Source organism: Parasteatoda tepidariorum, chromosome 6 (assembly GCF_043381705.1).
Source record: "Parasteatoda tepidariorum isolate YZ-2023 chromosome 6, CAS_Ptep_4.0, whole genome shotgun sequence".
NCBI classification, from domain to species: domain Eukaryota; kingdom Metazoa; phylum Arthropoda; class Arachnida; order Araneae; family Theridiidae; genus Parasteatoda; species Parasteatoda tepidariorum.
Genome location: NC_092209.1, coordinates 78,784,907 through 78,929,085, shown reverse-complemented (window position 1 = coordinate 78,929,085; position 144,179 = coordinate 78,784,907). Strand labels below are relative to the sequence as shown.

At 29.1% G+C, this 144,179-nt stretch overlaps 3 protein-coding genes across 6 annotated transcripts; all 3 read left to right on the top strand.

The window, feature by feature from the left end:
• Window positions 1–36,070: 36,070 nt before the first annotated feature.
• LOC107456864 (exonuclease GOR) lies at window positions 36,071–121,687 on the top strand. Of its 4 annotated transcripts, XM_043044240.2 has the most exons (4): window positions 36,071–36,531; window positions 100,494–100,703; window positions 117,485–117,568; window positions 119,802–121,687. In XM_043044240.2, exons 1-4 carry the CDS (start codon window positions 36,246–36,248, stop codon window positions 120,986–120,988), a joined length of 1,767 nt encoding a protein of 588 aa, XP_042900174.1. In that variant the 5' UTR covers window positions 36,071–36,245; the 3' UTR covers window positions 120,989–121,687. The 4 variants fall into 4 exon arrangements, with proteins under 4 accessions (XP_042900174.1, XP_042900175.1, XP_042900176.1 ...); XM_043044241.2 differs by lacking the exon at window positions 100,494–100,703 and having other exon boundaries at window positions 36,073–36,531; XM_043044242.1 differs by lacking the exons at window positions 36,071–36,531; window positions 100,494–100,703 and adding an exon at window positions 103,325–103,370.
• Window positions 76,943–96,558, top strand: LOC139424779 (uncharacterized). Its single transcript, XM_016074829.3, has 2 exons — window positions 76,943–79,637; window positions 81,631–96,558. The coding sequence occupies exons 1-2, from the start codon at window positions 79,625–79,627 to the stop codon at window positions 83,742–83,744; spliced, it is 2,127 nt and encodes a 708-aa protein (XP_015930315.2). The 5' UTR covers window positions 76,943–79,624; the 3' UTR covers window positions 83,745–96,558.
• Window positions 121,688–131,218: 9,531 nt separating the features above from the next.
• LOC107452698 (RNA exonuclease 1 homolog) lies at window positions 131,219–132,449 on the top strand. The gene has a single exon (XM_043044238.2). It carries the CDS (start codon window positions 131,380–131,382, stop codon window positions 132,436–132,438), a length of 1,059 nt encoding a protein of 352 aa, XP_042900172.1. The 5' UTR covers window positions 131,219–131,379; the 3' UTR covers window positions 132,439–132,449.
• The last annotated feature ends 11,730 nt before the right edge of the window (window positions 132,450–144,179 follow it).

The window sequence follows — 144,179 nt, the reverse complement described above, 5'->3', positions numbered from 1 at the left end:
TTAATTATTTATTCATTATCATTTGCTACCCTTTCCGATGACTTTACGTTATTAAATTAAGCGTGACATATTTTTTTAAAAAGTTCACTTAAACAAAATAAAGATTAATAATACATAGCTACTGGCATGCTTCTATAACTCAAAAAATTGGATTGGCTGTTCAATGATGGTTATAAAATCAAACTGGTTTTCAAGTTTTCAATTCCGCTTATCTTAATAGTGATTCTTAAAATTTCATTAGTTTTTTCCCGCTCTTAAATAGTAGTTTGCAACCCCTAATTTGTATATTTTTTTCAAATTAACTTTTAAAGAAAAAGATGATTCTAAAATTATACATGGGGACGTAGAAAACGAAACACTCTGTATTGTATCAAAACGTTTCCGTTTTCACAATTATGCATTGTATGTTAGTGAAGGATATTAACTTGATTGTTAAATATAATTATTTTATGTTTGATGTCATGTTTTGGTTATATTTAAGAAAAAGTAACTTTTATTACTCTCTCTGTATATATATGTATAAGTTTTTTTACAGTAACAATGTTAACAAGGGCAAGGTTGTTTTTATTTCTTTAGTAACAGGCCAAGTAACCCCCCCCCCCACAATAAATTTTATCTAACGACGCCGATGAGTAAACTATAGGAAATTTAGAAATACTATAATTTCAGTGAAAAAATAGTTATATTTCATACGACAATTTAAGAATATTATGCATGAAATTTCCGCGTGATGCAATCATAGCCTGAAGGCCGTTTTCAAGGGGGGTAGAGGGAGCCCCCTTTTTATTCTTTATTTGATATCTCTAAGTTCTAAGTTCGAAAGATACTGCCTAGTCGAGTTCCGAACTATCTTACTAAAATTTTAGTGTCGCCATCTATAAATGCTATTTAGAAATAAAAATACCCTGCTTTACAGATTTTTCTTTCTGTTGTTAGGCGTTGTTGTTCTGATGTAAAGCAGCTGTATATCTCTCTGAAAATTAAAACAACTTAAATGCTAGATAAATTTGTTAAAATGAATTAAGTATTTTTGTCATTTTTTTTAAATCTAAAACTGCTATTATTGCACACGAGAATTAAGTGTCTACCCTCTTTGTTGTCTACAGACGTTAGAGATATAATAAATTTATCATTATGTAATGTTTATTTGAGATACTAGATGGCAGCACTTCGTAATCAATGTGGTTGTAAATGATGAATTAACAGTTCTAAAAGGAATGCTTTAGTAATAAACTGATAGTTTTTTTTTTTTTTTTTTTTTTTTTTTTTTTTTTTTTTTTTTTTTTTTTTAAGTCGCTATTTTGTTGTTCTGATGTGTGATATTTATCACCATAGTCAGAACATTTATTATCTAAAATTACAATTAAAAAAGGGGGAAATTTTCGTTGAAATAGAATCTTAAAAAAAATCCCATAGTACATCGGGAATTTCAATTTTTAAAAAAAATTCTTTGTAGAATTAACGGTTTGAGATGCAATAGACTTCCATTAAAGTTTCAATGCATTGAAAGTAGCTTAAAAACCTGTAAAACGTAGGTATTACGTTTTTCGTTTTTCAAATTTTTGTTTTTTAATTATTATTCTCTACTACAAAAACGTGGTTTTTAAAAATTTTATTTTGATTTTTTTTTTCTATGCTGAAAGCATGAGTTATTAGCTAATAGTTATGAAGTTGCAAGGGTATTTATGAATGAAAAATTCTTTTTCATGCTAAGAAACTTTTTGCATTTTTTTAAACAGTAGTCCTATTGACTCTTTTTAAATCTCACACAGCATGAAAAAAAATACGCAAACAATACTTTGCTTTTATTGATAGAAATGTTAGACGTGTAAGTGGGCATCAAGACGAAACATACTTTTTGTACTTAAAACCATCATAACCCACAACCCCTCTAAACTGCGTTGCCGCACACAAGCTTTTAGAAAGTTTCTCACTAACTTTTACAATCCACGCACAGATTTTTTTTAACCATGCTATGAAAAGTGCGATATCATTTAATTGTTTAGCCACTCAAAAATATTTCCTTATAATATAGTGTATTTCAAGTCTGATGTCCAGTAAAAATTCTCCCCGTTTTTAAAGTGCAAAATTTATTCTTTTAATAGCTCAACTCAAAAATGTAATCAAACTTTGAGTGTGTCAATTTAATCTAAACTTTAATAATTAATTGATGTTGTAGTAGTTCATTTACGTCGCACCAGAGCTGCACAATGGGCTATTGGCGACGGTCTGGGATACATCCCTGAGGATGATCCGAAGACATGCCATCACAATTTTGATCCTCTGCAGAGGGGATGGCAACCCCGCTTCGGTAGCCCGACGACCTGCAAGCGAAGTCGAGCACTTTACTGTAGGACAGTTTAACGAGGACCAATCCCTCGGTTCCTACTCAGACTGATCCAAGTGGTCACCCACCCGCACACTGACCGCAGCCAGTGATGCTTAACTTCGGTGATCTGCTAGGAACTGTGTTTTAACGATCAGTCCACCGCGGGACCAATAATTAATTGAGTGAAACTAAACATGAATGAAATATTTTATTTTTGTCTAATCATGATTTTAGTTAGATGACCAAAATTGTAAGTTATAGACGGATCTAAGTCATTCTATTAATAATAAAAAAATATTACTACGAAATAAATTTTTTTTTAATGCTAATTTCTGTAAAATGTGTAGTAAGAATTTCTCATACTTTTTTTTAAAAAAATGTGAGAATTATTTTAATTTTTATTTTATTATTTTTTTTAAAAAAACAGCAAATAAAAATTAGGTGGTTTGTTTAATGATATTATTGTTATTCAAAAACCACCGATTTTTCATCTGCTTTTTCTAAAAAATGTATAAAAAAGCTTTGCAACACTTTTTCTTGAGATAAACTTTAAATCAAGTAAACATATTACCTGGAAAAATAACTGACACTCAATCAACTCGATTCCATTAAATTCGACACAATATTTGATTTCGTAATTTTTCATGCAGAACCATAGAAGAGTTGTCGTATAAAGTTCTTTAAATTATTTTATTGCATACTTTTCTGTCTTAGAATCTTTAAAAAAAATGGGCTTTATTTTTTAACATAATATTTTCTCATTTTTATTCTTAAATTTGGTACAGGTAGTGAATCTCCATTCAAGGTCAGATATATTTGCATTGCATACAATTGGAGATTTAATTATCAACTCTGTTGTTAGTAGAATGAATAGAGCAACTTAGGATAGAGATTTTTAAGTATTAAATTATATTGTCAATTGAAATAAAATTTTAATTAATGAACGTTGCAACAAAGTTAATAACAGATGGTGCAGCAATTAATATTTTCGTGGAATTCGATAGAAGCTTTAATTGAGTATAAGTTGGATTCGAGATCTCAAGAAAGCTAGATTCGAAAATTTCAACTACAAACTGCCTCTCCATTGCTCCCCTAGGTGGCTTTACATTATTAGATTTAACAAAACACTCTTTTAGAAGATCGTTCCATCAAAATAAAGTTTAAGTTAAGTCAAAAACATTTTATTTTTAAATTTTATTTTATAACCGTCGTTCAACAGCTGACTCAATTTCGGGTTTACGACTACTAATGCTCAACTCCGTAGGCTTGTAATTTTGAATCCAATCCAGAAGACAAGGGAACTCATCGATCAAGTGTTGGGGAAAATTTGTCTTCTTTTTGAAGGAACTAACCCGCATTTGCTTTACACAGAGAAGTAAACTCCCACGGTTAGCCTGGCGACAAGGGGACTCTAGCCCATGATCCGTCTATTACTGAGGACATTTTACGTCAGCGCTGTCATTGGTGCGAACCGGGTATGGAATTCTTATCGATCTGCCATAGCTGGGATTTGAACCCAGTTCGTGGAAGGGAAACGCTCTATTCTCTGAGCCAACAAGGCTTAGTCAAAGCTTTTGGCAAGGCCAACATATAGTAATCACAATTTTCCATAATCAAAAATTTTTCTTCTGTACTTATCCCTTCAGGCACACAGAAAAAAAAACTATTACCACAGTGTCAACAATAATACCTACATAAGTATTTTTGGCAGCTTTTATAAACAGCACCAATTACCGTAATAGCAGCAGTAATTACCAAAATAATTAAGCATCATTAGCGTCAATAATAGTATGACACATTTATTTTTTTAATTTTCCTCTAAGTGAATCACTACCTTTTATTACTAACTTTGCTTTTTAGTGCATAATGTTTTCCTTATTTCATTTACCGTTGATTTTAAATTACTTGAATACTTAAAAACGCTTTTAAAAATCAACAATAAAATAAAGAAACACGGGGTTTAGATTATTTTAGAAACACCAATTAATTGAGCTCGAAAAAATACTTAAATATTCTTCTTCTTCTCATTGGCCCGACAGCCCAGGATGGGCCTTGGCCTTCTCAACAAGCCTATGCCAAGACATTCTTCCCTTAGCCAAGGTTCTCCAAATTAAAATTAATCCAAATTAAAAAATTACCTTTAAAATTTGTAGGTCCTTTTCAAGGCAGTCTAAAAATCTTAGGCTTGGTCGTCCTCTTTTTCTTGTACCTGTTGGCCTGGCACAGAAAACTTTTTTGGTTGTCCTGCTATCCTCCATTCTTATAATGTGGCCTGCCCATTTAATCCTTTGAATTTTGATAAATTTAATGACATCAGGTTCTTTATATGCTTTGTAGAGTTCCGTATTTGATCTTCAATATTAGAGAAGATTAATTAATTCAATATTAGAAATATTAGAGAAGGTTAAAATAACTCTTAAACAGAATCATCTACAGTTTAATTCATTACAATGGCTGATGTTAAACCAGTACGAAAACTTCATTTTAAAAACATCTCTCCTTAACTGACTAATTGAAATTTTTAAACGATTTTTTCAAATCTGCGGCAACACTCGTACGCTGTATTCAATGTCCAAATTTCAGAACTGTAACGCAAATAGTTCTGAAGTTATAAAAAATACAAGACAGTGTTGCGACTCAAGGACAAACAAAAATACTGAATAAACACAAAAGAAACGTTGGAAAATATAGATTTAGAGCTGTCTTTACCGAACACCCAATATAAACTTCAAAGAATTTGAAATCAGTGTATTTTAAAAAAGGTTTATTCATTGCTCCTCAATGAATAAATTCTAAAATTTCACTCATTAATAAATAAATAAATAACAAACGTTAAAGGTCTTTGAGAATATTTCAATTTTCACAAATTCCCGAACGATAATTATAGTAACTAAATTATAGTAACTAAACGTTATTATAATGGACGTTAATTATAGTAACTAAAAAAAAATCGCACCCCATCGATTCATGGAATTCTTTTTTTTTTTTTTAAGTATAGATAAAGAAGCAAACGATTGATAGTAGCGTATCGTAGAATATGCTTAAGCTATTAATCAAAATTTTTTTTTAATAATAGTTAACAGTTAATCATGCTAAAAACAACCAAACGAGTATTGAACTCGATGCGGAAACAATTTTTTTTCAGGTTAGTGACCTACGGTGCATTTTTTACTGTCCATAGCGAATTTGCATAAAAACAAATTCTAGAACTTCAGCTACTGTTTTAACCAAGCATAAATCTGCTGCGTTACAGTGCTATTGTTACAGTTTCGTTTATTCTGAGAATGGCGTCTCATACCAAAAATATATCAATAAAGAATAGACGGAAAGAAAAGTTCGTTCCTTTTTTCTGTTTGTTATTGTTGGGTTTGTTCCACGACTCGGAGTTTTTGGAGCCATCTCCAAAATTCTTTAACTTTTGAGAAATTTATCGTTTGACGGTTAATGGTTGTTGATCTTAACCGAATGATTTTCTAATTGATACAATTCAGAATTTTCACGTGAATCAAGATTTTAAATATTTCCATCAGAAAATTAAACTGCAATGAAAAGTTAAAACCTTAAAGACAAATAAAATACTAACGATTATTACAAACTTTAGGGAACATTTCTACTGAATGTGGTTCGATTGTTCTACTTTAATTGCACTAATCAATTTCTTAATTTCTAAATGTATATTTTATACAGATTTTTATTTTTGTGAAAAAGTGACAAAAAATGCTGTCGGTGCAGCTCTGTAAATATTTCATATTAAAGTGAAAAGCTTGCTTTCAAAACATTCCACAAGAATTCCACACTAAATCATTTATTTATTACAAAGAGAGAAGGAAAGAACAACTCCACTCTTCTCCATTTATGCTGAAAACCGATTAAACTTTTCTGTTTGTTTTCGAACAGTATCGTCAGAACAGTTTAAAGCGGACTCCAAAAGTTCCATATCGGGGAACTGGCCCATCCCCATTCTTTTGGAGAGAGAAAAAAAAAATTTTTTTTCATATTAAACTTAAAAACGATTTAATTGGAAAAATTAGAATTTGGAATTTCAAAAAGTGATCAAAATTAATGTTTATTTTAATACGTAAAAATTTCTTTATAAGAGCAATAAATAAAGTTTATGTTCTTATGTCTGTAAGTCTCCTATATTATATTGTTACTGAAACCTTTGTTGTGAAATAAATTATTTCAATAGGGTGACAACCCGAGGAGGGCCAAGGCCTGCGGTGTCCTTCCCAGTTTCCTTCTCCTTGGACTATGCGGTACTGGAGCAGATGTTAAAAGGCTGAGTCAGCCTTGTCCAGTCTTCCGAGGATAGAACCCCAGACCTGTGACATAGAAACGTTACCACTCTGCCACGTGTCGTCCACCATTGTTAGAGTATTTTCAATTTTTTAAAAAAAATAATATTCTTAAAATGTATTTAATTTACAATTTCTTTCCCTGAACTTTCAGATGCAGCAAGAATTTTAAAGGATTTATTATCTTTGATATTAGAAAAAAGTATGAAAAAATATGCACAATCCAGTCATATTAATGCGACCACCACCTACTTTCGACATTAATGTGAAAGAAGAACCATTCACAGAAGTCAGGCTGTAGTGAAACGTATAAAGGAGATTCGAGGAGATCAAAAAGCATTACAATCGCTAGCGTAATGCAAGAATTTAGCTACTTATCCGACGTCCGAAAAAGCACGATTATCAATTGTTGGGCCAAGGATGAGAGTATGTTCAATACAGCTAATTTTGTAAACTGTTCGCTTGCTGTAGTGGTACCGCGCATGGCACTAGGTCAACTATTCAAAATCAGCTACGTAGCAAAAGTGATACACCACGACCCATCGGTGGCAGATGTAAAAAATGGGCCTGGGAGATGTGTTCGGGACTTAGGCATCGAAAGATTAGACTCTGGTGGCCAATGTTCAGGAGGACAGACGTGTGACCGTTGAACAATTAATTGACCACCAAGATGAACCGTGGCTAGAAACAATGTCTCCTCAACGACGGTTCAGAAAACTTTTCTGCGTATGAACTTCCAAAGCAGACGACTGGTAACTGCAACTATTCTGATTGCTGTACATTGGTAAAAAAAGTTTGCCGCCAGTACTGCAACTGGACATCCACTGAGTGGCGATATGTGACTTTTTCCACAGAATCACATTTTAGGCTCGATTGGACTGATAGACGTTGGCGTGAAACGTCTGATAGCGAGCACCCTTCCACTATTGCCGGGAGAGACTAAGCTAGCGGAGGAAGCATTATGGTCCTCGTGGCATTCTCTAGGTGCACTGATCGTTATGGAAGACAGAAGACATGATGAATCAGCACAAATACGCATCTATTCCTGTGGATCATATCTACCCCAGCATGCGAATTGTCTTATCTTCAGGATGATAGCATCTACCAACAGGACTATGAGATGTGTCACACAGCTCGTTGTTGTTGTAGCTAATTTACGTCGCACTAGAGCTGCACAATGGGCTATTGGCAACGATCTGTGAAATATCCCTGAGGATGATCCGAAGACAAACCATCACAATTTTGATCCTCTGCAGAGGGGATGGCACCCCTGCTTCGGTAGCTCAACGACCTGCTCGCGAAGTTGAGCACTTTACGGTAGAAGAGTTTAACGAGGCCCAATACCGCACACCCTCGGTCCCTACGCAGACTGATCCAAGTGGGTCACCCACCCAGGGCCCGATTAACCTCTGAAAATAGGGGAAGCATAATAGAATTTTGGGCCCCCCCTAACTTGAGCAAAAGAAATTTTTGATATTTTTCGCCCATAAACAATACATTTTAAAGAGACAAGAACCATGTGAAAACTATTAGAACCTTAGAAAGGAATACAGAGATCTTATGCAATCATGTTGGACCCTTCTTTACGTGCTTTATAGTAACAAAAACATGTTAACAAAATTTAAATATTTCAATAAATTAAATTATAAAATTACTTGTTGTTATACGAAAGGTTCTTTGCAAGATTAGTCTCTTATTTTACGCCAATTCGTTTACTAGCGGCAGAACAACACAAAATTCTAATTCAGCATAAATTATTGTTACTGCACCAGAAAAATCATACCAAATAATTTTCAAACATGAAACAAAAATATTTTTCGTACTGATAGATATTTAAAAGTCTTGTGTGTTTAGTTCAACAATAAAAAGCAGAGTAAAATTAATTTGAGCACACATGATAGAGAAAAAAGATTTTAAAAAGAAATAAGAAAATTCATAGGTTTATTACCATTACATGTGTTTTTTTCTCGCTGTTAAATTCGCAAAATCTTCAATAATATCTGCAAATTGTAACCTATTTGTAATATCGCTCTCTTTTGCCCAAAAGGGCTAAACTACTTAATTTATTATTTGAAAGAGTTGATCTGCACCGATTTTTTATTCTTTTCAATACAGAAAATGAACGTTCACTAGTGCAGTTATAAGTCACTAGTGCATTTTCAAAAATAAGAAATTGGGCCCTTAATTTCAGTCGTTTGGGGGCCTCCCCCTAGAATTTTACAGGGGAAGCACTTGCTTCCTATGCCTTCTCGGTAATCAGGCCCTGCACCCACCCGCACACTGACCGCAGCCAGTGATGCTTGACTTCGGTGATCTGCTGGGAGCCGTGTCTTAATGATCAGTCCACTGTGGGACTTTTTTTTTATGATTAAATATGGTTTCTTTAATTAATGCACCCATTCACCACTGAATCATTCTGCAACAGGATCTTCAAAAATCTAATTAACTCTCGTCCTGCACCTCTCGCAGCTGTCAGCTCTGCGAAAGGTAGTTATTCTGGCTTTTGACAGGTAATAACATTAATGTGACAGGGTATCTTACAGAACAGGGATGGTGAACCAGTGGCACGTGTGCCCTTTATGGCACGAGACACAATATTTTGGGCACGCCACCGATCACAATTGTTATTACTATAAGAACAATAGATAAATAGCAAAAAAAAATTAGCAGTCCTGCTTAAACTAACGTCTTACAACCTGATATAAGTTATTTGTCATCTGATCTATCTAAACAGAAGTCACACTGTGATGTTACTTTAAGTTGTTTTAAGACATGGCAGAATGTTTTTTTTTTCATTGTAAATAAAGAGTTTTGAGCTGATAGTATTTAGTATTATTATTTCCCCAATAATCATGAAGTCAAAATTATTTGACGGCAAGTCCGTGACGTCATTAAACAATTTTTTAGAAAAAATGGCACGTTGGTGAATAAAGGTTCGCCATCCCTGTTATAAAATAACAAATATAGACTTTAGCAATTTTAAAACATGCGTTTAGGATTTAATATGTATTGTATAGCAAATTGTTTGAGGGTTTAAAGACCCTGTACTGAGGTAAGCTTTGTAACCCTGTAAAAAGGTAAGCTTTCAGAGACGATTGTCTCATGAATATCTAAAAGCTTTCAGGTTCTGTTTTCTAAGAAGTGTTCGTAATTTTCACACAGATTGGCGAAAAAGGAAGAAAAAAATCATTCTAACAATAGGGAAAAGGTCATTAGTCCTAAAACACAACATATTAGAACCTGTGCCCTTGTGAATTCGGATGACTAATAATTTTCACTTACACACAAAAGAAAAAGTGCCTTGTGATGCATCGTCATTTGTATCTTTCACACGCCGATTAACAATACAAAATAATGACATTTGTCTATCATTAAGAGATGGTATGCAATAAGCGATACTGAAAATATTAGTCTACGCAACCGAAAATGCATGGAATGCCTTAATAACAATAAAATAAGTGTTGAGAAACACGTGGTTACGAAAAATAAATTATCTAGTAAGGAACAAAATTCACATTACGTTAGAAAAAAAATTTCTAATTTTTTTCTAAAGTAAAGAAGAAGAAAAATAGAACAAAAGCATAGGGCTGAAGAGCGTACATTTGTAATAATATTATTCATCTTTATTTAATTTTTATAACAAAAAAATATAGCAATTACTTTACTTGACACAATAAAACAGGTATAAATTTAAGGTTGCACATAAAATCTAAATTAATGAATTTGCTTGTAATATTTTAGATTTTATTTAAAATAATTTCTCTTTTAAGAAAAATATTAACTAGACTACATTAATGCAATTATGATTTTCAATTTGAGTAAGCTCTATAATCAATATTTTAACTCATTTCCGTTTAATTTATTTAATTCACTAAACCAATAACGAAATAATGGATGACAAAATACTTAGTAACGTTTACGGAGCAAAAATTTAAGCGGAAATTTTAGTCAAAAGCTAAAAGAATTTTGGCCATTGTATGCACTTACTAAATGAAGCTATCTGTTTGTAAAGATTTTGATTGAAACACTCAAAAGTGTAAGACTTAAAAACAATTATAATTTAATTGATTTGAATTAAAATCAAAAATTTGTGGGACAATTTATATTTCACAGCCCCTAAAACAGTTAAATTATAGTCTAAGATGAGACGGGTTGACTTTTTTGAATAAAAAAGCAATACCTTTAAGTTGAACAACTTTCTACACAATAATTTTAATTTAATGTTATGATATACGGTGAAATCCCCGGGAAAGACCACTTCTATGTAGTGACCACCTCTATGTAGCGACCACCTCTATGTAGCAACCACCTCTATGTAGCGACCTCCTCTATTTAAGACTACTTTTGGGAGGTACGGAATTTTTTTCCGTAGACTTTGTGCTGAAAGACATCTTTAAATGAGACCCTCCCAGCAACCGGGCAAACCTCTGCACCAAATTCAGGAAAATTCAAATAAGGAAACATGAAAAATAAATCAAAACAAAAAATATTAACAATGCATATGCGTAGAATAAAACCTATTCAAAATATTTTTGTGAGGCTTTAATTTAGAGACCTCTTATTTACGATTTCTGAAAGAGACCTACAATCTGATGTTGCCGGCGGAGGGCACTAAAGACGAAGCTTTCAATGATTTATTTTTAGAGTTGAAAGTTAAATTAGAAGGGAAAAAAAGTTAATTCAGAAAAAATTAAGCAACTCAAACAAACAAACAAACCTCTTCTTGTTTTTTTTTTAAGGTAACTAATTTTTACAATATAATTAAATGAAAATAAAACATAATTGTTTATTTATTAAAAATAATTCTAATATTCATAATAATTTCATTTTATAAACGTCGTTAAACAAGCAACCCAATTTTTTATTTTTTTTTTTATTTTTATTTTATAGTTTACGACTACTAGTATTCAACTCCGTAACCTTGTAATTTTGAACCCAATCTAGAAGACAAGGGAACTTCTGGTTCAAGTATAGGGAGAAATTTCCCTTGGTTGAGGAGTTTTTGATGGAACTAACTAGCATTTGCGTTACATGGAGAGGAAGACCACGAGAGCCTCTTACCGTTAGCCTGACGGCAAGGGGACTCTAAGCCATGATCCGTCTACCACTGAGGATAGTTCACGTCAGCACTGTGATGGGTGCAAGCCGAATGCGGAATTCGTATCGACTCAGCTATCGTCGGAATTCGAACCCGGCTCACCTCATTGGAAGGCGACTGCTCTATCCCCAGAGCCATCGCGGCTGATTACTCATAATTATTATGATCATTTGTTTTGTGCTCATAATTAGTAGGCATCGTTTTTATTGACGCTAAATTTTATTTATGGATCCTGTTTGCATGACACCAACTCAAGTGGCATTTTCCGTGGCAAGAAAATGACACTGACTAAACTTAAAATCGTTTGCGATAACATTTAGAAGTCAGTGAAGTTAACCCCTAAGAACGACCAACCTCCATTACAATCATTTTACTGTGGAACTGAGAATGGTCACTCCCAAGAGGTTTAACAACATAACTTTGATATCAAGCACCAAGATTCAAATATATGTTATTGTTTGCGAAATTAATTAATATCTCGATTAAATTTCATCCTCCTTGCTTCCTTTTTGTTGTTAATTAACAGAAAGGCATTTATTATTGCTTTATTAGTCGACGCATTGCTTTATTAGTCGACGCAGAGAACATTTCTTTCACCGTCTAGCATACGACATTTGTCGAGAAGTCAGTTAGATTGTCAATCATCATCAACACCGATGGTCTTTCAAGAACAGGAATCTAGATTATTTATTTGACTGACAGCAATTTATCACACTTACAAGAAGTATTGATTAATCTTTCGTAAATTTACTTCATTAATCACAATGTTGCAAGCAGGCTGGAAAATTATATTCATGGACTTAATAATATAAACATGAACTTTAGTGAAAAATACACATAATTATTATATACATAGGAGTAATTTTTACATAAATATATTATAAATAGAAGTAAAATACGCATATATACGTCATATATGGGAGTAAAATGTGCATAAATATAAAATACATAGGAGTAAATACACATAAATATATTAGATATCGAAGTAAAATATCCACGCATATATTATACATGGGAGTAAAATACATATACAATATATAGGATCAAAATGCACATAAATTTGTTATAAAAGAGAATAAAATGTAAAGAAAATAATTTTTTCGTAAAATGTAGACATAGAGAAAATTGAATTCTGCCTATCACATTGATTAACATAGAAATGAAAAGAAAAATTATGAATACAATACATAAAATCCATAAAACAAACGATTTTATGAAACCCAATGGACGATTTCTGTAACATCAAGCATGTAGCTTTCATCTTATAAAATGGTAAATAATCGTTTAACTTCCGACTTAGAGTACAATCCATTTTTAGTTTTCTAAATGATATCATATATTTTCATTTAATCGTAAACTTATTTTTATCAGTGTTTTAAAATTTCCCGTCATAAAAATAAACTATAACACAAAACAGATTATAATTTTAACTAATAAAAATATCTGTATCATCATTTTTAGGAAGTATGGAATCTAACTTGACTGGTCTGTCGAAATTGCATTTATCAAATAATTTTACTTTCTAATTCCTAAAGCATACTTTAAGCAAATTTGTATTTCTGTAAAGCTACAGTAAAAAACTTTACCAGAACAGCGGTAGTAAATGTTTTTTTTAATAACAAATAGAAGTTTGTCAGTAAAACATTTAGTTCGACATTAAATCGTTTGCTAGAAAACGAGAGAGAGAAGAAAATTAACTCCTCTCAAGATAATAACTGATGATAGGACTTAAATGACTCTTAGAGTACGACAACGGTTTAAACCGATTGAACTATTCAGAGTGTAAATTCGTGTAGTAAGTAGTAAGTATGGATCAGAAGGTGAATTAACTTATCAATAAACACGAATTCACATAATAAACAAACTTAACAAATTTTATTATTAAATATAACAGATGTGTAAAAATATGGCAAGAAAAAGAACGATAATGTTTTTTTTTATAAAAAGCAAGCGCGTGGCTAGATAATGATTGCACGCGACAACTGATAGACGGTTTCAGCGCAGTGAAAGTATTTAACGATAGGTGGCGGTCGCCACACCAAGAGCACATTCCACTGTTCTCGAGTAGCAAAATTAGCCCGGATTTTGATTTTTTTTAATAATAATTTTATAACTGGTCCTTTTTAAAAGAAATTTTTCAAATGGCAATTACAATAATTTGGTCAAGTAAAAAGCAAAAACTATAAATCCCGAATTAGGAAGAGATAATACTAAAATATTAAAACCAAAAAGCTTTGTGTTTAACTGATTTTGCAAACAAAAGATGTACACGTAATATTTTTTAATACGTAAGAAATAAACTTTACCTAAAAAACTTCCTGCGCTTTTTTTATTTCATTTATTTATTTATTTATTTTTGCAAATTATGTTTTATTTATAGGGTCAATAGAAAACTTCTGAATAACGTTTTATATGCAAAAGTACAAAACAAAAACTGTAAATAACTTTAGATTTGTAGAAATCTAAGAGACAGAACAATAATATACATAGCTGAAACACCACGTGTGCAGTGTGTAACAAAATTATGACAACACTATGGTTTTTTTTTTTTTATTGTAAGTAATATTAATTTTCCAAAATTAAATTAAGCTAAAGAAAATGAATGAAAAACTAAATGTATGCATGGAATTTTTAAGAGATATGGATTTTGTCTAAAGTATTAAAAATTTCCCTCTTAAATATCTGCTAAAAAATTATAAGACCACCAGTTAAAATTCACTTTCTTACAAAACTAAAAAGAAGTTGATCCAACATTTTTCTGAATAACTTCAAAAACTAAATTTTTCATCGACTCAATCAAGTTTTCAAGCAAAATTTTAGGAATTTTGTCCCATTCATCCATTTACAGAATCTAATTGGCGGCTATTTGCTCTCACTTTTTTACAGGATCTTTTACATTTTCTATAAGAATCTCTTTTGTTTAAAGTATTATGAGCAGCTGTTTTCGAATGCTAAATTAACATATATTATTTCACTTTCGGACTTTAAAGAGCCTTTAAAAAAATTAATTTTTCAAACTTCTAGTGAAGATAATTTTTTTCCCACATGGCACAGTGAATTTTCTTACGAAAACAAATAAATTCAATTCTCATTTTCTTAGTAATATTATCGTTTACGTTTTATGCGATGCAATGTTAAAGCTCACATACGATTTTCAAAGAAAACATAAAAATATTTTAAGAACTCAAACGATTTTTTTATTAAAAAAAAATAGAACATCCAGATTTAAAAAAATCGTTTGCTCTGTTAAGTAAATTCAATTTTTTTTCTCACTTTTTGATTTATTTGAAAAAATATGACTTACTTCAGCTACTCCACTATTTTAAATTACTCATTTAATTCAGCGTACTATGAAAAGGAGTGATGTTTGGGGTGGTCTGGTAATTTAATAATTCTAATGATAAATTCTAATAATTCCATACTTTAATAATTCTGTACTTTAATAATTCTGCACTTTAGTTACAGAAATGATACACTACCTGCGATAAATATTTTATTTGCAAAAATAATGTAACATTAAAAAAAAATATTAAGGAAATAATGTACTGCTTTGTTATAGATTAGATTAAATGCTGATTTCTATGACAAAAGAATTGAATGCGTCATAGCAAAAACCAAATTCCAGGCAATGCGAAAAAAACGATGTTATGTATTTTCTCAATGAAACAAAATCAAATAAACTAGGTTTGACACAAGAACAAAAAGAAAGCTCAGGGTCGTGGTACCCGTATTAAAAATTAAAATATAAAATACTTGAAATAACAATACATACTAATTTTTTTTTGTTCACATCGCATTTTTTTTAAACATAGATTACTCATTGTACAATTTTTGTAAAACTGTCGGTATTATTTATTTATTTACTTTTCGCTTCTTTGACCTTTTAATGTTAGAATTCTTCATTTACTGTTTTCTTCCTAGTAACTTTTCCCTGTGTCTAGCCATAAATAAGTAAAGCTGTTGCAATCCAAGAAAGAAATTTATAAATACCAGTTCAAATCGGTACAAGAATAAATTGGAGTGACGATGGCGAAGTCATCATCAGTCAATTGACTGATAAATTTATGATGCGAATAAAGTTTTTCACGGAGTTAAAAATATTTTGTCTTTCCTGTCTTTAAAAGGAAAGCTTGTATGATTGGTTACTATTTTTTCTTCCGTAGCGTCGAATAATATCGACATTTTATTCGATAGTATCGAGTAATATCAAGATTTTGTTTCAATAGTTTCCATGGCATCTGTATTTCCTTCAGATAGAAAGAAAAAGTATCGATAATTTGTTTCGATGGTACAGAATTACACAGGTACTTTGTGTTGATAGCAATGAACTGTATCAATAAGTTGTTTCAATAATATTGAGAAGTATCGGTATTTTGTTTCGATAGAATATAGGGGTGGGGTGTATCATGCGCACAATTTAGGTAAAATTACCATACTGTAAGGTAATAACAATTCTGATAATAAAAAATAAAAAAAAAGAATAAAAAAAATTTAAAAAAACATAATTCTCTTTAATTAAATCAAAATATATGGTATTTAATTCATTTATTTGGTAACGTTCATATGGTAATGGTTTACTATAAATTCTGATTTTCAAAATTATAGTTCTTATTACCACATTCATTGTAAAAAATACAAAACTGAATAGTCATGCAATTTGGGTAAAATTACCATAGTGTAAGGCAGAGGTCGCCAAAGTGGTCTATATAGACCCCCAGGGGTCTATTTAACATAAGCGGGGGTCGATTTGAGCCAGGGGGTCGAATGGGGGTCGATCCGAACCGGAAGGGTCGATTGGTCGAAGGATTATCAGTATTTTTCAGATATGTGACAATTAGAAATAAAAGAAGAAGACTTGGAAATATATACAGGTAATCTTCAAAAATTGAGCGACGATTTTAAACTGCGTTTTGTTGATTTGGAAAACATTGACATCCCTGATTGGATTATTGTGCCCTTTTCTGCTCAAATTGAAAACGTGGACATCAACCTGCAAGATGAGCTAGCTGAATTATTATGGGAATTTGAAGCAAAGATGCTTTTTAAAAATTTAACAATAAGCAAATTTTGGACAAATACAAATATAATGCAAAAATATGTAGGACTTTATGAAATAGCTCAGCCATTTATGATAGCATTTCCAAGTTCCTATATGGTTGAAGCTGGTTTCAGTCACGTAAATTCAATCTTAACTAAGAACAGAAATAGATTAAATGTGGAGTTTCCAGGGGATATAAGATTAAAATTGACCAATTTTAAACCCAATATAAAGAACCTTGTTTAAAAAAAAAAAAAATAAATAAAAAGACACCAGGCACACCCATGTTATTGATTAAGAAGCAATAAATCCATAGTTACTTTACTTATTATTTCTTAAATATTAAGGTATTTATATTTCAACATTGATATATTTTTCATAAAACTATTGTTACACTATGTACTATTACTTTAATAAATGTTCAAAATCATAAAATAAATGTACAAACACAGTATCTAATAGAGTTTTATTTTAATTAACAGAAAATTACTTTTATGGGGGTCGATGGAGATTTTGAGAAATTATGTAGGGGTCGATGATCAAAAAAGTTTGGCAACCCCTGGTGTAAGGTAATGACAATTCTGATAATAAAAAATAAAAAAAAGAATTAAAAAAAATTAAAAAAAAAACATAATTCTCTTTAATTAAATCAAAATATATGGTATTTAATTCATTCATTTGGTAACGTTCATATGGTAATAGTTTACTGGAAATTCTGATTTTCAAAATTATAGTTTTTATTACCACATTCCTAGTAAAAAATACAAAACTGAAAAGTCAATTTTACTGAATAAATGGTTTTTCTGAAATGGTCTTAGGTATTATGATAAAATTACAAATTTTACCTCATTTACCAAATTTTATCACACATTATAAAACGATATTTTATTGTTAATTTTACGAAACTCATTAACAAAGAGCTTCGGTAAACATTTACCAGGTTTTTGGTGTTTCCATTGAGGTAGAAACACGGTAAATTTTGCTATATTCTGGTAATTTTGAGCATACTTTTTTCTCGGTGTGGCATCTATGTTTTGTTTCAACAGTATCGATACTTAAATACATTTGTATCATTTCGATATTTTGTTTCGATAGCATTAAATAGCAACGATACTTTAATGTCAAAGCATCTAGTAGTATTGATACTTTGTTTACATAACAGCAAATATTTTTCTTTTCTGATACTTTTCCGATTATATCACTGAACAATACAATAACTACTACGTCACTGAACTATATCACTAGAGAAATAAATAAATAAGAGTGACTCAATTGATTGATTGAATGTTTGATTGATTGACTGTTTGAATGTTTGTTTAGTGATGAGAATCAAGAATTTCCAGAGGTCAAAATAATTTGCCTTCCCCTTCCTTGAAAAGAACGCTTAGATGATCATTTCACAGTTCAGTAAAATTCCAATTTTTTTTTTCTCCCTCCCTTAATGAAAAACTGGTTGCGTCAACGATCTGGTTAGAATCGAATAACAAATAAGAAACTAGAAAAAAAAAGATATATATTTTTAATTATCTTTGGTTCTAGTTGTAATTTTCTTTTTGATGAACAACACTATTAAAACGATAATATCGATTTTATCATGTACTATTAATGATTATTTTTATATTTAAATTAGGTTCTTTTTTCACAATTTCAACCTCTTAATATGCTCTTAAAATTTTCTTGTAAGTACTTCTTTGAACGCATCTAAAAGATTTATATGAAATTATGTCAGTATTAGCATTTGTTAAATTGTCCATCATAATAAATTAATTACTTAAAAACTAGTTTTCGAAATTAAACTCTGCAATAATCAATGTGTGTTGCTCGCACTTTATCTATGAAGCAGACTTCTCACTATCAGATTCACTCGAAGAAATAGGAAATATACGTATATATACTGTATATACTTTGTATAGCAATAAAGGTTCGAAATCGAGTAACATCAATAATTGAACAAGAGGAAGTTATTTCGAAGTTTTTCTCCCTTATTTGTACACGTTTTCCAAAAGTCTTCTAAAATTAGAAGACTTTTGGAAAACAAAAGCAACAATCTAAAAAGTGAACTGAATTATTAATTTGAGGCACAGAGGGCTAAAAAAATAAATAATCAAAAGCAACTCTTCGAAATCAAAAGCAGCATCTAAAAAGTGTACTGAATTATTAATTTGAGGTACAGTGGGCTAAGAAAATAAATTATATCACTCTAAATTATTAATTTTCTAATTTTAGAGATTTCACTAACAAAGTGCCCTTTTTTACGGTTCAACTGAGTGACATCAAATATTCTAATTAACTAGTGCTAATTATCAAATAATTAACAGAATCAATACCAAAATCCGCCTTTTTGCGACGGATAAGGATTTTTAACTAACAAAATATGAATCGTAAGATGATACTAATAGTTTAGTCAGGAGAGTTTTTTTGCACACAATACTAAAATTGCACAAAATTGTAAATTTAAATAAAGAACTAAAATCAATATTCCAAGTAAAAAAAAATTTATTTATTTATTTCATTTAGTAATAGTGTAGCTAGATCATCTCAAAGAACGTGTTTTTTTTCTTTTTTAGTTTTTTTTTATGACAAAGTACAAAATTTGTGCTAAATCAGTCTAATAGTTTACGAAAAATCAAATTTTAAAAATGGAATTTTCTTAAAACTTGGTGACTCACAACCTATTCAACCGATTTAGTCTATGGTGGCAGGGTATATTCAGAAGATTTAATTTTACCTTCTCAATGGATCAAATTTCAGCAGCGTCATTAAGGCGGCAGAAGGTATTAAGTTATGATAATGATTAAAAAAAAACACAAAAAAGCGTACTTCTAAAATTTAGCAACAGTGATTCTAATATTTTGTACAGATAACTGTTGTTGAATCGTAATCTTTAAACAGTACTGCATACCGACTATCTGTGACTGTTTTTTGCTGTTATAATTTTTAGCATTTTATGACAAATTTAGATAGTGCAACAGATTGAAGTACATCATGAAGATAGTGCAACAGACTGACTTCGTAAATTTTGCTGCTAGGAATACATTGTAATTTTTCCGCTTTATTCCGCAAAAAGGCTGAAGATTTCATTTCGACTTTTCCGGCATACAATAAAAAATTTCGGATCAAATTAAGGTAAAAATTTCGGTACTAAGGATACCGGTACGTTTTATTGTTAAATTCACTTTCAGCGTTAAATTTTACGGAATTAAAAACCCGGTGCATCGTAATTTTAACAGTAATATTAACTGTAAAACCACTGAACTGTAATTAAATAAATATTACTGTAAAACATACGCTATAAAAATTTACTGAAGAAATGGATTTTACGGATGCTGCACTCAGAGTGCCAGTACTTTTTATCGTAATTTTATACGGACTTTCTTACGGTGTATCACATTTGCGTATTTTTAACTTTCCCTAAAATTAATGAAAAATTTTAATAATTTTAAAATTAAAACCATTTTTATTTGCTGAATGTCTTACGGTACATTAATTTTGCGCAATTTTTTATTGCTATTTACTATTAATTACTATTATTAATGTATATAATTAATATTATAATAATTACTATTTTTAATAATATTTATTATTGATTAGTATTTAAAAATATTCATTAATTTTCTTTCAATGCGGTGCTTTAGAAAAAATCATCTTCTAGTATTTTTTTAATTTATGATACATTTCTTACGATCTCTAGTTTGTGTGACAAATCATGACAAGATATTTCCATATTTTTCGGAATACTATTCAATACAATATTTTAATAACTTTTCAAATAGATAATTATTGTTTTATTCTAAAAAGAATTGAGCTCATTGGCATAACTCTTCGAACCATTCCTTTATTAAGCTTTTTACATTGTAATTGGTTCCTAAAATTTTACCCTCTAAATTGCCGATTAGGGTACCTAACTTTGTAGTCAATGTTCGCAGGTTCGAGTCCCGCTTGCGTCTTTCTAAAACAGACATCCTTTTGAGCTCCAAACCATCACGAAATTTCGCCAATCAGCAAAACAGTTGCGCCAATCCTTCATTCCTTTTTCGGGAATCGAATTTTCACTCAATGTGACTCGTCACTTAATCTTGATAGTCTTAATTTTAGCAGATACAAGAAGAAGAAAAAGCTCAAAATGGGGGGGGGAGGGAGGGGGTCAGATCCGATCGAATCTACATCTTAATAATATAACACGAGGGAGGGGGATATTTTTTATTGGAAATTATGTAGCCACAGTCTTAAAGACATCGTAGCGTTTTCAAGGGACTTATTCTATGTAGAAATTAACAGAATGGATTTACTTAGTATTTTTAAATTAGCTTTGAACTAGATATTAATTAAAGTGCTCAAACTCATCAAAGGTTGGGAAAACGGACATTTGCAGGGCACTGCCTTCCTAAGAATTTGTTGGCTATAACATTTTTTAATAATAATAATGCCTTCGAAAATCTTTTTTTCTTCTTCTATATTGACTACTTGAGCTGTGATGGCTCTGGGGATAGAGATTTCTCTTTCCGATGAGGCGGATAGATAAAAATTCCGCATTCGGCTTACGCCGACCACAGTGCTGACTTAAAATATCTTCAGTGATAGCCGGATTACGGGTTAGAGTACCCTTGCCATCGGGCTAAACCATGGGAGGTTTTCTTGGTTTTCCTCTCCATGTAACGCAAATGCTGGTTAGTTTCAAAAAGTCCTTCACGAATGTAAGGAGTTCATTTGTTTCCTGACCAGAAGTTCCATTGTCTTCTGGATTGGGTTCTAAACAACAAGGCTACGGAGTTGAACATTAGTAGTCATAAACCCCAAAAAATTGGTCAGCTGTTCAACGACGGTTATGAAATAAAAAATAAGTATATATTGACTGCTCGGTGATACCTGATTGCGCTAATGGTTTTCTGAAATATGGTGGACTGCGCTGCTAACATCTTATCCCCCTTTAATAAACTGATAAAAGTATCGTCTCGCCAATATTGTTCGCCAGAAGCTAGTGTGTTGAGGGTGGAGGGGGATTTGTCAATAAGTTTTCCTCCATCCTTTTATAATTTTTATTTAAAAGGAATTTTTTTACACGTTTGTAAATTTTAATACTTCTGTAATTTTAAAATACAAACTGTATTTAAGCTATGAAAAAAAAAATTTCTAGTTCATTTTAAGGTGCCATATGGCTATCAAAGTTTCGAAAATCGGTCAAAATTTTAATTAGACCAGCAATTGTTTCAAGAATATTGGTTAAAAAATTAAAAAATATATAAATTTTACTTGCTCACTTGTCGTCTTAAGTTCAGGGTGTAGTATCAAGTTTTAATTAAGTTTTAAAAACCTTACTTTAATATTTAAAAATTTGAATTTATTTAATATATTTAATAATTTAAAAAATTTTTTCCACATGCAATTTTTGAATATATTTGATAATTTGAATTTTAAACCAGTTTTAACCAATCTATCTTAACCAAACTTCCGCATATTATTTTTAAAAAAATATTTGAACATAAAATGACTCTGACCAGAAGCCATGGTTGGCAATCATTATTTTTTTTACTCCAAAATCGCACGTATTTGATTTAAAATGGATTTTTTTAATTCGAATAAAATTAATTGGATTTTTTAAAATTTAGCATCCAAAGCATCTGATACAATATTTTAATAATATTGTTTAAAAATAGAAGTAAAATAGTTAATATTTCTTACTAAAAATGGATAAAATTATTATTATATTATTACATACTAATCACTGCGTTAAGAAAAAAAAAAAAATAGTTATATTTCTCAGATTCAACTTGGTGATAATTGCTAAAATTGTCAACTAGACATGATGACAATTTGTCAACTAGACGTCAAATGAAAAGTAAATTAGTTTAGATAAGAAAACATTACTGAAAAAAAAAATTATGTCATTCTGGTTTGAGGAAGTCTTGATACACTCTAACTCTATATTCAATAAGATATAAAAGCTTTGCATTTTAATTAGCAAAAAACTAAATGGATATAATTGAAATATGTTTTTTGAAAATTATTTTAAACATATTAAAAGGAAAATTACTATTTAAAGGTTTCATATCACTCTTATTTAAGTGTAGTCTATTTTGAAACATAATAATTACATGAATATCCCTTTTGATATTTCTTAGTAAAAAAATCTTTCAATTCAAATCAAATTTCTTAGTAAAAAAATATTTTAAAATATATATTTTTTCAATTAATATTTTTTAATAATTTTGTTGAAATTACTGATTTATTTTTTAAAAAAAAAATCACTATTTTCATCAATGCATTTTATAATGAAAGGGATAACATAGTGATTTCAATGCATATGCATTTTATTATTCCGTAGTAAAAAAAATAGCTTCCTTAATAAACATACATTATCAATTAAATCAGACTTTTTAAAAATTCACACATTTAAGAATGTATTTATTAATTATACTGTATGAAAATATGTAAAACTTAAATTAATAATTTTTTAAAAAATTAATTCATAATTAATGTTATAAAAATTATGTTTAAGTTAAATTAAACTGATTTAAATTAGTGATTTATTTTTAAAAAATTGAAAAAATTTAATCCGGATTTAATTTATGACTAAAATGAAGTGATTTATGCCAACCCTGACAGAAGCAATCAGAAACTTAAAAATCTAGTATATTTTTTTAAAATTTAATTTATGTGTTTTTAAAGAAAAACCTTAAAATAAAGTTGAATTATTTCGTACATTTTTTCTCATTCGAAATGATTTTTAACAAATTCTTCTGTTTTGCTTACAGTAACATCGTAGTAAGAATTTGATTTTCTATATATATATTGAAAATCATATTCTTTCTATCTACTAAGTTGATAAATGAGTCAATCAGCAGATTAATATAAGCTTTACTCTATAGTTATATGCAATACAAATATGATCTTATATCGAGTTTTGCTGTCAATTCAAAATTTAAAAAAAGAAGAAAATATTGGAAACAATTTTTTTAACACAATTCAATTATTTTTCTTTAATCACTTAATAAAAATCCTAATATGTCTTATAAAATAAAATAGTTTCGAAAAACAACAACTTTTCTAAAGTTTTGTTAGGAAAAGCAAAACTTAAAATACTGAGTGTAACTTTTTAATTTATGAGTGTCGAGTCGACATAGTCTCAGTTAATTTTCCAAGTGCATGTTTTTTTTTTTATTTTAAATTTTATCATAAAAGGCGTTGCAAGAATTTCTCATAAATTATTTTTTAAAAAAGTAAAAGTATAAAAGTTGGTAACTTATTTGATATTTTTATATTATTCGACTTTTTATCTTCATTTTTAGAGTTAATAAGAAAATCTTGCAACAAATTATAAGATAAAATTTAATAAAATGGCATAATATCAGAAAAATTAACTGAAAATATATTAACTCGATTTTCCCAAGTTACCCTCAATATTTTAATTTTTACTTTATCGAATAAAACTATAAACGAGCTGTTTTGTAAAATTTTTAAAAATTATTTCATTCTTACTCTGAAGATATCTCGTGATTGTTAAACTGTTTCTTAATTTTAACTACAAAACACTGAGTACTATATTTAAACAAAATAATGTGCTTAAATGTGTCCTAATCAAATTTTTTATTCACAATAAATCAAAAGTTGAAAAGGAAATAACACAATGTTCTCAAATGCATAAGTTCACCCGTTCTATAATTACATTTGTAAATTAACTTACCCATAAAGATAATAAAATTGTAATGATAAATGCAATACTATCAGTAAATGTATTATATTCTAATTGTAAATCTAATCCTGTTTGAAATAACTCGAATTTAATAAATTGGACTAATATATTTTGACATATTTCTTGGCCAAGTAGAAGCTTATCGCCAAGTTAGTGCTTGATTTTTATAAATTGCACCCCTCACATGTCAATGAGGAGAGAGATCTACCTACAAACGTTATCAACTAGCAGCGCAATCAGCATACTGCTAGGGGTGGTCCACCATTGCCCTTGACTGCTTATAGACCAGTTAGAGTGTTTACATATTAATTGGAATTCTTTGTTGGATGACATAGTGAAGATACAAATATCAACCATTTACTGAACAGCTCTAAGCAGAATTTTTCTAGGTATTTCAACGCTTAAGCGAACTTGGTATCTGTCGAAATTTCGATCACTTTCCGATAAGTTATAGAGCTCAAATTTTAACCTGTGCGTGATGTTAATCAAAGTGAATGTTGTGTTTTAAGTGGTACCATTGATCATGGTTCTATCACTCGAAATTACTACCGATTTTATAGAAAAACTTTCAAAAATTGACAGACATAAAATTAAAATAATAATTTTAGAAACAACTTTTTTAAAAATGTTTCATATTGTAAAAAAAATATTTTTTTTTTTGTATTTTAGCCCATCCTCCTTAAGAAAATCGAAGAAAGGAGAACGTTCGACCAGCGAATACCTCTCCCTTCCCCACGATGTCTTAAAATAGAGATGTGCTCTACGTTTTTAGATTTAAACCCCACAAAATTAAAATTGTTTATTCTTACCTCTACAAAAAATGTAGTTTTAAAAAGTGTATGAAACGTTTATAATACCACTATTACTCTTAATGCAAATCATTCATTTAAAGTAGTTTTAAAAATAATAATTATCATTCTTAATTATTTTACAAAAATTATTTACTATGTACCATTCATTTATTGTAATTTTAAAAATATTATTTATTGTTCTTAATTATTTTACATAAATTATTTACTATGTACCATTCATTTATAGTAATTTAAAAAATATTAATTATTATTTTTAATTATTTTACATACATTATTTACTATGTACTATTCATTTAAAGTAATTTTAAAAATATTAATTATTGTTCTTAATTATTTTACATGCATTATTTACTATGTACCATTCATTTATAGTAATTTTAAAAATATTAAATATTATTTCTAATTATTTTACATAAATTATTTACTATGTACCATTCATTTATAGTAATTTTAAAAATATTAAATATTATTCTTAATTATTTTACATAAATTATTTACTATGTACTATTCATTTAATGTAATTTTAAAAATATTAATTATTGTTCTTAATTATTTTACATACATTATTTGCTATGTACCATTCATTTATTGTAATTTTAAAAATATTAATTATCATTCTTAATTATTTTACAAAATTTTTTACTATGTACCATTCATTTATTGTAATTTTAAAAATATTAATTATCATTCTTAATTATTTTACATAAATTATTTACTATGTACCATTCATTTATAGTAATTTTAAAAATATTAAATATTGTTCTTAATTATTTTACATACATTATTTACTATGTACTATTCATTTAAAGTAATTTTAAAAATATTAATTATTGTTCTTAATTATTTTACATACATTATTTACTATGCACCATTCATTTATAGTAATTTTAAAAATATTAAATATTATTTTTAATTATTTTACATAAATTATTTGCTATGTAAGTGTTTTTTATTTTCAATTTACGATTCTTTGTTTGGGATATCTTCCTCTTTTAAAAAAGGAAGATAAAACTAATTTTGTGTGTACTAACCTTCAGCAGATATTACTATATTTTATCTGAAAGGGGATAAAATTTATTTAAGGTCACGCATTTGCAGAAAACAAGGTACAAGTTTATCAACCTTTCTCATTTTTTTTACTGCCATCGTAAATTTTATTTCTAAATTTTTTTCTCCTTTCAACTAATTCGAGATTTTTTAGCTATTTTAATTGTATTTTCCTTTTCTGGTCTTTGACATTAATCATTTTTCAATGACAGATTCCGAAAAAGAACTTGAACTGGAAATTCTAGGCGTGAAAATAAATCAATTGGAAATAATTCTAACTTCCAAATGGCAACAGAAAAGTTCTAAAAATAAAATGAAAAATGTTAGTGACGATATTTGCACATCCTTCAAACAAAAGTAACCGATAATCAATAATTCAACTCGATGTCAATAATTCAACTATGAAATAATATTTCACAAACTGGGTAAGTGCTCCGAAAAAAAAAATTAAAAAAAAAAAGAAAACTTGAATAACTTTTGATCTAATGATCGGATTTTCACGTTCTAGGACTCAAACTTAATGGTTCTAGGATGTGACCACAAATTTGCTAATTTATTAGAGAAGACGGTATTTTAAGTTACGAAATCAGGGACAAAAACGTACTCTCTCTGAATAAGCATACCTTTTTTTTTAACTGATTCGGATTTCAAACCTCCGAATATATAGGGGGTAGCCGCAATCCTGGACGTATGGTTGCCATAGTTTGGTCAGAAGAACAATCCTAAGTTTGTACTCCACAATGTTAATATAACTTTTTGCGTAGTTCACCATACCTCAGGAACCTTTTAAACGAATTGAAAAAATTTACGCATAATTATAAAATTCGTTTACCCACAATAATAATTTCATGCCAAACATAAATTTTAGTAAATATTTGTAAATTTTGATTAATCTATTTAATATAACTTGAAAAAATTTGAATTGTAAGGTATATAATTTTTTACATCATTTTTGAAGTATACAATTTTACATGGAAAAATTCAAAATTTAAGTTAAGTTGGTTGAATAGTTCCGGTGAAACCAAATGTAAAAAAAAAATCGTATTTTTAAGTCATACAGCGTCCGTGCAGCCCGCACCGTTCATTCCAATACAGCGAACGAATTTATTGTGATTCAGCAAAAATTTCAAATAAATTATTTGAAACTGGAACCATTATTTTATATCAGTGGTTACCAACTGGAAGGCACGCGAGCCGCATCCGCCTGCCAAGCCTTTTTTGTACCCCGCGAACTAAAATATATTAGTTGTCATGTTTTTAGCACAATTTTCGTGAAAAATCTATATGGGTTTAAAATACTTTTCTTTCGGTTTAAAAAACCTAATTTCTTCGTTTCTGTGAGATTTTATATACCAACGGGGCAAAAAGTTTTATTTCTCAGGTTTTGCATCCAAGAAAATATTTATTCAAATACGAAAATAATCGTGTATGCTGCTCTTTTTTATTTCGTTTTATTTATAAATTTTTTTTCGTATTATGTGAATATAATTTAGCATGTTCGTATCACAAATTTTCTCGAGGAAACTCTCCCATTTAACTTTCTGAAACCACTCATTTTGGACGAAATTTATTTACATTTTTAAATTTTAAAACGCGTGAAAAAGGGAATGAATATCATGTTTTATTTAAATTCCTTGAATTGAATATCGTATGAGCGGAAAGGAAAAAAAAAATTCAATTTCAGATGCTCGAGAATTTTTTTTTTGTTGCTATAATTCCTGATTAGTCGAAAAATTTTTAATTTATCTCAGAATTAAATTTAAAAGAAAAAAAAAATCTTTTCATTAAGTTTTTCATTAAGAGAAGATTCAAAATGATACGTAACAAGAATTATTTGCAATGCTTGTTATTTTGCTTTTTAATATTAAAAAAACTTTGATAAAAATCTAACTGTAATCTGAATGTTCCTTCAAACATAAAAGAGCCCTATATCAAATTTAGATAAACTTGCTGCCCGCCATTTGACTGGTGTTTTTAATTGCGGCCCCCATTATTGTATATATAATTCAAATATCTTAAATTATCTTTAAATTAAGGAGTTAAGGATGTTCGATTTTACGGTCACTCTCGACCGCCTCCCTAGATTTCGATCTCCGGTGGTCTAAATCAATGGTCAAAACGTTCGTGAAATATGTATTACTTGGCACTGATAACGAAAAGTGTAGCACTGTCAGGTGACAAAGCACTGTCACGTGGAAATCAGCATGAAGTCTTAAATGCATTCATTAGTTTGAGAGGATGCATTCACAGTCTATGTATATTACTTTTCAAAAGATACGATATCAACCATACTTTTTTCCATTGAAAATTTTATTCACCCTTTTTGTGAACTGTTAATCTACTTGGGTGGTTTATTTTCAGGTTAAAACAAGGTCGCAGTTAAGTATTTTTATCAATCAAAAATCGCTAGCTTGAAACGGTTTATTATCCTAATATTATTGAAATACTATTTTAAAGGATATTTTTAAGTAATAACGTTAAGAAAAAAAATTTTCAATTTCAGGAAAGTTTTTGTATAGCGTTTATTTTACGTTAATCATAACATTTTGAGTTTCTGAGAAAATATTTTTTCGATTTTTTCTTTTAATAAAAGTAGTTTCTGAGAAATCAAACTTTTTGCATACGCGTTTTAAAAAATCCGATTTCTCAAAAACTATTCTCCCGATTTTGTTCAAATGTTGCATTTTACATTCTTCAAAATGATGTTAAAAACTGTATGTCTTACAATTCAAATTTTTTTTTCGACTACTCTTAAATAAAATGAAAAAAAATAATAAATATTAGGAAGAAAGTATTAAATTAGGAAGAAAATGCTAAAAATTCGATTTTTCTTATACAATATCTCTTCGCAGTCCAATAAAAATAGTCTTCATCGTCTAAAAAACAAAATTTTTTTTTACATGGAAATCTCTGTATGTTATTATAATTGGTATTTAAAAGCTCTCTTACAAGGGGGAGGGGCAGAAAATATACTTTCTTTCCCCTTTTCTGAGGAAAATGGTGATGATTTGAGGAGGAGAGTTAAATTTCCTCTTGACAGGTAAGTGATACATTATTTTCTAATGTATGTTTTTTCCTTGAATTGAATGAAACTAATCCCGAGAAATTTGAACCAAAAGTTAAAATGTATAAAGGTTTGCATAATACAATACCCTGGAGAAATTATTAGACTGACTATAATATTCCTTGTAAAATCTTATAATTATCAAGTGATACTATACAGCTTTATTGCTTTTACGCGACTCAAACCGATTTGTATTTGCTTTCAATCGTGTATCAATTGGCCTAATTAGACGATAGATTAATATAAATTCGACGATTAGATATATTAGACGATATGTTATATAAATATAGAATAATTATTATATCGGGTATTATATTAGTATATTATAATAATTAGACCAAATTATTAAACGCACTGTAGTTTTTTAGTAATTGCATGTGTTGCACGAGTTTGTATGTAATACTTTTTTATACAGTACAGAACCCGTTATCCGGAAATCAGAAAACCGGAAAACCAAAAAACCGGAACGAAATTCGATAAATTTTCTCGCCATTTTTAAAAAAAAAAAATTTTTTCCTCATAAGATTTTACGATTTTTCTTTCTTTTTTTAAAGATGTTTACCTTACCATCATTTTGGAAATAATCATTAGTGTATTACTTCATCGTTTTTTCTTATTTTTAAGATTATTTGCAAATATATATATATTTTTTTTAGTTGGGTTTAGCAATAAAAAAAACGGCTTTTTGTAGCGATTCAGAAAACTGGAAAAATCAGTTATCCGGAATAGCGATGGTCCCGACCGTTCCGGATAATCGGTTCCCTACTGTATAAACATGCATTTAATGAGTTCTTATTCAGGTTACTTTTTATATACTTCCTATTTGTATTTATTTTTAACGTATTGCATTACAATGTTAACCAATTCATACACTAACGTAATCAAGTGCAAACTAGTTTCAGTTGGGTATAAACAATAAAGCTGTATAGTATCATCTGATAATTAAGATTTTTACATAGACTCTTATAGTGCGTCTAATAATTTGTACATATAAACGCATCTGATATTATTATTTTAACAAGTATAAGATATTGCGTCCTATCTATTTTTTAGAATAAACGAAATGAGACTGTACACGAGTCAATCGAATAAATAGTTCAAAGTTGCAAAATTTTTATGTATAAATAGTACTTTTTACACGTACTTATGTATACAATTAAATTCATATCCAGGAACTATCTGAACACATAATGTACATTTTCCGATGTTATTTCCCACTCTTAATTGTGTATACTATAGCCTACGTCACAGATCGTGTTATTCCTACTAAATTTAACTAGTAAACAGCATTTTCTGCGAACCTGATTTCTAGCAACAAGTAAAAGCATCAAACGAAGTGTCTTGTTATAAGTCGCTACTCGCCAGGTTGGAATTATATTAGTCTAGTTCCTTTGGAAATAATTTATATTGTTGTTTTACCGAAGTTTATGAATTTAGTAAGCATATTTAAAACTCAGTTTATTAATTAAACTAAAAGGTAAATGTTATTCCTAGTAAGTGGAAGTAGTTGTGCTTTTTTCATATTATACCCAATTGTAAGAAGTCCAAAAATTTGAAAGGAGCCATGTTATTATATTTTGAAGGAAAAAAAAGTGGGTTATGCAAGCGTCAACATAAAAGTTGATAAACTTAACCTAACGTTAGAAATAAATAACTTTAGGTGGAAAAATGTCATTCACTCCATTGCTTGTATATTACAAAATCTTAATATAAAAAATTTCATACACTTATTTTTTAAAAGGTAATAAATAAGATCTCCTAAATTAGAACAATTTACAAACGTGTACTTAAAAAACTAAAAAAGAATCATAAAAACGTCAAATCAGAAATTTCATCTTAAATATTTCAAACTAAACAATACAGATTTCCTTCCATAAAATCGTTCGTAATTAGATTCGCTGATGTTGTTGACACTTCAGTTTCAACAACAAATACAATATTCTTTACGAAATACAATATCCCACACTTGGTTGCCACTTTATCGATAGAAATAACATGGAATCACCAAAAGAAAATGGTGTTACGTAAATATTCATAAGGTGACATAACTTCAGTTCGTAAAATGGACTCAGTTGTCAGGGGCTATTGGGAAAGTAAAGAAATTCTCCACTAGAGTGAGTCATGACGTCGAAATCGTCAACATCGTTCAGGAATAAAATTTATTTAAGAAAAATGACCGTTTAGTATCACCCGTTTGTTCACTAAAATCTAGAAAGAGGTAAGCTGCGTTTTTTTTGTTTTGCACGTGTACTGCATTTTATTGTGTCAAATATATGTGGTAATAAGGAATTTCAATTTCTCGTTCTACAGTTAGGTATGCAAGTTTCTTTTTTTTTATACTTTACCATGTTAACAATTTTTAATAAATGTATTTGTTATTAATTACAATAATTACAGTCCCTAACCAAATTATTAGTCGCTCTATGAGATTCTATGTAAAATCTTAATTATCAGTTGATATTATAATTGTTTTCACGTGACTGAAACCGGTTTGCAGTTGCTTACGTTCGGGTACCAATTGGTTAAATTAGGCGATATATTACATAAATTTGACAATTAGACGATTTATTATATAAATATAGAATATTATAATAATTAGATCGAATTATTAGACGCACTATAGTTTTTCAATAATTACATGTTTTACACGAGTTTATATGCAATACTTTCATATTTAAACTTACATGTAATGGGTTTGTATTTAAGCTATTTTTTATATGCTTATTATTTGTATTTATTTTTAACGTATTGCATGACAATGTTAACTAATTGATACACGAACGTATCATTAATATGGTTCATATTAATAATAATTAATATGGTTCATAGTTGAAATGGCTTTTCTTATCATATAGAAGGATGGGTTTTTTTCTGTCAGATCTACTAATTTTTTGATTTAAAAAAAATGATTTCAAAATTTTTATTAGTTTCCTTTGTTTTACTTTATCTAAAATAGCGAATATATTGACACATTCTTCTTAATTCGATTTGTTTCAATAATCAATACTCAGTAGACTTATAATTTGTCATCTACTTAGTTAGTACTACTTATTATTAGATTTTAAAAATTTATTTAATAATAAGGACCGGAATTCTAAACCTGATAGCGGTTTGAAGCCCACCCATCTTCAGATAGCTGGGTCTGAGAGGTAAAAGCGGTTGGTGCGCAATACTGAAAACACGGGCAGCATCATTCCGTTCGTTTCAAAATTGTGGAGGTTTATACCCCCATGACTCTGGTACGTGATACTGGCTTTTGCGAGGGAACTTCTTTACGAACTATTAACATTTATCAACATTAAAGTTTTTTTAAAATCATATTAGTCATTGAAATATTTAAAATTAATTAAAATAAAATAGCTTATTAAAATTTAAATTAAACATTCTTTGTTTTAAACATAATGATAATGAAAAATCGATATTACTAATACAGATTACGCTCTTTAATACGACCCCCATTAGTGCGACCCTTCCATTATTACGACAGTTACATAAAGTCCCGTTTGCTTGTTCCATAGACGCAATGTTATTTTAACACTCATTAGAGCGTTCGAATTAAACTGTTCGCTCTAATATAACGAAAGAAGTTTTAAATTTTTTTTTTTTATTTTTTATTTTATTTTTGTTAATGAACAGCAAATCGCTCCAGACACAGGTGTTAGACATTTTTGCGTTTGCAAAAGTTACATTTTTTTTTATTGACAAAGAGTCAATCAATGAAATTTTATTTATTTATTTATTATGTAATATTTTTATTTTATTTTATTTATTTATTTATTTTTGACGCTACCGCTCAGTAAACATCATGTTTGCTCTTTGAATGAGAAAGAGTGAAACAGAGTCCCCTATTCTAAACCCATGAGGTCCTGTTCGTAATCTATGTTCAGAAGAATCTTGAAATATCGATTGCTTACCATTATTGAGAATCAGAAGTTTATTGTATTGCTAGATCATTTGAAAATTGGAGTTTCATGTAGTATAATTTTAACACCTTCCAAAATTTCTTTTTCTAGGATTTATTCATATATTTACTTTTTTAATCATATTGAAAAATGCATGCACTCTTTTTGTGAGAATTGGTTTATTTTGGAGTTAAAACGCGATAATATTCTTCTGGATTTAAGTTTGACTCAGTTCTCTGGTATAGGCTCATGTTATTTAGCGAAAATGGCTGCTTCTAACCAGTGTAACGCTATATGCTTTGAGCAGAATTAATTTTTAGTAAAGGAAGTGGATAGAAGAATAACATAAATTGCTAAATTATTAAGGAACTCTAAAAACACTTCTTATAATAATTAAAAATCGTGACGTAATTTTAAAAGTAAAAGAACAAAAAGTTCTAATCTCATGACGTAGTTCTCTTGAAGCAAAATGTCATAATCTGAAAAAAAAAAAAGCACTGAATGGCAGGCTAAAGTTTATGCGCAATATTAAGCAATTTAAAAGTATTTTTGACCATTAATTTTAATGTACTATATTAAATAATACTTTCACTTTATTGGCGTAAAAAAACTGCGAATTTCAATCGAAACTCTTCGCCAAGGAAAATAAAAAAGGCCATTGTTTAAGCGGCTTACACTTGAACCAAAGCTAAAATTTTATACTGTGTATGCCATCTTGGCGTAAAGAATTATATGGGCATTAAAACGGACAAATAATTTAAGTATCTTAAAAGTTATTAAACCATTTTAAAAATTGCCAATTTGGCGCCATTTTCCCTCCTGGATGAAAATTATCAAGAATCACTGACTATTTCTTCTTCTTTTTTCATTTTATAAGACCAGATAATAGAGCATTGGAGTAAGTTTTTAAATATTAAAAAAGTAGACCACAAACGATTTTTATTTTCACAAAACTGTAACTGTGGCTTTTCTCCATGTTGGCTCTGTGCGCCATTTTCAGAAAAGCATAGAGGGCGCTGGCTATTGATAGACTAAACTTGACCTAACAGTTACGAGTAAATGCTGCATTCTCACAGCAGTTATAAAAATGATATAATATTTGGAAAAAAACATGGCATGTTTTTTACCAGAATAATTCAAGTATTATAAGTAAATATATAGACTAATTACAATCTTATGTTATAGCGACCATTTTTTTTTTTCTTGGCAGGTTGTCCGTCGTTTTGATTTATCGAACATCGACTGTAATTCTACAAATATAAGGAGAACTTATTTCTATTAATTTTTTTAAACATAGAAAAGTAAGAAGTAAATTTTTATATATTAAAAAAAAATCTCGTTTATTTCATCACGTTGTTTCACTTACCTTCCTTATTTAAATAAATAAAGAAAAATATAAGGGGAACTAAAAATATAAGGAGAAATTATTTCTATTATTTTCTTACATAGAAAAATAAGAAGTAAATTTTTATTAGAAAAAATCTCGTTTATTTCATCACGTTGTTTCACTTACCTTCCTTATTTAAATAAATAAGGAAAAATATAAGGAGAAATTATTTCTATTATTTTCTTACATAGAAAAATAGGAAGTAAATTTTTATAAAAAAAAATCTCGTTTATTTCATCACGTTGTTACACTTACCTTCCTTATTTAAATAAATCTTAAATCCTGACAGAAAAGCTTTCAGGGAGTTCCAGCAATTTTCATAGCTCTAAAGATAGGGGAATATTTCATCCTATTCAAGTCTTGTCATTTACTTAACCACAACCCCCAATTATCACAAGAAAGAGGCATTGTTCATTCAGGGCTTCACACCTGAAGTTAAGCCTTGTTTGCCCACCCCTTAGAAATAGTGGATTGATTGATTTCAAATCTCTGACATAAATGCAACAAGACTAAGCTGATAACCTTTTTTTTAGAAATCGGATTTTTGTATTGTTATTTTGAATAATCGAAGGAAGTAAAGAGAAGATATTTGAAAAGAGGGTTTTTGATTCAATTTAAAAGAGATTTGATCTATCATATTTTATTGCCAGTTACAAAAGTTTTCAAGTGTTTAAAATTCTTGAAATAATAAATTATTAAAATGATTTAAAAGACGGCTTTACAGTATATCTAAATCGTAATAAATAATGTTTTTAGTGTGATATTCAGCTTTTCAGTAGAAAGTGAAATTTAAATTTTGAATTAATAAGGTGCAACATTCATTTTAAGCTGCAGTTATCATGCTTTTCCAGAAGAAAAAAAAAGTCACAATTCATAACATGGGCAGTTAATTTGCCATTTCCAAAAAAAAAAAAAAAAAAAAAAAAAATCTGTGTTATACANAAAAAAAAAAAAAAAAAAAAAAAAAAAAAAATCATAAACTATCTAATTCACAATTAATTTTAATAGCTCCTATTTGATTAAAATATCAATATTTGTTAAATTTCTTGTTGTAAAATATGCAATGATAAGTACTAAATTTCCATGCATAGTGAAATAATTATTCGAAAAATATTTCAATTACCTCGCCTATCCACTCTTTTATTTTGATCAAATCTTAAAAAATAATAAATAACCTGTAAAAAACTTTAAAATTGATGTCCAAAAATGGAAACAAAATTTAATAGTTCCTTAAAAGTAAATTTTGCATCAGGATAGAAGGTAGATACATTTTTTCTGAAATGAATCCCCATTCCCGCTTTCCCTCCTTCCCTTCATCCATCCACTCACCATGTTCTTCTTTGTTGTCAGACAATGTGAAAGAGGGGGGAGTAGAATTCTCTTACTGCGCAGGCGCGTTTGACGTCACTTCCTGTCTTTTTCTCCAAAACACGAGGGAGAATGTTACTTCATGAAAAGATTTCTTCTCGTGAGCCGGCATTAGTAGAATTAAGCGTTTATGAAGGAGTTGATGTTTTCTAAATTTTTAAGATCGGGAAAAGCGCATTTTCTGAATAATTCTGTGAATTTTTCTCACATTCAAAATGTCTTTGCAGACTTTGTGTAGGAAAATTGGGAGTTTGTGTACTGTAGAAACGATATTGATTTTAATGGCTACTTCTTTTTGTACAGGGCAATATTTGCTTATAGGATTTTTTGTGTTTTTGTTGCTCCTTCGGGCAATCACTGCCGATTTCGGATTATATTCTTTGATCATATGTGTAACCACATTGTTAGTTTCCATTGTTTTGAATGTATTTTCTTCAAATCGTCCCAATGAAGTTTCTAAGCCTGAAGAGAAGGAAGAAAAACGACCTAAACTAAAGAAAGGTAATTATTTCATTATTTTGTAAAATTATTTATCAATCGGTATTTATTATTTGAAATTATTCATGTGTTATTAGCATTTCCATATTAAAAGACAAGCAATTAGGTTTATTTATCAGATTTATGCGTTGTTCTTTTTGCATCCACGTTATCGTCTGCAAAATTCACGTGGAACTTTTAACAATGAAATAAATTATAAGTGTGTAGATTTTCATCAAAAGTTTTAGTGCAATTCAGTTATTTTCTCTTAATTTCATTGCAATCAAATTAGCTGATTGTTAAAAATGGTATGTTAAAATTTTTTTTACGAACTATGAACGTTCACTCATCTTTAAATTATTTTACGTTCAGAAGTTAAGAAGCTGCATAAAAATATAAGTTCTTAACCTAGAGTTTTCATTGATTTATTAGAAGTAAAATTGCTTAATAACTACTTAATTAGTAAATAATTTAATTTAAAATAATTAACAATATTGGAAAAAAAGGGTAATCCTGCTTAATTAGTATTTGCAGTAAATAGTTATTAATTTAATTTTTGTGATCGGCGATAATTAATTTATTTTATTTATTTGCGAAGTCCCATGATTACTAATTACTATGTTACTGCATTTATGGAAACAATTCTTGATTATTTTTATCGTATTTTATTCTACTAATTAAATTTTTTGTTAACTACTAATGATATATTATCATGTTTATCCGGAAATAATTTTTCCGCTGCACTTTTAGTTAACTAAAATAGAATTAATGCCGATCTACACATTTTGAGGTTATGGCTAAAAGTCTATTTTTAGGCAGGCTTTTTACCTAAAATACATTTAAAGAAAATTTAAATTTTTAAAATATTTTTTTTCTGTAAAAATCCTATTGCACGTTTTAAATTTTTCTTTTTCTTTCTTTTTTTGGTGAAATCGCCAAGCTCTTAAGTTTTTCTACAGATTTTATATTTATGGCGGTCCAATTTTAGAAGTCATCACGACCGTCTATGTTTTTTTTTCTATTTTTTTTAAATGCAGTTTAATTAAATTATTAACATAATTGTTCATTGTAATTCGAGAGCTTCTTAAAAGTTGGAGGCCCTGCTCTGATTGCCTCCCGTGAACATTTGTCCCTGATTTAAGTCCTATTGCAAATTTCTTCTTTAAGAAGCTTTGCTATTTAATTTAGTAAAAGCGTCAAGTTTCCCTATTTTTAGATTTTATTTCCATGACCTTCGTGATAGATATCAGTTACTTATAAGCTCAATTTATACTTATAAATTATTATTTTTCATGTTGCTAAATACGGAAGTATGAATTGAGCTCTAATTCCAGAAATAAATTTTAATAAGGGATTATTTCGGAGAAAAATTCAATCTCATCACCAACGTGGACACAAAACATCTTCGTTACTTTAAATAGAACTCCGAGAGCTTTATCGATTTTACTTTCCTATCTCCTCTAGTCTTCCTGTTTTCCCACCAATTCCTCTGTAGGAGTAAAAAGGCGAAGGCTTCTAGAATTAGATCTTGAAAATCTTAAAGCAAGGATTAAACACTAAGCTTCCTCGATAAAGGCCTTTCTTTTTTATCTTTGTAAATTGATGTCAACAGCTGCTGTTGATTCAGTTATTTTTGTTTATGAAAACATTTATTAACTGGCATTATTTTTAATATGAGCTTTAAAATAACTATTTCATAATTTAAAAAAAAAAAAAATTACACGTGGAGCTTAAAGGCAATATAATGATAAGCCACATTTTCAAATTGTTTAGCAGAGCGTTTTGGGTGAAAAGCTCCATTATTCAGTGATCTAGTGAGTGTTTCTAAAAATCTAAAATGTCTATTGAAAGAGAAATTCTGAGGAAACAGTTTCACTTTTGTGGATTATCACGGTATTTATCTAAGTCCTTTTGTATGTAAAGTCAGGGACGAATTTTCTTTATTTTTTAATAAGAGCTCTAAAATATATTTAACTATTTCATAATTTTTTTCTAAAAAAATTACACGTGGAGCTTAAAGGCAATATAATGATAAGCCGCATTTTCAAATTGTTTAGCAGAGCGTTTTGGGTGAAAAGCTCCATGATTCAGTGATCTAGTGAGTATTTCAAAAAATTTAAAATGTCTATTGAAAGAGAAATTCTGAGGAAACAGTTTCAAATGTAGAAAAAAATATTTAAATTTTAATGATCTCAATCTTCACTATTATATTTTTCGAAGAAACATATTCCATTCTACATTAAATATTCTGTTTAAGCCAAGTTTTTACCTAATAAAAATTTTAATGTCTTAATAAAAATGTTGCTGCTAGTTTAATTACAGATTATAGTTTTTACTAGATTTAGTCGTCAACTGGTTGTCTAGATCCCTTGTCCCCCTAGCCATTGCTTCGTGGAAACAATACTAAGAAACAGTTCGATACAAAAATATAGCTGTTCTCCACGCGCCCTTGAACTCTTTGAGGATGTTGTGTACATTTTTGCATGATCACGTAAAGCGGTAGTCATTTGCTATTGATCATTAAAATCTTGCGATGAACGCATGTTAGATATGAATACAGTAAAAAGGATCTGAATTAATATAAAAGGAATTTTATTGCTGATAAACTTCTAAAATCGCCTATCTGGGTCTAAAGGATACGTTTTATCTAGATTTCCAAAATCTGCGAAATTCATGCGTCATTTTGTTACTCCTATATAAAGTCATATTTAATTTTTTGAATTTATTTTGAGGGATAACTTTTTAAGTTTTTAACCTTCTGCAGAGGGAAAAGCCTTTTCGTTTGTTCAGCGTGAAGAACTCTAGAAAGTAACACGTGTTTTTTCAGAACAAAGACGTGGCGGGAAAATGGTGCCGGCTGTTCTTCGACCGGAAACCGGTTGCCGCGAAATCGTTTGGGGAGAAGAGGTCAGAGCAATTCACAGAAGAATGGATTTAATTTTTATATCTTCTTTACTCCGCTTTTAGACTTATATCCACATATATCGGTATTACATCATTTTTAAGAGGCCTGGCAAGATGTGACCTCCAAACATGTCCTCTCAATTTCTGTGTGCTTACTGTTTTTCTTCTAAATACTTTAGTAGATTATTTTGTGATAGCGTTTTCTCTTGGTCGGCTATTTGAAAGGATAATTCAAGTGCTATATGAATTACTCAATCTATTGTTTAATTCTTAATTACAATCGCGAGTGCTTAGACATTCGTAGATATTTCGCGTAAAAATATCCTATCGATATTAAGATATCCCTGAGGAAGGGAATATTTATTGATTTATGAAATTTCTATAACAGATTCAGCATTGTTAAATAAAAATAAAAAGCTCTGATAATTTTTTTTTCCACAGCGATAAGTGTTCCTTTTTAATGAAATAATCACCAGTATGCTACGCTATGGAAACTTAACTGGTTGAAAGTTACAAAATAAATATTGAATTGTTGGCGAAGTTAGAACACGTTCATAAATGTTCCGGCTCCTTAATTTTGTCACTAGATTTTAGTAGACGTTGCTATGTACTTATGACAAAAGGCAGTTCTGCAACAATCCATTGTGGACCGGTTAAGTCATGGACCACAATTTCGTAACCAACGGCAAGATTGTGGCATTGTGGTTAGCAAGCCTATGTTACAACCCAGACAAGCTATAAAAAAATACTTGTAATATTTAATATACAATACCTTTCAGGGGTCTGTCCAGACTTTTATGTAAAAGGTCCGTTTTTGTAAAATTGTGAAAAAATTACTCGTAATTTGTGAATATACAATAGACGTTAAGTCACATTCTTTCAACCAGGGTCCGCTTTTGTGAATTTGTGAAAATAGGGTCCGTTATTGCAAAAAAACTTTTTCAAGGAGTTTTTAAATTGTAAAGACATACAAAATTATGCTCAACACTGTAAAATTTTAATTAAAAAAAATAAATTTTAAAAAATAAGCAGCAATTGCAGCTACTAAATTGGCGATGCAACATACAAATATTTGGTATTTAGCCTATACTGCTGAACGCAGAATATTCATTTCGGTCGAATAAAGGAAGAAGCGTCTGTCGAAGACAAAATTTAGTTCGTTTACATCTGTCTTTCTCTCCCCTTCATGGGAAGGGTTTATTCGATTAACAGAACAATAATGAAGATAAACAAATTTGTGAAGGGTCCGATAAAAAGATAAATTATTTTGTGAAGGGTCCGTTTTTAAGTTAAAATATTTTGTGAAGGGTCCGTTTATATGAAAATATATTTTGTGAACGGTCCGTTAACGGATCCAAATTTCTTCTAAACATATTATACTATAATATATTATACCAGTCGATATAAAGCTGAGTGGATTTCAAGCTACTAATAATGAATCCAAGTCTTGAGATGTTTTTATGTTGTTTTGTTAAATAATTTTGCTTGTAGGTGAGCGATAAATGCATTCGTTTTTATTTAGTGTATTTATATCCATCTGTGATACTATATTAATTTTAAGATAGAAAGTGATGTATTCTGTTTACTTATTTCTTGGAATTGCCCCTATTGGTATTTATTACGTGTTGTGTTTTCCTTTCGGTGCTCTTAGAAGCCTTAAGCATATCTTTCCACTGTCCTTAGCAAATGATCTGGCTTCGTATGAATCATTTATTCATAGCGCATCCGAGTCTATGCGCTGGAATGTAAGTCTAGGCCTCCCTCATACACTTTTCCCATCTGGTGTCATGGAGGGAGGCAAATTTCTTCCTAAGTGGAAACAGAATTAGGTTTCTCCTAGCCCAAGTGGAAGAAACTCTTCTTTTTTAATAAATATTAATTATAGAATATTAATTTAATTAATTATTAAAAAATTATTATTATTAAAAATATTTATTATTTTTATTTCTTACAATTAATATCGAAATATTAATTTTAAGATATAAGAAGTATTAATTTTAAGAAATATGAAGTATTAATTTTAAGAAATATGAAGTATTAATTTTAAGAAATATGAAGTATTATTTTTAAGAAATATGAGGTATTAATTTTAAGATATAAGAAGTATTAATTTTAAGATATATGAAGTATTAATTTTAAGATATATGAAGTATTAATTTTAAGAAATATGAAATATTAACTTTAAGAAATATGAAATATTAACTTTAAGAAATATGAAACAGAAACTTTAAGAAATATGAAACAGAATATTCAGTAACACATAATTCATCTAGATATAAATGTATGATTTATTAAAAAAATAATAATGCTAACATAAATATAAATTCGTAATAATTATTATAAGTTTTGAGTCTCAAACTCAGTACCAAGTTAAAATAAATAATAAAGAATTAATTATTTTAAAGGAAAAAATTAATTATATATTTTTTTTACTTTTATGTATTATATTAAATTTTGTATTAAATTTGAACTATTCATTTATTAATCAACAATCCAATTGTATTGGTTTATCCAATTTCTTTAGGTTTTTTCCCCACTTTCTTCCCGTGTTTTGGAAGAAATATGTTTCTTCCGGGACAAATTGCTCAACAGGGGCCCCTTGTAGGCAGAGCAGATGTTATTTTTTCATGGCCATTTTGAGAATCTGGCGAGCCAACTACGTATCCTATCTAGGGTTTATTTATTATTATAATTTAGGTTTATTTTTATATATGATTTTCATTTGAATCTTATTAGGCCCGAGATTTTAAAGGATATGCCTTAAACTTTGTTTTTGAAATGCTCCTAGTTTTTTTAAAATTTTTTTACGTGGCTGCACTGTTCTGACTATACCTTTGTAAAATCAGATTTTTTATTTTTTTATTTCAGTATCTGTCCTCTAAAACCATGTTTTTCTTTAATCCATTCTTTGTTTTATATTTACTACCACCACCATTTATCTCAAACTGAACCCAGACTGTTAGAATAATTTTTGTCTCTGTTTTTTTTCTTCCCAAATTGAAATTTGCCAGGTATTTACTATGAAAACACCCAAAAGCTTTTAAGTGTTTTTTTGCTTTATTAACAATTCTTATCGATCTGCCGATGTATTTTTTTACGGCAAAGGCGATTTACTACAATTGATGTTATTATCAGAGCTTATCAGCTTCTTTTATTGCTTTTGCGATAGACATAAACAATTACATCTACATTTTTTTTTTAGTGTACGTGAATGAGATGACGATTCTTTTAATTTAAGGAATTAGGAAGAAAATTCTATTCTTTATTCTTTTTAGAATATTTTAATGGCGTAATTAGCTACCTCGTGTGTATTTTATATCACGTGCTATTATGTACTATTAAAAAATCGTTTGTTTGGAAAAGAGTCATTTCATCAATTTTTGCCTGTTGTATCTGCTAGCTTCTAATATTATTAATAGGTTTTGGTGCATATAAGTTTTATATTTTGTTTAGGTTTAACTTGTCAGTGAGCAGACATTGTCAAAATATAGTCCATTTTCGCATTTTTCGTATTTTGTGCACAAAATCTGTAGGCAATAGAATTTCAACTATCGAGTAACGTAGTTTTCCAACAATATTTAAAATTAATCATTAAGGTCGAATCTGTGTGGAGCAGAAAATAAGTGTTAAGCAGACAATTTTTTTCTGCATGAGATTTGTTTTAAGAAAAAATATTGATGTTTTTAATATTTGTTAATAATCGTAATATTATCATTATTTGTTTTTACACGGTTACGAATCTGTGACAAAATTAATAATCAAATATTATCAATATTTATTTTTATGCTAAGGCAAAAAGAATTGAATACAAAGTACGTTAATTTTTGTTTTGGATAATAGAATACATTAAATTTCTTACAGCGTCAATTTTTTAAAAAAAATGTATACAATTCCAAATATAATAATTTTTACATTTAGAGTAATCATTAATTAAATTGAACGATATTAATTTATTTCGCTTATGTTCCGGCTCCGATTATGGGGTTGTTTTTATTCGCTGCATTTTAATTTTAAAAGGTTTCTTTCCTCGTCTTCTTGGATTTTATGCCAAATTTTTAATTTTCGATTATTTTTTTTTTTTCCATTCTTAAACTTGTGTTGATAAATTAACCTTTGAAAGCGCTAACTATAATCTATAATACCTTTCAAAGAGAGGAAAGATAAAAGTGTCGCTTTTTTAGGTATGAGAAAAAGTGCTCTTTTGAAACTTCGACTCATTTTTCCTCAAAAATGTTCAGCACTTTTAGAAAATAATTTATTATGGTACGTTTGCCTTTTTTTTTATTTTTAGATTTAACTTCGATTATTGTTTCTAAATCTTTTAAAGATTACGCGGAAGCAAAGATATTTATCAATATTCCTAAGACACATTATATGTTCAAAACCTAATAATCTAGAAAAGAAAACTGCTGACTGCAGAATTTATTGGCCGTATAATTTTTATGAAAGTCAATTAATGTTCTAAAATAAGGCCTGCTTTATTTTTTTTATGATTGGGCGGTGATCTTGCATTTTTCATCTTTTTAAAAATTCTGCAGAGTAAATATCTAGCTCATTATATTTGTGGAAATTTAAATATTTACTAAAAGCATCTTTAAAATTTCCCTCTTTATTTATAAACTATGCTGTAAATAGAACTGAAAATTTAAATTTTGAGTTAGTAGTCGTGATAACCTAATAGCTCCTTTTTCCTCAAGCCTAATCACTCGTGACCGATATCGATAGGTTCTTTTCCTTTAATAACCACTTTTTGTAAACTTTTTTGGTTAAATTAAATTATATTTTTTAAAAAGGATTTACATTAGAAATAATCTACGGCTGTAAAATGTTAATTCAACAATAAAAATAATATAAATACGTGACAAAATTTAGTTAAACATAACTTTCTTAAAATAACTTGATTTAAAAATATTTGGAGCTGCAAAATACATTTAATATATAACTTTGAAATATGTGAATTGTTAAAGAACTCCCCTTCCATATGAATCTGGATAGTGATTTTTTCAAGCAAACGTTATATAAAATGGTTTCTCTATAAAAAAAAATATGTGAAGGCTTTTGTTTTTGTTGTAATTTTACTGTTTAGGCGCAAACTCCATTTCTTTATTCTGGAGATTATAAAACTAATATTAAAGAGTGAGAAAAAGAATAAAATTTCCTTTTCAAATATCAATAATGTAATAATGTCAAATCTCTTATTGAGGCGAGTTCATTTATCCCTTTTAGTAATTGCGAATTAATACTTTGACTGAATTAAATTACTTTTTCACTAATGCCCTTTCTGTGGATTCTTAAATTAAAAATTTAATGTCTTTTATTTATACAATTATAATTGCCTTCTATTTTTACAATTCTTTTTTTTTTTATTTTGTTTTAACTATTTCTCACGTTCTATTCACCTGCTTTATTTATTTATTTTTCAAATGAATTAAGTCTTCTCCTTTCGACTTCTTTTTTTTTCTCATCTGGTGTTCTATTTTCCTGCCTTGTTTCGATTAGATTTCTGATTTAGGTCAGGAGGGAATAGTTAAAATTAAATTGCATTATTTACCGTTAGGCTTCAGAAATAAAACCACTTCTTTATTTACATATATATTTATTTCTAAGTTTCAAAATGCTTCGACATTAAATTCATTGTTAATGTTGCAATTCTTACAAATTGTTGGAAATGCAGACTTGTTTTAATTTTTTTTTGTTAAATAGTTAATACTATAAGTAGTTTTTTAAAAAAAATTTTAAAATTTTTTTCCACCTATATATTCTAAGTTAGTATTGTCATTTTCGTTTGTTTTTCTTTTATCGTTTGTTTTTCTGTTATCATTTTAGGCGTCACAAATTAAGTTATTGTTTTTTGTCTCTTTTAATGATTCCTTGTTTAAATGAATCGTGAACTAACAAGCATTTAGTGCATTAAGTGGGTTAAGCGTTTTGTTGTATTAATTAGGATTGTTGCTATCGATTAACAAGATAATATTCGTTTTCTAAAAATTTACTTTACCTCAGTGCTTCTTTTTTTTTACAATTCAAAAGTCGTCTGCTTCTATTTTTCTTTCGTAGAATTATTTGATGCATGCGTTGGGTTAACTGACCTTTAAAATAAATGGAGTGTGCATTTCAATGTCTGGTTCTGAAGAAAAAGGATGTTTAGTTTTTATTCGATTGTCTTTGCAGATGAAAGTTGGCATTTTTACTTTTTGATGAATCACGGTTCGACACCCTTCGCATTTCTTATGTAAGGTTTGGAAAAAAAAAATCCAACGCATAATGTCGTCTTCTAAGTGTGTTAAATAATCACGCTTTTTTACTGTTTTCCTTCAGTTTGTTCCAATAGAGATTTTTTTATATTAATGTAGTTAATTTGCTCGATTTGTTATTTGTCAGCAATAAACACATTTTCTTTGATGATGAACAATGAAATTGCTTTTTCAGGTCATAGTTAATTATCATAGTTAATTATCTTTTAGTTAAATCGAGCTTCTACAGCATATAATGTGAAGTTACCATTTACTTAATAATACTTTCATAGGATTCATTCAAAACATTTTTCTTAGGCAAGTTGGGTGGAATCGAGCTCTCTAAGTCTGGAGTCGAACATATAATAGTATATAATTTGAAATTAGCATTTGCTTAATAATATTGTTAATACTTTCATAGGATTCGTTAAGAATTTTGTTAGAGAAGGCGAGTGGAAAAGAGCTCTCAATTAAGTAATTTACCGAACAATTTATTTACCAACTCCTGTTCTAATTAAAACATATCTTTTTTTAAAAAAAAAAAAAAATCAAATATCATTTCAACCACCGACTTGCAAAGTAAATAGGTTCCTATTGCCTTTGCATTTTCTTAAGCAAATTTGCTCCAGTTTGCATATTTATTTAGGGTTAGTGTTTGACGCGACAAATAGCACGTAACTAGTGATTAATGACTGCGTTTCAAGGCTTATAGCTTCCTTCTAAACAGCACAACTCATCCTTCTGTTTCAAATGTTCCGGTATTTTTTTACGCAATTCGCATCGTAATATTTCACGGGTTTGCTTGGCAACGTGGACAACTTTTTTTCTTTCCCTTTTGTTTATTTATATTTCCTAGTTTCACTCGAACTGTCATAAAAGTAATGAAGTGTAGAGTACATGCATGATAAATAATTATCTCTGTTCTCGATGTTTTTTAAGTTTTTATTCCATTTCTCGATTTTTGGCTTATGTTGCTGGTTGTGGTGAAATATGCCATTTCTGCTTCGTAATACGGTTTATTCAAATTATATCCAACTTAGCATATTCTAGATTGTATTCTCTACTTCTCTGTGGGAAATGTATTTTTTTATTACTTAGGAAACTGTTGTATATGATCACGCTTAGTTGTTTCTGAGGGTTCATGATTTATAAAAAGAAAATATTTTTTTATTTATTTGAGTTATCTGTCTGTATGGGCGTAATATTTCTCCTAACTAAACGTTTTCTAAATTAATATTTCAATGTTTGTTACTAAATGCATATTATGTCTATGTGAATATACATTAACAGGATGGAGCCGTGAGGGCTCAGGGGATAGAGATGAGGTGAACTGGGTTCGAATCCCAGACGATACGATTCTGTTTGCACCGACCACACTGCTGACGTGAAATATTCTCAGTGGTAGACGGATCATGGGTTAGAGTCCCCTTGCCGTCACATTAGCCTTGGGAGGTTCTCGTGGTCTTCCTCTCCGTGTAACGCAAATGCAGTAGCTCTATCAAAAAGTTCTCCACGAAGGCTGATTTCACCCAATATTCGGGCTAGGAGTTCCCTTGTCTTCTGGATTGGGTTCAGAATTACAAGGCTATAGAGTTGGACATTAATTGTCGTAAACCCATAAAATTGGGTCGGCTGTTCAACGACGGTTATATAATATAAACTAAAATAGCAGGATGTACCGAGCTGCAGTGACTCAGAGAATAGCGAGTTCGCCTTCCGATGAGGTGACACAGGTTCGAATCCCAGCATTGGCTACTTAATACAAATTCTGCTCCCGGCTCGCATTGACCACAGTGCTGACATTAAATATCCTCTGTGGTAGACGAATCATGAGTTAGATTCTCCTTGCCGCCCGGCTAATTGTGGGAAAATTTCGCGGTTTTCCTCTTCCTGGAACGCAAATTGTGGGTTTAGGCAAACGCGGAAAAACCTCCACGAAGGCTAGTTTGTCTCAATGCTTGGTCCAGGAGTTCCATTGTCTTTTGAGTTAGATTCAAATTACAGGGCTTCAGAGGAAATTAAAGTCGTAAACTCAGAATTTGATCGGCTTTTCAACGCCGTTTATAAAATAAATTTTTCGTAATCATCGTCCAAAATATTTTCAGAATTCGTGTCATGATAAAATTTTAAAGAAAATATTATAAACTGAAATCAGTGTCACGATAGCCCATGAAGGGTCAAGATATAGAGTGCTCTAACTCTTGTAAGTGAATAAAAATGTGATTTTTAAGTTACTGATTTTAATCTTCTAGTTTCATCGTTGACATATTGATTTGCCATACATCATTCTATTACATTATATTACAAACCTATCGGTTACAAGCGTTGCACGTTTTCTAATCTAAACATCAACAGATCAGTTATCGAAGCATTGCGAATTGTTATGTTGAAGTTCCAGTTAACTATTACGGTTAAATTGGGAAGGTTGTGATGATCTGTTATCGATAGTAAACAAAGCGTGCTCTGTTCCAATTCCATTGACATTAGTCACGTTTTTTTTTTTAAAAGTATTTAGTAATATATAAGTTTTCTTGACACTGAATATCTTTTTTTTTTCGTGTTAAGTGGTAAAATTGTATGTAATGATGTCCAATGTATTGGACGCTAAGTCTCAAGAGAATATGCATATCCTTATTAGGGGTCTGTTTAGAAGAAATTTAAGTTAAGTCTCTAAAATTAAAGTAACCCCACTAAAAATATCTTAATTTCTTCAGAAAATAAAGATCTTAGATAAAATTAGATAGATTAAAGATAGGAAAAGGTCATTTTTCTAAGTCTTCAGAAAACTTCAGATATTTGGAAGATTTTACTTTTTTTTGAAGAAAAAAATCTGCAGATTTTTCGTTGACATTTCATAGTCATTTTTGAGACTTGCTTTTCTTTTAAATTTCTGCAGACATTTCACAGAAATTATTAATTGACAAAACAAAGTAAAATTTTTCATTAAAATATTCTTCAGTTTAAACGGGTTTTGAAACACTTTTAAAAAAAAGTGTGTTTTTAACGAGCATATTATGTAATTTATCTCTTATTTGATTTTCCTGAATACAAATGCAACAAAATAATATGCATGCTGATTTAAACGAAAATGTGTGATAGTAATTTAAATCTTTACGAGATTTAAAAGTGAAAGGAATAGAATATATAAATATGTAAAATATCTAATTCTTAATTCAGTATACACAATATTCGTCTATTTTCTGGTATTATAGTTTCTATTGTTTTTACAACTTGGTTTTAGTTTTTAGAATTATTCAACAGTTAACTGTTATTGACACTTTTAAAAAAAAAAATTTTTTTTGCACCACGATTGGGTGGGTATGCTAATCAAGTTATTTCTGCTGTTTTATTTGCATATTTTTCCTTACGGGGAGTTCAGGGATGAATACAATTTCGATTTTAACAACACGAAGTTGAGTTCCTTGTTGCGACTTCCCTTGAATTGAGTTTTGTAGTTTATTTTTGGTCTTGTTTGATTTTTTTTTTTAAAATTAAAATTAAGAAGTTGTACATTGATTAATTAAAAGATAGGCGTTACTATCTGTTACTATCACATTTCTCATTGGAAATACGAAAAAAAAGTAGTCGTTGCTTGCTTTCTGTTGAAAGGATAGTAGTTTAGAATGATTTCCTTGTGTGTGTTGTTTCTTTTTAATCACACTGTTATTGACAGACATTTGCTTTTCAAAATCTGTTTTAATTATGCTAATTATTATTATAAATTACAAAGTTTCAGAAATGTCAAAGCCTGTCCTGTTACCTGGGAGGAAAAAAAAAACGGAAATAAAGTAGCATATTTTGCTTATTTAAAACTAGTTTGCTATCGATATCTTATTTTTTTTACAAAATATATTGAATGGCTCAGATCTGATGGTCTTACTAAGAGTATTCGATGGCATACAAGGATAACATAGTTATGTGATAATACAATAGTAGTGCTGTTGATTTTCGATGACAAAATGTTGATCGATGCAAGAACATAACAATTTTACCATTTTTGATAGGAGATTAAACCGGTGTTAATATTTCATGAAAATCCTTAGAAAATTGATAGCTTTAAATTGTCTTTAGATTACTTTTTTTTTAAATTTCACTAATAAACTTCGCCCACCTGAAATAAATAAAGCTAAGTTCTTTTCTATTTATATGTCTCAACAGCATATGAAATTTTTTTTTATCTTTTAACTTATGTTCTTACCCGTTCGCGAATAACGTATGTATAACATTGGGAATAGTTCAATATTTTACTCAAAATCTTAACCTATGCAAAAGATTGTTAGCAAGTTTAACTGTGATCTTTGTTTAAATTAAACTGGCTGAATAAGAAGTTGACTGGCTAATAAGTGACAAAAAATAAGCAGTTAGCGTTTATAAAAACGTCTTATATATATACAGTGTCCTCTCACTTATGCACCACCTCTCTTATGCACCTTTTTCATTAATACATAGATTTTTATAGGTTCAGTACCTAAGGTAGGAAAATAATGATAATCATTCTTCGTTTATGCATCGCTCTGAAAATAAATATTTCAATTATGCACCGAAATTTTTGGCTAAAATTTAAATTTTTTTCCCTTTAAATATTTTAATTTTTTTAAAAAAAGGTTTAGATGAGAAATTGAAGCAAATAGGCACAGATAAAAAGAAACATGTTGTTAGATCCTAATGAATAGTTCACTTTTCTTCCTCCTGCGACCTTCTCATTTTTGCTGTTTCTAGAAAGACATTATTTCTGAAATTTTGAATAGGGTGTTTTATCTGTTCCACCAACAGCAATAAAAGCCCATTCATCTTTAAGAAAATAACCATTCTTCTTGCCCAGAAGTTAGTTTTACTCCCATGATGTTTCCTAGAAGAAAAAAGAGACACCTGGAATATGAAAGATGAAAGAGACCGCGATCACTTATTTGCAGTCAGATGGACATCTTGGGTCTTTCTGATATGAGACCAAAAAAAAAAAAAAATCGCAGTTGATCTTGAGAGAAATGTTCGATAGTTTTGAATAGATCTGTTAATTTTATGAATATGAACAAAAAATAAGTTACATTACCAATGAAGCATGTAATTTTAAGTTTGTATTATGATTGCAAATTTATTATTTATGTTTTCATTTTCTGTGTAGAGGCTTTGTGTATAATTTGTTCCTGAAGTCAATCTAACCTTGCACACAGGTTTAAATTAGTAATATTACGGAGTTGTGTGGAGCAACGCGCGTAAATTAAACTCTAGTAATGAAATCACTTGAAATGTAATATTGGGACATAAACCAATTTAACGACTCATCAGTTTCAAAACATAGAAGTGCGCAGCATGTGTAAATAAAGAGCGACCTTTCCATCTGGTCAACGTGTTCCGTTCTCGCTGTGCATCTCTCATTTCATTTTGGAATGTTTTGAAACGTGCACGGTGTAGAAATAATAATTAAACTCGAGAGTTAAATTCGGAGGTGTTCTTTTACAGTCGCTGCTGTGACCGTGTCCGCTTTCGAGGCCACAGTGCGTTGACACAGATGCCGTGTAGCTAGCTGCCTCTTAATCACTTTTCTACGAAGGCAACTTGCTAATCGTTCTCACATTTCCTGTCCTCCGTTTTCTAATAACATTCCATGTTTACTTCGTTCCCAATATTTTGTAAGCAATTGCTGTTTTCTCTTTACTTTCTACGAAGACAATCGGATCTCACGTTTCCTATCCGTTTTCAGGGTGGCCACCCACCTGGAAAACCTGAAATTATCAGGTAAATTTTTTACACTGGAAAAATCAGAGAAATTGTAATAAAAACCTGGAAAAATCAAGGAAATTTTGATAAAACCCTGGAAAAATCAGGAAAATTTTAAGGAAAAACTGGACAGGGTGCGTAGCGTTTTTAAATAGTGCTTAAGGTGCTTATTTCCGATTTTCGTAAGTCCTTTAAGGTGCTTTTTTCATTGGGTGTTTTTTAAAAGGTGCTAAATTTCCCTTTTTCCAAATAGAGATTTTTCCTTTATCATGTTGATTTTCGCCACGAATTATGCAGAAAGACGCTGTTCACATTGTTCTATTCAACGTTTTCACAATTAATTCAACCCCAATCTATTTCGGCGTATCGTCATTCCGTAGCGTATGAAATCGCCATTCGATTTACATGATTCAAAAATTTTGTTGTCAAAAACCATGCCGAAAGTTTTTTTTTAAATTTTTTGACATGACTGTTAAAACCAGATAAAACCGTCAATTGTCAAAAATTTACCAATCCTACCTACTTATGTTTTTTTATGTACTTAAAAGTATTATTTGAAAAAGACATTGTTCTATTCAAAATTTTTACAATTAATACAACCTCAATCGATTTCAGCGTACCATCGGTTCGTAACGTATGAAAACGCCATTCGTTGTACGTGTTTCATGTTTTTTGACAACTGTCAAAAACTATACGAAATTTTTTTTCTTCCGACATTACGGTTATAATTGTCAAAAGTCAAAAACTTGCCTAATTATGTTTTTCTAAAGTGCTTAAAAATATTTTTGAGTGCTTAAAAAGTGCTTACTTTTTGTTGAAAAATTTGGCTATGCACCCTGCTGGAAATTTTTTCTTCGATTTTTTTAAACTCTATTTTGTACTCCCATCCAAAAAAAATCTGATAATAATTTTTTCTTAGCAAAGCCAACCAATCACGCATTTTTTTAGAATCGCTAACAGCAATGTTTGTTGACAAATCGTTACAATTGTTTCATCGATGCTAATTTTCTTGATTTCATTTTATCCTTTTTTAACATATTTTAATTTTAAAAATAAGTTTTTTTAAGAACTAATTATATATTAATATTTAATTTTACTGTTTTGTTGTTAAGTAATTGATTTTTGATTCAAAATTCGAATTGTATAGTAATGAAAATCACAAGATCGAATGTACATAAACGTTGATTGTATTCCAGGGATGACATTTCCAAAACTATTTCTCCTTTTACCCTAAAAAGCTAACAGAGACTAAAGAATGAATAGGAAACAAAATTTTGCCAAATTGTCCAAATAAATTTGTCTAATTATTTTTTCACGATGATATATTCAAAAATAAAATATAAATAAAATACTTTATAATATTGACGCTTTTCTTGTACCCATCCTACACTCTGAAAAAAAAAAAAAAAACACGCTTACTTGGGAATTTTAAGATTTTTACCTTTAAAAATCAGGGAACCTGATTTGAGTGACCACCCTGGTTTCTTAACCTTCCATATTTACTTCGTTCTCAATATTTTGAAAGCTACAAACGCCTTAATACATTATGACAAGATGAGTTATTTTCCATTAGAATTAGTAAACAAAACGTTTCCAATATTACTAAATTGGTTATTGGGTATATTTTGAATAACGCAAAGGCTTGGAAAGTGTATCACTTTTCAGTTCTCAGGACTTATTAGTCTTGAAAAAAAGTCAGTGTTTTCATTTTTGTCTTCTAATTAATATTTATTTTCAATTTGTTTTTTAAATTTATTTTTCAAAAAAAATTTTTATTTCCTTAAAATTTAACATTTTTTTCTGTTAGCAAAAGATTACTACTTTTTCATAATTATTGCTATATTTCTCCTTAATGCTTCGTAATGCTGGGAAAAGTTAAATTAAAATTGTTTTTTTTTTTTTAAATAAAATTTATAAAGCTATGGTTAAAAAAATATCATTAATTAAGACAAAAATATATGTAGAGTTATAAATGGCTGCAAGAAAAAGTTGCTGGTATTTTCATTCATTGATAATTATAAAATGATATACTAAGTTAACTGTTATACAGTAGGAAACCGATTATCCGGAACGTTCGGGACCATCGCTATTCCGGATAACTGATTTTTCCGGTTTTCTGAATCGCTACAAAAAGCCGTTTTTTTATTGTTAAACCCAACTAAAAAAATAAAAAAATTGGGAAATAATCTTAAAAATAAGAAAAAACGATGAAGTAATACACTAATGATTATTTCCAAAATGATGGTAAGGTAAACATCTTTAAAAAAAGAAAGAAAAATAGTAAAATCTTACGAGGAAAAAAAAAATTTTTGTTTTTAAATGGCGAGAAAATTTATCGAATTTTGTTCCGGTTTTTTGGTTTTCCGGTTTTTTGATTTCCGGATAACAGGTTCTGTACTGTATTTGCTTTGTTTGCTGTAAAAGTAGACTAATAAAATCAGAAATATTTTGTTTTAATGGAAAAAATAAAAATAAAAACAAGTGATTAACGCGATATGTAAACCATTCTCATAGAAAGGTACATTTTGCAGTCAGTGAGCTATTCATTTTTGAAAATTCTGGTGAACAACGCAACACCGTGTTTGTTATTTAGTCAGAAAAGTTCAGCGCGAAAAAAAAAATTTTTTTTCTTTTTTTTTTAGAGTTGCACCCTTATTCATAACAAATAAGAATTTTTTTAGGACCAGGATAGCCTGGTTGGTAGGGCACTGGGCCCATGTTCAAGAGGTCGCTGCTTGGATCCCCGCCGGCCGAAGGTTCTCTTATGCACGTTAAATCTGTCGAGTTACAAAGTAATCCGTGTTCTGATAGGAAATCACTACCTCTGGGGGTACTGATTCAGGAGTTTCCTTGTCTTCTGGATTGGTTCAAAATTACAAGGCTACGTAGTTTAACATTAGTAGTGGTAAACCCAAAAATTTTGTCGGCTGTTCAACGACGGATGAAATAAAATAAAAACTTTTAAAAATGGAAATAGAAAATTATTATTATCAATATGCAATGGGCGGTGGAAATTTTCTGATTAACTAACTGGACGGTGATCCAAAATTGGCTGGGAATCCATTTAACCTATTTGGCAGGAATAATTCCTGGATCTTCGAGTAAAATTTTACATTCTTAGAAGCTTTGTCGGAGCGGAGCCATTATATATTTTATATAAAAATCTTTTTTCCTCCTTCTCCTATAATAACTTTGGATAAGCAATTCTGAAGCAAATTAGACAAGAACCTCTTGACGGTTGAATTGAAAATAACTTTTTAAAAAAATATGTTTGTTAAATTTATGTTTTCATTGTATCTGTTTATAATGCAGTACACAGTCTTCGGGGAACAGTTATATGATGTTCGGGGAAATTTCTCTTCGGCGAATTCGTTGCTTGGCAACCGGTTAAAATGATCTGTCATTGAAAAGGGAAAAATTTTACCTCTCTTTTGTGTTTCAGAAAAAATATTATCATTTATCCCTTGAATCGCGAATTCTGTAACGAAGTCTGTCCCAAATACAAAATTCTTCCTATTTAGGTTTCTATGTTCCGATTTGCTTTTATAAAAAACGGGTATTATTAGTTCTCTTCTTAGGGAACCGTTTTGCATCAATTTAAGCTTATTTGTTGATTTTCTTTTCCTTCTAAGTTTTGAAGCTTCTCTGAATGGAAGTCGTGATTATGATTATATTTCTAAAGTGCATCTGTCTGAGAATCGTTTTAGCTTATGAGTTTATTGCATTAACGTTTTATAAGTAGACTTGATGAACGTAGGAGTTTAACTCCATCTTTATTAGAACGTCTCACAAAGGCTTCGAAAGAAACTAATTTTACTTTGACCAGCACCAGTTACCAGACTGTTTGTGAAATCACTGGAGTCATCAAATTTAAAGAGAACGGGATCATTTTATATGGTAGCTTGATAACATTAGCATTTCTTAGGTTATCAGGCTATGACTCCCAGACGCCGGATATATCTGAATTTGAAAAATTCAAACTAAATAATCACGTCACCTATCGAAAATTTGCTATAAATTTACTAAATTAGATGAAAACTTTCAAGGTGTCGTACAACAGTACCAGCTTTTTCACTTTCATTTGAGTACCCACTATAAAATAATATTAAATAGCATAAAACAGAGCGAATATTAAATAGCATTAACAGGGGTCTGTTTAGAAGAAATGTAACGGACCCTTCACAAATTTGTTTATCTTCATTAATGTTTTGTTAATCGAATAAACCCTTCCCAGGAAAAACAACAAACCAAAAACGGATGCAAACCAACTAAGTTTTGTCTTCAGCAGACGCTTCTTCCTTTATTCGTCCGAAATGAATATTCTGCATTCAGCAGTTATAGGCTAAATACCAAATGTTTGTATCTTGCATCTCTAATTTAGTAGCAGCAATTGTTGTTTATTGTTGAAAACTTAATTTTTTTTATTATAATTTTACAGTGTTGAGCCTAATCTTGTATCTATTTGCAATTTAAAAACTCTTTGAAAAAGTTTTTTGCAATAACAGGACCTTATTTGCACAAACTCTCAAAAGCGGACCCTGGTTGAAAGGATGTGACTTAACGTTTATTTTATATTCACAAATTACGAGTAATTTTTTTGCAATTTTGCAAAAACAGGACCTTTCACAAAATGTCTGGACAGACCCCTGATTAACGAGTCCTGTTGTATATTTATGCTTGCTATGTGAAACATTGAGAAAATACCATTTAATTTTTTTTATCTAAGCAGATAATCCGTGTATGGAAGAGTCCGTTTATCGGAATCAAAATTTTCAGGTACCTGTATACAATCACTGCCCAGCAATGCAGGATTTATAATGATTAGATCCTAACTAATACGTGATTAACAATTTCAGAGTAGTACTTCGTAGAAGGAGTGGTATACGGGAATCAATTTTAACAAACAAAAAAAAACAAAAAAAAATTAGCATGGAGCAAACCACAGTATCTATTTATTTTATTTTTTTTTTAAAATTTAGTAAAAAAAAACTAAATATTAAGCTCTTTTTTAGAATATCATTTGACAAGCTCTTCATATCTGAATTGATTACTACGAATGACTTATCTACTTTCACATTTCAGAGCATTCCTATTAAATCATTTTTGTGAGTAATATTTTGATGACGATGATGATATTCCTGATTCCCCTGTTACGCCGCTGTTCAAATAAATTTAAATTTATGTCTCTATCTTCAACTATTAACCATACATCAGCAATTTCCAAAATAGTCTCATAACTTAGAAAGTCACTAAATCATTTTTTATTTTTATATAGTTCCGGTATTATAGCCTGCAACCCTTTTCGTGTGCTGTGTTGTAATAATATATATATATATATATTTTTGCTCTAAGTTATCGGTAGGCTGATTTTCTTGCTATCTGTAAATCACCAAAGAGCTCAAGGTCGCGCAAAAGTAATCTCGGAGTCATCAATTTTTTATTGTTTATTTTGATGTTTTTCTCCTTTACTGTAAAGAGCTTATCATCTTTTTCAGGAAGGTCATGGAAGTTTTTTCAGAGTTACTAACATAACGTTACATGACTTTCCCCTTTTATGCATGCTTGACCTGTTGTGTTTAGGATTTAGGTAAGTGAGCTGGCAACGGTGATGCTTAAAATCGTCTTATTATCTTAAACAACGCCGCCGGCGATTTTGCTGCTTTTGTTTATTAAAGAGTTCTGCTCCGTGCCTCGTATTGCGTAATCGCCTCTGCATCTCTTTGTCTTGTTTTAATGTTAAATTAGATTTTAATCTACGCTAATCGGGTCAAGTGCTTGAGTGGTGAAGGGGATTTTTGAGTAAGCCCTCACTCGTAATTGTTTTTGAGTAATCCGTAGAAAGTGCTAAGAGTGATAAATATTAAGGCGTTATTTATTATTTTTTTTTATTAGGACTTACAGAGCACGAGAGATCTTTTAAGGACCTACAGATATTACGTAAGCATCTTTTGATTTTTACCCCCTTCTCTTTTTGTCAGCTTATTACAAACTTCTTCCGTATGCTTAAGCCTGGGCTTCGAATCGAAGTAATAAAATTTTTAAGAATCTAATATATATAATTCTCTTACGTGGCTCCCAAATTTTGACTGTATTTCTTTTCCGCCGGTGGCAACGTTTGTTTTGTTTTGTTTACGTTACTATTTCTCTTACACGGCGAATCGACCAATGATTGCCGCTAAAAATGTCATATGCCAAATCTAGCTGAGGTGGCTCAACATATAGCGCTTTTATAAACGGAAACGGAAATAACCGGAGAGCATCAACTGCGGCAATCTCATACTATTAAGCTAGGCAGAAGTGAGTAGTCTTTGTCGAAAGATCTCTATTTTAGTATATTTTGTCGAAAGCGCTTTTTTTCACGAATTTATGTATTACGAATTTATTTGACGATTTTTGATTTGTATCACGAATTATACTATAGCACATTTCTAATAGATTAACGAATTACATGTCATTTATTTGAATTCAAATTTATTTTAATGACTTAGTATTTACTAAAAAGATGTAATTTTTTTAAAAAGAAAAAGTTTTTATATGGATTTGAATGATTGTTTTGAATTCTTAGAATTTTGTGCATTTGCAATGCACCTAAGTTAGCAGCGAGTGAAGCAAACTATATAAGATTGCGTAGCAATTTTTGGGGGTTGGCGAGCGTTTGCGAGCAGGAGGCGCAGCCCACTAGTTTTTATTATTAGTATATTAGTATTTATTACTAGTAATGCATGGCGTTGCGTTTTTTAAAAAGTGCTTATTTTAGATTTTCGTTTTTTAAAAGCCCTTAAAGGTACTTCTGTCATGGGATGTTTTTAAAAAGTGCTTAATTTTCCTTTTTCGAAAATGATTTTTTTCTTCTTTACCATGTCGATTTTCGCCACGTATTATGCGAATGCGTGCTTTTCTCATTGTTCTATTTAACGTTATTCATAATTCATTCAACCACTATCAATTTCGGCATCCATAGCGTATAAAAATGTAAATCATTTTACATGTTTGATGAAATACTTGCGAGTCCGCATGTGCGTCTACTGAGCTAGGTTCGGTGAGATTCTAGCGGTCTCGTGTGCAACTCTGCTGCATTTTACAAGCTATTCTCAGTTTTAGGCTTCATTTTCCACCCTCTGAAATCGAACCAAAAAATATCTTGATATTTTTATGGTGGCTAATATAATTAAGAGAAGAATACTTTGTCAGAAACTAGTTATTTTATCATGATCATGTGAAGTCTTTAAAAATTATTTTACATTTTGTTATTGTATATAGTGCTAAAAAATATTTTTTGAGTGCTTAAAAAGTATTTAAAAGGTGCTTATTTTTGGTTGAAAGATTTGGCTACGCACCCTGTAATAGTAAAATTCAAGTGCCAGATTTATTATAAAAGAAAACTAGCAGGTAGACGAACAAATGCGTTCTATAAAAAAATGAAAAAATAAAAATTGCAACATCAATTGCATTGGTGTCAATAAATTTTTTTTTTTTTAAAAATTGCAACATGAAAAATTTATACCCTTGAATTATTTTTTTCATTATTAATTTTTTTTCTTCAAACTTATTTGTTCGACATACTACTAATTTTTTTCGCACATTATACATTGTAATTTATAATTTTTTTTGTTGACAAGATAGGGAATTTATTCTTGTACGTAAGCATTGCTTTGCCTCCGCCCTCTCTTCAGCAAAGAAATAAGTAAATTAAAACCCCATCACTTTTATAAATCGCACATAAAATTCCTTAAAATAATTTTTGAATAAAAAGATAAAAAAAATATTTTTTTTTTTTTTTTGTGAGTTGCTTAAAATAACTCATTTGGAGAGTCTGATCCTAATTATAATCATATTTATAATTTTGTTAAAAAAGTTCACTTCATTGTTTAACTACAAAATTTATATTATTGCTTGCCGGTAAACGTTCAAGAGATATTTTAAATAAATTTATAAAGTTGCCTCAATTTATTTATTTATTATTATTTTTTTAATTGAAACGAAGGTCGTTCTTAATTTATCGCTCGGTCGCGTCTACCTTATAATAGGAACGATAATATTTTTTTTCCTACAATCACTTTTTAATTATTGCCCAATATTGCACTTTGCTTATGTCATTCAAGTGTTTGAGTTTCTCATTTGAAGAGCATATAAACATTCAAGCTGAGAGGAATAAAATTATATTGCTTTAAACTGAATGAAAGCTGCCTACTTTATATGCACACAGTTCTGGTTGTTGGTATAGTTAATAAGTTTATTACTTTCTGTTCGAATACATGCGTGTTATCAATTTATCGTGTTATGCGTGTTATTGATACATACGTGTTATTAATTTATCGTGTTATACGTGTTATTAATACATACGTATTATCAATTTCAATGCTTATTTAATTTATAAAGAAATGCTAAAATATTTAGATGTGCTTCATTAAAATATGATTGAATACATTTATAATGATGCTTTTTATTATTTTTGTATCGCACACTTCTAATCAATTATAAGAAACTTAATATTTTTTTTTTGTACATGTTTTGCTATTTGAATATTTTCCTAAATTTCTAGAAGTATATAATTTATTGAAAATGATAGAATTTATGTTTCAGTCTTTTAAAATTTTTACATCTGTTATAGAGTGACAATTTAAAGGAGAGTTCGTGTAATTAATTCTCTTAAAGTTTCCAAGTCTTTCATTAAAATAAAACATAAGTTTTTGATTAATATACATTTTTCATGCCTAACTTAATTTCCTGTTTTTTGTGAATTTTTCACAAAAAGTCTCTAATATAATCTCAGTCTCGCGGACCTCTGTTGACTAATAAGTGAATCTTTGACTAGCGAGTCACAAATTTGTGTTTATTTTTTGTATTTATATATTAATTTTTTTCAGACATTCCTTTGCTTGATTTGTTTTGATATTCTACTTGTTTTTCAATTTTCGGACAATACTGTTTGAGGTAGAAAGCTAATATCTTTTATTTTTAATTAAATTTATGCCGTTTAAAAAAAAAATGTTATTTGCGTAAACAATTCTTTTTTTTCTGCGCCTCTTTATTTATTCTTTTATTCTATTGTACTTTGTATTGTAGTTTCTTAATTTGAATGTAGCTTTTTCTTCCATCTCAAGGTAGCAACAGTAGAGTTCAACCTTTTATTTATGTTGCGTTTACGCTGCATTGCGTCGGTGTCGTTTTCGTCCTTAGTTTGTTCTCTGGCCATAAAACGATTTTTACCATGACTACAGTTAAAACATGCATCTCGAGAAAGGAGCGGAAGTGGACATTAACAATTTTTCAAAGTACATGACCTCGTTTCTCTATTAGAAAGGGATCCTTCGTGACCAGTTGATATAAATTTTCACTGAATTTTTTTCTTTTTTCTCTTCTGCGTATTTTCTTCCGTCCATCTGCCTGAATGTACTTTATTGATTTTCTTTTAACTTGGTATGTTTGATAATAGAAGAAAGTTTATTGTAAGTAAACATGCATTTCTTACGTGGCGCGCATTTCTCTTGTTTTTATTATGTGGATGCAGTAAATATCATTTAGAACGCCATTTTGAAATTTGTATTCTGTTATACTCTTAAGACAATATTAACGCAAATACCGTTGCCTCGTTCTTTTTCGTGATTCCAGACCATTTAATCAACTGCATTGTACACAAAAAAGTTGAAAACGCTTCCATAAAAATTTATATAACTAAATATCCTTGTACGAAAAACCATTTTTTAAAAAATATTTTTTCCTCTTTTTTTTTTTATATTTCTGATTGAGCTATATTAACCGCACACGATCATAAGGAAAATAAATCACCCTTAAGTATAATTATTTGTTTAAAAAAAAGCTATTAGTTGTAGCGTTTAGTTATAGCAGCTCAAAAATTAAAGTACATTCAGGGGGTCTGTTTAGAAGAAATTTGAGTCCGTTAACGGACCCTTCACAAAATATCTTTTCATAAAAACGGACCCTTCACAAAATATTTTAACTCCAAAACGGACCCTTCACAAAATAATTTATCCTTTAATCGGACCATTCACAAATTTGTTTATCTTCGTTATTGTTTTGTTAATCGAGTAAACCCTTCCCAGGAAGGGGGGGGGGAGAAAGACAAATGTAAACGAACTAAATTTTGTCTTCGGCAGACGCTTCTGAATATTCGAATAGACGAAATGAATATTCTGCGTTCAGCAGTATAAGATAAATACCAAATATTTATATGTTGCATCGCTAATTTAGTAGCTGCAATTGCTGTTTATTTCTTAAAATTTAATTTTTTTAATTATAATTTTACAGTGTTGAGCATAATCTTGTATGTCTTTACAATTTAAAAACTCCTTGAAAAAGTTTTTTTGCAACAACGGACCGTATTTGCACAAATTCACAAAAGCGGACCCTGGTTGAAAGAATGTGACCTAACTTTTATTTTATCTTCGCAAATTACGAGTCATTTTTTTCACCATTTTACAAAAACGGACCTTTCACAAAATGTCTGGACAGACCCCTGACATTATTAAAACTTTAAAGAATGAATAAATAATTATTTTATTAATTTTCTATAAGTTTATAAACTTATGTTAGACTGGGGGATTTGGGCTGTAGATATTGTCACATTTAATATATTTTATGTCTGCTCGCCTCTACGGTGCTTACTACGAATGCTTGTTGATATAGCAAGTGAATAATAGAATCGAAGAGAAGAACAAAGGCTTGAAATGTTTTGGAACAAAGGCTACTTAGTTTAGTTTATAAATAAAAGTGATAAATGATGAAACTAAATATCTTTGTTTTTAAAGCAGTTTTTTTTTAAAATTATTTGTTTTGTTTAAACAACATATGAACTGTTAGCTGTATTAGCATAATACTTTAAACAGTTGATCAATATTTTGCAGAGTGAATGGAGAAAATGATTTTGTTTTTTCAAGTTTACAGACCTATGTTAGACTGAAAAAAAAAGACAAGTTATTTATATTGTGTTCTTGAGTCTAATTTTGAATAATATCGCTATGACACTTTTTACCGTGTATGTTCCTTGTTAAGTCCGAATTCATTTAGAAAAGAGGAAAAGATGCGAATTAATTGCCTTGATAAGATAAATGTAAAAATATATTAGTAGGAGAGTCGATGATTCATAATTTAATTCTATATTTTGTGTAATATTTTTTAAATTGAGGTATTAGTTGCAGTGTAACTGCTGCCAATACTTTATATTTAATATTGTATGAGCATTTGTAAGTGGTATGTAATTAATTAATGCCTGACAGGGTGGTTGTTAAAAGAATATGAGTTCTTCAAATAAAATAAAAAATTATCTTTAAAAACGGAATCTTACCAAAATGTTTTATCAGAAAAATCAGACTCTTCACAAATTGTTTATCGTAAAAAACGGAACCTTACTAAAAAATTTTATCAGAAAAATACTCTTCACGAATATTTTAGCATAAAAAAACGAAACCTTTCCAAAATAAAATTTATCAAGAAAATGGACTCTTTACAAATTTTTTACTGTAAAAAACGGCCTGATACCAAAATATTAAAACTCTACTAAAATATTATATCTTGAAAATAAACTCTTCCTGAAATACTTTTGACAAATGGAGTCGATGCATCACTGACGTCACAAATTCAAAACCTTAAAACTGACATTACTTGAAAAGACACGGTTTTTGTGTTAGATTCGGAAAATGGCGAGTAGGTTTTTCAATATTTCACTATAACAGGACCAAATATCTAGTATAAACCTTTGTATTAAATTAATTTTAAAAATGTTAATTATACATCGCATACAAAATTCGGTAAGAGCTTTTTACGTAACAATAAAGTAACATTCCAAAACAAATCGACAATTTTAATTAGTTCAAGAGCATCGAGACCCATTAAACTAATTACACCCAATGTAACAAGGATAATGTATAGACTCTCCGTTGTTTATTTTTATTCGATTTTGAGGAGCAAAAAAAGCTATCTTATCTATTTACTACTTAAAACAATCTAAGAGATGTCGGCATCTTGCCAACACGCGCACAATCATTGTTGTTCCTTTCATCTGCTCTGTTTTTCTGTTTCAGAACATAATGAATCTGCAGTCACTTTAGGCGTGGAGAGATTTAGCGAAAACATTGTTTTCAATGTCAAGTGCTCGCATTAATCTGTGTTAGTTATTTGACCTATTAATCCGTTTTTTTCACAACAGATTTCTCTAATGATTCATTCATTTTACTTGATTTCGAGAATGAATACGAAAAGTTTTCTGTGCTGCATATTATTTTGAATCATTACCAAAGGGGTAATAGAACTCGTAATGCCGAAGCTGCATACTCCATGAATCTTCACCAACGGAGCAATATAACTCGTAATGCCGAAGCTACATATTGAATGAATCATAACCAAAGGTGCAATATAACTGGTAATGCCGAAGCTACATATTGAATGTATCATAACAGGGGTCTGTTTAGAAGAAATTTGGGTCCGTTAACGGACCCTTCACAAAATATCTTTTCATTAAAACGGACCCTTCACAAAATATATTAACTTAAAAACGGACCCTTCACAAAATATTTTAACTTAAAAACGGACCCTTCACAAAATGATTTTTCTTTTAATCGGATCCTTCACAAATTTGTTTATCTTCATTATTATTTTGTTAATCGAATAAACCCTTTCCAGGGCAAAAAACAAGAAAGATGGATGTAAACGAATTAAGTTTTGTCTTCGGCAGACGATTCTTTCATTATTCGTCCGAAATTAATATTCTGTGTTCAGCAGTATAGGCTAAATACCAAATATTTGTATGTTGCATCTCTAATTTAGAAGCAGCAATTGTTGTTTATTTTTTAAAATTTAATTTTTTTTATTATAATTTTACAGTGTTGAGCATAATCTTGTATGTCTTTACAATTTAAAAACTCCTTGAAAAAGTTTTTTTTTTTGCAATAACGGACCCTATTTGCACAAATTCATAAAAGCGGACCCTGGTTGAAAGAATGTGAGTAATTTTTTCACAATTTCACGAAAAACTGACCTTTCACAAAATGTCTGGACAGACCCCTGCATAACCAACGATGCAATATAACTGGTAATGCCGAAGCTACATAACCAACGGTGCAATATAACTCGTATTGTCGAAGCTGCATACTGCATGAATTATTTCGAAAGCTGAAATATTACTTGGAATGCCGAATCTACATACTGAGTGTATCATAACCATAGGGTGCTATATAACTCGTAATGCTGAAGCTATATGCTGAATGTATCATAACGAAAGGGGCAATATAACTCGTAATGCAGAAGTTGCATACTGTATGAATCATAACGAGAGATACGATGTAACTTGTAATGCTGCTGTTCGTAATACTCATTGGCAATGCTAAGTTACTAGTTATTAAAAAACTAAAATACGTTACATCCTGTTTTTAAATATTGATAATTATCTTGGTTATTTGTAGAAGGTTCATCATTATTATTCATGCGCTTGTGTGCTTTTAACGAGATCGAATATCAACATAATAATAATATTTAGCTCTTGATGTACTGAATGTTTACTTCATATTTACATATTTGTTTAAGACTTTTCTTTAAAAATATGAAGATTAACTATATATACCTAGAGTAATAAAGTCAGACTTTTTTTTTTCTATCTTCATATAATAAGTTAATACATTGAAATGATATGTTGTCGTACGGGTTTATCCTTGTAGATTTCAAAATTAATGATAAAATCGCTTTTCGTTGTTTTATAATTGTTAATGAAGTTAATTGATTTTATATATTCAGCTTCAGTAGCATCGTCTTCTTATTTATCTTCCTTTTTATTTACCCTTTGGCTGTTTTTTACGCCTTCTTCTTACCTTGACAACTTTTTTTTCTCGTTGAAAGGGCAAACAATTTTTTTTAGCTACTTAACGTAATAGAGTTGTTTTTGAGGTTTGTAACAGATTTAATCAGAAAAAGAAATTAGAAAAATCTATATCTCTATTAGCCTCGTAATGGTGTGGCAAAGTTTTAGTGCTTGGCGTTATCGGAACTTATTGCGATGTATCGTTTAGAAATATTTTGTGTTTATGATGTATCGCGATATTTTTCAAACCTAGACATCCAATTTTTATTATTTTTAAATTACTCAGTTTTTTAGTTACCCAAATGATATTAGACAAACCTCACAATGGTATCGTATTCTATAATGATCGTTTATCCGTTCTACTCGCTATAATTATTTCATTCAATATCTATCGTTGCCGACTATATACGTAATATTACAGTCAATATTTATCGTAATAATGTATGCGATATAAACATGTTCCACGATTATGGTTTTCGATAATACTCGTGATACTAATAATTTCGATAATACTTGCAATACTGATAATTTCGATTATACTCCCGATACTAATTTTGAGAATACTCGCGATACTGATAATTTCGATAATAATCGCGATGTCTTCGATATTTTTCGTTTTTGGTAATGTTCGTTTTATTATCACTGACAATCCTCACAATGGTATCGTATTCTAAAATGATCGTTTATCGGTTTTACTCGCTATAATTATTTCATCCAATATCTATCGTTGCCGACTATATACGTAATATTACAGTCAATATTTCTCGTAATAATGGATGCGATATAAACATGTTCCATAATTATGGTTTTTGTAATACTCGTGTTAATAATGATTTCGATAATACTTGCAAGACTGACAATTTCAATTATACTCGCGATATTTATTTTGAGAATACTCGCGATACTGATAATTTCGATAATAATCGCGATGTTTTCGATATTTTGCATTTTTGGTAATGTTCGCGTTATTATCATTGGCAACATCTATGGTATATTCGATACATGTCATCGTTCACGATATATAATTGGAATGCATTTTAATTCCATTCTATTAATTAACTGAATTTTTTATTCATTCTTTGGTTTTAAAGTTCAGTAATGTAAGTGCTTATAAAATGAAATTTCTGATTATTTAAAAATTTTTTTTAAAATTCTGAAACCTGTCATTAAAGCTTGCGGTGATCTGTAATGGAATAGCTTAAATCATGTGACTTAATGATTTCTCCTTATAAAGTATTTTTGTTAATGTAATTTTTGTACTATTTACGAAGGTCATTCCATGCATTTTTCTCAACATAAAAGTGTGAAGTGTGATACTCTGGAAGATGAATGATCAATTAAACGAATTCTCTAAACCCTTATTGCTCGCGTGATTGATAGATTTATTGTCAGCCTTTATAATTGAGATTTTTAGAACTCGACGACTGTTTAAAAACAAACCACAGTAGACTGAAGGTCAGTGTTGCCGGCGTGTCTCAAGGATTTCATTATGGGAGAAGAGTTAAATAAAAAGACATGCATAGCTATCGATTTTTTTAAAAAAGAATAATAATGTGTTGAATGTACATGGAGAATCGCCAAAACTTCAGCTGATGTATCTTTTCTTTTCACAGCTGATTTCGCAGGATAATTTTGGGGTGGGGTTTTCATTCAAATGCTAGCGTTTCTTCTTCTTTCTTAATATTTTATCCCTTCTTCGAAATCTACACTTGTTTTGCGACCCTTAAGTTTGTGATTTTTTTAAATTTTTTTTTTACTTAATCTTTGGCAAGAACTGTAAATATATACTATAATCAGGGGTCTGTTAAGAAGAAATTTAGTGTCCGTTAACAGACCCTTCACAAAATATCTTTTCATAAAAACGGACCCTTCACAAAATAATTTTATCTTTTAATCGGACCCTACACAAATTTGTTTATCTTCATTATTGTTTTGTTAATCGAATAAACTCTTCCCAGGAAGGGGGGGGGAGAAAGACAGAAGTTCGGCAGACCCTTCTTCCTTTATTCGTCCGAAATGAATATTCTGCATTCAGCAGCAGTATAGGCTAAATACCAACTATTTATATGTTGCATCGATAATTTAGTAGCTGCAATTGCTGTTTGTTTTTTAAAATTTAATTTTTTTTAATTATAATTTTACAGTGTTGAGCATAATCTTGTATGTCTTTGCAATTTAAAAACTCATTGAAAAAGTTTTTTTGCTATAACGGACCCTATTTGCACAAATTCACAAAAGCAGGGCCCTGGTTGAAAGAATGTGACTCAACGTTTATTTTATACTAGGAGGCTCCGCCCCCTGCTCCCTAACGCTCGCCAACCCCCGAGAATTGCTACGCAATCCTATGTGTTTCACGCCGTGAACCATGGCTCGCTGCGCTCGCACGCCAATGAACACAATGTTCTAGCACAAAGACATAGTATATTATCATCAAAGACATAGTATTTTATCATCAAAGACATAGTATTGTACTTATGTAGAAGAATTCTATCAATGTTCTAATTGGCTTTTAAAAAAGTATATTAGCTATTTAGATTGTACATGGTGAAAAAATCAAAACATTAGCTAAATGAGAAACATATTAGCAAAATAAATTATCAAATATTGCAGTTACTCACCTAAATTCAACTGAATGTGTATAATAAATTAGTTAATGCTAGAAATTCTGAAAGTTTTAGAAAAAAATTTTATTATTTAAAAATATAAGCTTTAAACCCTAACTTTTCCTTGTGAGATAATAACCCTCAAAAAGTCTTTCATTTTCAAGAACACAAAAATTTGTTTTATCGCCAAATGAAATATTTTTTGGTGATCAGCATTATTGAAATCAATTTCTATATTAATTAACATTTGTGATAAAGTACATAACATTTTAGAACAAAATGAGGATGTTTTACATACAATAAATTAAAATGCATGACTGTTAGCATTACCCGAGAGGAGGTCGCCATGCTGCATTTCTAATCGGGGAGTTTTGATTTTGGCAGTTCCCCTTGCCTACTGCCAATAGAAGTTTCAATTAAATTTTTTCCAAAAATTTTTTTTTTCTACAAAGCTCTAAGAAATTAACACTAAGCATTTAGAATTTCTTTGAAAACACAATTATAGATTTGGCATCTTGGAGCAATTACTGAAAGACAGTCAAATGACTTAACTCTTGACATACCAACATAAAGTTGTCCAGCATGACTAAAAACTTATTTAGTCAATACTAAACTAATTTTCTCAAAAGTCTGACCTTGTGACTTATTTATAGTCATGGAGAAGGCCAGCCTAATTAATTCCCAATTGAGTTTAAATTAAATATTATCATGTTTTTAGGGCATGAATCTGAATTGAACAACCTGATAATGCTCACTCTGGTTATTGTTTCCGTTTTTAAAAAGCGCTATATGTTGAGCCACCTCATGTGACATTTGCCATGTGACATTTTTAGAAGCAATCATAGGTCGATTTTCTAACGTTGCCATTCGGGGAGTTGTAATGAGGCTTTTTTTTGGTGCCGTGTAAGAGAAATCTATATAAGATTCTCAAATTACGAGTAATTTTTTCACAATTTTACAAAAACGGACCTTTCACAAAATGTCTGGACAGACCCATGATAATGGTGGCGAATTCTGAACAACCTGTGCATTCCTCGAATAATAATTATTATTTATGCAGATCTCACTTACAATAAAATAATTAAAAATATAACTTTTATTTGATAATTTACAAAATTGTAAACATAAATTTTGTTTTTTAATTAAATGAATATATTTTTTATCTAAATTTGAAAAAAGTTTTTATTAAAACTAAAAGAGAGTATAACATTTCTTCATTTACGAGTAAATAATAATTATTATCATTATTTACGCAAATCTCATTATAAAATAATTAAAAATGTAACTTCTATTTGATAATTATAAAGTTGTAACATAAATTTTGTTTTTTAATTAAATTATTATTTTTTTCTAAATTGAACGAAAGTATTTATTGAAACTAAAAAAAAGTTATAACACTTTTTCATTCATAAAAACTTTTTTTTAAAATTTATTATTATTTTTTTAATATGTATACATAATGTGGCTATATTGCCTACTGCCAAAATTTTTTTCTTCTTTTTTTTCAAATAGGCAATAGTTGTTGTTAAATAATTTAAAAATATTATATCAATTTTGCCAATTGTTGATTTGTCCATTTTTGACAATACACCAGGGATCTGTTTAGAAGAAATTTGGGTCCGTCAACGTACCCTTCACAGAATATCTTTTCATAAAAACGAACCCTTCACAAAATATTTTAACTTAAAAACGGACCCTTCACAAAATGATTTTTCTTTTAATCGGACCCTTCACAAATTTGTTTATCTTCATTATTGTTTTGTAAATCGAATAAACCCTTCCCAGGGGGGAACAGAAGAAAGATAAACAAATTAAGTTTTGTCTTCGGCAGACGCTTCTTCCATTATTCGTACGAAATGAATATTCTGAGTTCAGCCATGTTCAGCAGTGTAGGCTGAATATCAAATATTTGCATGTTGCATCTCTAGTTTAGAAGCAGCAATTGCTGTTTATTTTTGAAAATTTAAATTTTTTTTTTGTTATAATTTTACAGACCTGAGCATAATTTCGTATCTCTTTACAATTTAAAAACTCCTTTAAAATTTTTTTGCAATAACCAGACCCTATTTGCACAAATTCATAAGAGCAGGACCCTGGTTGAAATAATGTGACTTAACGTTTATTTTATATTCACAAATTACGAGTAATTTTTTCGAAATTTTAATGAAAAACTGACCTTTGTCTGGACAGACCCCTGCACATATAATATACTTGTTTATGTTTTAAATCTTAAGTTTGTGTAAAACAGAAGAAAAAGCGTAAGGAAAAAAATTGTTAAATTGTCGGTAGTAACGAATTATTCATTTAATTTTATTTAATATCTGCATAATAATATTTTCCAATTCCATAAATCTTATCGTCTACTCATCGACTTTAAACTGTTATCAGAGTAAAATTACGAGAAAAAAAATGTTATCTCTTAATTTGTATTCTCCCTCCAATCTTAGCATATCAGCTGTAGTAATATTATGATTCGAATGTGATTTTAATGTTATGTAATCAATTATTTCAATACCTTTTATCACATTTTATTTGGATTCAGATTTAATACACGTTACAGCTTTCTCACTACACGTGTTTCATTTTTTTTTTTAATCAGACTTGTGGCTTGATAGTTGATGTGAAAGCGGTAGTTGAAATGTTCGACTCTGGTTCTATTAAATTTTTTACTTCGAAAAATATCAATATTTTCACTAAATAAATAAAATATTATTTTCATTTTACATACGATAAGAGTTAAGGGTATTTAATTTAAAATTGCATTTCATACCATAAGTTGAAGAAACAAATTTCTCAAAATATATTTGTAAAAAAAAAGAAAAAAATAATAATAATAAATTGTAAGGAAAAAGTTAGCTAAAACCATTGTAAGAAAAGAAGTAGATATCAGTAAGAAAAAGACAGCTAAAACTATTCTAAGAAAAGTAGTTGGTATCAATATCTCACACTTGCAGTACAAGTGTGAGATATTAATAATACCTTAAAATTAATAATACCTTATTATAAATTAATTTAAAATTAATAATACCTTATTATAAATTAATTTAAAATTAATTATACCTTATTATAAAATATTTTGTTATGGAAAAATATTCTGGAACTGGGATAACTGTTACAAATGATGCTTAGAATTCATTAACTTTTCAGATGAGCTGAGTAAATTTGGTTTTTATGTACTTTTTTCGTTAGTTCAATCAAACGTAAACTCAAGGACATACAAATGTGATACATTAATTTGTAATAAGTTTAAATTTAAATAAATGTCACAATATTCATTTGAGTTATATTTTTGTTCATATACTGATTAATAAATATTTGTCTAGATAGTTTTCATGCGATAAAAATCTTCGCTTCTTTTTTAACCTATATAGAACCAAACATCGACTTTTTCTTCGTCTCCCCCAACATTGAATTTGACCACCCATAGTTTTAAACTTGATGGAAATATTGAAATTAAATGTCTGAACCTTTAAATCTAAAAGAGCGAAAAAGTAAATTGTGATACAGGGCGAATTGTGCTTTAAATCTAAAAGAGCGAAAAAGTAAATTGTGATACAGGGCGAATTGTGCTTTAAATCTAAGAGCGAAAAAGTAAATTGTGATACAGGGCGAATCGTGCCACGTGTATGAGGTACATCCGGAAACATCTGCCGCTTCTTGCTCTCCAACATCTGCTTTCATGTCACCCCGGACCCTCTTCTACCTAAAACGAACAAAAGAACGCGTTTGACTGACCCCGTAAACAGTTTTATATTATCCAGTCCTCTCCATAAGTAAACTTGTGGGCTGATTGAAAAAAAAAAAAAAAAAAGAATGCTTAATTTTCTTGAGGACCTTGGATTTATCGAAGGTGTCGCCTATTGCGTAGCGTTATTTTATTTGGTATTTGACGTTACTAAAGAATAAAAGAGTTATTTTATAGCTTTTTCTTATGACCTTCGAGAATTGTAGTTTTGACAGGGTCCAATGGACAGGCAGGAAGCCATAAGCAATATTTACTGTCTTACGTAAAACATTGATAAATGACCGAAGTTTTTTTTTCTTCTTATTTTTATTATTATTATTCCCTTTATTTTTTTTAATGCCCGTCAATAGCAATCAATGCTTTTGCAGTTTTGGGGAAATTAGTATTATTGACGAATAAATAAGTTAGTAATAAAACATATTTATCGTAGATTCTGATATATGTCTCAGGCTAATTGCAAAATTTGGCGCTTTACTGTGGTCGCTGGCTTTTTAACGCGTCCGACAGATTGTAAAAGTGTACAGAATTTTCTAATCTGTAAGATATTTATCTGCCTTTAAACGTTTATGGGTTCACTGCAGCAAGCCTTAAGAATGTCAGGCTGATTAGAAAATGCTGGAGATGTTTAAATTAGCCTACAAAGCCTATTCAATTAGCCAATTAGCGTTGCAAAACGATAGTGGCTATTTTCAAAGAAGTAAATAATTCAATTAGCCTGCGACAAATATAATTATATAAAGGTTAGAAGACAAGATATTGAAGATTTTTGTTGTTTGTTTGGGATTTTGCATTACGCTCTCTCTTCTTGAAAATAGTCTAATGTAGTTCTTAAAACGCATTTAAAATTATTATTTGAAAATTGTAATCCGTTAAAAGTTTAAACAGAATGTGTGTAGTATGTTATACACAAAGCTTCCGCATGTAGTGTTTATTTTGTGTATGAAATTCATTTGAGTAACTCTAAACTAACATCCTCAATATTCTTTTCTCCCCAGAAGGATTATTTCCTTTTTCGTTTTGTATTGAATTTGCGGTTATGAAATCTATGTTCAACTTGTAATTTTTCAGCATAACCCAGGACATAATATTCCACGCTCAAGCATTGGAACTACTTCGCCTTCATTGATGACTTTTTGGTATAACTAACAGGAATTCGCATATTAAGTAAAGAATTCAAAATTTTAAAGCAATTAAAAATAATACTTCCAATGGAAAAACTCGCTTAGCAGCAGTGAGTCCAAAAGGAGCTGGTACCCTCTGAGGACGTCAGCTTTGGTTGTCATATTTATCCAATTTTTTTTCATTATGTATCTCATTTGTAATAGGAATTTGCCTTACATGTTGAAGAAAACCTCTCATGAGTTGACCGACATTTTTCGAGAAAGCTGATGCGTTATTGAAAAAACCCCGCTAGCAGCTTTTTTTTTTGTCCCTCAATGAAATAGGTATCCCACAAAAATAAATTGAAAGAAATGTTATATTCCACAAGAACAAATTGTTAAGATGGTTCTCTATCTTATTCTAATTCCTCTTAAATCTATCACTCCTTATCTCCCCTTCTGCTGACCAGACGAGTAGTCCTCTTGCCGTCCAAGCCCCCGTCCTCTAGCGTCCACCCTGTAAAAGGGGCAACCACAAACGATTTGTAGCTTACAAATTTTCAATTTGTTTTTGTGGGGTATCTATTTCATTGAGAAAAGCAAAAGCTGATAGTTCCCTATCTTCACCCAAATGCTATTAAAGACAGTGATCAATCCCATAAATCTATCATGAATTCCATGAATCCTATCATTTCCGGAAATTTTTTCTGACTTTTTCAAGCCCTTCCTCTCCTGACCAAACTGGGAGGGGGTGGAAGGTCTGGAGACGGAAAGGGTAGATTCTAAATATGCTTTTCATTTAATTTTTGGGAATAAACAGATGATGGATATTTACTCTATTTTCACTATCTTTTGATGCATGTAAAATATAAGGCCGTCACCCAATCAGAATTTGAGATGTAAAAGCGTGCGGTATTTTAGATTTCCTATTCTGACGAAGTTATACCTATACGATTCTGCATGCAATCAACAGTTTTTGATAGGTAATTAAATAGCATACAGTTCATTATCTCTAGATTTTTACTAAGATCTTTGTTTTTATGCAATTAACGTTAAAAGAATTTTTTAGCGTCATCCCAATCAGTTTAGACTAAAATAAAATTAGATTTTAAAAAAATCTAAAAACTGAGAAACGTGTAGTTTTAAATTATTCATCCAAATTCACAAACCGCATCATTTCATTGCATTAAAGTTTTGAGGAAAAATTCATAGAAGTTCTAAAAATTATCAAGCGCTATTTCGTCTAATTTAATAAAGCAATCCCTTTACTTTCTGTTTTTTTTTTTTAAAAGGTATTGTACTGTCTTAAAGATACTTCATCAAAATTATCATAGGTACAAGGAAAAAAAAATCGAGAAAACGCAGATTAAAAATTGAACGAAGAATTCAAGATGGTGGAGATCTTTTAAGATGGGATTGCTTCTAAAAATAATGAAGTACTTGGTGATGAAATCATTCCAAATCGTTTCGCATAAATGCTGAAAATGCATTGAATGTTGATTGGAGCTATTAAAAAACTCTCCTCACGTAACTGGATTACATCAGAAAATACCTACTCTCAATTCGACCGTCACATTCTGATGATGATTCTTCCCAGTTATCAATCACCAATATTTTAAACTGCTCAAGGTCGAATAGCCTCAAGTTATTCCCGGAAATTTTCTGTTTACTGTAATGTAAAGTGACTAGTTCTGCAGTTGCTGCATTTTCTTAGTAGTTTGTATTTATTAATACCATGTTTTTAAATAGGTCGAATTTGTTGGTTGTTTCAGTTGAAACTGCACACATTTTATATTTTTAACTCGTGATTTAATGTTAAAAAAAGAGGAAAAAAATCTAGTTTAAACCAGTCCCTTCTATCCAGGCTTCTTATCTCAGAAAAACAGTCCACTTTCTTTAACTGTACTTAATTTTCGTTTACTTTCAGTTTTTTTTTCCTCTTTAAGTTTCGACCATAATTCTTATTCATTTCTCTATGCGAGCTTTAAGCTGCTCCATTTTCCATGATCACTTTGCTTATGCTGAGCATGCGGATATCTTTCGGTATTGGGCTGTAAATCCTTTAGGATTTTTTTATGGGTAAATAATCTAATTGAACTTACACTTGAAGGAAGCAATGCGATAATTTTTTAAAACTAAATATGTAATCTTGCCATGAAGTATGATCTGGGCTTAGAACAGACAAGTAACTTAAGTATTTTAAAACTTATTAAACTCATACAAAAAATTGCCAATATGCGGCATTTTTCAACCTATATGGAAATTATCAAAATCACTGCCATATTCTCAGTTTTTGCAAATTTTTATGAGCCCAGGTAATGCCGCATTGGAGGAAGTTTTTAAATATTAAAAGATTAGACTAGCAACGCTTTTCATTTCCTTTTCTCTATTTGGCATTTTGCGCCATTTTCAAAATAAGCGCAGACAGTACTGGCTTTAGATAGGCTAAACTTGATCTAACAGTCATTAGTAACTGTTGCTGGCTCGCATCAGTTATAAAAATGGCATATTATTTGCAAAAAAGCATCATTTCATGTTATGACGGAGACTTTGAAAAACAACCTGAAGTCCTCAATGCCAAGTCACCAAGCAGAAGTGCATTTTAACTTTTTTTTAAGGCACTGGCTATATATATATTTTTAAATAAATAAATTTATGTTCGAAATTACCTGTGGCATCGAAATAAAAATGAACCCGATTCTGCCAATGTTAGTTGCATTCGAATGCAATTTCAAATTAAAAATTTTTATAATATCCTCTTGTCTTTTGTCGGACAATAAAATAATAATCTTTTGCTTCATTCTACCACCGGGGAAATTCATTCGCCAACAAACCAAACAAAAATCAGGATCTTTGGCACCAGTGCTATTTAACCCTTTCTCGATAAAGATAGCTAGAGTTTTTAAACCTTAGTGTGGGCAGTAAAATAATCTGGACAAAGGATGTACAGAAATAACTGAGAGAGTTGTTTTTATTCCGGTTTTCCGTATCATTCTACAGATATGTCATCTTTATGGGAGCAGGAATGCCGGAAATGATCGAAGGACAAAAGAAGTGGACTTTTGTTTCTCACGTACCTGTTTCTCCCATTGCATTCGAGAAGAAAGGAAAGTTTCTTGGGAATCGTTTTCCTTTCTTACTCCTAATTGTTCTTTTTGCTTTTCTACTAGTACTTTCAATTTCTTTCCTTTTTTTTCTTCTGATTCTTTCGATTATTAAATAAATTCATTTAAGAGATTTTTGTTAAATAATTGCCAATTATTTATCAACGGGAATCATTTTAGGCGAAATTAGGGCATGGTAACTGGCCCATAAATTATTTTATCATTAAAAAGAGCCCTTCAGAGAATAGAGAGCTTTTGCATTGCGTTCGTCTTACGTAAAATGAAGCGCTTAATTTTATGTTCTACCGATGGCCTTAGCGGCACTGTGATGTATAAGGAAATTTTCGCGCATGCGTTGTGAAACTCATATAGTGTTAACGTTAGAGTTAACACGTTGAGTAAAATCTCTCTCATATTTTTTCGCGAACACTGATGATTTGAGGAAAAAATCTTTTTTTCTTTGTTCATAATTTTAAAACTAAAACTGTTTGAAAAACAGCGTTGAACCAACACCTCCTAGAATAAGGTGTTGATTGAACACGAGCGTAAAAAAAAAAAAACAGGTTGCGGAACCTCCTAATCTAATTTAATACCGTCGACCCCCAATTTTTGATTATGAGATAGCAAATTTCTGGTATGTCAGGTGTATAAGCCGATCGCTGAAAAAAGAAAAATCTAAAATTTTAAAAAAAAGAAGGAAAAAAATCATTAAGTTATTAAGTCTACAAAATTGTTCAATTAAAAAATACTTCACGTCAAAAATGCGTACAACGACAAAGAATTTCCGCGTTGCTCTTCAACACGCCATGTATCAAATGAGACTTAGAAGCGTTACAAAATGTGGATTCACATGTTATTGTAAAATCTTTTACAAAACAGTATGGAATTTTTAATGAGGTGAACACTATTTTTTTTTGTGAGACATAGCGGACAAAGATGATGTAGAATTCATTACACATTGGTATCTGTATGAAAACTTTGCTAACGTTATTTAATCCAACACAAATGATGTTCTGGAATCTTTAAACTTGTAGTTTCATATGCTTTAAAAGTTTTAGATGTGTTACATTTTTTTTTAAATACTCATGAATAAATTATCTTAACTTTTCCTATATTCAATTTTAAATTTTAGACATAATTTAAAGTATTGTCTCTAAAAATCCTCTATATGTAAGGAAATTTAATGAGGAAATAAGGCAAAATTAATTGTATATATTATATTAAATATTATTATTTTTTATTTTCTTTTTAAAGAAGTGAATCTATACAGAATTGCTCATATCTATCTGATTGTTTAAAATGCCTAGATATTTCACAATTAACGAATATCCGATTTCATTAACGGTTTATAAGTCGACCCCGTGATTTTCGTAAATTTTTAGAGATTTGAAAAGTCTACTTATATACTGTATTTTAGAAATTACTCATTATTAGATCTCAAAAAGAATATTGCAGAACTGAGAATTATTTTTTGATTTTAATTAAACTGTTAAAAAAAGGTCTCTAGTTTTCAACAAGTTTGTGTATAGAGTTTAAAATTAAAACTTTAAGTCGAGTTAAAGGTAAGGTCTTATTGGATCTGTGACTTTTTTTAAATATTTCCATTGATCATGAGTTTTGTTGAACATTAATCACGGGTCTGTCCAGGCCGAATTTACTACCGTTTAGCGGTACCTTCACAAATTCAACTTTAGGAAAAACGGTAGTTTCACAAATTCAATTTTAGGAAAAACGGTCGTTTCACAAAATACTTCCTCTTAAAATTTTATTTTTGTATCCCTTAAGAAACGATAAATCCATATTTTTGTGTTGATTTTTTAATATAATTTTTAATTTTTCACAAATTATGTCTAAATTTTCACAAAATAGGTACCTGTCAGAAAAATCTATAATGAAAGTTTGCTGGCAAATTAGATGCAGTTCTACTTATTTTTTAGTATTCATTCCCCCTTTTTTTAATATTTTTAATCTTATTTTTAACGGCCTATTTTTAATCCTTGCAATATCATAAATTTTGCTGCAATTTATCAGATTTCATATCTAATCATGCATTTTAAAAGACTGATTCGCGATACTTGACTTATAATCCATTTAATAGCATTTAAAAATCAGCTTTTTTAAGGATTTGAATTTTACATTGCCACGTGTTAGAAGAATTGATTCTTTCGAATAATACTAATGACCTTGATTAACATGTACTTGTAGCTAACAATAAACTCTTTTATCTAATACAGTGATTAACCTTACCGCTCGTGGATGTAAATGAGGATCGGAAATGTCAACTTAATCGACAGTTTAAACAGTTATCACAGTACTCAAGGTGATTTTGTGTGTTTGTCTTTTCCGATTTACCTGCTCGCTTTTGTTCCGCTCCGTAGATGACAATCACAGGAAAGAGTTGAATTAAAAGTGTTTACAGTTGACGAGGAGTGTTGTGATGTACCCTTTTCTATTTTTAAAAGAGAGTAAAATGTCTTGAATCCTATCTTCTTCCTATGTCACATGCATATATTTATAGCTACATACTTTCCTTGTTATATTTATGTAACAGAGTAGGAATTGAGATTTTAGCCATCATATAACATTTATGTAAAATACATTACTTAATGAACGCTGTTAGTATTAAAACCTTTAAGAAACTGGGTTTTATCAGTTTTTTTCTTCTTTTTTCTTTCCGTTAATGTATATTCACGAAACCGTACGTATTATTTGATTCAATATTAGCAATACAGTTATCATCACAGCTCTTATTCAGAATTCACGAAAATCGCTAATGATCAAGTAACATAAATAGAAAAAAAATTAATTATCATTTTGAAATTTAATATTTTTGAAACAAAATACATTTTAATTACGAAATTAAGTATTTGATGTCTTGAAACTTTCCTTTTTTTCCCCTTAAAAAAAAAAAAAACTTTCTCATAATTTGAATAACAATTTATAGTAATATACCTAATAATTTATTTCTACATTAATTTTTATATTGGCAGCGTCATACATAAATATAGAATTGTTAACGGTGAAGTGTAACATGAAAATAATATAACGATGTTGATGACTTGTTTTGAGATTATTATTTAGAGTGTGTCTCATTATATGAAACAAATCTTGCATTGAGACAGGCATAGAGAACTAGCATCCGCTTAAGATGAATGACACCGCCACAATCGTAATTATCTGAATGAAAAAGTTAAATGAATGCTTGTCATATACTGTATCAAATCATAGAAATTTCCTCCTTGCGACATCGATGAATGGTCATCTTCAGATTTGGGAAGAGTCCTCGAAGTCATATTGGGAACCGGAAATTTGCGGCCGAACTTACGCCAAAGAAGGAAGTCATTTATTTTGATATTTTTTTTTAGTTACATCTGAAACCTTTCTGACGCAATATCTCATCATAAGTGTTCGGAATATGAATTCTTGATTTCATATTAGGTTTAGCTTAGTTCTTGAAAGGAGGGTTTAGTCATCGAGAATTTGGTTGGCGACAGGTTTTTCCAATAAAGTCGTATATTGTAATTATTAAGCAGTCGACACACTCCTATGAAATTTGGGAAATAGGTATCTCCCGGGACTCTTCTTTGGTCTAATGCAGTGGTGCAAGCGCTGCGCCAATTGCGCCGAACTGCGCCAATTGTGGAAGCCTGCGCCAACCTGCTCCAAATTGAAAGAATTGGCTTAGATTGCGCCAAGCTGCGCCAAAACGGGTATTTTCCCCTTGATATCGCCAAGTCACGATTTTATGGCAACCAAGCTTATGCCATGTGGGGAGTTGCTACAGTAACGAGCACGTGCATATTTTACTGTGAGCTGAGCGTTCTTGTTCTTTTTTTTATTATTTAGTTAGTAGCATTCCATTCTTTTTGGTTCCAAGCTGATGGAAAAAGAATAAGAAAAATGACTTCAAAAAGTAAGTACCTGTTATTCAATATTTCTTTTAGATTTGTGATAAATTTTTTATATTTTTTTATAAGTTTTTTTTTTTAATGCGATTAATGAACGAATTTTTATTTTTATTAAATACATACCAGGTGCATAGCGTTTTTCAAAAGCGCTTATTTTCGTTTTTTAGAAGTTCTTAAAGGTGCTTTTTTTCATTAGGTGGTTTTTAAAAAGTACTTAATTTTTTCTTTTCCAAAATAATATATATTTTCTTTACCATATCGATTTTCGCCATTTTTTCTCTATTCATGCAACCTACGTATAACAGGCGCCTAGCGTATGAAGCGGATCATATTACATTTTTGATGAATTACTTGTGGATTTGCCTGTGCATAATACATACTGAGCTGGATTCAGTGGGAAGGATTTTTGAACTCTCATGTGCAACTCTGCTTTATTTTGCAACATATTCTCAATTTCAGGCTTTTTTTTTCCCGCTCTCTGAAATGCAACCGAAACTTCTCTCGAATTTTCGGGGACCAACTAAACATTGCCAAATTTTAATAGCAAAAGAAAATTTTATTTCTCTTGTTAATTTCCTGGTTATTGAGGTGCCATCGTCTTCGTCAATGACAATCTAATGGCCTTCTTGCGCTATTCTGTTTATAGATTAGTACCATGATCTTAGAATTTAACTTGGGGACCATTCACTAAGTACATATTTTCTTGTTGATTTTCAGAGCAGGCAAGAATCTCAAAGCTTCATGGCCTCAAAACTTCCATCTCCCTTTTATTCATTTAATTTAATAAAGATATGAATTAATAAATTTCTTAAACGTAAAGAACGTACATTTTTATCCAAGGGACCATCCACTAATTGCATATTTTTTAAAACATTTATTTTTTATTATATTTTTTTTACTTATTGCATTTTATTATTATTATCTTCAAAATTTTTAATGCTCTTAATTTGTTTCAGGAAAAAACTTAAAAATATTTAGAGGCAATATTTTGAATGCAGCAAAAATTCTTATGTAATTCAGATTTGTCATTCAAAAGTACTTTAATTCATCTCTTAATGATTTGAATCAGAACAATTGGTATAAAAAAGTTTAATTATCACAGATTTTTAAAATATGAGTGTAGTGACAGTATAATAATTTACTTCTGACAAAAAATTTTTAGCTTCAATACTCATTCCATTGTATTTCCATTTAAAAATTATTTAGTTTCTTAAATCAATACATTAATGAAATACTGTACTAAGTAAAAAAATATATATATACATTGTCTTTAAATATTAGGGGCCATTCACTAATTTACATTTATAATATAAATTTTTTAATTTGTAATATAAATATATTAATTAATTGTATATTAAAATCATAGTGTAGGTTGCAGCGCCAATCATCGACGTTACTTTTGATTTCAAATAATGATGTTATTCTATGAAAAGAAAGTCTTAAAAAAAGAACGAAAAACAAAACATTGTCAACAATTTCAGTAACATAAAATTTAAGTGTTAAGATATGTTTAATAATTTCATTAACTATCCCAGTCACTGAATGCTTTAAGGTATTAAAAGGGATTAATATTTTAACTTGTTTCAAAAGATAATTTTACCTTCAAAGCAGTCTTTTTTTTTTTCAAATATAGTAGAATTTTGTATTATTAAGTGTTATGTTGGTGGCTGTTATATTAAGTTATTTGATAACTTAACATATTTGATTTTTTTTTTAAAATTTCAATTTAATCTAAAAAAAATATAATGCAAGTTTTCATTTAAAATCTTAAAACTAAGCTTGCTTTGGTGTATTGCATATAGCTTAATATTCATGGTTTCATTAAAAGTTATATAATTTAAGTGATTTGCATAATTCAAATACTTTCATTACATGATGATGGAACAATTATAGCCATATTGGGAAAATTGACTATATTGTACAATATTATAAATCTCTATTGTACAATTATTATAAAAAAATTATATATTTTTATTAATGTCTAATTTATTTTTTTAGATGGTGGACGATGTAGTAAATTTAATGAAGATGTATTAAAGGAGTGTGACCTAAATGGAGATCTAATATCAGTTTGGTGTATTAAAGGCTCCAAACCAGATGAGGCTATTTGCACATTTTGTAATGTGACAATTTCTTGCAAACACCATGGATCTGCTGCAATCAAACGGCATTCAAAAAATGCTGGTCATATTGATAAGTGTAAGAATCATCGTGATAAGGAGGGAATGCTCATGAAATCAACACAAAGAAGAATTGACTTTTCCAACTCAAGAGGAATAGACTGTGTGATGACTCATAATGAAAAAGTGTCAGCTGCTGAAATACAGTTTGTTGTCTCTTTGGCAGCAAAAGGAATTTCATATTCATTTTGTGATGCAGCTACAATGTTATTTCCCAAAATGTTCTCTGATTCTAAGATTGCAGAAGACTTTTCTTGCTCTAGAGCTAAAGCTTCTTATCTCATTTCAGATGGACTTGGTCCACATTTTAAGAAAAGTCTTCTGGAAGAAATTAGAGATAGTGGAGCGTTTTTTTCTATCATGGTGGATGAAACACCTTTACCTGAAAAACGAATGCAACAGATGGATATTCTCATTCGTTTTTATAGCAATATAAAAGGGCAAGTTATTGTCCAACATTTACAAAGTTTCCATATAGGCCATGGAACAGCTGAAATAATGTTTCAGTGCTTATGTGAGGTTTTTGATGAGTTACCCAAAGATAAGCTTCTGTGCTTTTTTAGTGACGGCCCAAATGTAATGAAGAGTTTGAAAGCGAAAGTAGAGTCCCAAAATGCGCAGTTACTGGATGTTTCCAGCTGTTCTTTACACAAAATTCATAACAGCTTTTCTAAAGCCTTAACCACTTTTGGTGGTGAAGTAGAAGGTATTATAATTGACCTTTATTATTTTTTCAAGCATTCCTCAGCTAAAAGTGCTGATTTTAGAAAACTGCAAGGCCAACTAAACGTGACCGAAAAGGTTCTTTTCAGGCATGTTAGTAGCCGTTGGCTTACATTAGAGACCTCGTTAGAGCGTTTTCTCGAGTTGTTTGATGTTATTTCAAAACTTTTCGAAAAAGATCTAGGTACAACCAGCAGGGATGGTGCTCGCTACAAAAGGGTGAAGCAAGCCCTCAAAGATAAATTGCTTTTGCCAAAAGCTCTATTTTTAAGAAATATTTCAGCTATATTAAACAGATTTTTAGGTCTTTTCCAAACTGAGGCACCATTGATTCACATGCTATATGATGAAATGGTGTCTCTTGTTAAAGCGTTGTTAGGACGGTTTCTAAAGAGTTCTGCTTTTCTTAGTTTGTCTGGTAAGGACTTAAAATCATTAGATGTAGAAAACGCAGAAATTTGGCTAAATTCAAATTTAATAGATGTAGGACTTGATACCACAAAGGCGATGACATCTTTATCTTCCTCAGAAAAAAAATCAATGTATTTGGGTGCCAGGTCGTTTTATTTGGCATGCACTAAAAAGTTATTAAAAACATTGCCTCTTGAAAATAGGTTACTGTATCATCTGAAAGTGTTGCATCCTGTAATGAGAATGGAGGAGACTTCTTTGAGGTCGATAAGATATCTGGCAACAGTAACCCCATCCATTATAAAACCTGAAGAGGCATCTTTGTTACTAGATGAATGGACAAGGTTACGTGGGGAACCAGAAGGCTCCGACTCAAATGAATATACATCAATTGATGTGTTTTGGAATAACTATTTTGCGAAGAAAGATAATTTGGGAAATATAAAATATCCTCTTTTGACAAAGCTTTTTAAAGCTCTTTTGTGCCTACCACATGGGAATGCGGATGTTGAAAGAGGTTTTAGTGTTAACAAAAAACTACTTGACAATAGGGCAAGTTTAAATTTGTATAGTGTTAATGGTTTGAGACAAGTTGTGTCACATATCAACAAAATAGGGGGTTTAGATAACTTTAAAGTTGACAAAGAAATGATTAAAGTGGCTCGTGGAGCATTTAAAAATTATTCTGCTCGATTAGAGGTTGAGAAAAGAGAAAGCAAAAAGCGAAAGGAATGTGAAAACACTGAAACTGAGGAAAGTAGATTGAAAGCTGCTGAAATTGATTTCAGAAAAAATTGAAGGCTTCTCAAGATCTCTTAGCCACAGCTGAAAAAAATATTAAGGATGGGTTAAAAAATAAAGACATGTCGATTATAGAAAGTGGACAGATCCTTTTATCTGAGGCTAAGTCAAGGATAGCAGAATATTTAACTGCATTGGAAGATACTAAAAATAAACTTAACTTGTTAATGCAGGGACCTTCAAAGAAATGTAAAAAATAAGATATGTTATTAACAGGGGCCCCTAAAATTCATAAAATTCCTAAAACTATGCTCAGACCCTAAAATTCCTAAAAATCTGATAAAATTTTGTTGGTGTTCCTAAAAAATTAGTTATAGGCTAAATATAAATAAAAAAGCAATAATCTAAAATATAAGAATTTAACTACATTAATTAAAACTGTTTTAATTTTGCCACACAGGAATTCTGATCCTCAGAGAGGTTTTTCTATAAATAAAGCAATGATTAATGTGAGTCAACATGAGAATACTGTTATGTCTCTTAGACTAATCAAAGATACCATTCAAAATTATGGAGGAGTGTTGAAGATCACCACAACACTATTGAGGGCAGTAAAAGAATCTCATAAATCATATCAAGAATATATTAGAAAAATGATCATAATTAATTTGTTTTTCTCTAACTTCTAATATAAATTGCTGATTTGATATCTAATAATATCACACAACAGTTTCTTAATAAGCTAAGGTAAAGGGTAATAATAAAGTTTTGATTAAGAAGGTAAAAATTAAATAAAAATCAAATAAAGTATTCTATTTTAGAGAGAAAGGTCCTTTTTTTTTAAAAAAAATTACTGTAGAATCGAAATAGAATTTTAATTTATGGTAATAATTTTAATGAAAGGTATGCAGATTATTTGTTCTGATTTTTCGAACTATTTTTTTAATACTTTTATTGTTTATATAAACATTGTAGAGGATGAGAAAGGGAATTATTTACAGTATATGTAACTTTAGTTAGCAATATTTTTGTCATGATTTCCTTAAATTTTATCTGATATTAAATTTTGGAAACATCTCTGTGTGCTTTAATAGTACATATAAGTATCAGAGATATGAGAATTTAAATTTTAATTGTTTAAAGTATATACAATTTAAGACAGTGTTATTTTTGTTAATATTTAAGTTGATACAGTTTTTATATGGTATATTTTTGCTTCATAAATGATTAAATCATTTTCTGTATATTTTCTGTAATCTGATAAGGATAGGAAAGAAATGAAATTGTGAATTTTTTTAATATGTATATCGCTTATAATGATTTTAAGTTTGTAAAGTTTCAGTCAAATATTCCTTAATTTTTTTATTTAGCGTTGCATTTTAATTTATGAATTGTTTTGGATTTAATAAAGTATATTTAATTTTTCCAAGTTGGTGTTAATTTATTTTTTTCTCTTGATTTATTCTCACTTTTGATTATTCCTGAATTATGCATTTAATTTTTGATAGGTAATATGTAAAGTTGAAATTTCATTTTTACACTTTAGAGATTTCATTCTTGACTTAATAAATTTCAGAGCTTTATTTTATGGCTTGCAATTATTTATGATATGTATGGATGAATTATAATAATCTTCTGTTATGTAATAAACTACCGTGTAATCTGTTTTTATCCTAGCAAAATCATATATTACCCCTAAAATTTTCTGCAAAACTTCCTAAAATTACCCTAAAATTTTAAAAAACTTTGCTGCTACCCCTGTATTAATTAACCGTACTGAATTTTTAACAAAATTAAAAATTCTTGTTATTAAATTCTTGTTTTAATTCTTTTTATTAATGTGCTCCAAATCTTTGTTTTGCTGCTCCAAAATTGCATTTTTGTTGCTCCAAAGATGCTCCAAAACCATGTTTTGCCACTTGCACCACTGCTAATGTCTTGTATCTAGTTTCATAAGTGATACGTAACGTCACTTTCATTAAAGCTGCATCTATAAATTTTTTTTTTCTTTCTTTTTATCATAAGTGTTCGGAATATGAATTCTTGATTTCATGTTAGGTTTAGCTTAGTTCTTCAAGAGAGGGCTTAGTCATCGAGAATTTGGTTGGTGACAGGTTTTTCCAATAAAGTTGTATATTGTAATTATTAAGCAGTCGACACACTCCTATGAAATTTGGGTAATAGGTATCTCCCGGGACTCTTTTTTGGTCTAATGTCTTGTATCTAGTTACATACGTGATACGTAATGTCACTTTCTTTAAAGCTGTATCTATTAGGTTTTTTTTTTAAAATTATTATTTTTTTTTTCTTAGCTGTTTCTTTGCAAGACTAATATATGTCATGACTGCGAGTCTTCATATAATCTCTCAGTGTATATCCTAAATATTTGCTAAATATCGTAGTTTCTCTGTTGGACAGCTATATGTCGTCGATCGACTTTCGTTTCGTTTGCTTTGATAGCTGGGTTAGAAAAACTACGATTTAGTCAACGATTCTCCCCCTTTTTTTAAATTGGCTTCCTAAATACGTTTTGAGTTGTAATATTCAATAATGTGAATTGTGTGACACACTCCTTATTCAATAAAGTGAATTGTGTGACACACTCCTATGAAATTTGGAAATAGGTATCTCCCGGGACTCTAGTTTGGTCTAATGTCTTGTATCTAGTTACATAAGTGATACGTAACGTCACTATCATTAAAGCTGTATCTATCAAGTATTATTATTTCTTTTTATTTATTTTTTTTTCCTTAGTTGTTTCTCTGCAAGACTAATATATGTCGTGACTGCGAGTCTTCATATAATTGCTCAGTGTATATCCTAAATATTTGCTAAATATCGTAGTTTCTCTGTTGGACCTCTAAATGTCGTCGACCGGCTTGCGTTTTGTTTGCTTTGATAGCTGGGTTATAAAAACTACGATTTAGTCAACGAGTCTCCCCCTTTTTTTTAAAATTGACTTCCTGAATACGTTTTGAGTTATAATAATCAATAATGTGAATTGTATGGAGCCGTTCAAATAATAAGTCTATTTTTGGTAATCGTCGTTTTAAAAGAAAAATTAAGTGAATAACAATCCTTTTTCTATTAAGTAAGAAAGTCACAACACCCCCTTCCTAGTTTTTGCTTTAACTTTGACTTTTTCGTAGCAATCCAATTTTTAAATTAAATTCAAATAAACGAGGTAACAGCAAAACTAACGTTTTATCTCCTTTTATAAAATTTTGAGTAGATATTTTTTACGAATCTTGTGCGTTTTCTCTTCTGTGGTTCATTCTCCTGACTTCTGGAAACTCTTAAGAAAATTTTTTCTTCTAACATTTTCTTTTCCCGAATTCCAGCTTTTATTCTGAAGAAATTTTTCCTCCTGTAACTTTTTTAAGAACATATTTTGCTTTGCTTTTTTAGAAAGTTTTGAATAAAATTAATTTTAATGTCTTACGTAAGCACTATATTTATGTTAGCATTACGTAATTGCAATGACCTAAGCATTCCCCTTCCCCTCTTTGTCATCAAAAATAAGCATAATACATATCTCCACCCTTTAGCTTGTTACGTAATATTTTAACGGCCCCAAAAGACTATTCAGAAGACAATGTTGAACACTTTTTGTTCAGAAACTCTTAAAAGACCGGAATAAAATTTTATAATTTATAGCATTTTTAATTGAAGGGAAATTCTGATGGAATCTATTGGGGGGGGGGAGATAACTTTGGAAATACTTCGATTTATGGATTTGTAGTATAGAACTCCCGTGATTATTTTTTTTAATTTCTCGTACGTGAAAAATTATTTGTGTTAATGTTAGATTGGATAAATGAACAACTAAAAATTATCAGTTTCTGATTTTGTTTTCCTTTCGAGATTAGTTCTTATGTTATTTATTGGGAAGGTAAAATAAATAAACAGAAGATAACGTGTCTCTTTATTTTAGGCATGACGTGGTGATTTTTATTTTTCACGCCTCCTCATTAAAAGTGAGAGTTGGAATAATATTCTATATATGATGCGGTAAAGTCATCATTAGATCCAATCCTTTGCTCGTTATGATGAAGCGCCTGTGTGACGTCTGACCGAACTTGGCGGTGGAAAAATTTGGGTCACGGACAATTCCAACTTCACAATTTATCGATCGCTCGGGTGATAGATAGAAAAATAACTGCTAAGTTCTTGTAAGATCTAAAATTATCTATAGAGCAACCTAAATTGATAGCGATAGTAACAAATACACATAACTTGTTGCGAACTGTTGTTACAATTATTATTAAAGTGTTATTATTAAATGTTGTGGTTATCAGATAAAGTTTTAGTGTTTCTTCTTTCTTTAACTAAAATCCCAAGTTTTCATAATATCTTTTAAACTATGCCGTTTAAGATTTAGGCAATTTGTAACCTTTTTTTCCTCAACAATATCAAACTATATCGTTCACATGGCTTCCGCTCCTTCATAATTGATATACCATAAATTTTCAACAATGCAAAGTTTTCTTACCTTTTCTTTTTCTCCTTGAAAAAGTTCCTGAATTACTTGAACTTTTTATTTCTTTTAAAATGAACTCTAATTCAATAGAGCTGTAGTTATCTTATCTTTTTTATTGTTTGTTTCCTTGTTCTTTTTCTTTCTTTTTTTGTGTTACATATAGTTTATAGCACCGTTTAATAGTTTATTTTTACGTTATTTATTGAGGATTTTTTTAATGAAAGAACTTGGAGTAAAGCTCTGCATTACCGCATCTAGCTTTTGTCCCATCATACCTGGCAAAAGCCGTGTTATCACTGATCAATTTACATTACAAGTAAGTAGATCCTCGTTGATCTGCTTTCTTTCATTATTTGTAGTATTAGTTTCAGAAACATATATTTTTAAACTCCTCTTAAATAATAAAGTAAAAAAAAATACGTATTAGAGGTTCCACATTTATATTTAAAGATGCAAAAATATAAACAATATCAGAATATGAAGAATCACTATTCTAGATGGGGTTTAAACGTCAATAATATAAACAATATCAGAATATGAAGACTCACTATTCTAGATGGGGTTTAAACGTCTAAGTTAGTTTCATTGCCTCGTGAAAGAAAGGATAGGTTTATTAGAAAACCCTCAAGTAGTGTGCAGAATGGTTCAGTGTAGAATATTGCAATGAATAAAAAGGCCATATTTAATAACAATCAAATTTAATAATGTGAACAATTAAAAGTAAACAAATATGATGTTCCTGATGCTTGTTAAGTGTTCTCAAAAAGCTTCCCGTTCCAATACGTTGCCGGCCTCGCAAGTAATTCGTATCATAATTATTGTAAATGATTACTGCAGCCTCTGTTCGATAGGCAGAAATTATCATTAGGTAATCAAATAGGCGCTAATACTTTTAATACCAAATTCCTTAGTAGTGATTTCTTACAATTCGAAACGTTTTTTTCCTCGCTTATATTTTGTTTATCAGCGTTTAATGTGTATGTTTTTTTGTTCCATTTTTGAAATTTTTTTTTTTCAAAAATATATATTAAGGGCGTTGATTGAGCAACACCCAGTATATTATGTTCTTTTTGTGCTGGATATATAAAAGTGGTTTCAGTGGACACTATAAAATGTTTACATGTTTTGTTCTTGTCGTTCAATGTTAACATTTAAAAAAAAAATCAATTTAACTAAAACCTACGGCTCATAAAAATTTATCACATTAAGTGGTTTTAGTGCCTTTTTTTCCGAACGGTGTGTGGTGCTTCGGTAAATATAATCACCTAAGATCTATATCATCGCGTGATCAAAATGCACTAGAAAGCACCTAGCAGTCGGTTCGCGTGCGTGAGCGGGCTTATTTAGTAACTTATGTCGTATGCTGTTTTTCTTGTGTTTTATAAATAGAATCCCGAAAGGAGAAGGGAAAGTTTTTTGAAGAGAGAGTGAGAGACAAGTCATATTTACTTCTGTTATGTGATCATGATTTTCTTTATGCGCTAGAAAGAGCACATTGTTACTGTATTACTCACTAGAATAACTTAATCATGACTATAGTCTTCTTTTATGTCCCGAAAGAAATATTTACTCTACTGCAAGGAGTGTTTTATACTCGCAAACACAATTAATTGTTTTGTTTGTATACTTTGTTCATTGTTTTCATATTTAAAGTCTGTGGCGAAGAGGAAGTAGTGATTTCCAGTTTTTTATTGTGCCGAATCATCCGTGCTTCAACCCAAAATCATTGAAATGTAATTGAGTTTCGTGGTTGTGAATGTGTTTATAATTTGATTTTGTGTTGGCTGTCAGTAATCAATAAATCGATATAATTTAGTTAAATAAATGGTATAAAATTTTAAGTTAATGTAATAACGTCATTAATAGTTTTTAATTAGTTTTAATATTTTTTTTAAATGATTTTAATAAAATTATCTGTTTTTGGTAATGCACTAATATTCAAAGGCCTCGTTTGATTAGGGGTCCAAGGGTAGATAGATTCTAAGCTTCAACTCTTTGAAGCAGATGGGAGTGTCCCTTCCATATATTTTTATCCCGACGCACTTAATTACAAGCTAAAATATATTTTGGTATTTTTTAATTATGAAAGTTATCGGAATTTAATGTTTATTAAACTATAAAATGTAAAAAAAAATTAGTGTGAAATTTTTTTTTCCATTGATATTCAAAAATTTATGAATAATCGCTTTTGTAAATTAAAGAAATTTCAATGATGAATAACTGTTGCTCTTAGATCTAAATAAGAGCAAATTTGAAAAATTATTGTAACCCAGAACAAGACGCTTGTGTTTCATGCTGTTTTTCATGAACCATGAAATATTAAAATGCTGAATATAATATTGACTTAAATTAATACAAAATAATGAGAAAAAAAAAAGTATGAAAAATATGGTTAGTAAAGATACTTCGTCATAGGGTTGAAGTCGAATAAATGATATGTTGCTATCTTGAATTTAACAGCTCCGAAAATTAGTGTTTTTCTGTTGTTGTGTTTTTTTTAATTTTTCTCACTAATGTTTTTCATTAAGTTCTTTATTTGTACCAGGATTGGTTGCAACTTTCCTATGTTAGCAACTGTCAAAAACACGCTTTCGTAATATTTTAACGGACCCTTAGCAGAGGAATAACGCAGTAAAATTATGTCTATAGAATAGCTAATCCAGATGAAAGCTCAAAAATTCGACGGAATTTCAAATGATCTGAGTTGTTCGCAGAAGCAGCAGAACAATCAAGCTACCTATTTGATCGATTTCCAGACAGGCTTAAGTACAAGAGGAAATGTGACTCAAATAATCATTTGTATCTTTCAACTTACGGGTCACATTTTGTCGTCACAAGATAGCCAAAACGAAGGTCACACGAAGTTAATCACTAGCTCAAATAATATATAACGAATCTTTTTATGTATAATAAAAGTAATCCTTCTCACATTGGAATATTCGGAAGAGATTAGACCAAGAAATTTCTTCCAAAGTCTTGAAGTACTGCTTTATTTGTAGTGTTAACTCCTGAGACCCGAGCTTTAAATAATGCTGTAAAAAATAAATAAGATTTTTACCTTAAAAATATATGTGGCTTATAAGAAAGTAAATCCATAAATGCGATAAAACATTTTTTAAAAAATCAAGTTTATTTAACTGAATATAACTTATATATTTTTAAAATTATCGCATTGAAAATGATTAGCATTCTTTTTTTAATTATGGTAGGATATTTTTATTATGCATTTCTTCACATTGTGAACATTAAACTAAATTCACTCGACACAAATAATAAAATATTTATATCACTTAAAAGCTTCATTCTCTTCAAAAATATATATATCGGAAATAAAACTCAACATGTTTCGAGCGATCAAAAACAGGCGTCCATTTTCAAGACTTGGTAGACCGGAATGGGAAGCGAAAGTAATTTGGAATATAAAACGTGAACGCCATTGAAAAATGGAAAAATAAAGATAAAAAACAAAACTAGCGAAACCATAACAGTCAAAAAAGAAAAAAATATATATGAAAAACAGAACAGGAAAGGCCACAGTGGCCGAGGGGGGGCAAATCAGAGCAAAAGAAACTGGCAATTTAGCAAAAGAAACTGGGAAAAAATTAATTTACAGTTATCCCTGCAGTGTAGCTGGCAAAAAAATTAATTTTTAGGTGCTCAAAAACTTCCACATTAATAATATTCTTATATCAGAATCTCCCCTATGCATTTTTCTTAAATTTTTAAAAAAATGTTAAGGAAACATTCTGTTTTAAATTTTCATTGATTAAAGATACTTAGGCGTGAATGGGAAACATTAAAAATAAACAGAGGCGGATTTAAATAAACTTGTGTAACATTTATTCCTATCTTTACATTTATTTATTTGTTATGAACTATATAAATGTGACATGAATTCAATGGGAATTAATAGTTGTGTCATGTGTTTTCAAAAATATAAGTAGGAGTTCCAGAAACAGTGTCATGGTTTCCGTCTCGAGCTAAAAACTAAAAAAATATTTATTCAATTTTTAACTTCATCATCCCATATTCAGAATTCAATATTTAAGGACATCATAAAATGAACTCTAAATTCATTAATTCTCGTGGGTAAAAACCGGTCGTAAAATTTATTATTTTTCTTTTTACGATGAAAACATTGAATTGCCTGTTTATATTTATTTTCTATGCTCTACCACAATTTCGATGATTAATTTAAAGACACGAGATAATAAAGTTGGAATAAATAAAAAAAATGCAATAAACTTTTAATGGAATCATGTTTTTTAAACACTTATAGGCATACTGTTGTGGATACGCCCACATAATAAAGTAATTTTACTGTTTATGTTTAAATGGAATTGAAAACAATGTTAAAAATTAAAGAAAATAACAATTATAAAAAATAATTTGATTTTCAAAAAGCGGAGGGGGAAGGAGTTCGAACCCCCTTTTTAAAGGACATCAAAAATAATGATCCAAGAAGCACTTAGTGACCCGTTGTTCTCATTATTGTAAAACACAGAAGTCCTTGGCCACGTTTTTGTTCTTTTCACTTACCCTTTAATCTCGACTTGCTTCCTTTTATGTAAATAACATCTTTTAATGCGTTGTTTTAAGTCATTTTATTGCTTTTTTGATAAAAAATTTCTTTTTCGTGTGTTTGAGAATAATCATATTTAATTATGTTTACCATCGCGAATTCGTGTCAGATTTAAGGTCAGGTGTTAGGCTGACCTTAGCTCGAAATGCCAAATGCGAGGTAGAAAACAGAAGTTTATGCTTTATGTTCATACATTTTTCTCTTTTTATTTTAAAAAAACAAACAAAATTAGTGTAATTTTCCTTGAAAACATTGTCATCGGAGAGACGGACCACTAAACAAACCGGCGCTATCTTCTTTTTTTAGGCGATGCTTTTTCATGTTGTCCTTTGATACTAATATTTTATCGTTCTTCTATGGTGTGATAAAACGAGGTCCCTGTACTTAGAAGTTTTTGGCTGAGATAAGATAGAGGGTGAAGGTTTTTTTATATAGATTTTTTTTTCTTCAAAAATTAAGCTTGAGCTGTTTGATAATTTTATATAAATTATACATCTGAACTCGATTTAACGATTTAAATTTTTCATACATTATATTACTAAACTTCTGTAATTAATTAGGGGTCTGTCCAGACATTTTGTGAAAGGTCCGGTTTTTGTGAAATCGTGAAAAAATTACTCACATTCTTTCAACCAGGGTCCTGCTTTTATGAATTTGTGCAAATAGGGTCCGGTTATTGCAAAGAACTTTTTCAATGAGTTTTTAATATGTAAATAGATACAAGATAAGGCTCAGCACTGTAAAATTATAATAAAAAAATTTAAATTTTCGAAAATGAACAGCAATTGCTGCTTCTAAATTAGAGATGCAACATACAAATATTTGGTATTTAGCCTATACTGCTGAACGCAGAATATTCATTTCAGACGAATAATGGAAGAATCGTCTGCTGAAGACAAAACTCAATTCATTTACATCCATCTTTCTTGTTTTCTGCCCTGGGAAGAGTTTATTCAATTAACAAAACAATAATGAAGATAAACAAATTTGTGAAGGGTCCGATTAAAAGAAAAATCATTTTGTGAAGGGTCCGTTTTTATGAAAAGATACTTCGTGAAGGGTCCGTTAACGGACCCAAATTTCTTCTAAACAGACCCATATTATTCCATATTATAATTTACCCTTAAAAGGTGGCCTCAGAAAATTTAAAGACTGGAAAATCAGAGAACTAAAAATACCCGAAGGGAGTTTAACTAAAAATACCCTAAAAAGTCAACGAAAATTAGATAATTTGAGTTTTAAGGTACCGAAAAACTGAGGGGGGGGGGGGGGNAAAACTGAGGAGGGGGGGGAGAAACGTATATATTATTGTTTTAAAAAAATATTTTACTTCATGAGTGTTTCTTAAGAGTTTTTATTGATACTAATTAGACTTAATTGAAAATTAGTAATAAAACTTATGCCACGGGTTATAATATTCAGGAAATTAATAAAATCAGTCTGGAATAATCAGGGAAACGCTAGGAATTTTTTTTCTTTTCTGAGTGTTAGTGACTACCTTGTCAAAACCCGTAATTTCCAATTTTGTGGAGTTCAAACAAAAAAATTTTAACAAAATAATTTTCAAATTAAATTCAAACAAAAAAATTTTAACAAATTTTAACAAAAATTGTGTAAACATCCATTTTAATATTTGTTAAAAATTTATTGTTAAAAATTATACTCATTACATTGTTGAATTTAGTTTGTTTTATTATCAAGACTTCATTTTACTGAACAATGATCGAGTATTCAATTACATCGTTTGACTCTTATTAGAAGTGTAATTACAGTATACGCTCTTTAGTACGATCCAGATAAATGAACAGGTTCCCCTCCGTTAATAGTGCTGAAATTTATTTTGTGAATTAAGGGCCCATAAAAAGTACTTAATTTCGGTTCAAGATTTTTAGAATTCCTTAATTTCCATAGTATGCTCGGAACAATTTTTTAGTCTTTCAAGAATATTTAAGACAAAAAGTCTGTCTCGAATGAGACTCTGCATGGAGGTAAAACATTTTGAGAATTATGAGCATCATTTGCATCTTTTTAAAATTAAATGCCTTGAAAAACAGAAAAAAAAATGGGACACTAGTCCATAACGGAAACTATCTAGCCTGAATTTGCATTGCATGAAGAAAGAAAACCTCCCATGGTTAGTCCGACGGCAAGGGGATTCTAACCCATGATCCGTTTGCCACTGAGGATATTTGTATTTTTTTACGTCAGCACTGTGGTTGGTGCTAGTCGGGAACAGAATTCGTGTCAATCAGGCTCCGCAGGGATTCGAACCTGGTTCACATCGTTGGTAGGCGAGTACTCAATCCCCTGAGGCGGCTCTGGGAACCCTGATTAAAATTCCCTTTGCTGTTCCATAGACGTAATACAGTCAAACCCCGTTATAGTGAACGTGGTTTATAGTGAACTCCCGGATATAGTGAACGAAATATTTGCTCCCGTGCCTTGCTATGCCTTGCTATAATATTTTTGGTGAATATAGAGAACCAAAAGAAGTGAGGGAATTGGATATTATGAACTTATTTCTGTCTTCGACTGATTTTTTTTTTCTTTTTCATTTTTTTGGTAATTTTGAAATTTCTACATAAAATACATATACCGATTTTTAAAACCGTCTACTGCGTGGAATGCAGCCATAAGCATTTTTTTTCTTGTTTGCTTCTTCTATCTCAGTTTCCCCCATCCCTAAATAAATGCCACCCCTAAATTTTTTGTGCGCAAGACGAAGAGCAATAAAAAATAAAAGTTGACACATTTTTTGTTACTACATATTAATTGTTTTTTAATCATTTTTGTATTTCTTTTTATTGGTCATTTATTTAAATAATTTGTAATAAATAGCAACAGTTCGGAAAAATTAGTTAAAATTGTTTGCAGTACGGATATAGTTAACTCCCGGTTATAGTGACCCGAAATTTCCGACCCTTGAAGGTTCACTATAGCGGGGTTTGACTATATTACTTTACCTCCTTTGAATCGTCTGAGTTAAACCTCGCATTCTGATTTGCTACCATAGTTTATAAGTTTAATTTCAAAACAGTTAGAAAGAAATTATTTGAACCGTTACTTCTCCTGATTATTATTCCGCATATTTAATGTGAAACATCTTGATTTCCTTTGAAAGAAGGAAAAGAGATGCGACCTTCCAGTTTATCTTAGGTGGGCGTGATCAGTGGTCAAAACGTCAGTGAAATATAGATTACTTTGCATAGATAAAAGTGCATATTGCATTGTTAAGCGGAAATCGGCATGAAGTCCCATATGCATTCATTAGTTTTCAACGATAGTGAAAGCATCTTTTTTAAAAGTTCTTTTCTAAAGATACAATAAATATATCAATCATACTTCTCTTGTTCATACATTTTATTTCCCTCTTTTTGTTAAACGTTAGACGACCACTTGGGTGGTTAATTGTCGAGTAGTCTTGGTAGTTATCTTGGTATATGTTATTGACAGCTCCGAATTAGTGTTATTTTTAATGGAATTTTCAACTATGAAGTATTTTTTTAGCGGTTATTATTCTGTTACTTAATTGTTATTTAAAGTTTAGCAATGATTGTAATTTTAATTAGTTTTGTTTAGCTATGAGTAAATATTTACGGTATCTTGTGCAAAGGACGACTACATGTCCGTTTTTGATCAAGATGTTTATATAGATATATTGAGTGTGGCCGTGAAGTATTTACCTATTTTAGATGATCAGATAGTGAGAGGTCCGAGGGAGAAAACTTTTATGGCAATTTAACTTTAACCTACCCCAGGTTCGAATCCCAGCTGTGGCTGGTTAATAAGAATTTTGCTCGCAGTTAACTCCAACCGCAGTGCTGATGTAAAATATCCTCATTGGTAGACGGATCATGGGTAAGAATCCCCTTGCCGTCTGGCTAACCGTAAAACATTTCGCGGTTTTCCTCTAAATATTACGCAAATGTGTGCTAGCTCCATCAAAAAAAAAAAAAAAAAAAAAAAAAAAAAAAAAAAAAAAAAAAAAAAAAAAAAAAANAAAAAAAAAAAAAAAAAAAAAAAAAAAAAAAATCTTTCCACGAAGACTAGTTTGTCCCAATGCTTGATCCAGGAGTACCCTTGTCTTCTGTGTTGGGTTTACCAGGCTACGGAGTTGTATAGTAAAATAAAAACCTACGTAAGTAAATTAGTATTTAAACTATAGAAATGCGATTTCAGGTGAATCTGAACTAAACCATAAAGTTTCATGTACCGTTGAAATATTTTAAAATGCAAACAGATTATTGCTGTATTACTCAGTGGGGAAGTAATACTGCAGAAGTTTGTTTGCATTTTGATCTTTTCAAGATATTTTTTCAATCATTTAAAACTTCATGTTTCACCCTCTGGATTTATCGGAACTCCTTCTCATCTGAGAATTCGGTTTGTAATATAAACATTATCCACAAAAAAAATACTCCTTAGATCTATATAAGTTTAAATTACTTGATTTATTATTTATTGCCGCACGTGAATGTTCTTTATCGACTGCAATCTAGGAAAACCCCTCTATACCAGAGAGATGAAATCCGAAACCTTCTATTGATTTTCTTCTCCTCACCTGAGCTTTTCTTTTTGTGGATCGTCTGCGAGAGTTGGGTGAGGTCGACGTTCTTTTGCGTCAGACGGGATACTCCCGCGCAATTGTAGAAGGGCATTTTTTTATGATTTATTTTCCGACCTTGACTTCCTTCAGAAAATTTAGCAATTAGGGGCATCAAACTGTAATTTTTATCTTATCCCTGACAAAATATGCTAATTGTACTGCGTGTCCTTCATATAGCAGGATGTAGTGAACGAAGGCATTTTTTTCAATGAAAACTATTGTTTCTTTTAATCTCACAAGTGATAAGCTTTATTTTAATTACTTCATTCATTTTGACCTGAAAGTAAAAAAATGTTCTACATACAATTTGTTATGAAGTGTATATGTTTTTTTAAAACTTAATTAAAGAAATAAAATTTATATTCTACCTTTTAAAAACGACATAAAATTAACATTCAACTTTCGCAAGTAGTAAAATTCAATGAACAAAAAAGTTTTTTTTTTCTTATGCATTTATTTATATTATTATAAAAACTTAAGTCTTATAATTTGCTCGCTTCAAAGCAAAATTTTATGTTAAGTTGAATATGCAAAACAAGGGCAACGGTGTTTACGACTTTTTTTTAATATACAGAGATTAGTAATTTACGCGTACAATAATTTGTGACTAAGTGCATTTTTTTTTATTTTTTTTTTTTAAAGTTTGGGCACTTATGAAGGTTTACATTTATTTCTCTTAGTGATTTTTGTTGCACTATTATCAGAACTAAGGGGAAAAAAATGAGTTCCTTGTACTCGAATATTATTTGTCCCAAAAGAGCAAATGCAATCACTTGAAAATTTCAGATTTCATTAAGTTCCTGAAAAACACATTTTTTTAAGGAAAAAAAAATAATGATTAGCATTATTTATTCATTGCCATTTGCAACGCAACAGTTTCCCACTTACAATGGCACATGAATGTTAATTCATTGTTTCTTAGAGATAGCAGTAATAGGTTGAAAATTACAAATTGTGACACCTTTTTTACATTTTTACGTGTAACTATGTTAGCAACAACTGCCATATGTTAAAATGATAAAAACAATTATGCGCTTTAACGTAGAAATCGCCGAGTTAGATTTATGGATTAGTGCCATATATTGATTTATTTTTAGCCAACTCATTTTATCATCTTCAAATTGATTTTATCCAGCTTTGTATTTATTGATTGTTACTTTTACTATTACACGATTTTACTTGTCACTTAATTCTTTTTATGATTATACTTCTTTTTAATTGATACTTTTACCTTCTGATCGTAACTTGGTCTCCGCTTGCCTTTACCAACATTTTACAAAATTTTTACTGTTTTTTTACTATTTTTCTATTTCAGTCTGACTCTCTTCAACTTATAACCATTTAACATTTTACTCTTATGCTTAACTTATCTTACCCTTTATTTATTACAATCTTTCCCAGTTTTCCTGGTTGATTTTACATTCTTACTATTTTATTATACCTTTTATTATAATTTCATTATTCTTTTATCTTCTTAATTTTTACATTTTTATTTCAACTTTCTCTCTTTACTTTTTGACTTTTAATGATTGCTTATGTCTCCATTTTAATAATTCTCTTGACAATCGCCGATTGCTGCACTTAAATTTTGCCATTGTCTTAAATATGTAGCCATTTTGCCAAATTTTATTTGTCGGACAATTGTTGGTTAAATGTTATTTGGTATTGTATACTTGTTTCCCCCCCCCCCGCTGATTTTAATTGGTCAAACTATAAAGGTCTTTTGACCTATCTTGACCAGACCACCAGTTATTACTTTTCATATTTTTTGAAGAAATATTTAGATGTATCCTGTGCCAATTAATTGAATATGACCATCGCATAATAATCGCGGTTGATTTGTATAGAAACAATATGCATGAAAAATGCTTGTTCACAATGTTTTAATTATAAATTAGTATGCTATGCAATTAATGAAATGTGAATTAGGCGGCCATTGTATAATAATCGTGGTTTTTGTGTGTATAGAAAAATATGTTTATGTCTGAAAAACTCTTGTTTACTACAATATGTAAATTAGTATGCTATGGTAATTAATGGAATATGAATTAGAAGATCATTTTTTCTTCTTTTTGTTTACGCATTTTAACAGCGTGTGATGCTTTTGATTATCTCAACATCGGCTATAATATATATATATATGTATATATTTATAATTATCGAATCTAGTTGCAGTTGATTTGATACTGTTTTTATTAAAATCTATACTATAGCTGTTATGTTATTCACACTTTGATTTTGAATTTTACATATGTTAACTGACCATCGTTGGCTTTACATTTCATGAGTGCTTTCATTTTTCTTCTTCTTTTTTTAATAGCTTTTTTGGTATTTTAAGTAATCTCAACATAATTCAAAAAGTTAAATCTCGAGGAAGAAAATTCGAGAATATTAACATAAGATTTCAGCCGAATATAATTTGCCTAAAAAAAAAGAAAAGGAGAAAAAAAGGGTTAAATCAGCCTTGGATGCTACCTCAGAATCTACGCAATTTGACTTATGGTTCTGTATTTGCAGTAGTTTTTGCTGTTCTTATGCTATTACTTAATACACTTTTTGATTATGTGATCTGTTTTTTGTTAGTTTAGAGTGTTGACTTCATATGTTTCATTGGTGTCATAACTAACCAATTTTTGTTTATAATTTACCTAAAATTTTAATGGTGCTTTAACTAATCATTATATTTAAATTTTAGCTATCATTATATTTCATGTTTTCTTTTTCTGTATGTCTTCCATTGTTCACCTAATATTATTTAATTGGTACTCTAACTTTTTTTTTTTTTTTAATTATGTGCTCTGTTTCTGTTTTGTTTACCATCGTTGACTTTATATAATTCATTGGTATTTTAACTAGTTTTTTTTATGTGCACTGTTTTTGTTTTGTTTACCATCGTTGACTTTATATAATTCATTGGTATTTTTATTAGCTTTTTTTTAATTATGTGCTCTGTTTCTGTTTTGTTTACCATCGTTGACTTAATATATTTTAACTATTTTTTTTAATTATGTGCTTTGTTTCTGTTTTGTTTACCATTGTTAACTTGTCATTGGTTTCCTATTTTTTTTAATCAATTATGTGCTCTGTTTCCTAAATGTTTATCCTCGTTGACTTTTTGTGTTTCATTGGTGCTTTTAGGAAAACGTATAAGACGCGAAGATCTAAACGATATTATTACGACCAAGAATAAAGTTGAAGTCAACAAGAAAAATGTTTCTCGTATCAATTCTCAAGAACCCTTAGAAAGAACGTTAGAGAGTATTGTCGAAGCAATTTCAGCAGAATATAAACTGCTCGAAGAAAAAGAAAATGAAGATAAATTAGCCGTAAATGCTATGGGCAAGTCCGGTGTGTAATAAGTTTTAAAGTTCTACATGTTTTTTTTTTTTAATTTAAATTTTTTTTTTGCATGATTTTTTTTTTAACGAATGCTTGATACGTAAGTGTATTTTACTATGTTCTATGTGTGGTTTTTTGTTGTTGTTTGTGTGTGTGGGGTGTTGTGTTTGTGTTGTAAAAATAGTGTATTACCGTTTTCAATATTTGAGGTTTTATCATTACAGAATGTTACTTCATTCATTACAATTATGATGTTATTTCTATTTAAAGAGTCATTGTGATTTTAAAAGAATACTATATTTATGTATCCAAGTTGTGTAAGTCTTAAAACAATTATTCTTATTAAAATTTATTGTTTAAAAGTAATCTCTTTAAAAGTAAAAGTACTGTTTAAAAGTAAAATACACTGTTTTAAGGGTTTAGGAATTAGATAAATATTGGAAACAACACCTGGTGTTCTAGGATATTACAAAAATCTAAAATAATAAAATTATTTTTCCTGCATTGCTGAATAACTTTTTAGCCAATAACTTAATGTATGGATTAAATCCCTCAATAATAGAGACTGTAGACCTCTCGTTTTTTTTTTTTTTTTTTTCCCGCGCTACATTCTACAACGAGGTTTGGATTGCTAAATAGAGTTTCTCCAAACTTTTCTGTTCCTAGCCTTAATTTTTTTTTTTTTTAAAAAAAGGAAAAAAAATTATTTATGGGTAACATTTGAATGACAAGCCTGGTTTATCAAAAGGTACGAAAAGCCTAAGCACCTCAAATTTCACTAATTTCTCTAATTCAAATAAAAATTTACCAAGAACTTGTTACTGAGCAAAAATAATTGTCAATAGAATAAATTTTTTGGCAAAAAACAATATCTTGGCAATGGATATTTTAGGTGCTTTTAAACAAACGATGAAAAGAGAGGAGTTCGGGCTCGTTTTTTGGTGGTCCGATTAATAAAATTTAAATCTGAGCCCGATTTCTATAACATTACTTAAAAGCCCGAATCCTCCTGAGATACACCTTTGATAAAGGCCATATTTTGCGGTGCCGCTTCTCGGCCTTTGTTGTCTAAGCAAGGATATGAGTGAATTAAAACCTTTTTAAAACCAGTTTACAGAGTTTGAGGAACTGGGAACAAGTTCATTTATATGTTTGATGATAAATGATGGAACTATTTTTATAAATTTCCAGTTAAATGATTTTATTTTAAAATATTGTGTTGACTTATTTTAAATTTTCCTTATCCAAAATTATATTATGAAAGTTTTAAAATAATTAATTATCTGAAATATGAAAGATATTTAAAAGCTGAGATCTGAATTTCCCGTAAATCAATCCTTGTATTTTAATATTAAATATAACATATTAGGGTAACTGACTGGTTTCGGCTCAATTTTTTTTTAAGAAGTTATAAATTTAGTTTAAAAAGTCACTCATTACTGTGACGTGACTTAACATTCATCATCAGTAATGTAATATATTAGTAGTTGGTGTTTATTTTAATAGATGGCGCTACTTGGCGACTTCTGAAATAAACGAAGAAAAATATTTTATTACAAATTTGAACTTATTTTTTCTTAAATTATCGAAAAATATTTTATTTATTTTGAATTTATAACATTATTTTAAAAAAGTGCGAATTGCAATGCAAAATTGCTAATTTAAGGAGCTCTTTTTTATTTTAACTTCCAACTAAATCAGTATTTTGTTTCAAAAAAACACACAGATTTACCCATAGCAATTTTCCCCTACTGCAGTGTTTCCCAATCTTATTACTTTTGTGTACCCTTTCTAAATTTTTCGTAACGCTCTGTACCACTAATAAGAAAATTAATGTATTTTTTACTATGAAAAAATTGCACAAAAGTTAAAACTCACAACTGGCTGTTGGCACCACTAATTATGAACTGTTAACTCTGCAAAAAATAGCCAGTAGAAAAATACGTAATCGTAAAATTTCATGGCTAGCTTTGTTTATAAGTAAAATTTTTTGAAATTTTCGTATGTTGCAAGATATTTCGCATAAGAAAGCGTACCCCAGCTAAACTGTTCCGGTAACCCTGGGGGTACGCGTACCACACTTTGGGAAACACTGCCCTACTGCAACCGATCTTTAAATATCCATAACTAGTTTTTAAACTATAATTTAAAAATATACGAATTAGTTTTTCCTATCTAAACCTTGCTATTTTTTCTTCATTTTAATAAAAAAATTTTTTTTTTCAAAATAATTTCTTGAACGTATTGTTGTAATAGTTATTATAATTGTATACGTTTATTTTTCAAAAAAATTATCGCAAAACGCATGTATGTAGTGTATGTATATACGTATTTATGCATGTTTGCATATATTTATGTATGTATTTACGTTTTTGAATATGTTTGTATTTGTACATATTTATGCATGAATATACGTATTTATGTTTGTATATATTTATGTATGTCTGTATATGTATATAACGCATGCATGTGTATTATAACTGTTGCTACAACGTATGAACGTTCTTTATCTAACCTTGAGTTTCTTAATCAGAAAACGTAATCTTTTCCAATAAGTTGTTCTTGGTAGTATTTCGCGCTTTTTCTACGATCATTTTGTCTCCAAGTCTTAACTTTATTCACCTGTCCACATATTCGTTTTTAGGATGAAAATTCAAACAAGTGAATCATGTCCAGGTGAGCTTTATTAGCCATTGTTTTGATCGCTTCGTAATATTACTAATATGCCTCTTTTGTTATTAAACGTTGAAGTAAGTCAAGGTTGTCTATGTGTGCACATGGGTAATAAAAATAGATCAGAAGCATTGCAGTTATGTTTGTTGGGATGTCGTAAAAATGGCTGTTTCTTTTGCCAAAATAGTTCGTGGATTTGTTTTGATTGTAAAATCCAATTAAATGATTCTTACTTTTAATGTCATCTGTACATATAAAGATAAATGATTTCTTCAGATTTTATATTGTTTTTTTTTTTTCTTTTTTTTTTTCTGGATGAAGTAATCGTAAAATAGTATAAATTTTAGTTTCGAAACCTACCTATGTTGACAGCAAGAGTGTAATCAGGGGTCTGTCTAGACATTTTGTGAAAGGTCAGTTTTTGTAAAATTGTGAAAAAATTGCTTGTAATTTGTGAATATAAAATAAACGTTAAGTCACATTCTTTCAACCAGGGTCCGCTCCTGTGAATTTATGCAAATAGGATCCGTTATTGCAAAAAAAACTTTTTCAATGAATTTTTAAATTGTTAAGACATACAAGATTCTGCTAAAACTGTAAAATTATAATTAAAAAAAATTAAATTTTAAAAAATAAACAGCAATTGCAGCTACTAAATTAGCGATGCAACATACAAAAATATTTGGTATTTAGCCTATACTGCTGAACGCAGAATATTCATTTCGGACGAATAAAGGAAGAATTGTCTGCCGAAGACAAAATTTAGTTCGTTTACATCTGTCTTTCTTCCCCCCCCCATCCTGGAAAGGGTTTATTCGATTAACAAAATAATAATGAGGATAAACAAATTTGTGAAGGGTCCGATTAAAAGATAAATTATTTTGTGAAGGGTCCGTTTTTAAGCTAAAATATTTTGTGAAGGGTCCGTTTTTATGAAAAGATATTTTGTGAAGGGTCCGTTAACTGACCCAAATTTCTTCTAAACAGACCCCTGGTTTAATGGCATATAATTTTGTAGATAAGGATTGGCAACTTATGTCTGGAATGAATACTTTCCAAAAAATAATTGTTCCTGGGATATTAATTTTAAGCACGTTTTAAATGACTTGAAGAGCTCCCTGAAAAATATGTTTAAAAGATATTTTAGTGAATATAAAAAAATCTGCTTTTAAAAAAGTGGATTGGTATGTTGAATAAGCTTGTAATAAGGGTTCGCTTTAGCGAATGTTCTTTAGTAAAAAAGTTTTACCCAAGTGCTAAAAATCACACAAGGCTTATAATAATATCATTATTGTAGCTTGGTTTAGAGATAAGTTCAGGTTCACTTCTGAAGGTAGGGGCTAGAACGAGCTCCGAAGAATTATAATCCGAGTCCACCTTAGCCCAAAATGCATACGATTACTTAGAGCTAGAAACCGTCCGATCCCGAGATTTACGACTAAAAATTTCTTCTGTCCTTAGTATGAGGATAACTAATCTTTTAAAAATATGCGTTAACGATGGAAAATTACTTAATTGTAGATAAATAATATGCAAAATGCATATGATATTTAATGAAAAAGGGAAAAAAATGTTCAGCGTTTCTGTTGAACTTAAATTAGCAGACGAGAACTATCGTTCAAATTGTAACGGTTTACCGGAAATTCCGGTTCTTGAAATTATAGTTCTTATTACCAAACATTTAATAAAGAATACAAAACTGTAAAGAAATATATTGTAACCGAAAACTTCAGAATCCGCCTCTTCTCGCTATAATGTTCACTGGCAAAGTTTGCTCGCTTTGCATTGTTCAAGATACATTAAATATTACTTTTTACTACCAGACTAAATATAATCTTTAACTGCATTTCGCTAACGTCGACCCGTAAAGAAACGACGTCGAACACCTCGTATACCGACGGAAACTTCAAAATTTAAAAAAAAGAAAAAAAAATTATATATATANATATATATATATAAACAGAGGTGCCAGATTTCTAATTTTTTATACCATATAAATTTTAAGTTTTTTATACTTAGTAACTGTATCAAAGGTTTGTTTAAAAGTAGCAATCAAAATTTTATAATGAGTCAAACTGAGTTTCAATCAAAATTTTACGAGTCAAAGCCCGCGTCGGGCTTAGTCTATCTTATCTCTAGCTTGGATAACTTTAATTTTCATTTGAAATCAAAATTTTAAATATTCCCTTGCACATTTAGGACTTGAAATCTCATATTTTTTGCTAATTAAATTATTTGTTTGATTACGTGTCATTTAATAATAAGTATTTATTAAATTAATGTTTTTATTATTTAATAAAATTTTTCCGTTTGTGATTAAATAGAAACTATAGTAACATTTTTAAAAAAGAACTAACATTTTGATCTGTCCTTGAATTTTTTTTTCTGGTAAAATGTTTTAGAAAAGTTATGTTTCATTTTAATATCTCTCCTATTTAAATAAAAATAATCGTAACATTTTTAAGAAGGAACTAACATTTTGATTCTGTTCTTGATTTTTTTTTTCTGGTAAAATGTTTTCGAAAAAATTTATTTCATTTTAAAATCTTTAGTTAGTGTTTTTATTTATTTATTTTAAATTCGTCAACAACTCTAACCTTGGATTTCTGCTTTTTTTAAGAACTAATGAGTCACCATCACAACTATTAACTATGAATTTCGTTGCCTGGGTGGGTAAGTGATAAACTAACCCTTCAGGTGTATTGTTAGACGTTAAAAAAATTCAGTGAAAAATTCTTATTGCTATGATATCTAGTGCTGTTGACATTGACATGTAAAAATATTGTTGTTAACTTGAAGGCTTTGTGTGACTCATAATGTTCCTTGACTATACCATAGCAGTTAGAAATACTTCCATTTTGAGTTATTACGCTGTCAAGTGTTGTTAAAGGTCAGGCAAAATGGTGATGGAAGTTAAGGAATTCTTTCTTTTCTATGTGAATAAATTCTATGGATGATATGAATAAATTCTCCTATTTTATTCTTTATGAATAAATTATATGAAGATATCTTGAGTTTAATGTTTTAAAATTTGAAAACCATTTATAAACAACCCCTCTAATCGATGTTTTACGACCTTATCCTTCAATACAGAATTTTTATTAAATATATATTTTCATAATCTCAAAGGAAAAATATATATAAAAGGGACACCGACAAAGAGTAGAAATGGGAATTGTGATTTGTCTTTTTATTGCGCACTGTATAATAGGTGAATATTTTTTAATTGTTTGGGCGAAGATTTAGGTTTGACTTAGAAACCAATTTTCTTGCATCATTATAAATCGCATCTAGATTAACAAAAATAATTAATTTTTAAAATAAATAAATAAATTACAGTTTAAAAAGAACAATGCGATTGTGATTTTCTTATTTTTTCTCACACGAGGCAGAAAATAAATGAAACTTTCCTTACGTAATGTTTGAACGGTCTGTACGATTTGTTTAAATATCCAATAATTTATAGTGCTGATTCATTTAATTTTCTGTAAATTTATCAATGTAGAAAATTAAAATATATAAAAAATTATTTAGAGAATGTGTCTGATAAGAAATAAAAATAGGAAAGGATAATAATAAATAACACTTCAACTGACTTATCTACGAACCAGTTTTTTCATTTACTTTTTTAATTTGGGGGGGGGGGGATGAGAAGTTAGTACCCGCACTTGGAATATACCAGGGTTGCGTAAAAGCCGGCCTTTACTGTTAAAGGTCAGGGCGGCTGGTTTTTATTATAAGGGCGGGCTTTTCTTTTTTTTTAAAAAAAAAAAAAAAAAAAAAAAAAAAAAAACAGCCTGTCCTAAATGACTTTTTAATATTTTTTTATTCAAACTTAACCTACACATATTAAAATTAATTTTATTAATGCCTTCCGCTATAGTTATGGCAGCCTAGTACAGGCCAGAACCGCCTCAACTAGTCGTCTCCTTCTGGCTCGATCAGACACTAGGTTTCTCTTTTTTATTGATTTCCATGGTTTTAAGATCTTTTTCCACTGAATCGATTTATTTATGATTACTCAGTGAAATATGCTATGGTATTAGGTTTACTTTCTCTCAAGGGCATTTATTCCTTAAATAGATAAAATTGCTATTAATTTTAATGATGTCATTGCTGCTCCATATCTGCCTTTAAACCAGACATTTGTTTGTCTGAAATTGTTCTAAACATATTTCAAGATAGTGAAATCGTTCTAATTCTTTCTAATTCGTTGTGCTTTAAATTGATTCAGCATAATTATTTTCTTTTTAAATTTAAATATATCTTTCATAAATTGGGTATTTTCTATAAAATTGTACATAATTTGTTTTAAGTAATTATTGCATTTTGTTTAATAGTTGGACTATTAGTAGTTATAGTTAATTTTGTTTTATTCATAAACTTAAAATGCGTTAAATAAGTTGATTTCTAATTGTAGTTCTAAGAAATTTAAAAATTATTGTTCTAACGCTTCCAAGGTTTAAGTTGTTTGCTTCAAACTGTTTCGAAAGTTCTAAATTTCTGCTCCAAATTTTTCGGAACATGTATTATTTTTATGATTTTCCTTTTGTATCCCTTTACTAATACAGTTTTTTTTAAAAATAGTAGTTCTAATAAAAGCCGGCCTTTTTAATTTTATTTTGATCGGTTTTTCTAACGAATCGATAATGTAGAAAAATAAAACTATTCTTGACTAAAAATTCTACTCCTATTTTGACAAAACAATGTTATGCTTTAATAAGTATTAAGAAAATAACATATTAAATAATGATAATGCAGCTTGTTTATATGTAAGTGCCGTTTAAAATAATTTATTAAAAAGTAACAGGGTTGGCAAGATTTTGCCGCAGGTGGAAAAAACCATGGTAAATACCGGTAAAAACCGTCCTGGCAAAAACAGGTTTTTGCCAAGCAAATTGGCAAAAAGTGGCAAAAACCCTATATTCTCCATGATGAGAGGACAAAAACACATTTTTTTTACAAAATTATTCCTAAAATTGAAATATATACTATAAATATAAATAATTACAGAAAAATTAACAAAATTATTATTAAATCATAATTAAATTATAATGTAATAATATATCATTTTAGTAGTTTAAAACATTATTGATTGGAAAATTTGTGATTATTCTCTTTTTTCCAGTGAAATGAACTTATTTTAAATTAATATAACTATAATTTAAAGCATAAAATATCTATCAACATGTGTAGTTAATTATTGTACAAATAATAATTTTTTATAATAAATAATAATATTATACAAATAATAATATTTATTTATTTGTAAAAAAACATTTATTTTAGGATTCTAAAATGAAAAGAGATCAAAAACTTTCAATCTTTTAAAAATTATTACCCTTGTATTAATTATTAATATGTTAAAAATAATTTTTTCATTTAATGTATCAAAATTGTTATTCATTATGATTGATTTAAATTTGTTTCAAGTATTTTGTAATAATATTTAATCAGCAATTTAGATAATTTGGTTTTTGCCGGTTTTTACCAGTTTTTGCCGGTTTTTACCAGGTTTTTGCCACTGTCCTGGCAAAAACCCCTTTTTGCCGGCAAAAACTCCAACCCTGAAAAGTAACATGCTGATTCCGGTCAGCTATTTTCAATAAATAACGTATGTTCCGAGGACTGCAGAGTAATTAAAAAAAAAAAAAATTCACCTGATGGTAGATGAATACCTTATGTTTTAAACGAAAAATAAGCCACTCAAGGCTGCTAACATTTCTAAAAAAGAGTGAATAGAAGTTTCAAAAAAGGAAAATGTGATTAATAAATGTTGTTCTTTTTGAAAAAAGAATTTTTAAAAAAACTATACAGATTGTAAAATTCTTCTTTTAAACCTAAAGAATACGTACTCGATTATATGCGAATTTCTTATGTTCACAAGCTCTAAGACCCAGGAAAAATTCTTGAAAATCTTGATACTCTTCCTTCATTCTAAAGATATTCATTGCAAAAAGTTTAAAACATTTGAGGCGGTGTAACAATAGTTTAATCAATACTTCTGAAACTTCTGTGCTCTCTAATGGCTCATTGTGTTTTAAAAAAAAAATTCATTGACAAAAAGCTTCTAACGCTTAATTTTAGAGTAATTTTCATGCAAATTAAAATAAAAATTTACTCTAAATTTCGGTCGCTTTATTGGAATGAACGTTTCAATGTGAACGTAAGTGTTTTTAAATTAAATTTTTAGAAAACATAATCGTTTTGTTTTATTTTAAATATTTTTTTTTTTGTATGAAAACATTCAACAATATATTCTTAGCTTGCTACGGTAGGTATTTTTATCATATTTCACAGATTAGATAAAATGCCTATTATTAAACAGTACTGAGAAATTCTTAACACAGGAATGATGTGCCTTAACGTGCCCGCCCCCCTATTGTAAGTTCTCAGCCAAGATGTGCCTTAACGTGCCCGCCCCCCTATTGTAAGTTCTCAGCCAAACTGGTTGATCGCCCATGGTGTGATGATTCATTTCACAACTTTGTGTTGCTGTCTGCTTAAAGTTGTTTAGCGAAACTTCAGATCGTAAAAGAACCATGTGCACTGTTTCAACATTGGATTTACTTAATTTTTGCTAATTAAATTCTTTGAAAGGTAATGATTCTTATTTATTAAAGATTTATTTGCTTTAGTTAAAAATTAAAGAAGCCCCTTTTTTTTACTGAGACTATTTACTATTTTTTCATTAAGAAATGATTTTATTTTTCATTAAGAAATGTCATTTAATTGTCGAAATCCAGTTTCTTTGCGTATTAACACGGTTTTTTTTCTTTCTTTTTTTGTAATCACGTCGTTGAATACAATAATTTCGACCGATAAAATAATAAATATAAATAGTAAAGGTTATTTTAACCATAGTATCGTTTCTATTCTAATTTAAATATTAGAAAGAATAGTTTAAATCTCATTTGTAAATTAATATTGCACTATATCCATTAAATTAAGTAATAAGAATAGTTTTTCCGATATATCTATCATTAAATTATGTAAATTCACAGGCTTAAAATAAATATTGTTAAATAATTGGGCCTTTCACATTTTATTTATTTATTTTTGATTTTATTACTTCAACATGCCCTAACCTAATCATGGATATTTCAATTTGTTTTAATTTATTGTTTTTATTTGATAAGGGATGATACTAGATAATGATAAGGGATAATACTAATCGCCTACAAGCGTGCTTGTTTTGCTGTCTTGAGTTTTTTTTTATTTTTTATTTATTTATTTATTTAGCGGAACAGAGTATAGAATATTTCGTTATAAATATAATTCTTCGCTCGGTTAATTTTAATTAATTTTTTTTAATATGTTGTGTAATAATTTTGTCGCCATGTTTTTCATTTAGGAATTTTTATTCATTCAAATTTTTTTCGAAAACATTATTTATTAAAATATGTATAATATTTCCCCTTATTTTGAGTGTTTTTTTTAAAGTTAATTAAATAAATAAATTCGACCAATTAAATAAAATCTAAATTAATTATATTTCTTCAAATAGAAAGGAAAGGTTTTGTATGTATATTTTTTTAAATCGTAGTTGTAAAAAAAATTAATTCCTACTGTTTATTTATTTTCATATGGCTTTCTTCCTTCTAATTTAATGGAACTCTGTAGAATTTATATTTTAATAATACACTACACTGCTGGGTTACTTTTTCTGAGTTAATTTAATTTTGAAATCTGTTTTCTTTAATTTTTTTAACCATGTATTAGAAGATAGTAATGCATTAAAAAAAAAAAATTTTTTTTTTTAATGATGGTTTGTTCTTTTGAGATGGGAAAATAATCTCACTTCATTTAAATATTTGTCCTATTGATTTTGATCTCAGGTGTTGTGTCTGTCATTCTGGGTTATTTCAGAGCAGGATTCTCGCTATTAATTGTTGACTAGCGGGGTAAAAGCTGTTTTTTCGACCGGCCTTGACTTCCATGAAGAATTCGCTGTTTCACAAGAGTATTGAACGATAGTTTCGCCACGAAATCATTGCCAAGTTCTTTTCACGCCCCCAGTTGGTGAATCTTTTTTTTTTTTTGTGACGTTTTGTTTTCGGCATTAAAAAAAAAAGAGAACAAAAATATGCCGTGCCTTGTTGTAAAAAACAATGTTTGCTTTTGAAATCGTTTCTTTCTCCGCATTTTCGTATCCTCCCATTTTCGTCAAAGTCAAATAGTTCTAATTTTTTCTAATTAAAAAAAAATTAGGAAACTATGTCTTATGAAAATCGATTTTCTAATGTTTCGTATTAAGTTTCATTTTCCATGAACAGAATTCTTTAAAGTATAAGCCTAAGTTAGTTCCTTAAAAATATCTTAAAAATAATTTTAATAAAGCTTTAAATTGTCTTATTATTAGCTTCTAGTAATTAATAGTTACAAAATGTGTTTAGATATAATCCTGGCTATATTTCAGGGAAATTCCTTCCGAATTAGTAAAAAATTGCTCTATTGAATTTATTAGCATGTTTTTTGGGTAGTTTCTGTTTATCAGTCAGTGTGCGTGTTATAATGTTGAATTTTACATTTGCTTTTAGAAGAGCATTAGAGCACTTAACATTTTATTTCTTGAAGATCAGTTCATGATTACAATAAGTTTGTTGAAAACGTTCTAAAAAATTTGTTGCAATTATACTTAGAAAAGTTTGAAGAAAATATTCAACCCCCGAAGTATATTTAAAATGATTCATTTATTTATTTTTAAATAGCATGGAACAAGGAACACTTTCAATTTAAATTTCCCTCTTCTAATAGCATTGTATATAAATTCCTTCCACTTATTGTACAAACAAATGTAGTATTTTAAATTAATACAAAAATTGAGCTTATTAAAGTCCGAAAAAATCAGCCAAATTTTTCCGTTTATTTGTTCTTAAATATACAGTGAATTCGCGATAACTCGAATCTGATAGGACTGACGAAAAACTTCGACATATCGGAAGTTCGACTTACCGTTAGTTTCGGTTTTGGACTTTCAAAATATTGTCGGATTATTTAATTAATGCTTATTAATTACAAGTCTTCTAAATGCTTGCAATATTTAGCATCATTTTTTGACAAGCCATTTACGATTAAAGCACTTTATAATACCCTGGTCCATCGGCTGCAACTTTGCTGTTGTGTTTGGCGGCAGAAACTGCAAGTTTACTTCTTTCAAATTAGGTAGATCACTATGCGTTGTGCATTTATCCATAAAGAGTATCACTTTTCTTTTTTTAGCGAAGAATTTCCGATCCAATTTTCTTAAATAGTCTTCAAATAAAACTGATGTCATCCAAAACTTTTTGTTAGACTTGTAATCCAAAGGATACGTTTTTACATTCTTGAAACTTCGGGGATTTCGGTATTTTCCGATAACAACTAAGGGCAATTTCTCTGTCCCAGACGCATTTCCTCCAACTAGGACAGTCAAACGTTCCTTGCTCATTTTACCCCATGAGCAGTTTTCATCCTTAAACATCATAGTCTTATTTGGAAGACATTTAAAAAATAAACCCATTTGATCAATATTGAAAACATCATTTTAACTGTATCCTTTAAGTAAATTTGGTAACGTTTCATTTAACCATTGTTCACATACTTCAAGAGGGACAGCTTTAGCTTCTCCATGAAAAGTGCGAAAGACATTGTGTGCGTGTTGCAAGTTGCAAAGGAAGGGGCAAGATATCAGCTCCTAGGCATTTTTTTTTTTTTTTTGCTTTAAAAGATCCACAAAAAATCGAGTTAAAGGGAGTAAAGTTCGAGTAATCGAGAAAAATTAACATGAAATTGAAGATAAAAGGGTCGGGACCTCATAAAAAAATCGAGTTATAGTAATATTCGAGTTATCGTACTTCGAGTTATAGCGAATTGACTGTATTTAATTTTTAAAATTAGGTGCGTCAGTGTTCCGTGTTTTTAGTTATAATTTGTGTACTATCGAAAATAATTTTTAATTAATTTTGTGTCCCTTTTATATATATATATTTTTTTTCTGACGCTATCATTAGAAGCCAAAATGTATTTCGGAATTTTTCAATCGTGAAAATCAGTCTATATAGTAGTAACTAAAAATTATATTATATTTATAATTATATTACAGTAGAGAACCGATTATCCGGAACGATCGGGACTATCGCTATTTCGGATAACTGATTTTTCCGGTTTTCTGAATCGCTACAAAAAGCCGTTTTTTTAGTGTTAAACCCAACGAAAATAAATATTTGGAAATAATCTTAAAAATAAGAAAAAACGATGAGGTAATACACTAATGATTATTTCTGAAATGATGGTAAGGTAAACATATTTCAAAAAAGAAAGAAAAATCCTAAAATCTTATGAGGAAAAAAAATAATTTTTTTTTAAAAATTGCGGGAAAATTTATCGAATTTCGTTCCGGTTTTTTGGTTTTCTGGTTTTCTGATTTCCGGATAACGAGTTCTGTACTGTATATTAAATTTGTACTAAAATTTAAAATCCAAAAAAGAAAGAAAAATCCTAAAATCTTATGAGGAAAAAAAAAATTTTTTTTTAAAAATTGCGGGAAAATTTATCGAATTTCGTTCCGGTTTTTTGGTTTTCCGGTTTTCTGATTTCCGGATAACGAGTTCTGTACTGTATATTAAATTTGTACTAAAATTTAAAATCCAAAAAAGAAAGAAAAATCCTAAAATCTTATGAGGAAAAAAAATAATTTTTTTTTAAAAATTGCGGGAAAATTTATCGAATTTCGTTCCGGTTTTTTGGTTTTCCGGTTTTCTGATTTCCGGATAACGAGTTCTGTACTGTATATTAAATTTGTACTAAAATTTAAAATCCAAAAAAAGTAGTATTTTTTTTCTTTTCTTATTCATATTCAAAAATTTAACCATAATTATTTTTGTAAATTAAAGAATTTTCAATGATAAATTACAATTTCTCTTAGATCTAAATAACTGTAAATAAGTGCAAATTTAAAAAATTATTATAGGGACGATTTTACCTTTAATGGAGAAAAAAAAACACATAACCATAAAGTATTAAAATGCTAAATATATTTTTTTACTTATTTTGACCTTGATTGATACAAAATAATGCAAAAAAGTATGAAAAATATGTTTGATAAAAATTCTGCATCAAGGGGTTTAAGAAAACGTGAATGCAAAACATTTCACAATAACTTTTTAAACAGCTTTAAGCGATCTTAAAAAATTGATTTCAATAACTCGATTTTCTTTTTCTCGAAAAACAACTTAGGAGAGTTTTCTTTTTTTGTTGCCAAACGAAGTTGAACGTACCCTGTGGTAGAGAAAACGCGGTGATTAGTCGAAATCATCCTCTCACCCTGAGAGAGAGGTGACTCTTTTTTACTCAGCGTATCAAAGAAAGGAACGTAGCGAAGAGCTGCTACTGCGCACCTAGCTTGTTTACGTTCGAAACTGAAAACAGTGCGCACACGTGAAAGTTTTTGTTCCAGTTGACCTGTTGTTGTTCAGCTGGCAGTCGATTTTTACTACGAAAGGGAGGAGTGACGTAATCTCAGCTGACTCGTTCTGTTTGGATGTGGAAGATATTCTCGGACTATGATGGAAATTTGCGCCGTCTTGCGTAAGAGGTCGGAAATGACGAATAGTCATTAGTAATGGTAATTCCCAGACGCAAGGAGGTTAGCTTCTTCTTTGTAATTGTTCTACGTACTAGAATCAGCACACTATTTCCCGCGCTATTCCATTTCTTTCCAGTATTTTGAAAACGAAACCTATTATAACACTGGTGCCGATGAAAGGTAAATCTATTACTTTAATTGTAGCTCCTTTGTTAGTTTTCACTTTTTTAATGCTGTGAAAGAAATCTACGATGACATTTGTGCCGGTGAAAGGTAAATCTAACCCCTTCGATGGAACTCCTTTCTTAATTTTCATGTTTAGATTTTGTTAATGTTGTAAAAGAAACTTTTGATAACACTAGTGCTGATTTTTTGGTAAATCTTTTCCTTTTAGTGGAGCTCTTTTGTTAAGTTTCACTTTCAGATTATTGTTAATGTTGTTTATATAATATGTGCGTGAAGTGAAAATGACACTTATATTAACACAATATTGATGGGAAGTTAATTATTTTGTATTTTTTGTCAGTGAAACTCCTTTCTTAATTTTCATTTTTAGATTTTGTTAATGTTGTAAAAGAAACTTATGATAACACTAGTGCTGATTTTTTTGGTAAATCTTTTCCTTCTAGTGGAGCTCATTTGTTGTTGTTAAGTTTCACTTTCAGATTATTGTTAATGTTGTTTATATAATATGTGAAGTGAAAATGACACTTATAATAACACAATATTGATGGGAAGTTAATTACTTCGTATTTTTTTGTCAGTGAAACTCCTTTATTAATTTTCGCTTTCAGATTTTTGTTTATGTTGCGGTTTTAATTTCCTCATAATTGTATGATTTTATAAAATGTTTGTATGGTTTGTCAAAAGTAAGAACTCCCCTTAGCCATTTTTCTACACCCGTGGCGGTGGCTATAGTGACGAAGTATAGCTATTTCAAGTAGGGGTATGGGGTCATTGTTTAGGACAGGTTTTGGCGCGTGTCTGCGAGAGAAAAGAAATATTTTTCCTCGGTCTATTGTGTTATCCCTAGAGTGAAGAGAAGCTACCATCCCTGAAATGCACTATTCTTGTTTCCATAGCAACAGACGGCCCTCAAACTTTGTGGTGGGGGGAGTTCTTACCGTTGACAAACTGTGTGCCTCCTTAATTTAATACATACAAAAATATAGAATTAAAATTTAATAAGGATTTTTTTAAAATTAATCTCCATTGTATTTTATTATCAATCAGTTCTGTGTTTTGGATGTATTTATGTAAATTTTACAGGTTACAGAGTTATATTATAATGGGATAAGAGATGTAGTCAATGTTATTGTTACTTAAATATATTCTGCAATTATGTGAGTGTTGTTAATATGTACAATGCAAGTAATGTTAAAGTTATTGTTAATTTGTTCAAAGGCAACTTAAAATTATTTTAAAATGAAGAACATATTTACAGCTTCATTTAAATCACATTGTAATAATATTAAAATATAAAAATGTTATTAAAATATTAATCCAGTTTTAAAATTTGATAGATCTGAGGGAACTTTTGAATTAAAAGGAATTTTGGAGAATCTTCATTAAACCTGTTCTTACAATTTATATATGTTTAAATAACTTACATGAGACAAAATTCTCTAATTGGTCAAACAATTATGTCTTATGCAAGTTAAGAAAAAAATAATTCTAATAAACTGGAAAAGATGTGAATCTTTAAATTTATTATTTTTCCAGTTATTATTATTATTTAATTTTTTTTTTTTTTTTTGTAACTAGCAATGGTGTTCAACTCCTTTAGATACTATTTGTCTGTTTTATATCTTTTATAGTATTTACAGTTATTTTAAGAGTGTGAATAGGTATTAACAATAAAAGCACAAATGAAAGAGTTGTTTCTGGGCTATAATCAAGTACCAGCATTAATACAAAGGACACAGAATGAATAGTAATTCTTATTCCTTTGTTATATATACATATTTTTAATTCTGCTTATTCTGTGTTTTGGCACTAATGAATTATACTTGTTTACAGCAAGTAAAAAGCTGCCATTTTTTTTATGGGTGCATTTCACAATATTTTTCCCCCCCTTTTTTTTTTTTTTTTTTAAAGTTTCTATTATTTAAAAAAGCGCATTTGAGTACTTTATTTAAAGAATCCTTTTAACTGTTCTTCACAAACACATTTAAGGAGCAAATTTTATTTTCTATTTGTAAACTTTTAATGAAAGCAAAAGATGTCTGTAATTTTTAAAGTCAGACAATGTGTATTAATATCGATTTTTTGTGTGAAAAGATAGCTTGTAAAAATAGTCAATTCTGTAACAATGGTTCCTTTATCTTTAATATTGGTGATAAGCAAAGAGGTTTGACATTATCTGTGTTGTTGACAAGCAATCGATTTTGTTGTTGTTGACTTTTTGATCAAATACGTAGTAAACAAGGTTGAAAAAAGATGTAACAACTTCACTAGTAATTTTTATTTATAAATTCTCTATCAAAAAGTTTCTATTTTAATGAAATAACTTTATTCAGCATTGTCTTATTCTCAGTTTATTTTCTTGCAGAAAACTTACTTTGTCAGAGTAAAAGACTGAAGAAAAAAGATAAGAGAAGAAGGAGAAGTCGAATCATGGAGGAGGATAAAGAAAGTAAGTTTTAAATGTTATATCACTACCCTTTCATAGTTAAGTTCAAAATCAGAGAAAGGATTTCATTTGGGTTTTTGAGTTATAAACGAGTGTACAATATTTCCACTCTTCCCCCCTCCAAGAAAAAAATAATAAATAAATTATCAGAATTAAAAATTAAATTTTCTGTTTCTCTATTTTTAAATTGAAACCTATAAATAAAAATCAAGGTGAAAGTTAATGATGCATGATTGCTTTTACCAGTTGTTATCATCATGCTAAATTTCTTTGTCGAGAAGGTCAAAAATACAGATACAGTTGGGAACCGATTATCCGGAACGATCGGGACCATCGCTATTCCGGATAACTGATTTTTCAAAAAGCCGTTCTTTTATTGTTAAGCCCAACTTAAAAAAAAAAAAAAAAAAATATTTGGAAATAATCTTAAAAAGAAGAAAAAATGATGAAGTAATACACTAATAATTATTTCCAAAATGATGGTAAGGTCTGCATCTTTCAAAAAAGAAAGAAAAATCCTAAAATCTTAGCCGTAAAAAAATTTTTTTTTTAAAAATTGCGGGAAAATTAATCGAATTTCGTTCCGGTTTTTTGGTTTTCCGGTTTTCTGATTTCCGGATAACGGGTTCTGTACTGTATTTGGTGATATTGTGTTCGTTCCATGACACAGAGCTTTTGAAACCCTCTCCAAATTTCTTAACTTTTGAAATGTTTATTGTTTGAAGGTTAAAGGTTTTAATCGTTGACCGGTAGATTTTGTAAAAAGATATAAATGCTGAGTGGATATAAATAACAAAATAAAATCTATAAGGCTTGCTATTTTTTTAAACATCTTTTTAATATTTTATAAATGCAAAAATTTTATTTTTACTTTCCTTGTAAATCAAAAATTAAAGACATATTATAATAAATTTAATAATTAGATTTGATAATATATTAAAACAATTGTGTAAATTAATTGGTTTATTCCAGAGAAAATTTTGTTTATTACATTGTTTGCTGCACCATTAAGAATACTACTAAGAAACCCAGAATTCTTAGTTAAATTTGTATTTTCCTCTGAAAATTCTTAATATATAAGCAAGGGGTAGTTTTGTACCTATGATTACATACAAACTTTTACTGCTAGTGTGTTTTCAATCTATCCTGACAACTGTAAGTTAAGTTATAAAATATCTATTATCTAGTAGTATTATAATTTAATTCCTTTACATCATTGCATTAACTTTCTATTTTATAAGAATTTCTTGATTAAAATCAGACTTTATAAATCATTAGAACAATAAACATTTTATTTTTGAAAAAAATTACAGATTAGTTATTGAATATTTTTTTTATAGTGAGAGATATTAAACTTTTAAAACCTCAAATAGTGGTAGATTTTTTTTATCTAGAAATACTATTTCAGCTAAATGTGATAGAAGTTCCTTTTTGGTATAAATATATGAATTTTTTTTTTTTAAATAGCACTAATTTAAATCACTTGTCCATTTTTCCCACCATTTTCCTTCTGAAATCCCAGGGAATTCAATTTCATCTGGAGAGAGGCCACCCTGTTTCCATATTTTTGAAACTATTATGCATATTATGATGTAACCAAAATTTAAGGAAAATTTAATTGTCTGTGAAAAATGTTTGATGCTTTTTAATAGAGGATTTCTAATCAATCTTTATGTGTGGCTAATAAGCTAGTTTTGTCAAGCACCCTGAGAATATATTTCTCTATAGAAATATTTGTTTCTCTTGGTGTAACAATTTAAATATATTTCATATGCAAAAATGGACAGAAAAAGTTTTTGATCCTATTTTATCACAAATAGTTTCAGTCCTATCCTTGTAAATTGCTAAAAATTAAATATTAAATTCTTTTTTTTTATTGCTACATAATATTTAGTTTGCTGTTGCTTCCGTATTTTGAGCACCAAAAATCCTTTTTCTTATAAATGACAAAGAGAAAGTACAATTTTCTGGTATCAATGGTAACTAAACAACTGGTCTTCTATTTCATTAATTCAGAATGCAAGAAATTTTTAAAAGGACTATTAAAAATGTACATAAAAGCAGACAAATGGATGTTGTTCCTGAGAATAGTTTATTAAGACATGCAAATATTATCAGTATTTATAAGAAAATTAAATTTATTATTTATACTGTCTAAAATGGTAGTCTGTTAAAATGAATTGTTTTTTCCGGTGCATCTAATTTTGTTAGTAATTTTTATTTTTCAATTTTTTAGACTTGCCATATGTTCCCAGACCAAGAAAAATTTTCACCACTCTTAAAGAATTTCAAGACCTTGGTTTGTCTAAAGAAAGGATTTACAGACACTTGGAAAGATACCTATTAGATTCTAAACAACTGGCTATGAATAGATTCCCCATGCCTGGCATTACTGAAGGAGCTAGGATTTCTCTGAATGGTACAGTCGTAAGAAAATGCTACAGGTGTTGTCAAAGATTCGAAGTCACTCCAGACGGAAAGTACACGGAAAAGGACAAATGCTACTACCATCCTTGCAAACCAAATGTAGTCTTTAGTCCTGGTAGTGAATATAATTACAAGTGTTGTGGTAAACCTACTGGCGCTTCTGGCTGTAAAGTTTACCCAGTACACATTTGTGGAGATCCCCTGCTCAATTTTACAGAGTTCAAGAGCATACGAGACAAAAGACAAGTTCGTATGGACCAGCTTCGTGGCGTCTATGGATTAGATTGTGAAATGGTTTACACAGGAAAAGGATTGGAAGTTGCAAAAGTAGGTTTAGTTAATGAAGAAGGCTTCACGATTTACGAGTCTTTCGTACAACCCGAAAATGAAATCCTTGATTATTGCACTAAGTATAGCGGAATAACAGCCAAGGATTTGCTTGGTGTAACAACAACTCTTCATGATGTTCAAACGTTTCTCGACCGCCTGCTTCACAGCCAGTGTATACTTGTTGGTCATGGACTGGAAGGAGACCTCCGATGTCTAAGACTCACTCACACCAAAATTGTGGATACTTCAGTTGTTTTTCCAAGGAGTGATGGCTCTAAGCCAAAGCTTAGAGACCTAGCTTACGAAAAACTAAAGCTTGTGGTGCAAAATGACATTGGCGGGCATGATTGCATCGAAGATGCAAGAACTTGCATGGCTTTGATGTTGAATAAAATTAAGGAAGACAAAGTTACCCAAGCTGTATCACAAAAAAATACTGTAACTAATGAATGTCGAAAGTTTAATATCCCGACTCAATGTATAGATATGGCATTTCTATCTGCCCAGGGCATTAGCCAGGAAGAGTTACACACCAGAAAATGGCCTTTTTCTGAAACATCACATCAGCCTGAGTATCACATAGTTGTACAGAAAGGTAGTTTTAAAAAGGTGTGTTATATTTGCACAAATCTACAATTTGGACATGAGTCTTACTGCTATGCTTAAATTTTAAGTTCTTAATTACGAACGGTATACAGTCATGTTCATGTGAGTCGAAATAAGGATAATTAAGACTTGGCTGTTACATTTTTGCTTATTAATTCACTGTAAGTAGATTTGTATGAATGGATCACCCATATTAATTTTTTGTTTTAAAATTTAGTTAATTTTCTAGTTTATTAATAATTTCTAGTTTATTAATAATTGCATTATTAATATAAGTAATAGCATTATTTATATTCATTATTTTTTTAAAAAAACAAAAGATAATGAATTAAATTTATCTGTAATATAAATTTCTTTTATTTAATTCATGATTTTTTTTTAAATTTGATAAATTATTCTATGAACTGCAATTTAGAAGAAATCTTTATCAAAAAATTTTGTGGTGCATACCTGTTCTTAATTGCTAAAGATATTGTTTAAGAACACATCCTAGATTACACAGCATAATGATCATTAAATTAAAAATTAATTGGGGTGATTCAATTTTTTAATAAATGTAAATTTTCATTGGATCCTCTCTTAAAAGTGATTTGTTGCTGTTTGGATGTTATGATGGTCATCTATTTGTTATCCTATTTTTGTTGTCATTTAAATTATTGCAGGATTTGCTGTTTTAAGCAGATTGCTGTATTTTCATTTTGAAATCATTTGTAAATAATCATTTTTTAATAAAAATAAAAAATCTTTTTTATATTTTAACCATTTCTTATTATTTGCCTTTAATTTATTCTGGATATTTATTTATTTTTGTAATTATAAAATGAGCACATTTTGCAATGGCAATTACTAAAACGACATAGGTTCATGCAAACCAGAGAGATTATGACGCTGTTTTTTAAAGCACAAGTTTTCACTAATACTTCAATTAGCTGTTATAAAAATTTCTTAAATTCAAAGCATTTGTATTGTGTTAAACTTTTTAAAGCAGTTAAGAATATTAATCTTGTGTTAGCAGATCTAGCTGAGAATTTTATATTTTGAATTAAGAGAAATTCTATGTTTTTTTATGGATTTCTGAAAATTTTCTTTATTTAAAAAAAAGTCTCAAAAAAAGGGGGTACTGTTAATAAAATATCCCTGGTAAATAATATCAGACTTGCCAGCCATATTGTAATACTATTTTATTTATAATTAAAGTGAAATGACTACATTTAATCTTTTATTCTAAAAATTATTAATTTATCCTTTTTGAGGTTTGGGTTTCAGTTGTTTACGACCATTTTTAATTAGTCCTTATTCTTTAGTTAGGAACCAGGGGTCTGTTTAGAAGAAATTTGGGTCCGTTAACGGACCCTTCACAAAATATATTTTCATAAAAACGGACCCTTCACAAAATATTTTAACTTAAAAACGGACCCTTCACAAAATGATTTTTCTTTTAATCGGACCCTTCACAAATTTGTTTATCTTCATTATTATTTTGTTAATCGAATAAACCCTTTCCAGGGCGAGAAAACAAGAAAGATGGATGTAAACGAATTAAGTTTTGTCTGCGGCAGACGATTCTTCCATTATTCGTCCGAAATTAATATTCTGCATTCAGCTGTATAGGCTAAAAACCAAATATTTGTATGTTGCATCTCTAATTTAGAAACAGCAATTGTTGTTTATTTTTAAAATGTAATTTTTTTAATTATAATTTTACTGTGTTGAGCATAATCTTGTATGTCTTTACAATTTAAAAACTCCTTGAAAAAGTTTTTTTTTTTGCAATAACGGACCCTATTTGAACAAATTCATAAAAGCGGACCCTGGTTGAAAGAATGTGAGTAATTTTTTCACAATTTCACGAAAAACGGACCTTTTACAAAATGTCTGGACAGACCCCTGGGAACATATAAATTTATTTAAACATAAATATTTTTTTTATTTTATTTGTTTGCTAATTCCTATCACATAATTTTTATTGCAATGCTCTCGTAGAATTCGTAGTAGATATCCTAAATATCTTTACGTTACTAATTTTACATTCCTTGCTGATATTAAAACAGGCTTTTAATAATGTAATTTAGACATTCTTTTTTTAATTAATGAATTAATATTTCCATAAGTGCCTTGATTTTTTAGAATGTCAGCAGATTCTTAGATCTGGAGATAAACAACATAAGTTCATTCTATAGAAATTTTTAATGGTATGAACTGAAATTAAATACCAAACAGAACATATTAAAACTAACACTGCGACAAAAATTGATCCGATCATATTAAATCGATTTGTCATCTAATCAATAAATATTAATTAGCATAATCGTTAACTATTCTCTTTTAGGCACTAAAACTCACTTGTACGGCTTACACTTTATAAAGAATTCTTATAAGCATTTAAAGATTCTTTTGTATTATTTATTTTTGGTTTTATAAGAAACTACTACATTCTGAAGTAGCTATAATTCATAGTGCACTGATATTAATTAGATGCAATAATTTAATTTTCCTACATTATAGTATTTTTTTTTTTTTTGTTACTATCTTTTGCGTTAATGCAATGTGAGAAAATTTGACTAATATTAAATGGAAGTACAGTAGAGCGCCGATTATCCGAACTGCTCGGGACCGAACGTGGTTCGGATAATGAAAATTTCGGATAATTGGAAAGTTGTTTAAAATTTAGTTTAAATGATTATTATTTATGCACTAACTTTCCTTCTCACTTTTTCCAGGCTTAGGACTGGTAGTACTATCAAAAATAGCTCTGGCGTGTTTAAAAGTATTTTTTTTTTTTTTCAATTTTTAAATATTTTTTATAAATTTTTTTTAAACTTTCTTTTTTTATTTTGAATTTCTTTATCATATTTCAGCTTTTCATAACTTTTTTTTTTGACAACTACTGATTTTACCACATTTTTCTTTATTTTCCATTGCAAAAGAAATCCAGCATTGTTTCAAAGAAGATGTTCTTTTTTGAGCAGCCATATCCCTTATTCTTTTTAAATAAATCAACTGAACTGGATCAACATCATTTTGACGTTCTAGACTGTCAAAATGAAGTTCGCATTCTTGGAAGATAATTTTCAGTTGAAGAGGGCTAAAGGGGTATGTAGGTTTAACTGTATAACAATACATGTATGTATGGCTACTATAAGAAAACTGCTAAAAAAGGTTGTAAATTAAATATGGTCATCAAATGTAGTGGGTATTATTTATTCTTCCAAATTTAGAAAAATTGTCGATAAGTTAAAAAGTATTCTAAACTTGAAGGAAAAAAAAGCGAATTCGGACAGTAGTTCGGATAATCGGCGCTCTACTGTACTAGTAAATAGAAAAATTATGTTCCCTTAAAAAAAAAAAAAAAAAATCTGATTTAATTAGATCTGGTATATAAAATTGCACTGAGCATATTGAATCGATTTATCATCTAATCGATAAACATTAATTACCATAATCATTAACTATTCACTTTTATGCACTAAAACTCACTCTTTAAAAAAAGTAAAGCACACACTTCCTAAATAATACAAAGAATTCTTACAAATGTTTAAACATTATCTTGTATTATTTATTTTTGGTTTTCTAAAAAACTAAAACATTCTGAAGTAGTTTTAATTAATAGTGTACTGATATTAATTAGGTGCAATAATTTAATTTACCAATATTATAGTATCTTTTTCTTTTTTTTTACTAGCTTTTGCCCTTAATGCAATGTGAGAAAATTTGACTAATACTAAATGTAAAAATACTACCAAAGAAAAATAATGTTTATATAAAAAAAACTGATAGTAATTTAATTAGATCTGGTATATAAAATTGCACTGAGCATATTAAATTGATTTGTCATCTGATCAATATACATTAATTAGCATAATTGATAAACAATTGAAAAAAAAAAATTCCAATTGAATTCAATAGTAATTTTTACAAATCAAAATGTTTTTGTTTTTCATTTAATGAACTGAAAATTGGGTATAATATAAACACAACTACTTCCACTTAGTAGGAATAACATTTACCATGACGCAATGCTAAATTCTATGCCACTATCCACATAAATCAATTATTAATCAAAAATCGAATATCAATTACTTTTCTTTATAATGCAATAAAATCTGGCGAGCAGGTATTTAAACGATCAAACACTTCGTTTGTTTATTTGTGGCTTGAAGTTAGGCTCGCAGAAAATGCCGTTCATGGGTTAAATTTAGTAGGAATAACACAACCTGTGACGTAGGCTATAGTATACCCAATTACCTTCTGTCAGTAAACATCTATTAAAAATTAAGAGCGACATAATTCGTATAACACATTGTTAACAGTTATTATTAACAGCATATGAATGATTAGTGAATTTCTCTGATAGCATTTAAAATGTCAATGATAGTACGCAGAAAAACAAAAAAAAAAACAAAAATTGCATTTTCACAAAAATGTGAAATAATAAATTTCAAACTGTTAGTAATAATGTTAATCATTCACTTTTTAACTTCAGATTGTAATTAAAATAATTTAAACCATGTATCGTCCATGACAATATACAAGGTGTTACATAGACAGCTCTGAATAGGCATTTTTGTAATCTTTGTTGAGAATAAAATTCAAAAAAAAAAAAAAAAATTCGTTTTATTGCGATTACTAATTACCCATTGGTCGAAAGCTTTTTTTTTTTCTGGTTTGACTCCGCCACAACATATCAAATCATGGGTTGCAAAAACTGTCTCAATTGGTTTTCAAATCCTAGCTATATACATGTTTTAAGACGTCACACAATACTTTTCCTCCTTCAGTATTCATATTTATATGAAAATCGCACTCAAGACAGTAATTATAAGATAATAATAAAAAGAATATCAAAATACTTTAAATTATTGTTATGTTAAGAATGACTGCTGGGGAAAAACTAATTCTTAAAAAATTACCGAACAGCAGCGTTTGTCATAGTAACGCATGCCTACTGTTTACTATTACGCTTGAACACAGTAGAAAAGCGTTTTGCCATCAAACCAAAAACAAGACCCATTTTGCCAATGGGTAATAAACGGACCTCCCTGAATAACTGTCAATCTTATAATCGGATCCTCACCCTCTAGGAGTCGATCTTAGTGATTCAAGAGGGTGACCTCAAATGTGCTGATTAATTAGTGCAGACGATTTTTTTAAGGAATCTAACATTGACACAAAACATGCATTGAACATACTAAATAGATTTGTCATCTGATAAATAAGCATTAATTAGCATAATCGTTAACTATTCACTTTTATGCACGATAACCCATTTTTTGAAAAAAGTAAAACTGTTCGGGCAATCACTTTATAAAGAATTCTTACAAATTTTTAAACATTCTTTCGTGTTATTTATTTTTGGTTTTATAATAAAAACTACTACATTCTTTAGTAATTTTAATTAATAATGTACTTATATTAATGAGGTGTAATTTTAAAACTATTTAAAATACAAAAAATGAATTTCTCTGACTAAAAATACCTCTCTTTTTTTTGACGAATTCAAATGGCCCGATGAATGAGTGCTGCTGCCATCTGTCCGTGAGATTCTGAGCTAACAAGACACGGTATATTCCGACTTATTCGCAAAAAGCCAATGGCTGTCGAACTTGGTTTGTTTAGAAAAACAACATCAAACAGTTATAAAATGAAGCTTAAAGGATTTGTTTCAAAATGTCGATAGGGTCGGATTCTTTTACCTAGGACCCTTGTCAACCTGTAAAAGAATTAAGTACATCAATTGGTGACAAAACAATCACTGATTTGTTTAGTCCCTCGTTAGTATTTTGGAATAATTTTAGTTTCATTATGTTTATGTTATTAATATTATGTTATTAATATTAAATATTAATAATAATTATTAATATTAATTATTAATATTAGTTATTTATATTAATTATTAATATTATTGTGTACCGGATACCCGGGCAGATTTTTCATTGCCTGGATCGGTCAAAAAATTTCGCTGCCCGACTCGACCAATTTTACCGGGTATCCAGTGCCGGGTTAAACTCATTTATGTACGACATAACTAAATTCAGACTCACAGTAACCCTAAAATTATTCATAAAACAAGTTATAGTTTCGGAAATTCATGTATTCCATGCGTTTTCTAATAATAAAACTAAAATAACTAGTTTAAGGCATGGTATACTTTACTGCGGAATTTGAATTCAGGGAAATCTTTTTAAAGCGAACAACTTTCAAAACAGAGAAATGTGTTAATTAAAAAGCGTGTCTGCTTTGGAGAACGACGTACAAATTCTTTCTATCGAAATCATTTTGTTCGTTAAATTAATACAAAATTAGAAATAGGGATTAATATTCATTTAAAGTTAATGAAATCGTAATGAATGTATACAAATTGGAAATAACAGTCGGCATGTTTTAAGAGCTCAAAAATAGGCGCCGATTTTCAAGACGTGAATGAAAAGAAACAAAAGTGATTGGAAAAAGAGAACGTCAAGTTAAATTTTAGTAACTCCAGTCAATTTTTGTAGTGAATAAACAGAACATATGGATATTTTTGGGATTAAAAATTAGTTTGTCCCCCATCGGAAGTTTTTCATTAAGAGTTTTGGATAATTTATAAATTTTGTCATTGGTTGCTCTTAGAGTTTTTATGAACCTTTATTTTTATTGAAATAATTGTTAACCTCCAAACTTTCTATTGCGAAGGAATCCAGTTACGTGAGAAAAATAAATTAAGAGTCAAAACTATTTACTTTATTTATTTGGTGAATTAAATAAAAAAAATTTTCTTGATGTACGATAACAGTTTTTTAATTTTTTTTTCTTTTCTTACTGTACTTCTTAAAACTTTCGTAAACATAACCTATAAAACCAAGCCCAACAAACAGGATATTCTTGTTTGAGAGTGAACTGATATCAAGAAATTAAAAAAAACAAATCTCCCACATTAATAAAACAAGCTTACTAAAGTGTTAAAATAATAAGTTTAGCATTCAAAAAATCAGAAATACAAAAATAAATTTTATTTTTCATATGTTTTTTATTCTAATTTATTTATTTATTGACATTTTGCATTCTTATCTTATTAACAAATTATTGTGAAAGGTGCTACAGTAGTTTAACATGTAAATTAATTTAAGGTTCTATTAAAATAAGTGATTAATCCGGAAAAGCCGCAAGCTGAGTTACTTTTAGTTTTCTAAGTCATTTTTAGGTTTGTTAATAATATTTAAGTCCCTTAAAAATTCAATCAGTTTTAAAAATCGCTGGATACCTCATACCTTGCCTACATAAGAAAAAAAAAAAGAAACAGACATGCTTTAAAATTTAGAATGAAGGAACACCATAGATACATCAGCTCATCTTGATGCCCTGGAATCTTGTTTCATTCATAGGAATTCTGATTGTCTTGTTAACCACCTCTCCAAATTACGTGGAAATGCATTTTACCCTGATATGAATCTTATTTTTCATAAATTGCACTAAAAAAAAATAAGGATCACCAACATTGCCTTATATATTTTATAAAAAAAGAAAATATTCTATTGTATAAAGTGTGTATTTTGTTTTTCTTTTCAATAAAAAATGATTGATTATCATTACACACAGCAATAATTTGAATAGTTCATCACCAGGAAAGCTTAAAAAGGCACCCGAAATTTATTTTTCTACAATGCGATGAAGTTTTAGGGTAATCGACTCACACTTCCAGCAAATGTTGACACATCATTGTGTTCATGAAAAAATATCAATGAAAATAAATTAATGTGAACAAGTTTTATGTTAAGTCATAATGACCACCATCAACTCTGTTTAGTATTTACAATTAGTCAAATAAAGTCATAATCGAAAGAGTTTAGAATTACACAGCACTATGGGACAACTTTTAAACTGGTTACGTCTGATGTGTATTGAAAGATGTTTTAATAACTGCTAAATTTGACGAAATAATTCACACTCTTGGGCTTTTTCTTCCATTTGTTTTACCTTTATGCGTTTTTTTAAATTTAATTATTTTAATTAGCTTCCATAGTTTTCAAAGTTATTTCATTCTTCGACGATTTTAACTGGCTGCCATCTCAATTTTTTTTAAAATTATGCATAGTTTAAAAATGCTTTATTTTATATACATTAAATTTTGGGGGTAATCAAAATATGTTGAAATTTGTTAAAATTATTGCATATAATAAGAAAGCTTTATTTCATGTACATGTAATTTTATAATTCGATTTTAAACAGTATGACATGTTATAACATTTGTGTACCGAAGAGCCCTGCATGTAATTAAGACGTCCCTGTCTAATCATTTAAATCTCTTACTTCATCAAGCTCTGACTAAAAAATATCTTATAAATCTGAATCAGAAACAGCTTCGTCTCATATACAAATACTGGTTGTGCTAAGTGCAAGCAAAATTTGTAAACAAAACAAATAAAAAAAGTTTAGATTATTTCTTAACTCATTCAATAGCAACAAANACAAAAAGCCGTTCTTTTATTGTTAAGCCCAACTTAAAAAAAAAAAAAAAAAAATATTTGGAAATAATCTTAAAAAGAAGAAAAAATGATGAAGTAATACACTAATAATTATTTCCAAAATGATGGTAAGGTCTGCATCTTTCAAAAAAGAAAGAAAAATCCTAAAATCTTAGCCGTAAAAAAATTTTTTTTTTAAAAATTGCGGGAAAATTAATCGAATTTCGTTCCGGTTTTTTGGTTTTCCGGTTTTCTGATTTCCGGATAACGGGTTCTGTACTGTATTTGGTGATATTGTGTTCGTTCCATGACACAGAGCTTTTGAAACCCTCTCCAAATTTCTTAACTTTTGAAATGTTTATTGTTTGAAGGTTAAAGGTTTTAATCGTTGACCGGTAGATTTTGTAAAAAGATATAAATGCTGAGTGGATATAAATAACAAAATAAAATCTATAAGGCTTGCTATTTTTTTAAACATCTTTTTAATATTTTATAAATGCAAAAATTTTATTTTTACTTTCCTTGTAAATCAAAAATTAAAGACATATTATAATAAATTTAATAATTAGATTTGATAATATATTAAAACAATTGTGTAAATTAATTGGTTTATTCCAGAGAAAATTTTGTTTATTACATTGTTTGCTGCACCATTAAGAATACTACTAAGAAACCCAGAATTCTTAGTTAAATTTGTATTTTCCTCTGAAAATTCTTAATATATAAGCAAGGGGTAGTTTTGTACCTATGATTACATACAAACTTTTACTGCTAGTGTGTTTTCAATCTATCCTGACAACTGTAAGTTAAGTTATAAAATATCTATTATCTAGTAGTATTATAATTTAATTCCTTTACATCATTGCATTAACTTTCTATTTTATAAGAATTTCTTGATTAAAATCAGACTTTATAAATCATTAGAACAATAAACATTTTATTTTTGAAAAAAATTACAGATTAGTTATTGAATATTTTTTTTATAGTGAGAGATATTAAACTTTTAAAACCTCAAATAGTGGTAGATTTTTTTTATCTAGAAATACTATTTCAGCTAAATGTGATAGAAGTTCCTTTTTGGTATAAATATATGAATTTTTTTTTTTTAAATAGCACTAATTTAAATCACTTGTCCATTTTTCCCACCATTTTCCTTCTGAAATCCCAGGGAATTCAATTTCATCTGGAGAGAGGCCACCCTGTTTCCATATTTTTGAAACTATTATGCATATTATGATGTAACCAAAATTTAAGGAAAATTTAATTGTCTGTGAAAAATGTTTGATGCTTTTTAATAGAGGATTTCTAATCAATCTTTATGTGTGGCTAATAAGCTAGTTTTGTCAAGCACCCTGAGAATATATTTCTCTATAGAAATATTTGTTTCTCTTGGTGTAACAATTTAAATATATTTCATATGCAAAAATGGACAGAAAAAGTTTTTGATCCTATTTTATCACAAATAGTTTCAGTCCTATCCTTGTAAATTGCTAAAAATTAAATATTAAATTCTTTTTTTTTATTGCTACATAATATTTAGTTTGCTGTTGCTTCCGTATTTTGAGCACCAAAAATCCTTTTTCTTATAAATGACAAAGAGAAAGTACAATTTTCTGGTATCAATGGTAACTAAACAACTGGTCTTCTATTTCATTAATTCAGAATGCAAGAAATTTTTAAAAGGACTATTAAAAATGTACATAAAAGCAGACAAATGGATGTTGTTCCTGAGAATAGTTTATTAAGACATGCAAATATTATCAGTATTTATAAGAAAATTAAATTTATTATTTATACTGTCTAAAATGGTAGTCTGTTAAAATGAATTGTTTTTTCCGGTGCATCTAATTTTGTTAGTAATTTTTATTTTTCAATTTTTTAGACTTGCCATATGTTCCCAGACCAAGAAAAATTTTCACCACTCTTAAAGAATTTCAAGACCTTGGTTTGTCTAAAGAAAGGATTTACAGACACTTGGAAAGATACCTATTAGATTCTAAACAACTGGCTATGAATAGATTCCCCATGCCTGGCATTACTGAAGGAGCTAGGATTTCTCTGAATGGTACAGTCGTAAGAAAATGCTACAGGTGTTGTCAAAGATTCGAAGTCACTCCAGACGGAAAGTACACGGAAAAGGACAAATGCTACTACCATCCTTGCAAACCAAATGTAGTCTTTAGTCCTGGTAGTGAATATAATTACAAGTGTTGTGGTAAACCTACTGGCGCTTCTGGCTGTAAAGTTTACCCAGTACACATTTGTGGAGATCCCCTGCTCAATTTTACAGAGTTCAAGAGCATACGAGACAAAAGACAAGTTCGTATGGACCAGCTTCGTGGCGTCTATGGATTAGATTGTGAAATGGTTTACACAGGAAAAGGATTGGAAGTTGCAAAAGTAGGTTTAGTTAATGAAGAAGGCTTCACGATTTACGAGTCTTTCGTACAACCCGAAAATGAAATCCTTGATTATTGCACTAAGTATAGCGGAATAACAGCCAAGGATTTGCTTGGTGTAACAACAACTCTTCATGATGTTCAAACGTTTCTCGACCGCCTGCTTCACAGCCAGTGTATACTTGTTGGTCATGGACTGGAAGGAGACCTCCGATGTCTAAGACTGACTCATACCAAAATAGTGGATACTTCAGTTGTTTTTCCAAGGAGTGATGGCTCTAAGCCAAAGCTTAGAGATCTAGCTTACGAAAAACTAAAGCTTGTGGTGCAAAATGACGTTGGCGGGCATGATTGCATCGAAGATGCAAGAACTTGCATGGCTTTGATGTTGAATAAAATTAAGGAAGACAAAGTTACCCAAACTGAATCACAAAAAAATACTGTAACCAATGAATGTCGAAAGTTTAATATCCCGACTCAAGGTATAGATATGGCATTTCTATCTGCCCAGGGCATTAGCCAGGAAGAGTTACACACCAGAAAATGGCCTTTTTCTGAAACATCACATCAGCCTGAGTATCACATAGTTGTACAGAAAGGTAGTTTTAAAAAGGTGTGTTATATTTGCACAAATCTACAATTTGGACATGAGTCTTACTGCTACGCTTAAATTTTAAGTTCTTAANTTAAAAAAACGATAGACAAGGGACTAATAGAAGAAGTTGTAAAATATCTATAAGTGTCTTTATCTTTTCGAATTTATTACTTCATATTCGAAATGATGTTATTTTATTTAATGCTTTATTTATAAATGCGTGCGCAAAAATTTTAAAGATTCTCGATATTCTTCCTCGCCGGTTCTTCCACTAAACTCTGCATTTAATACTAAATTTTTGCAAGAAAGTTTATTTTTTTAGTGTTTATTTTTTAAAAGTTTTTTTTTTCCTTTGAAATTTTATGTTAAAATAGCACAAGAAGAAAACTAATACTAATACGATTTTCTTTCTCGACTTAAAAGCAAATCGATCAAAAAAAATTCAAAAATTATTTGAAAAAGTGAAGAAACTTGTTTATAAACGATTCTCTTCAAGTTATACTTTTCGTAGCATATAATTCTAACATGATTTCCTTTTTTACACTCAAATTTTATAAAGTTAACATTATTATATCAAATGTAAATTTTCATTGGATCCTCTTTTAAAAGTGATTTGTTGCTGTTTGGATGTTATGATGGTCATTTATTTGTTATCCTATTTTTGTTGTCATTTAAATTATTGCAGGATTTGCTGTTTTAAGCAGATTGCTGTATTTTCATTTTGAAATCATTTGTAAATAATCATTTTTTAATAAAAATAAAAAATATTTTTTATATTTTAACAATTTCTTATTATTTGCGTTTAATGGAATATTCTGGATATATATATTGTTATTATAAACTGAGCACATTTTGCACTGGCAATTATTAAAACAACATAGGTTCATGGAAACCAAAGAGATTATGACACTGTTTTTTAATATTTTTAAAGCACAAGTTTTCACTAATAGTACATTAAGCTGTGAGAAAAATTTCTTAAATTAAGAGCATTTGTATTGCGTGTTATTAAACTTTTTAAAGCAGTTAAGAATATTAATCTTGTGTAAACAGATCTAGCTGAAAATTTTATATTTTGAATTAAGAGAAATTCTATATTTGTTTCTGGATTTCTGAAAAAAAATTTTACTTTAAAAAAGTCTCAGAAAAAAGGGGGTACTGTTAATAAAATATCACTGGTAAATAATATCAGACTTGCCAGCCGTATTGTAATACTATTTTATCTATAATTTAAGTAAAATGTCTACATTTTATCTTTTATTCTAAAAATCCTTAATTTATCCTTTTTCAGGTTTCCGTGTCAGTTGTTTACAGTTTTGTTTCAGTTGTTAACCTTATTCTTTGGTTAGGGACATATAAATTTATTTAAACATAAATATTTCTTTTTTTTTATTTGCTTGCTAATTCATATCACATATTTTTTATTGCAATGCTCTCGAGGATATCAAGGTAGAACATCACTTTCCATGACTTCACTAAACAGAGGTTTGAAAAACATAGAATTCGTAGTAGATATCCTAAATATCTTTATGTCACTAATTTCACATTCCTTGCCTATTACATTATTAAAAACAGGCTTTTAATAATGTAATATTGACTAAAGCTTTATTCATTCTTTTTTTAATTAATGAATTACTATTTCCATAAATGCCTCGATTTTTTTTTTAATGTCAGCGGATTCTTAGATCTGGAGATAAACAACATAAGTTCATTCGATAGAAATTTTTAATGGTATGAACTAAAATTAAATACTAAACAGAACACATTAAAACTAACACTGAGACAAAAATTGCTCCGATCATATTAAATCGATTTGTCATCTAATCAATAAATATTAATTAGCATAATCGTTAACTATTCTCTTTTAGGCACTAAAACTCACTCTTTAAATCCATTTCGGGCTTACACTTTATAAATAATGTAAGGAATTCTTATAAGCATTTAAACATTCTTTTGTATTATTTATTTTTGGTTTTATAAAAAACTACTTCATTCTGAAGTAGCTATAATTCATAGTGTACTGATATTAATTAGATGCAATAATTTAATTTACCTACATTATAGTATTTTTTTTTACTAGTTTTTGCCGTAAATGCAATGTGAGAAAATTTGACCAATACTAAATGGAAATACTAGCAAATAGAAAAATTATGTTTCCTTAAAAAAATATTCTAATTTAATTAGATCTGGTATATAAAATTGCACTGAGCATATTGAATAGATTTTTCATCTAATCAATAAACATTAATTAGCATAATCGTCAACTATTCACTTTTATGCACTAAAACTCATTCTTTAAAAAAAGTAAAACAGTTCCAGCATACAATTCATAAATAAAATAAAGAATTCTTGCAAATGTTTAAACATTATTTTGTATTATTTATTATTGGTTTTCTGAAAAACTAAAACATTCTGAAGTAGTTTTTATTAATAGTGTACTGATATTAATTAGGTGCGATAATTTAATTTACCTATAGTATCTATTTTTTTTTTTTTNTTTTTTTTTTTTTTTTTTGCTAGCTTTTGCCGTTAATGCAATTTGAGAAAAATTTGACTAATACTAAATGGAAGTACTAGCAAAGAAAAATTATGTTTATATATAAAAAAAAACAGATTTTAATTGAATTAGATCTGGTATATATAATTGCACTGAGCATTTTAAATTGATTTGTCATCTAATCAATATACACTAATTAGCATAATTGATAAACAATTGGAAAAAAAATTTCCAATGGAATTCAACAGTAATTTTTACAAATCAAAATGTTTTTGTTTTTCATTTAATGAACAGAAAATTACCTTCTGTCAGTAAACATCTATTAAAAATTAAGAGCGACATAATTCGTATAACACATTGTTAACAGTTATTATTAACAGCATATGAATGATTTGTGAATTTCTCTGATAGCATTTAAAATGTCAATGGTAGTACGCAGAAAAACAAATAAATAAAAAAAAATTGCATTTTCACAAAAATGTGAAATAATAAATTTCAAACTGTTAGTAATCATCATATAATAAGTTAGTAATAATCATTCACTTTTTAACTTCAGATTGGGAGGACATGGATTGTAATTAAAATAATTTAAACCATGTGTCGTCCATGACAATATACAAGGTGTTACATATAGACAGCTCTGAATAGGCATTTTTGTAATCTTCGTTGAGAATAAAATTTAAAAAAAAAAAAAATTCGTTTTATTTCGATTACTAATTACCCATTGGGCGAAAGCTTTTTTTTTTTTTTTTCTGGTTTGACTCCGCCACAACATATCAAATCATGGGTTGCAAAAACTGTCTCGATTGGTTTTCAAATCCTAGCTATATACATGTTTCAAGACGTCACAAAATACTTTTCCTCCTTCTTCAGTATTCATATTTATATGAAAATCGCAGTTAAGACAGTAATTATAAGATAATAATAAAAAGAATATCAAAATACTTTAAATTATTGTTATGTTAAGAATGACTGCTGGGGAAAAACTAATTCTTAAAAAATTACCGAACAGCAGCGTTTGTCATAGTAACGCATGCCTACTGTTTACTATTACGCTTGAACACAGTAGAAAAGCGTTTTGCCATCAAACCAAAAACAAGACCCATTTTGCCAATGGGTAATAAACGGACCTCCCTGAATAACTGTCAATCTTATAATCGGATCCTCACCCTCTAGGAGTCGATCTTAGTGATTCAAGAGGGTGACCTCAAATGTGCTGATTAATTAGTGCAGACGATTTTTTTAAGGAATCTAACATTGACACAAAACATGCATTGAACATACTAAATAGATTTGTCATCTGATAAATAAGCATTAATTAGCATAATCGTTAACTATTCACTTTTATGCACGATAACCCATTTTTTGAAAAAAGTAAAACTGTTCGGGCAATCACTTTATAAAGAATTCTTACAAATTTTTAAACATTCTTTCGTGTTATTTATTTTTGGTTTTATAATAAAAACTACTACATTCTTTAGTAATTTTAATTAATAATGTACTTATATTAATGAGGTGTAATTTTAAAACTATTTAAAATACAAAAAATGAATTTCTCTGACTAAAAATACCTCTCTTTTTTTTGACGAATTCAAATGGCCCGATGAATGAGTGCTGCTGCCATCTGTCCGTGAGATTCTGAGCTAACAAGACACTGTATATTCCGACTTATTCGCAATAAGCCAATGGCTGGCGAACTTGGTTTGTTTAGAAAAACAACATCAAACAGTTATAAAATGAAGCTTAAAGGATTTGTTTCAAAATGTCGATAGGGTCGGATTCTTTTACCTAGGACCCTTGTCAACCTGTAAAAGAATTAAGTACATCAATTGGTGACAAAACAATCACTGATTTGTTTAGTCCCTCGTTAGTATTTTGGAATATTTTTAGTTTCATTATGTTTATGTTATTAATTATTAATATTATGTTATTAATATTAAATATTAATAATAATTATTAATATTAATTATTAATATTAGTTATTTTATTAATATTAAATATTAATAATAATTATTAATATTAGTTATTGTTATTAATATTAAATATTAATAATAATTATTAATATTAGTTATTTTTATTAATATTAAATATTAATAATAATTATTAATATTAGTTATTTTTATTAATATTAAATATTAATAATAATTATTAATATTAGTTATTTTTATTAATATTAAATATTAATAATAATTATTAATATTAGTTATTTTTATTAATATTAAATATTAATAATAATTATTAATATTAGTTATTTTTATTAATATTAAATATTAATAATAATTATTAATATTAGTTATTTTTATTAATATTAAATATTAATAATAATTATTAATATTAGTTATTTTTATTAATATTAAATATTAATAATAATTATTAATATTAGTTATTTTTATTAATATTAAATATTAATAATAATTATTAATATTAGTTATTTTTATTAATATTAAATATTAATAATAATTATTAATATTAGTTATTTTTATTAATATTAAATATTAATAATAATTATTAATATTAGTTATTTTTATTAATATTAAATATTAATAATAATTATTAATATTAGTTATTTTTATTAATATTAAATATTAATAATAATTATTAATATTAGTTATTCATATTAATTATTAATATTATTATGTTCCCGGGCAGATTTTCATTGCCTGGATCGGTCAAAAAATTTCACTGCCCGACTCGACCAATTTTACCGGGTATCTAGTGCCGGGTTAAACTCATTTATGGACGACACTTGGCGACACAACCAAATTCAGACTCACAGTAACCCTAAAATTATTCATGAAACAAGTTATAGTTTCGGAAATTCATGTGTTTTTTAATAATAAAACTGAAATAACTAGTATAAGACTTGGTATATTTTACTCTCGTGCAGAATTTGAATTCAGGGAAATCTTTATAAAGCGAACACCTTTCAAAACAGAGAAATGTGTTTTTAAAAAAGCGTGTATGAACGTACGACGTGCAAATTCATTCTATCGAAATCATTTTGTTCGTTAAATTAATACAAAATTAGAAATAAGGAATTTCATTAATATTCATTTACAGTTAATGAAATCATAATGAATGCATACAAATGAATTCAAATTGGAAATAACAGTCGGCATGTTTTAAGAGCTCAAAAATAGGCGCCGATTTTCAAGACGTGAATGAAAAGAAACAAAAGTGATTGGAAAAAGAGAACGTCAAGTTAAATTTTAGTAACTCCAGTCAATTTTTGTAGTGAATAAACAGAACATATGGATATTTTTGGGATTAAAAATTAGTTTGTCCCCCATCGGAAGTTTTTCATTAAGAGTTTTGGATAATTTATAAATTTTGTCATTGGCTGCTCTTAGAGTTTTCATGAACCTTTATTTTTATTGAATTAATTGTTAACCTCCAAACTTTCTATTGCGAAGGAATCCAGTTACGTGAGAAAAATAAATTAAGAGTAAAAAATTTTTCTTGATGTACGATAACAGTTTTTTAATTTTTTTTCTTCTTTTCTTACTGTACTTCTTAAAACTTTCGTAAACATAACCTATAAAACCAAGCCCACCAAACAGGATATTCTTGTTTGAGAGTGAACTGATATCAAGAAATTAAAAAAACAAATCTCCCACAATAATAAAACAAGCATAATTCAATGTTCCCCAGATATAAGCTTACTAAAGTGTTAAAATAATAAGTTTAGCATTCAAAAAATCAGAAATACAAAAATAAATTTTATTTTTCATATGTTTTTTATTCTAATTTATTTATTTATTGACATTTTGCATTCTTATCTTATTAACAAATTATTGTGAAAGGTGCTACAGTAGTCTAACACGTAAATTAATTTAAGGTTCTATTAAAATAAGTGATTAATCCGGAAAAAGCCGCGAGCTGAGTTACTTTGGAGTAAAATTTTAAAACTAGTAGAGTTTTTAAATAAATTATACAATTCAATTCCTTATAGTTTTGTTAATTGATTAACTCCTAATTTAGTTGTTGATAGTCCATTTATTATATTTTTTAATAACAAACAGGCAAGTGAAAACGCGAGAAAATGACTGAATTAGCCCCTCGGTTGGATGTAGCATTTGATAATATTTCTTTTCTAATAAATTGGCATTTATTATATTTAAGTTGGGTAAATCTTTTCTTTTACTTCAGTTTGTCATTTGCCTTTTCTAAAGTTGGTCTGGTATATGTAAACTGTAAGATGTCCTTTTCAAATGTTCTGATTTTTTCTTTTGTCTGATACGAGAACGAGACCTTATAAAATTTTTTCTTCTGAAAATAGAATTCCCTGATGTTCGTCCAATAAAAATTAACTTAGACGAGTATGAAAATTGTATTAATATAATGACCCATTTAATCAGATTTATAGCTCAGGACTCACTATGATTGGACTGTAGATTCACTTAATATTTATTTATTTCATCTCGGTGTTTCAGACTCTCTCATGAGTCTGTTACACACACACTGCTTCAACACTCAGTCGCGCAATTAATTAAATTTACGCTTGCAGCGCCATCTACTATATTGGACGGGAATTAACGTATAATGTAACTGCAAAGCGTATGGTTGATAAATTATTAGTAAAACTCACAAGATCCAAACGCCTCTCTTCTTTTAATTCAGAGAACTTGCCCCTTATCCCCTTTTATATAATTGCTAATGTTCTCTCCCGTTTGGATTTTGAAGTCATTTTTAGCTTTGTTAATAAAGTTTAAGTCCCTTAAAAATCCAATCAGTTTTGAAAATCGCTGGATACCACATACCTTGCCTACATCCAAAAAAGAAAGAAAGAAAAACATGTTTTAAAATTTAGAATGAAGGATCACCACAGATACATCAGCTCATCCTGATGCCCTGGAACCTTTTCCCATTCATATCAATTCTGATTTTCTTGTTAACGACCTCTCCATAGCACGTGGGAATGCGTTTTACCCTGATATGCCCCTCTCGGCTACAGTGGTTTCGCTTGTGATTTTTTTTTTAAATCTTTATTTTTGTTTCATTCTAAGTTACTGCGATTTTTCTAGTTTTATTTCTCACTTTTACGTTGCATTTTTCGTTGGTAACATAAGTAACTTAACTTTTTATACTTCAAATCACTTTTGTTGCTTCTCATTCACGTCTAGTAAGCTATCTGCATATTTTTGAAGCCAATGAAGTTTTTTAATAAATAATATATCTGGCGATATTAAAAGGCTTATTTTCTCATATTGCATTTAAAAAAAATTGAGGATTTTAGGTATTTTTAAAATCCTTAATTTTGCAAATTAATTCTAATGTAGTGATATAAAAACTGTATCTATGTAAAAATGGTAACATATTCCTATTTAGATTCAGTTGATGTGGTCTATTATTTACCATTTAAATTTTTTTTTAAAAGTACTTTTTCGTGATATTAGATTTAAATATCAATTTTTTTAAAATATATTTTGTGAAGAAGAATATATTACCTTCATGTAAATAAATTATATTGATATAATACTGAAATGGTGGCAAAACGGTATATTTAAACGGCTATTGGATACCATGCTGGGCCCACGAAAGCTGCAGTGCAGCGGAGAAAGAAGACAATTACATCTATGACTGAAAAAAAGATTTTAAGGGCTCTGGACTAAACTTATTGCCTTTTCTTCAAAGCACAAAAAACCATATGTAGATCCTTTATACAAAATCGTAGTTTTTATATAGATATAACGAAATTCTCTGCAATTTCCTTTTAAAAAAATAAATAAATAAATAAAAACTATCTTATGAGCACTATACATACATATATTTTTTGTAAGGAATTTTGGTCGATCCATTCTGACATTTTGCAAATTGTTTCGAGCTTTACCATTTGTTTTGGCTCATCAAACATTCTTTCCTTGTTTGATTTTATAATAGGACATTAATTTTTTTCTTCCTTATTTGCTCTTGATCATTGAATTTGCTCTTGATCATTGATTTTTTTTTCTTTATTTCATATAGTCCTATAATACTTTTAAAATCGATATCCAATACTTCACAGGCATAAATTGGAATAACTTTCTGTAAAATATTTTCCTCTGCGTTTTCTAAATCATTTAAATATCTTGCTCCGTCAAAATATATGCATTTTCTAAATTTGAATTAGAAACAGCTTCGAAGAAAGCTTTTTGTATCGCCTCATTTACACATACTGCTTCTGCTATGTGCAAGCAAAATTTGAAAATGAGACAAATAAAAAAGAAAGTTTCAATTATTTCTCAACTCATTCAATAACAACAAAACAGGTGTATCTGGGAAATAATATAAGCCACAAGAATCAGGAAGAAAAAAAATATCAACAGCAAGAATCTATTCAATACCATATTGTTGGAAGCGCATTGAAAAACCCTTTCATGTTAGGTTTCAACTCCAGCATTGTCCAATAACGTTAGAAAAAAATAAAGCACTCCCTGTAAGCCATCTCCTTATCAGAAAGAATTTACTCTTCACTAGTTAGAGTTTCAACAAAAGAGAAAAATATTGATTATGAATGAATATGTTCCTTACATTACTTTCTAAGAATTGCAGTAACCTCTCCCACTACTGTCTATTATTTGCCACCTGCAAATTCAAAAGAATCTCCCTTTTTCGATTTCAACTTCATTGTTATTCTTGAACAACTGTCATAATACCATCTGAATGAACTGCACAACATAACTGTGTGACTCAAATAAAATCTAAAACTCATAAAATGCCAGTTGATTTTCAACTAATATTTTAACTTTAACATTTCAGGATAAAATTTTGAACTTCATGCCGAACTATTTGTTGTATTATCCTATTAAAAGCCCATGTCTTATAAAAATTAAATTTTTGGTTAATTTTATTACAAATGAGAGAAAAAATAACAAATTATATCACAGTTTTAAAATCCATAAAATAATAATAATAATAAATGGTGATATAGAATCCAATTAAAAGTACAAAATACTTCATAATGGAAATTTTGAATCTATTTGAAACAAAATATTAGTTTGAACTATGATTTCTCATTTAATTGAAACTCAAAATCAATGTTCTATTATTGGAACATTGGCAGGTAAATGGTTAAAACGTACTTAAGTCTTTATTTGCATTGATTTGGATGTATAAATATTCTTTTAAAAGTAAAAACATAAACACAAAGAAAATTTCAAAAAATTAAATACTAATAGTTCAATGGTGATAGATTTGTGAGAAAAATAGATAGGATATCAAATATATAGATAGGATATCGCTTTATGGGATAGCGAGACTCAACCATTCACTAAAGACCACTACCTGGCATGTTTTGATTGCTTCAATAAGTAATCCATTTTATGTCAACATGAGATGGGCTTCTAAGAGTACTGTACCGGACGCAAGAAAGAAATAATATCCATCATAAAAGACTTAAAAATTAAAGAAATGTCCTTTAAAATTTTATAAAACATGTTTTATATTAGCTTTTTTAAAGAAAAAAATTATAAATCGAAACTTTTTTATTTTTTTATTTATTTCCAATGGCAGACATGAAAGACAAATTTGTAGCCAAGAACAATATAAAGAAAGAACAAAAAATGGAAACAAGAGCTACAAAAATAAAGAGTCTATAGGTCTGTAATAATGCATCTCGCCCGCCAATATCGTTCCCACAAGGGCCCAGGAGGAAGTGCAGGGCAATGTCTTAGATGGTTAGCGTCCATTTCTTCTTGTTGGTTACATAATGGGCAAAGGGGGCTTGAAAAGATTATAAATCGAAACTTGTTCTTATAAATTTGCAATATACACAATAATTAAATACTTATGTACAATTAGTTTTTACAGAAGCGAACTAATACATAAATTAAATCATTTCGGGTTCTTCTGTTCCAATAATGAGTCGGAACTATAACTCATCACCAGGGATAAGATAATGATGATCTAAAAATGCCCTTAAATAAGGCAAAAACCCATTAAAAACCCATACTTTAAAATTTTATAAAACGTGTTTTATATTAGCTTTTTTTAAAAAAAAATAATTTAAATCGAAATTTGCTCTTATAAATTTAATAAAAAATGTGGTAATAATTAAATTAAATATCCAAATAAATATCCAATAAGAATAAATAAGAATTAATAAATGTTTAATTATAATTTCCACTAACATTAGAATTACATTTTATTACCAAATTTTATATCTATTTTTTAATATTCTTAAAATTGAAATTGTCCTAAAACAATTCGTATATCTTGAAAAATTCTGTTCAACATTAACACTTATTATTGAAAGTTTGAGGATACACTCGTTTGACTAATTTACAATTAAAAATCTTAATTCACTAACGAATTCTTTTAAAATGTAAATCAGCTTTCAAAATTTAAATAAAAAGGAAAAAAATCTAAAAAATGAAATAATTTCCAAAGTAAGTATGCTTTANCAAAAAAAAAAAAAAAAAAAAAAAAAAAAAAAAAAAAAAAAAAAAAAAAAAAAAATAGCACCCAAAGTTGCAGAAAATAACTTGTAAATGAAAAGAATTTTGCAATTTAAAAAAAAAAAAAAANAAAATCAAAAAAAAAAAAAAAAAAAAAACTCTGCGGGAACATTAAGGGATACTCTTCTAGCAACCCTCTCACAGCTTCAGCTTCATTCCTTATCACTGAATTAAACACGCACCTAGCAAATCTTCTAAGAGTATTGTATCGGACGCAAGAAAAAAAGAAAATTCATCAAAAGAGACTTAAAAATTAAAGAAATGTCCTTTAAAATTTTATAAAACATGTTTTATATTAGCTTTTTTAAAGAAAAAATTATAAATCGAAACTTGTTCTTATAAATTTGCAATATACATAATAACTAAATACTTACGTACAATTAATTTTTACAGAAGCGAACGGAATACATAAATTATATCATTTCGGGTTCTTCTGTTCCAATAATGAGTCGGAACTATAACTTATCACCAGGGATAAGACAATGATGATCTAAAAATGCCCTTAAATAAAGCAAAACTGTTGCTGAAACAAATACTTCAGAATTTTATAAAATGTGTTTTATATTAGCTTTTTTTAAAAAAAAATAATTTAAGTCGAAATTTGCTCTTATAAATTTAAGAAAAAATGTGGTAATAATTAAATTAAATATACAAATAAATATCCAATAAGAATAAATAGGAATTAATAAAGTTTTAATTATAATTTCCACGAACATTAGAATTACATTTTGTTACCAAATTTTATATCTATTTTTTAATATTCTTAAAATTGAAATTGGCCAAAAGCAATTCGTATATCTTGAAAAATTCTGTTCAACATTAACACTTATTATTGAAAGTCTGAGGATACACTCGTTTGACTAATTTACATAGAAAAATCTTAATTC

Excerpts from the sequence above, each read along its gene's own strand:
- LOC107452698 (XM_043044238.2), top strand. The coding sequence starts at position 131,380 with ATGAATAGATTCCCCATGCCTGGCATTACTGAAGGAGCTAGGATTTCT.
- LOC107456864 (XM_043044240.2), top strand. The coding sequence starts at position 36,246 with ATGTCTTTGCAGACTTTGTGTAGGAAAATTGGGAGTTTGTGTACTGTA. Across the intron at positions 36,532-100,493 it reads ACGACCTAAACTAAAGAAAG|GAAAACGTATAAGACGCGAA; the intron begins GTAATTATTTCA and ends TGGTGCTTTTAG. Across the intron at positions 117,569-119,801 it reads CATGGAGGAGGATAAAGAAA|ACTTGCCATATGTTCCCAGA; the intron begins GTAAGTTTTAAA and ends TCAATTTTTTAG.